Source organism: Pleurodeles waltl, chromosome 2_1 (genome assembly GCF_031143425.1).
Source record: "Pleurodeles waltl isolate 20211129_DDA chromosome 2_1, aPleWal1.hap1.20221129, whole genome shotgun sequence".
Lineage (NCBI taxonomy): Eukaryota > Metazoa > Chordata > Amphibia > Caudata > Salamandridae > Pleurodeles > Pleurodeles waltl.
In genome coordinates, this window is record NC_090438.1 from 33,991,650 (window position 1) to 34,135,828 (window position 144,179).

Below are 144,179 nucleotides of genomic sequence, written 5' to 3' on the forward strand. Positions count from 1 at the left end.
GTTGGGGGTGCCAGGGGCAAGTTAGTTGTTGCCTCCACATCCTCCCTAGCTCCTTGAACCCCAGCTCAGGCGCTAGACTCCCTCGTGCCAGGTGTGCAGAGTCCGCTCTATCAGTCCAGCTCTGCAGTTTCAGCCCAGGCCCTAGTCTGCTATCAGTGACTGATAGGGCTCCAGGGAGGCCTCTCCTGCCCCAGGGGCATGGGACTGTCTGTGAGCACGTACCAGGCCTCTCCGAGCCCACGGGGGTGCACTGCACGGACACACACCGCAGGCACGTATCCACTCCAGGGGCACGTCATGTCTAGCGCCAAGACCCCTGCGACACCCCCAAGCACTCTAAATAACGTATTATTATTAACCAACTCAGTGACTCAGCGGGTGTGGACTCTATGCGTCAGGCCGATGGGATTTCACTCTGACCCCTCCAGGCGGCACACGCTATTCTGCAGCAGGTTCATGAACCCACTGAGCTGGACTCCGGAACAGACTCACACCACCAGCCGACAGGACTTTGTGGCCCAGTACAAATAAAGATCAAGGAAATTAAAGGATTCAGTGCCCTTTAAAGTGACCTTTTCTCTGCCACATCCGGTCAGGCAGCTCCTTACCACATCAAAAAAGAAAAAAAAAAAAACACACACTCAGACATCAGCCTATCTGTGGCAGAAGAGAGCTTCTCTGCAGTAAGACACCAGTCTAGCTGCAGCAGACGAGACCTTCTCTGTAGTCAGACATCAGTATACTTGCAGCAGAGAGGTTCTCTGCAGTCAGACATCAGTCTACCTGTAGCAGACAAGAGGTTCTCTGCAGTCAGACACCAGTCTAGCTGCAGCAGACGAGACCTTCTCTGTAGTCAGATATCAGTATACTTGCAGCAGAGAGGTTCTCTGCAGTCAGACACCAGTATACCTGTAGCAGACAAGAGGTTCTCTGCAGTCAGACACCAGTCTACCTGCAGCAGACAAGAGCTTCTCTGCAGTCAGTCAGACACCAGTCTACCTGCAGCAGACAAGAGCTTCTCTGCAGTCAGACACCAGTCTACCAGTAGCAAACGAGAGGTTCTCTGCAGTCAGACACCAGTCTACCTGTAGCAAACGAGAGGTTCTCTGCAGTCAGACACCAGTCTACCTGTAGCAAACGAGAGGTTCTCTGCAGTCAGACATCAGTCTACCTGTAGCAGACAAGAGGTTCTCTGCAGTCAGACACCAGCCTACCTGCAGCAGACGAGAGCTTCTCGGCAGTCAGACACCAGTCTACCTATAGCAGACAATGTAGGAAAGTAGTACCTTTCTGACATAGTTACCCCCAGTTTTTGCCTGGTGTCAGTGTGTTTGGACTGTAGTACACGGGGATCCTGCTAACCAGGACCCCAGTGTCTGTGCTCTCTCCTCTGAATTTGGTTGTTTGGTAACTTTTACACCCCACAATTGGCATACTGGTGCAACCATGTAACTCCCTAGTATATGGTACTTGGGTACCCAGGGCATTGATACACCAGGGGCCTCCCACGGACTGCAGCATGTATCGTGGGAGCCCATGCAAACTGTTTGCAAGCCTGCGTGAAAGGGTGCATGCACCTTTCCCTTTAGATATAAGGCTTTCCTTATGTCGTGGTCACTGCAATTGGCCACTGTAAGTCAACCCTATGGTAGTCCCTTCAGCCTAAGGGCAGGGTGCATGTTCTTAAGTGTGAGGGCACCCCTGCATGAGCAAACTTTCCCTTTCCTAGGCTTTGTGAGTGCAGGGACACCATCTTAAGGTATGTAGTGGACACTGGTCAACACGAGTAGTCCAACTACATAACGGCTTCTCAGAACCTAGCCATGTTTGGTATCAAACATGTTGGAATCATGCAACTACACCAATTCCAGTGCTAGTTGCATACCACCATGTACTCTGGGGGTTCCTCTGAGGATCCCCCAGTTCTACCTGTGCAGCCTTACGGAGTCTGCATGCCAGCCCGCGCTGCTGCCGACCCCAGGCACTGTTCTGCCCTCCTGCTACTGAGCCCAACTCGAGCAGGGGGAAGGCAGAACAAAGGGTTTCCTGTAGAAGGGAGGTGTGACCTCCTCTCCTTTAGAACAAGGTGTCTCTGGGCTGGGCTGGGCTGGGCTGGGCTGGGGTGGGGTGGCCTCTCAGTGCCACCAGGCTGCTTTGAAGGGCACATTTGATGCCCTCCTTGCATAAACCGGTTTGCACCAGTACAGGAACCCCCGGTTTCTGTTCTGGTGCGAAACCACACAAAGACGGGGGTACACAGAGCTCTGACAGGTGGGTGGTTGATTTTGCCATCTTGGAAACAAGGTAGGCAGAGGCCCCTGGGAGCATTTGACTGGCTAAGACAGATAGATGACATCCCTGACCCCCTCTGCTAGCTGGGTCACTGCAGATAGTGGCCAGCCCCTATTTAGGGTTACTTAAGGGCTCCCCCAAGGGTGGGTCCCTCAGATTCGAACAAGACTCTGCAAGGATCTCTCTGCAAGACTTCTGCTCCTGGCCTCCAGAACCGCTGCTAGTCTGCTTTTGAAACTGAAACAAGACTGTATCCAGTTCGGAGGGCTCCCACTGCAACATTTTTTATCCGGATCCTGCAAGATTTCTCCAACATTTGTGGCTGTGCATCCTCCAGGGTCACAAGGACTCTGATCGCCCCAAGAAGGAAGGAGGAATCTCCCTTGGAGTGAAGGAGTCACTCCCCTGCATCCGCAGGCACCTTAAGATGACAACGACCGGCCGGTGAATCCTGCTGCCTCGCGGACATTGAAAGGCTCTGCAAGAGGTGCTGGTGGTTCTGTGGTCCTCTCTGGGTCCAACTTGTCTTCTAACCAACTTGGGAGACGGTGGGCCACTGGAACAGAACCGCTGTGCACCTTCACTGTTGCTCTTACCAAGGCTTGCTGGCTGTTCCTTCAAGAAATCTTCGAGCTCCAAGAAGCCCCAGCCTCCAGCACTCTGCAACTCCAAGTTCAGCTTTCACTCTGCAGCTCAGAGTAAGACGCCTGTTTTGCTGTGCTGCTGATGCCTCCCTGTGACCCCCTGTGGCTCCTGCCAGTGGGTCACTCAAGGGGGCTCCAATGATCCCTTCTGGCTTTCCTTCCTGCTGACGGTCAGCCCTTACTCCCCTCCAAGGGACAAGTCATGTGGACCTTGCTGGTGCCCAAAAACCTGCAATCTTTACTGTGACAACTTTTGCATTTGCCAATGCTAGTTGGTAGTCCTGCTGACCACTGACCCTCCTGCAATCCGGTGTCCGATGTGGGACAGCTCATGGGTGACTCTAAGGATCTTCCTACATCCTCTGGACTCGGCAGCTGGACTTCATTCTTCAAAGACCTGCAGGAACTTAACCTCTAGGAGGGTGGGCATTGCCTACCTGCACTGCCTTGACATCTGACTGGTCTGGATAATGTCCCTGTCTTCTTCAAGTTCTTCACATCCAGAATCCACCTTTGGGTTCCACTGACCTGGTCCACGGGTCGCGACAGCAGCTGGACAACAAATGCTCCCATTGACTCCAACAAGGGTTTCTCACGTCACTTCACCCCTCTGCACCTGGGCTCCCTGGTGTAGGTACTCCAATCTTCTGGGTGTCTACGGGTGGGGGTACTATCCAACCTTCTTTGTGCAAAATGGTTTCCTCTGGTTCGGGTCCTGAATCCTAAAACTTTCAACCGCGACAGTCCTGTGGGAAACCTGGCTCGATGACTCTGCACCCGGGGGCATGTGGGATTTCTGAGACTTACCTCTGGTGATTCCTTATTTCCCCAGCCCCTGGGATTGTAGCACACTTGCCTTGGTTGGGATCTCCATTCTTATACAACTTTCTTAATATGTAATGGTTTGTTTATCTAGATACCAAAACACTATCGCTAAGGGATTCCTGGACTCAGTATAGGGTGCCACACCATAGGCAGACACCATAAACTGTGTAAGCCTCCTACAGACGAGAACTACTCTGCAGTCAGGCACCAGTCTAAAACAGCACACAAGAACTTCTCTGCAGTCAGGCGTCTGTCTAGCTGCAGCAGACGAGAACTTCTCTGCAGTCAGCACCAATCTACCTGCAAAAGATGAGAGTTTCACTTCAGTCAGGCATCAGTCTACCACAGGACACAAGGACTTTTCTGCAGTCAGACACTGGTCCACCTGCAGCAGATGAGGGCTTCTCTGCAGTCAGACATCAGTCTACCTGCAGCAGACAGGAACTTCTCTGCAGTCAGGCACCAGTCTGCCAATAGCAGGTGAGAGCTTCTCTGCAATCAGGCACCAGTCTGCCAATAGCAGGTGAGAGCTTCTCTGCGGTCAGATACCAGTGTACCTATAGCAGACAAGAGCTTCTCTACATTCAGGCTGCAGACATGAGCTTTTTTACCGTCAGACAGCAGTCCACCTATAGCAGACGAGAGCTTCTCATCAGTCAAGCACCAGTCTACCTGCAGCAGACGAAAGCTTCTCTGCAATCGGGCAGCAGACAAGAGAGTTTCTACCGTCAGACATCAGTCCACCTGTAGCAGAAAAGACTATCAGCAGTCTACCTGTTGCAGATGAGAGCTTCTCTGCAGTCAGATACCAGACTACCTGCATCAGGTGAGAGCTTCTCAGCAGTGAGACACCAGTCTACCTGCAGCAGACAAGCGCTTCTCTGCAGTCAGGCAGTAGTCTACTAATAGCAGGTGAGAGCTTCTCAGCAGTCAGGCACCAGTCTACCTGCAGCAGACAAAAGCTTCTCTGCAGCCAGGCTGCAGACAAGAGCTTTTTTACCGTCAGACATCAGTCCACCTATAGCAGACGAGAGGTTCTCTGCAGTCAGACATCACTCTACCTGCAGCAGACAAGAGCTTATCAGCAGTCAGGCACCAGTCTACCTTTAGCAGACAAGAGCTTCTCTGCAGACAGACACCAGTCTACCTGCAGCAGAAAAGAGCTTCTCTGTACTCAGGCACCAATGTACCTGCAGCAGAGGAAAGCTGCACTGCATTCAGCACCAGTTTACCTGCAGCAGACAAGAGATTTTATGTAGTCAGGCACCAGTCTGCCTGCAACAGTCGAGAGCTTCTCTGCAGACAGACACCAGTCTGTCAACCGCAGACAAGAGCTTCCATGCAGTCAGACACCAGTCTACATATAGTAGACGAGAGTTTCTCTGCAGTCAGACGGCAATCTAGTTGCAGCATACGAGAGCTTCACTGCAGTCAGGCACCAGTCTAAATGTAGAGGACGGGAGCTTCTCTGCAGTCAGACACCAGTCTAGCTGTGAAAGCTTCTCTGCAGTCCGGCATCGGTCTAGCTGCAGCGGGCGAGACTTCTCTGCAGTCAGATACCAGGTCTGCCTGCAGCAGACAAGAGTTTCTCTGCAGCCAGCACCAGTCTACCTGCAGCAGATGAGAGCTTCAATGCAGTTAGACACCAGTCTACCTATAGTAGACAAGATCTTTTCTGCAGTCAGACGGCAGTCTATTTGCAGCAGGTGAAAGCTTCTTTGCAGTCAGACACCAGTATACTTGCAGCAGACGAGAGCTTCTCTACAGAAGGCAGTCTACCTGTAGCAGACGAGAGCTTCTCTGCAGTCAGACACCAGTCTACCTGCAGCAGACAAGAGCTTCTCTGCAGTCAGACACCAGCCTACCTGCAGCAGATGACAGCTTCTCTGCAATGAGGCACAAGTCTACCTGCAGCAGATGAGAGCTTCTCAGCAGTCAGTCACCGGTCTACCTGCAGCAGATGAGAGCTTCTCAGCAGCCACACACTTGTCTATGTGTAGTAGACTAGAGCTTCTCTGCAGTCAGACACCAGTCTACCTGTAGCAGCTGAGAGCTTCTTTGCAGTCAGCACCAGTCTACCTGCAGCAGACAAGAGCTTCTCAGCAGTCAGACACCAGTCTACCTGCAGCAGACGAGATCTTCTCTACAGTGTAGAGAAAACTACCAAGAGAGCTACTCAAATACACATGAAGATACCATAATCTTCAAGAAAACAACATTATAGTTTTAAATAATAATAACTATATATAACAGACCAATTATAGACACATGATATCAGGCTGATATACTCAAGCGGTTAATCACAGATAGAATAATCCTATTACATGATTTTATATGAATTTTTTTACTATTATTACTCAATGATAGTACAATCATAAGAAAATATACATTATTTCATGAAAAACAGAGTACCTAAATCAGACATACCAGAAGCACACTGGACAAAACAAATGGAAAGGAGTGTCTTATCTACAAGTGAAACATGACATCAATAAAGCTAGTCCTAATAACATAGTGAAGCTAAAACAATTCTTAATGATAGAGATATATAAATATAAATTCTTCTAGTGCATTAATATTGATAATCTAATACATAAAAAGAAAAACAATGCTGACGTGGTTCTATCAAAGTGGTACCGTAGGGACCAAAGGGCATACGCGCGTTTCAGTGTTTTATGATATTATGGGTCACCTTCTTCAGGGCCGTTCCCAGTGGTACTGTTCAATAGTGGTCTAGTCTTAGCAGCCAAATCTTCTGGTCAATTTGATTTTAGGTTTGTAGTGTATTTTTTGATAATGTAGTCAAGAAATTTGAGGAGTCTTTTCTAACTTTTTTATGTAGCGATAGTTATTCCGGCCGTTTCGATCTCACTACGGAGCGGATGCCAATTGTTATACAAGGAGAAGAGCTGAATATTAGCTGGTAGTAGCTGTTGAAATTAGGTCCATATAATCGTTTTTTATGGGTCCTCAAAGTCGTAGCGATACAAAGAGTAAATCCAGAGTATGGGTGTCGATCGCGACGGTCAATCGCCTTGCATCTGCTGACTACAGTCAGACACCAGTCTACCTGCAGCAGATGAGAGCTTCTCTGCAGTCAGACACGAGTCTACCTGCAGCAGATGAGATCTTGTCAGCAGTCAGACACCTCTTTACTTGTAGCAGATGAGCTTCTCTGCAGTCAGACACCAGTCTAGCAGCGAAAGCTTCTTTGCAGTCAGACACCAGTCTAGCAGTGAAAGCTTCTCTGCAGTCAGACACCAGTCTACCTGCAGCAAATGAGAGCTTCCCTGCTGTCAGACATCAGTCTACCTTTAACAGATGAGATCTTGTCAGCAGTCAGACACCTGTTTATTTGTAGTGGATGAGAGCTTCTCTGCAGTCCGACACCAGTCTACCTGCAGCAGATGAGAGCTTCTGGGCAGTCAGCGCCAGTCTATTTGCAGCAGACGAGGGCTTCTCTGCAGTCAGACACCAATCTACCTGTTACAGATGAGATCTCGTCAGCAGTCAGACACCTGTCTGCATATTTTAACAGCCACGTTCTGCCTTGGAGAAGGTATTTGGTGGGACCGCGAAATAATCCCAACTCCTCATGTCCCTAATCTTGATGAAAGATCATTTTTAAGGGGACAAGGCTGACAATCGCACATTGGCCCTATTTTATTCAACGCCTTCTATTTGATCTGCTGTTTTAGCAATAAGCGCATTGCATTATGGCACTTAGAGTTTCGCTTTTATCATTGTAAATTTGAACAGAATAACCGGAGCTTGCAACGTGCCTTTGGCTGCACTTGTCAGGACTGGCGGGGGGTGTCGCACCGGATATAAGGATCAGTGGCGGGCAGGGTGTGGGACTGAACAGCAGCATTCATCTCAGCCCTGCCTGTGCCTGTGCTTCTGAGTGCAGCCCTCAAGCACCTCTAGCATTATTTAACGTGCTTGCAGCATTCTACATTTTACAGATTGTGAGAAAATGTGTGTTCGCCTCTTCGGTGGCTTGTTGAAATGATATTGCACAAGGGCTCGACACAGCATTACAAAGTTTGTAGATCTTGGCAGTATGTGGTAGAGCTCTGTCCCTGAACGCCTTTGCATACATCCATTGGAGTCCGAGAGCTGTCCCCGAAGGTCCTGGAGTGACAGCTGTCAGCCACGTGCCACAGAAATCAATTCACTTTTTAAAGTTTATTTTTTCTTCACACAACCATGTAGAGATTCCAAACATTGTAGTATTTTCGGTATCGGATTCACGGCCGGACTGAGGTGGCTTTAAACGTTTAAAGGTCCCCTGGCGGATTTGTAGGCAATGCTCCCCTCTGCTGGCTGTTTGCAGCACTGCAGGCGTGAGCTCAGACCAGGTCCACCTACACCGGGGGCCTGCAGGGAGGGGGAGCTGTGACATGCGACTCCGCCTTCAGAGCCAAATACACTTAGCCCCGAGGAATAGAGGTGCAACTGGAACCAAGCAGTGTCCTTTTGGCGGGAAATCATTTGGAATTTTGTAAATTATATCCGACCTACAGAGTCAATGAAAAATACATCATCTGAATAGTAATCTAATTTTGTAATGAGACATATACACATATACACACACACACACATTATATATATATACACACACATTATATATATATATATATACATACACACACACACACACACACACACTATATATATATATTCACTAAAAATCCCCACAAAAGTTACATGGACGTTATAGTTAGGTTCAGTTTGCCACGCACAAAACCATAGAAATTGAGCTGCTCTAGGTATTTCAAGTACTCGTGCCCTAAGGTAACTATAACTTGTGCCCCCGCCATGCACAGATACATCAGATACAGTAAAATTATTGTAAGTGTTGCAATTATATTATCAAAGATGTCATAGAAGATGCAACTACTGATGTAATATGTGGGGTAAACAGCAGTGCATGGCGAGGGCGGGAGTTATAGCCCAATATAGCCTTAGAGCCCGCTGTAGCAGGCTATACCAGCCATTAATGGCCCACTCCAGCGTTAAAGGCCCTCACCTTCTGCTCGGGCATTTAATAAGGGAGCAGGTCTTTAATGGCCAGTATAGCTCAATTACGGCAGGTATGAGAACATTCCACACCATAAGGGCAGAATGTTCTAATTAGTAAAACAAAGGCCTTACGGAGTCCAAGGGATAGAAATCCCCTTGGGCCCTGTGAGGCCTTTGTTCACAGCTGTGGCTGTGAGGCAAACATTGGAATGTTGAGGCTCCGGGCTTTTAGCACCCGTTACAGGTGAAGAGTTACTCCACTGTCTTCAATGGAGCTCCCAACAATCCAGTGTTCTAAGCTCTATTGTCTTCAATGGAGCTCCCAAAATTCCAGTGTTCTAAGCTCCATTGTTTAGTGGAGCTCCCAACATTCCAGTGTTCTAAGCTCCATTGTCTACAAATGGAGCGCCCAACATTCCAGTGTTCTAAGCTCCATTGTCTTCAGTGGAACTCCCAACATTCCAGTGTTCTAAGCTCCATTGTCTTCAATGGAGCACCCAACATTCCAGTGTTCTAATGTTACATTGATGGGCTTGGGGGCATCATGAACCACGGCACCGAAGGCAGAGTGGTTTAAAAATATAACCAGAGTGCACTAAGTTGCATGGGGGGCTGACTGGGGAAACACCTCTGTGGTCAGGCACATGACTAAAACACACACATACCTTGGAGGGATTGCGGACCTGGGATTAGATAGGAATCTCGGACCTCAGAGACGTATGGGAGGGCAACTCAATTCACACATTCCAGTACCTCAGCGACATGCATGTATAAGACACCATTTTACTGCTTCATGCAAGTACGACATGTCCTCAAAGAGACCATGACAACCTACAGGCAGTCCCAGAGTACAATCATATACAACCTCACGTCACTATGTCCCCTCTAGGACAGAAGGGGATCGCTAAGATACATAATGCTCTTTTGAACAACACCCCAACCCCACGACGACACTGAGGGAGCGTCGGGAGGAGAATGTGGGCACCTTGGAGAAAGACTGGATGGAGGCCAGGGTGGCACCCGAGACCTGGACAGCTCCACGTGGCTGCAACTGATTCAGCTCACGCACCTCAGTCAGGGATACTCACCCCATCACGACTGAGTGAAATGAAACGCAGCCTTGACCCACCCTGCCTCAGGCGCAGGCATCACTAGGGCCTCATTCCACACAGTCTGGGAATGTCCGGCGACAGATAGAGGTCCATAATATGTAATATACTGTCCATGGCGGTGAAATGTCCAGTCCAACCTGAGCCTAAAATGATGCTGTTGGGACTGACAGACAACTGGAGGGGAGCAGGATGCTCTAGGCCACTGGCCTCTTATGCACCAAGAGAGATATAGCCTGGCATTGGAGGGCACCCCACCCCGTGAGGGCTTGGACTGATGATATGGACTAGTGGCATGGATATCCCATTCTACAAACTTTGATACCTGAAATCATAATTATGGTCTCTTGTGTACATATGCTTAACGGGGGTGGGATATTCCAAGAACAACATGCTTCGAATGATGTATGTGAACACGTTCCATGTTTTAAAATTAATTTAAAATAGTTGGGGAAAAAAAAGTGTAACCAGAACCTCGAGATGACGATATTGGACTCTATTGTTACCTGTTAAGTAATTGTTATATTGCATGCTCATTTTAGTATCTGTAGCATGACCAATCTGTTTTCTTTGGTAGAGCTAACAATGAGCCCTGATTGCAATGAGAAAGTTTAGGTTTTGTCTACCTTTCAATAATAAAGCGTTGCCAAAAAATGGACAGCAGATTGGGGTGGGGTTAGTGGATATTTGCAGTTCTGTGGCTGCAGCATTTGCCGCATTAATTCCGATTTACCATTTTTGCCACATAATTTGCAAATTTCACAATAAATGTTGCTTCTAGCAAATGGATGAAAATAATTCTGGGAAGGTGCCGCTGCCCTGATTATGTTCTCTAGGGCCAGGTTGTATCTTTTAGAGTTTCTTATGAGGGTGAGCCTGAATACTGACAGCGGATGTTGCTTTCAATGCTCGCTTATACGGATCATCACTGCACGCCTGATAGCAAATGTACTTGAAAACGGACACTGAGAATGATCTGACTGGACCCTAATTGAGAAAATCAACACTAGTCTTAATATGAACAAAAACTCTACTAGAAACAGAACAGCGCTGGGTTTATAGATTACGCACAAACATTAACAGGGTTAAATTATGATTCCTTGAATTCAGCTAAAAGCTTGAAGGGCAGAAGAAACGACGGTCTCTGCATTAATGAACAGTCAGGGGGAGCCGAGTGCAGGTTTTGTTGCCATGCACAGTCACTATTGGTCTTCTATAGATTATACTAGGATGGACGTTGGTTAGAAGATAGTCTGCAAGTTGTCTCCTTGCATACAAAAGGCACATGAGATACCAAGTCAATGTACCACGTACAAAAGGCACACGAGATGTAGAAAAATGACCCTCTTTTTGGCATGGCTACCCCCACTTTTTGCCTGCTGTCAGTGACTGTGCTCTCTCCCTCTACATTTGGTTGCTTAGGACTTTGCACACCCCACAACTGGCATACTGGTACCCTAGGTAAGGCCCTAGTATATGGTACTTAGGTACCCAGGCCATTGGGGCACCAGAGGCTCCAGCCCCTGATGCTGCAGGATGTGTTGTGCCACCCATGGGAGCCCATGCAAAACGTGCCTGTAGGCCTGCCATTGCAGCCTGGGTGAAAGGGTGCATGCACCCTTTCATTACAGGTCACTGGGCTGAGAGGGCCTACCATAGGGGTGACTTTTAGTGACCTAGTGCAGAGGGCAGGGTGCAGGTACCTGTGTGTGAGGGCACCCCTGCATGAGCAGAGGTGCCCATACAAACTCCAGCTCCATTGCACTGGAGTTCGTAAGTGCGGGGAAGCCATTTTACACGTGTACTGGACACGGGTCACAACCTGTGTCCAGCTGCAAAATGGGAACTCCAAACCTGGGCATGTTTGGTATCAAACATGTCGGAATCATACCCCAATACTGTTGCAAGTATTGGCTGTATGATTCCATGCACTCTGGGGGCTCCTTAGAGGACCCCCAGTATTGCTCCTACTAGTCTTTCAGGGTTTTGCAAGCAGCCAGCGCTGCTGCCACCCCTCAGATAGGTTTCTGCCCTCCTGCTGCTTGACCAGCTCAAGCAGAAGAGGGTAGAACAAAGGTTTTCCTGTGGGAGAGGGAGGCAACACCCTCTGCCCTTGTAAACAGTTGTGACATGGCTTGGGAGGGGTAGCCTCCCCAAGCCACTGGTTTGCTTTGAAGGGCACATTTGGTGCCCTCCTTGCGTAAACTGGTTTGCAGCAGTCCAGGGACCCACAGTCCCCACTCTGGTTTGAAACTGGACAAAGGAAAGGGGAGTAACCACTTCCCTCTCCATCACCACTCTAGGGGTGGTGCCCAGAGCTCCTCCAGGTGGCAACTTGGTTTTGGCATCTTGAATCCAAGATGTGCAGTAGCCCCTGGGACCATCTGAGTAGCCAGGCACACAGCCTCCTACTGAGAGGTTGTTACCCTGCTAGGTGACCAATCCCCCCTTCCTTGGCTATTTAGGGTCTCCCTCTTGGGTGGGTTCTCAGATTCGATGTGCAAGATTCCAGCAGGACTCCTCTGCATCATTTACTTCATCTTCTGGCCACTGGAACCTCAACTGGACTCTTCAGGAACCAACAATCTGCAACTCCAGCGACGACTCCGCTCAGCAACATTGTTTCTCTGACTCCTTCTACCGACAGCAACATTACCCTGGCTGTGCATCCTCTGAGGTCAACGAGACACCAGCCTGCATCAAGAAGAAGAAATCTCCCCTGCATCTGCAGGCACCAACTGCAATGATGAATAGCTGCGTAGAACTGCTCTCCTCCAGAACTGCATTGATCCTGCATCACAGGTCGTGGTCTGGAGTGGTCCCCTTGGCCCTCTCTGCCAGCCGTCCAACGTGGGAAACTGTAAGCCCTTGCCTCTCCTTGCAGGTCAGTACCCCTGTGCACTGCGACTCTTGCAGCTACCAAGGCTTGTTTTCTACTCCTCCAAGGGATCTTCAGGCTCTGTGTAGCCCTGAACCCTCAGCACTTCTTCCTGCAAAGCACAGTTTCCTTCCTGCTGCTCTAGCGACGTGGGACTCTTCTTCGGGTGTGCTGAGTGGGCCTCACCACAACTCCTGTGCCTGCTGCTAGTGGGTTGCCAGTGGGGGCTACTTCCTCTTCTTGTGACTCTTCCAGCTGCTGAGGGTCACCCCGGACTCCCCTCCTTGGGTCGCGTCCCCTGGGCCTTGCTGGTGATCTTGAGCCTTACAACTCGTTTTCTTTTGTATTTGCCAAGGCTTCTTGGTGGTTCTCCAGCACCACTGACCAACTGGAACCCGACGGACGACATGGGACACCATCTGCATTACTCCAGCAAACACCTCTTCATCTCCTGTGCTGGTCTTCCCTCATCAACCTATTCCTGCATCCACAGAAGGATAGGTAGGAGCTCCTGTCACGGCCGGAGACTCTATCACGAGCTGGACTTGGTCCCCTTCCTTTGCAGGTCCTCTTCTGCCGGAATCCACCTTTGGGTTCTTCCAGTCTGGCCTGGGCCTTGCACAATCCTTTTCCTAAGTCCTCCTGTTAGTTTTGGGGAAAACAGGCACTTACCTCTCTTCTCCTGGTCACTGGGGGTCACTCTGGTACTCGCATCTTGGGGTTCCTAGTTCCTCCAGCTCCCTTTGACTGATTCCATATCCTTGGGTGGGGAACTGCCTTTCACATTCCACTTTCTTAGCATATAGTTTGCCGCTCCCCTAGGGCCCTACTGTTTACCTATACATTTGCGAATGTTTATTGCTTTCTATGCTCTTTATTGATTGCTAATGTGTATATAATAGCGTGTTTACTTACCTCCAGTTGGGGGATTGCCTATTTGGTATTCTAGTACTTGTGTTACCCTAATAAAGTAGCTTTATTTTTGTAACACTGAGTGTTTTCTTTCATGTGTGTAAGTGCTGTGTGACTACAGTGGTATTGCATGAGCTTTGCAAGTCTCCTAGAAAAGCCTTGGCTACTCATCCACAGCTACCTCCAGAGTGTCCTGGCTTCATAGACAGTGACTACACTAAGAGGTGATACCTGGACCTGGTATAGGCGATAATACCATAGGTATAGACCACACACCAGGCCAGCTCACTACATGAGATACCAAGTCAATGTACCGCATACAGAAGGCACATGAGATCCCAAGTCAATGTACCATGTACAAAAGTCACATGAGATATCACGTCAGTGTACCACGTACAAAAGGCACATGAGATACCAAGTCAATGTACCACATACAAAACCCATGAGATACTAAGTGAATGTACCACGTACAAAACCCACATGAGATACCAAGTCAATGTATCATGTACAGAAGGCTCACGAGATACCAAGTCAATGTACCACGTACAGAAGGCACGTGAGATACCAAGTCAATGTACCACATACAGAAGGCACGTGAGATACCAACTCAATGTACCACGTACAGAAGGCACACGAGATAACAAGTCAATGTACCATGTACAGAAGGCACGTGAGATACCAAGTCAATGTACCACGTACAGAAGACACATGAGATATCAAGTCAATGTAGCATGTACAGAAGGCTCATGAGATACCAAGTCAATGTACTGTTAATATATTTTCTTAAGTTGAGAAGCTCCTGAAGCAACATGGAGTTTTTCCTTCATTGCGTTTATCCCCAGCCGGTTCACCTACAACCAAGGATTGCTATCTGCTGGTCTGAATGTGTGGGTGATACTCCCTTCTAATACACATGAACATGTCTGCTGTGTGTGTGGAACTGCAGTAATAAGTTCACACTTACATGATCAGAGCCCATTGCCAATCCCACCTGCAACCTTGCAGCCCTACAACTGTACGGCACTGGGCAGATCCTGCTCCCTTATCGATCCTCGTCTGGATCATCATGCACCAAGGCGATCGGAGCACATCGCACACATTATACTGAGCCAGTCCCAAGTCACACACCTGCCTCCCGGCACCCGTGCGGCATTCGCTAAGCCCATCTCCCACTACCTCCACACAAGCTCCAGCTTGCAAGCCCTCCAGACAAGTTCATGGAGCCACAAAACACAAAGGGTGGCTGTACCAGTGAAATAAACCTCTCCTAATGCAGAAGGTGACTTTCAGTTGTCTAACACCCCGGGATCATTAAAAAAATGAAAAATAAGGTACACACATCACCCGCAGTAGAACACCTCACCAGATGCCCTCACTTAATTGACCAAAAAATAATGGAGGCATTTTTTAATTTAGAGTTATTTTATTTAGGATATTTTTTTTCGTTTTGTTTTAATTTTTTGGTGTCAGAAATGGGAGTCCTTGTGCAGCCTGGTGACCATGAGGCCATGATCAGCTGAGGCTCAGAAGTTTGTACGTAAAGTTTTCCGTGGTGTTCCCAAGAGGCGGATGGCATTCTCTTCCACTGCTGAACAGCCAAACTCTAGAGGAGAGAAGAAACGAGCAGAGTGTGAAAGAACAACCACCTATGTGACTTACTACTCATAAGCAGGGGGTGGGCACTCGCTGAACCCCCACTATCACAGGGGCCGGCTGTACACGTCTCCATCCAGGGGTGATGGTCAACACTGCAACTTGCCAAACAACCAGAGAGGCCAGTTATTTGCCCCATCAACAAAGATAGGGGGCAGCACTGCAACTCCCAGACCATAAAGAGGGTTGTCCTACGACTTACAAGAGATAAGGTCAACATTGCAACTCACCAGTCAATCAAAGGGAGAGAGCCTACACCTCACAACCAGAGGTAGGGGCCAGGCTATGGCCTGGGCAGTCAGGCAGCTGAACAATCACAGAGTCCCAGCGGTGCAGGCCGCAGTCACCAGAGGGATGCGGAGGCCCAGCAAATAGAAACAGGAGAGGCCCTGCATCTTAAACACTACCCCCCTCCTGTTCATCTGCACATGTGGCAACATCTGCAGGTACACTGGTCCCTTCCTGTGGGGGAGAGTCCAGGCATCTCCTTCCAAGATCCCCCGAGGGTCTCTCCTGCTTAAGGTCAGCTGGTGAAGTCTAGAGGAGGCGTCTTCCATCCAGTCAGGACAACACCAACCGAGGCAGCCACCAGCCTTTCTTCCAAGCCCATGAGTAGGTGTCTTTCCACCTCATATCCTCGGAGAGCAGGTTCTGTGCAGTTGTGGTTGTGTGGTGTGATCAATCAATCAATCAATCAAGAATTTATAAAGCGCGCTATGTACCCGACAGGGTTTCGAGGCGCTGGGGTGGGGGGGAGGGAGGTGCTGCTAGCGTTCGAAGAGCCATGTCTTGAGAAGTCTCCTGAAGGTGAGGAGGTCCTGGGTCTGGCGTAGTGAGGTGGGGAGAGAGTTCCAGGTCTTGGCGGCGAGGAAGGAGAAGGATCTGCCGCCAGAGGTCTTGCACTGGATTCGGGGGACGATGGCAAGGGCGAGGTTGGCCGAGCGGAGTTGACGTGTGGGGACGTAGAAGTTGAGTCTGGTGTTCAGGTAGGTGGGTCCGGTGTTGTGGAGTGCCTTGTGTGCGTGGATGAGGAGTTTGAAGGTGATCCTTTTTTCCACAGGGAGCCAGTGGAGGTCCTTCAGGTGGGGGGAGATGTGACATCGGCGGGGTATGTCGAGGATCAGGCGGGCGGATGCGTTCTGGATGCGTTGGAGTCGTTTGATGTCTTTCGTTGGGATGCCTGTGTAGAGTGCGTTGCTGTAGTCAAGTCTGCTACTGACGAGGGCTTGAGTCACCGTCTTCCTGGTTCCTGTTGGAATCCACTTGAAGATCCTGCGGAGCATGCGGAGGGTGTTGAAACAAGAAGAGGAGACGGCGTTGATCTGTTTGGACATGGTGAGAGCAGAGTCGAGGATGACGCCGAGGTTTCGTGCGTGGCTGGCTGGGGTGGGTGGGGGTCCAAGGGCGGTGGGCCACCAGGAGTCGTTCCAGGCCGAGGGGGTGCGTCCGAGGATGAGGACTTCCGTCTTGTCAGAGTTGAGCTTCAGGAAGCTGTTGCTCATCCACTCGGCGATGGATTTTAGTCCCTCGTGGAGGTTGGTTTTGGCGATGAGCAGATCTTTGGTCAGGGAGAGGACGAGCTGGGTGTCGTCGGCGTAGGAGATGACGCGGAGGTTGTGTTGACGGGCCAGTCGTGCGAGGGGGGCCATGTATACGTTGAACAACGTTGGGCTAAGAGAGGATCCTTGGGGGACGCCGCAGATGAGGTTGGTGGCTTTGGAGCGGAAGGGTGAGAGTCGGACTCTCTGGGTTCTGTCGGAGAGGAAGGATGAGATCCAGTTGAGGGCTTTGTCTTGGATGCCGGCTTCATGGAGATGGGTTAGCAGGGTGCGGCGGCAGACTGTGTCGAAAGCGGCAGATAGGTCGAGGAGGATGAGGGCTGAGGTTTCGCCGTTGTCCATTTGTTGTCTGATGTCATCTGTGGCGGCGAGGAGTGCGGTCTCAGTGCTGTGGTTTCGTCTGAATCCAGATTGTGAGGGGTCTAGGATGGAGTTGACTTCTAGGAAGTGGGCGAGCTGTGCGTTGACGATCTTCTCGATGACTTTCGCTGGAAAAGGGAGGAGAGAGATCGGTCGGAAGTTTTTGAGATCGTTGGGGTCAGCCTTGGGTTTCTTGAGGAGGGTTTGGATTTCTGCGTGCTTCCAGCTGTCTGGGAAGGTGGCGGAGTTGAAGGAGAGGTTGATGATCTTGCGGAGTTTGGGGGCGATGGTGGCGTCGGCTTTGTTGAATACGTGATGTGGGCACGGGTCCGTGGGAGAGCCTGAGTGGATAGAATTCATGGTTGTTAGGGTTTCGGCGTCGTCTACTTGGGTCCAGGTGGTGAGGCGGCAGGCGTGGGAGGAGTCGTCGGGGGTGGGGTCTGGCGGAGGTGGGGTGTTGAAGCTGTCGTGGATGGCTGCGATTTTCTGGTGGAAGAAGGTGGAGAGATCGTCGCAGAGTTTCTGGGAGGGAGGGACTTCGTTGACGTTGGCGTTAGGGTTGGAGAGCTCCTTCACGATGCAGAAGAGTTCTTTGCAGTCGTGGGCGTTGTTGTTGAGGCGTTCTGTGAAGTGGGCGCGCTTGGCGAGTCGGATCCGTTGGTGGTGTTCACGGTTGGCGTCCTTGAGGGTGGCAAGGTTGTCGGGTGTGCGCTCGAGGATCCATTTCTTCTTGAGTTTCTGGCAGGTACGTTTGGAGGTGGTCAGTTCGGCTGTGAACCAGGCTGGTTTTTTCTTTTCTTGGTTGGCGGTGGGTTTCTTGAGTGGGGCTAAGGTGTTGGCGCAGTTGAGGATCCATTGATGGAGGTTGATGGCGGCGGTGCTCGGGTCGGTGGGTTTTTGGTGAGTGTGCTGGTTAGTTGGTCGTTGGTGACTTTTCCCCAGCGGCGGTGAGGCGGTAGAGGGATGCGGTGCTGTTCGGTGTTTTTCTTGAAGGAGAAGTGGACGCAGTGATGGTCGGTCCAGTGGAGTTCGGAGGTGTGGCTGAAAGAGATGTGGTTGCTTGAGGTGAAGAGTGGGTCAAGCGTGTGTCCGGCGATGTGGGTGGGAGGGTTGACCAGCTGACGGAGTCCGAGGTTGAGGAGGTTGGTGGTCAGTGATGCGGTGTTGGCATCGTTGTTGTTTTCCAGGTGGAAGTTAAGATCTCCCAGGAGGATGTAGTCTGGAGAGGTGAGGGCGTGGGTGCTTGCGAGGTCGGAGACGGTGTCGCTGAAGGGGGCTCTTGGTCCTGGGGGGCGGTATATGAGGGTTCCTCTGAGGGTAGTGTTGGGGTCCGTGTGAATCTGGAAGTGGAGGTGTTCGGCTGTCTTTAGGGTGTCGTCCGTGTGGGTGTGGATCTTGAGGGTGGATTTGTGGGCAATGGCTATTCCTCCGCCGATTCCGTTGGTGCGATCTCTTCTGGTGATCTTGTATCCGTCAGGTATGGTGATGGCGATGTCAGGGGCCGAAGAGTCGTTCCACCAGGTCTCGGTCAGGAAGGCCACGTCTGGGGCGGTGGTGTCGAGCAGGTCCCAGAGCTCGATGGCGTGTTTTCGTGCAGAGCGTGTGTTGAGGAGGATGCAGTGCAGGTGGTTTGTATTGGTTGTTGCTGGCTTCGTAGTTCTGTTGCAGGAGAAGTTGCAGGTGCGGCAGGAAAAAGGTCCTTTGGTGTGCTTCGGGGTGGCCAGGAAGCACTCTGTGGAGGGGCCAGGGTTGAGGGCAAGGAGTTCGCGGGCCGAGTATCGGAAGCAGGAGGTGCGGGGGGCGTGAGGACCAGGGGGGGTGGCGCTGGGCGCGGTCCAGGCGCGGACGGGCGCAGACGGGCTTGCCTATGGCGTGCCAGCAGCGCTGACGCGCAGCGCCAGCCATTAAGAAGGGAGGGGGGAGGGAGGAGCAGCTGGGAGGCGGGAGGGAGCGGCAAATGGGGGCGCGACAGGGGCGGGGCCGCAGGGAGCGGAGAGCAAGGGGGAGCGCACAAGGGGCGAAAACACGAAAAACAAGGCAAAAAAGTCGGGCACAATTTTTTAAAACAGTCACAATTTCAAAACAGACACAGAAATACACTAATGGCACAGTATACAATCGGGGAAACAGCAATCAGAGGGGCACAACGGGGACAGATGCGCAGGAGGCGAGGCGCTTGAAAACCGTAAAAACGCACTTACAGGACGGCGAAAAGTGGCACAAACAGAAGGGGCACGACGGGGGCAGAAGCGCAAGGAGGCAAGGCGCTGAAAAATGAGAAAAACACTTACAGGACGGCGGAAAGCGGCACACGGGTCAAGTGAAGCTTACTAGAGCCCACTAGACACCAGGGATGAGGCGCAGGAGGATGCCTGCGGGTGGAGGAGGGCCTCGAACACGCTAGCAGCAGCGTGGGCGGGGGTCAGAGGCAGGAGACAGCAGGTTGGTGCTGCGGACGTGGGGGGCGAGCTCTGGACCAAAAACAGGTGATGGCAGCTTGTGGCACAAGCCCAGACACTGTCTCACTGCATGACCAAAAGTTGGGGTGAATCTGAATTAGGGCTTCCGGTTTTATGGTATTTTACAGAATTTATCTAGATTTATGTTTTGGCATCTTATTGGTATTTATCCATATTTATTATTGGTTTTAAAATAAATGGAGTCAGAAAACGGTCTGTGTCTACATTTATTTAAATCAGACGTGCACACGTACGTGGAAGCCTGTTGTGTTTCAGCAAATATGGTAGACACAACAAAACACTACACCCGCAGGGGCACATTAGCTTCACACCACATATATACCTGACCATATCAGTGTATTTAAGTGAAGCTGGTCCTGTTTCCTAACCCCTGCTGCCCGTCTGCTCGGTTTTTGCCTGAAATTTATGTAGGACACCATGGAGAGCCACTCACGAGAAGCGCAATGTTCAGTAGTTTTTCACTTTTAAAAATCAATACAGAGAGGAAACACATTGATTTCTGTCTGTATTTATCTGTACAAATCAGTAAAAAAGGGAAACTGGGAGCCTTAATTTGATCCAGAGATCTAATCATTGTGAATAGTAAAATTGCCACATCTGGGCCTGTCGTTTTTTGCACTGTGGAACTAACGGGGTTTTTCAGAATCTATATATTTTTCTTAAGTACCCGCAGCGTCGCTTTCCGGCAGGTTACGGGTTGGGTGTCCGTGGCAGGGGCGGAGATGCCCGCACACAGATAGTCACACATGCCTCTAGAGCAGTGGTCTTCAAACTTTTTAATGCTGTGCCCACCCAGTTGAAAAATAAAAATCATTGGGCCCCCCCTTCAGAATTTTTCACAAATATTTTATAAAGATGACAATGTTTAAATATGTCTAGATGTATTTAAACATCGCAGTTAAGTACTGTTGGCATTTTAAAAATTTAATAACATGTTTCTGCTTAAAACAAAACAATGTTATCTGTGAAATACTTTTTTGGGCCAGAGCCTTGCCCCCCCCCCCTGGGAACTCTTCAGGCCCCCCTGGGGGCGGGGGGGGGGAGCGCCCCCCAGTTTGAAGACCCCTGCTCTAGAGGGGCCTGCTCCCAGCATGTATGCACGTGTTCATGTGCTGATGCTCCGACTCACTTAACAAGGAGGGTCAGTGCGCGGGACGGGGAGAACCCCGGGTTCAAATAATCCGTGCATCATATGCACCATAATTCTTCCAGTTCTCAGATTATAGATGTATTTAAATGTCAAATAATCATTGCAGAAGTACAAAGTTAGAATCACAAGCCACATTCATTAATACATGGTATAATGCATGTGCCTTTAAGAAATGAAGCCGCCACAGGACATCAGAAAATAATAAAATGTTTACTAACAATCCCTAACACAAGAGGACTCGCCATCTACCCTCTGAGTAAAAGAAATAAAGTACAACATCCTTTATAGTGTTAGAATAAAGCAGCACACTCCTTCATGGCATGTTTTACATAGAAAGGCAGCAGCAAAATGTTACTCGCTCAATAAACCAACAAGGCTGCTCACTTCCGAGCCACCTACTAGGAAACCATCGTCACTGGACCTTGACGTGACAAATTCAACTAAATACAACGCAGATTTCAGGGCTACTAAACGACAAAGATAAAAGTTTAGTTCATAACCTTGCAATGTTGCAACAGCAAATCTCTTCACCAAGGGAACTACAGAAAAACATGTTACTTCTCCTACAAACGCTGGCTGGAGATAAATTCCAATGATTTTCTGAAAAGCAAATGAAAATGAAAGACCATGCAGGACAATTAAACGTGCACTTTAAGATGTCGCCCACTTTGGCCCGGTTATGCTAACTTAACCAATGCTATGTCAAACATGCTTCTAATGAAATTTAGTGCACACATCTCACACATGCATGGGTACATGTATGCACATGACCTCTGTCCTGCCACACAGACTCACCAAGAGAGGTGCCAGAGTCCACAAACCCCTGTAGATGAGGCCCAACCATATTTCCTAAGCCTTCATCCAGGTCCACATCAAACTTTTCATCGCAGTCATCTTCATCATCATCATCCGGTTCACCCCGTGGACCCCCACGAAGCGGCCCCCACAGCCTTTGGCTTCGCCCGAGCGCGCAGTGCAGGTCGCAGCCCCTCCAGCCGTAGAAGGCAAGGGAGTGGAGCATCCCGTAGAAGGGGTTCAGGACAGCCTGGGGGACAGAAGCAGAAGGGTTAGGTACCACGAGGGTACACCAAGCAGGAAGAGGGCGTACAATGGAGACTGGGTGGTAGGAGCAGAGAGGGGTGACTTCTGGAGATGAGGGGGAGAGGATACAGGCATAAATGAAGGATGCACAACAAACTATGTGCACACCTGGAAGGTGCTTGGACATTCTCCATCTGAACATTACTGCAGCGTTTGAAACCACCAAGCTCTGTTGCCTCAGGGCTAAAAGGTTTGGTCCTCCCCGTCAGTGGCACCCACAAATTAATAGAACACTTTCCTCGTCACCAACAGTCCTGAGTCCTGACCACCAAGCTGGTTCCACTAGCAAGCCCTCTTCGTGCCCACCATTAAGGATATGCAGTTGTACAGAAGGACCCCCAAGGTCCGCCTCTGAGAAGAGTAAGGGGAGGTAGGACGCTGGCACGCGGCTGACTCTCCAACCTGAAACGTTCACACCAGACCACCACCTTCTGAAGTATCTGAGGTGGCTCCCAGTGTAATCGCACTAGACTTCGCAACACAGAGCAGTCAAAGCGATCTATAGACCCCCCAGATCTCTTACTGGGACAGATCCACCACACAAGCATTCATCAAGGAACCAGTTGGAAGAAGGTGGTCAAAGTCAGGATTCTGTGCTATGAAAATCCTCCCAATTACGGTTTTCCCTAGAGGCCGTCATCTCAAAATGAATGAAAGTTCTGAACTTTGATCAGGTTCACTCCAGGATGGGACTGACGCAGATCACGGTCTCCACCTTCCATAGCGCCCGGAGCCTCCTCGCCACCTGTTTCCCTCTTCAAACGCTCTCTGCCCTCCATCCAGCAACAGAGGCCTAAAGCTCCCTATACGCATTAGGACCGTATTCCAAAAAACAATAAATAAGTATGCGAAGATGCTCTTGTCTTTCATCCTATCCACTAGACTGAGCCTTTTCTCGCCATAGTCCAGGTCAGAAAGTCAGGCAAGGGTCAGGCACCCTTTCTATATGTTTGCGGTCACCCTTCATCAGCCTGGGTACCACCGGGAAAGGATTTGCACAACCTGCACATGCTGGCTACACAGAAGTGAATTTGAGGTGAGAAGACCCCAGCTCCTCCCTCACTCTGCACGTGCTATGGAACATCTTCCAGTGGCTACCATTTCACAAGGGATGTACCGTGACACAGGCCCTGAACACCAGCCGACTGGACTACAGCTACACTCTACGTAGGAATCACCAGACACCTCCTACAGAGACTTCAGAGCACACAGAACGCCACAGCCATACCGGTCCTCGACCTTCCCGGATGAAGCCGCATCACACCCCACCTCAAGCAACTCCACTGGCTCCCCATTCAGAACAGATGTCAATTCAAGCTCCTGACCCACGCACACGGCTCTACAAAGCCAAGGTCGAGCCTACATCAACCATCACCTGAACTTCCAACCTTTGAGAACTCTACGCTATGCCTCCCAATCATTGGCCCACATGCCCGCATCCACAGAAGTGGAGGACACCCCTTCTCCTACATCTCTGGAAAGACCTAGAACAGCCTCCCCACGCATCTCCAGACCATCACCTCTCCCCCGGAATTCAAAAGGGCCCTCTTCGACTAAGACTTCCGGGACCTGGAAGCACCTGGATACCCTTACTGGCTGATTACCAGCATTTTATAAATCCTATTTGCTTGACTGATTGATTGACAATGTTAATGAACCTGTATTTGGGAGGTTAGACTGGAATATAACAGCAGTCCAAGATGATTACCACCATGAACCAGGTGATGAAGCCAGCAGGCACCCTTCCTTAGCCTCAGTATCACTCGGGCACAGATGATGCCCTGGGTAGCACTCGGGCGCAGATGATGCCCCGGGTAGCACTCGGGCGCAGATGATGCCCCGGGTAGCACTCGGGCGCAGATGATGCCCCGGGTAGCACTCGGGCGCAGATGATGCCCCGGGTAGCACTCGGGCGCAGATGCTGCTCGCCCAGCGGTTGCCACCTGGGCAGACGCAAGTCTGGGGTTACAACTCACCAAGGAGTTGGAATAGTCTTGGGCGGTTGGCTGAGTAGGAAAGTGCTCTTTGCTGATTACCGCAATGATCCAGGTAGTCAGGGCAGCCATCTGGACCAGCCGGACTTGTCCGCTCCAATCTGGGTCCAGCTCCAAGAGCAGCAGAAGCAGCTCCGTCACGACATTCACCAGCCAACTGCAAGAGGAAGAAGAGCAGCGTCCAAATGAAAAGAAGGTCCAAGGGCTTCTCCTTGTGGTCAGTACATTCTTCTGATAATGCAGTAACCAAGGCTTTGGTTTAAGATATTTGACTTCCTTCCCACCTTTACACAGCTCTCGTCCACCACTTCCCTTCCCATTCCAGAGGTTAAATATTCCCACAAAATGTAGAACCAGAACATTCTTGCTAGTTGTGTACAAACTATCAAGTTGTCTCTGTTCAAAAAGAAGCTAAAAACCTAACTGATGTGTGTACAAAGCTGGCCTTGCAGCACATATGCTTTTTTGCAGGTGTCCTAGTGGCAGGGTGTACCTCACGCTCTACAAACAGAAGCCACAACAGATTTTAAATTCATGAGAATAGCAATGTCAGCACAGACCATGTGCAAGTGCTCTGGTGCCTGGGTGAGAACCCCAACTCTTGCAATAAAGGCGCCATCTTGGAAGATGCAATGGAAGCGTCAGATTTGTGAATTAATGGAAAAACAAACGCTGAGAAAATACACTGGGAAAAACTAAATCAAAGGAAAATGTTAGGGAAATATAGATAAGTAAAAAAAAGTAAACAGTTTTAAAGCAAGATCATTTGAAGGATCTACAATTAAATGGGAAATTATGTTAAAATTAATAAAACTGGAATTAACAATTTTATTGTACTGAGATATCAGACAGTACATTAAACATGCAACTGAATTTACATTAACAATGGGAAACAGTAGTATGTCCCATATCGAAGACCATTTGGGGAATTAAGTTTTCAAAATATACCAAGTTACGACAATTACAAAAAAGCATGGTTTCTCAATAATACTTTTCTAATTAAACTGTTTTTGTAAAAATTGAAATATTAATTGAGGGTGGTAGATACACACCTCCGGTAATAACCACAACCTTGCCAGGGTGAACCCTTAAAGTCAGTATATTAACCTGAACTCAACTGCTTGGTAGCGATGTTGCAGAGGAGATGCGCATAACTTACATGCAATGTAAACATTATCTTTGCAGTACTGAAAGAGCTAAAACAGTCAAAACGCAAAACAATAAAAATCCCAAAATGAATTCGAAAAAAAAAGAGAGCAGCATTTAATAAACAAAATGACAAAAATCTAGTAAGGGGAGCAGGAGATACGAATTTGTAAAGTTTTAAGAAGAAATAGCACCAAGAAGCATATAGTGCCAATGACCGCTAGCGATCACGGTAGAACACGAGACCGGCGCAATCTGATGCTGACAGCAATGAAGCGCGGGTCAGACCACTAACCAGGTTCATCCTGGTGAAAGAGTTTACCTGCTCCCTTTACTCCTTTAAGTCACAATTCACCACAGGAGCACGCTTCTGAAGTTCCCCACCACCTCAAGGGAGGCTCGTAGGGACTCACAGGGTAGCAGGCAGAGTCCAGTGCTGGTCCAGTTGCCACTGATCAGCTGGGCAGTTGCAGGAAAGGCCCCTTGTAGACGGTTGTATCCCAGTAGCATGAACAGGAGGTCGGCCTTGTGACCCTTGAAATCCAGATCTTGGTCCTCGGTACAAGAGAAGGGCCCTGCCCAAGTGTCAGATAACATCAGCTTGTGACAGGGGAGGCTTCTTTGAAGGGTGCCCCAAGTGTCAATGAAAAGCCCCAGCAGATGTTTCATGCAAGGTGCGACATTCAAGCAGGACTTGACACTTACGTTTCAAAGAATATCCTCCCGGCCTCTCCTGCTGGGTCAAATGGATCATTTAATAGCTAGCAATAAAAAAAATCTTACTTCACCACTGAATTGGTTTCTTAAAACCTATTAAAAAATAATTGTTTAATTATTTTTCTAGCTAGTCCAATGCCAGAGATACAGTATCAATATTTAATATTTCACCCAGGTGCTTTCCTATGGAACAGCCAGCCTTGCCGCAGTGAAAATAGCTTTATTGTGCTACTCACTGTAAGGTCATGTTTAGCATTAAACATTAACATTTTTTCCTTTTAAATACCATGCACCCTGCCTTGTGGGCAACAAGACCTACTCAGGGGTGACAAATATTTAAAAGGAAGGTTTAGGCCTGACAAAGGGGTTATTTTGAGAGGTCGAATTTGCAGTTAAAGCCTGCACAGCAGAGTTCCTGGTGGCAGGCCAGCAGGCGCGTGTATGTGGTCACTGTTGTGGGTGGCACAACTGGGTGCTGCGGTCAACTTGTGATATTTAACTTACAGGCCCTGTGATCACCTTGGTGCCACATACTAGGGACTTCTAGTAAGTTAAATATGGCAGTCAGGTATAAACCAATTTCATCATGCTGAAAAGAGAAGCATGCACTTTTCTGCTGGTTACTAGGGGTAAATTGCACAGACGTCTATACCTTGCAAACACAGGTTCTACAAAAAGCCCACACAATCTGGGATCACCCTGCAGAAAGAGCAAATTTCGACAGTTATTCTATGAAGAAACACACATTTATATATATTGTAGGAAAGTACCATCTTGCCTGGCATGTTACTCCCATATTTCACTGTATATATGTTGTTTTAGTTGTATGTGTCACTGGGACCCTGCCAGCCAGGGCCCCAGTGCTCATAAGTGTGCCCTGTATGTGTTACCTGTGTAGTGACTAACTGTCTCACTGAGGCTCTGCTAACCAGAACCTCAGTGGTTATGCTCTCTCTGTACAAATTGTCACTAACAGGCTAGTGACTAAATTTACCAATTCACATTGGCATACTGGTACACCCATATAATTCCCTAGTATATGGTACTGAGGTACCCAGGGTATTGGGGTTCCAGGAGATCCCTATGGGCTGCAGCATTTCTTTTGCCACCCATAGGGAGCTCTGACAATTCTTACACAGCCCTGCCACTGCAGCCTGAGTGAAATAACATCCACGTTTTTTCACAGCCATTTACCACTGCACTTAAATAACTTATAAGTCACCTATATGTCTAACCTTCACCTGGTGAAGGTTGGGTGCAAAGTTACTTAGGGTGTGGGCACCCTGGCACTAGCCAAGGTGCCCCCACATCGTTCAGGGCAAATTCCCCGGACTTTGTGAGTGCGGGGACACCATTACACACGTGCACTGTACATAGGTCACTACCTATGTACAGCGTCACAATGGTAACTCCGAATATGGCCATGTAACATGTCTAAGATCATGGAATAGTCCCCCCAATGCCATTCTGGCATTGGGGGGACAATTCCATGATTCCCCCGGGTCTCTAGCATAGTACCCGGGTACTGCCAAACTGCCTTTCCGGGGTCTCCACTGCAGCTGCTGCCAACCCCTCAGACAGGTTTCTGCCCTCCTGGGGTCCAGGCAGCCCTGGCCCAGGAAGGCAGAACAAAGGACTTCCTCTGAGAGGGTGTAACACCCTCTCCCTTTGGAAATAGGTGTCAGGGCTGGGGAGGAGTAGCCTCCCCAGCCTCTGGAAATGCTTTGATGGGCACAGATGCTGCCCATCTCTGCATAAGCCAGTCTACACCGGTTCAGGGATCCCCCAGCCCTGCTCTGGCGCGAAACTGGACAAAGGAAAGGGGAGTGACCACTCCCCTGACCTGCACCTCCCAGGGGAGGTGCCCAGAGCTCCTCCAGTGTGTCCCAGACCTCTGCCATCTTGGAAACAGAGGTGTTTGTGGCACACTGGACTGCTCTGAGTGGCCAGTGCCAGCAGGTAACGTCAGAGGCTCCTTCTGATAGGCTCTTACCTCTCTTGGTAGCCAATCCTCCTTCCTAGGTAGCCAAACCTCCTTTTCTGGCTATTTAGGGTCTCTGCTTTGGGGATTTCACCAGATAACGAATGCAAGAGCTCACCGGAGTTCCTCTGCATCTCCCTCTTCACCTTCTGCCAAAGGATCGACCGCTGACTGCTCAGGATGCCTGCAAAACCGCAACAAAGTAGCAAGACTACTACTAGCAACCTTGTATCGCTTCATCCTGCCAGCTTTCTCGACTGTTTCCAGGTGGTGCATGCTCTGGGGGTAGCCTGCCTCCTCTCTGCACCAGGAGCTCTGAAGAAATCTCCCGTGGGTCGATGGAATCTTCCCCCTGCAACCGCAGGCACCAAAAGACTGCATCACTGGTCCTCTGGGTCCCCTCTCAGCACGACGAGCGTGGACCCTGGAACTCAGCAACTCTGTCCATGTGACTCCCACAGTCCAGTGACTCTTCAGTCCAAGTTTGGTGGAGGTAAGTCCTTGCCTCACCACGCTAGACTGCATTGCTGGGTACCGCGTGATTTGCGGCTGCTCCGGCTCCTGTGCACTCTTCCAGGATTTCCTTTGTGCACAGCCAAGCCTGGGTCCCCGACACTCTAACCTGCAGTGCACAACCTTCTGAGTTGTCCTCTGGCGTCGTGGGACTCCCTTTTGTGACTTCGGGTGGACTCTGGTTCACTTTACTTCCAAGTGCCTGTTCAGGTACTTCTACGGGTGCTGCCTGCTTCTGTGAGGGCTCCCTGAGTTGCTGGGCGCCCCCTCTGTCTCCTCCTCCAAGTGGCGATATCTTGGTCCCTCCTGGGCTACAGCAGCACCCAAAAACCTCTACCATGACCCTTGCAGCTAGCAAGGCTTGTTTGCGGTCTTTCTGCGTGGGAACACCTCTGCAAGCTTCATCGCGACGTGGGACATCCGTCTTCCAAAGGAGAAGTTCCTAGTCCTCTTCTTTCTTGCAGTACTCCAAGCTTCTTCCAACAGGTGGCAGCTTCCTTGCACCCTCAGCTGGCATTTCCTGGGCTCCTGCCCACTCTTGACACGGTCGCGACTATTGGACTTGGTCCCCTTGTCTTACAGGTACTCGGGTCCGGAAATCCACTGTTGTTGCATTGCGGGTGTTTGTTCTTCCTGCAGGATCCCCCTATCACGACTTCTGTGCTCTCGGAGGGTAGTAGGTGCACTTTACACCTGCCTTTCAGGGTCTTGGGGTGGGCTATTTTTCTAACCCTCACTGTTTTCTTACAGTCCCAGCGACCCTCTACAAGCTCACATAGGTTTGGGGTCCATTCGTGGTTCGCATTCCACTTTTGGAGTATATGGTTTGTGTTGCCCCTATACCTATGTGCTCCTATTACAATCTACTGTAATTTTACACTGCTTGCATTACTTTTCTTGCTATTACCTGCATAAGTTTGGTTTGTGTACATATATCTTGTGTATATATCTTATCCTCATACTGAGGGTACTCACTGAAATACTTTTGGCATATTGTCATAAAAATAAAGTACCTTTATTTTTAGTAACTCTGTGCATTGTGTTTTCTTGTGAGATAGTGCTATATGATATAAGTGGTATAGCAGGAGCTTTACATGTCTCCTAGTTCAGCCTAAGCTGCTCTGCTATAGCTACCTTCTATCAGCGTAAGCTGCTAGAAACATCTCTTCTACACTAATAAGGGATAACTGGACCTAGCACAAGGTGTAAGTACCTCTGGTACCCACTACAAGCCAGGCCAGCCTCCTACAGTATATACATATATAAGCTCTAATAATTCACCAAAATGGAAATGGCAGTTTTAAGAAAAGAGTTGACAGGTGTACATTTGCCACTGTGAAGATACCTTCTGCCAAGTCCTATGGACAACACTCTGTAGTTTATTAAAATACACTACACGCACTGGACATAATGGCACAGGACCTTACAGCCGTGCTCACGCCAGTATGAGATAAACCACCTTTCAGCGGGATGAATGAAAAGGCCACTTGTAAAGCACATGGCTCCTTCTAACGAAGTGTCCCAGTGCTAGGAGGCTGAATATGAAGGAAGAGTTGAACGCAGACAAGAAGAACGTAACTGGATCGAAACAGCCAAGTTTTCAATTTTTTCTGATCATCATTTTGGAGGGGGCTAGCCGAAGTTCCAAAGGTAATGAGTTCCAGATTTTAGGAACCAGCTGACTAAAAGCACAACCACCAAATCTGCTTTTGTAAATCAAGGAAGAGAGGCCGGTTTGGCAGCAGCCAACCTAAGACTTCTAGCTGGAGCGCAGGGAGGAACCATAGATTGTAAATAAGCAGGGCCGCGGCGGGAAAGGGCCTTGTGGCAACAACACTGAGTCTTAAAAGTGATTCCCTGTTTCACCAGCAGCCAGTGCAATTTCTTTAATGCGGCACTAACAGAGGCTCGTCTCGGGAGCCCAAGCAGTGTCCTGAGCTGCCGCATTTTGCACCCGTTGAAGCCTATTCAATACACGACTGGCTAACACCGAGGTAGAGAGCATTACAGTAGTCCAATCTGGATGTAACCAGAGCCTGGACTCCTGTCTTCTGTGCAGAAACAGGAAGGAGGGGAAAAATCTTAGTCAAGGATCTCAGCATCACGAAACACTTTCCTGCAAGGGCACTGATCTGGGCATCAAAGGAAAGCTTCTCATCAAACCAGGCGGCCAGGTTCTTAACCTTGGGAAGTAGTAAAGGACCAAGAGGATCTGGCCACCAAGCGTTGGACCAGATGTTGAGATGTTTGCCTACTAACTGAAGCCCAGTCTTACAAGCTTCAAACAGTTCAGGCCCATCCAAGTGGCGACGTCTGACACAAGCCCATGTGCTCACTGTTGTGGGACAAAGTGATGACGAGTTGTGTCATCAGCCTATGGAATAATGGTAAAACCATAGTACTCCATGACCTCGGCCAGAGGGTGACAAACATTAAAAAGAGTTTGTCTCAATGACGAGCCCTGTGGCGCTCCTTGCTGCAGGGAGCAAATAGACAACTGAAATGGTTTTTGTGACACCTGAAAAGTGCGTCCCTGCAGAAATGAAGACAACCAAAGCAGCGCTTTGCCACTCATGCTACTGTTCCAGGGCTGCTTGACCAAAATATTGTGGGGTCCAGTATCAGACGCCGCACTGAGGTCAAGCCGAAGATTGTCTGCAGTATCGCCCTCATCCACGACCCGCCTCGCAGATTCCAAGGCCGACTCCACGCTATAGGAAGGGCGGGAGCCTGGTTATCCTCCAGAGAACTAGAAAGTTGTCTATTTACTTGCTTTTCCACAAGCTACCAAAAAAAGGCAACAGTGTTATGGGACGGTGATTTTCAGGTGTAGATGGATTAAAAAAAAAAAATATATATATATATATTTTTTTTTTTAAAGCAAAGGAACCATCATGGTGTGTTTCGATTGTTGGGGACCTCAGCAAGAGGGCAGGAAGACAATCACTTCACTTACATCAGGTTGAATAATCTCGTAGCCCTTTTCCAAGATGGCGAGAGGAATCTGGAGAGCTAGATTTGACGACCGAGAAAAGGGAAGTCAATTCCTTAGGAGAGTTTGGACACAATTTTGTAGCTTAACACTAGCGGCTGACGGGTCAAACCACATCTCCAACTGCAGATGATACCCACATTCTTTAGGAAAGGAGATAGAGAGTTTCTCCACTTTTTCTGCAAAAAAAGAAGCTAGTGCATTGCAACTATCTTCAGAGGGCAGAGAAGAACATGAGACAGAAGGTAATGACGTGAGGATTTTTTAAATCTGAAGAATTTTAAGGGAAGAGTTGTTAGTGGCGGAAATCTTCTGTGAATAATATGCTAACCGAGACTGAGAAATAAGCTGATGGTATGCTTTTGACGCTGTCTTATAGCCATCGGAGTCACTATAGACCACTTCCAAGCCCCAAGGTCACTGGCGACCTATCGCAGAATAGATTTATAGGGATTGCTAGGTGATATGCTTACACCAGTGGAATAGCCATGCAAATATCGGTTTTCGCCATGTTAATAAATTAGGGGTCGGTCATATCACCCAGTCTGTGTGTGCGGATAGATGCTTGAAAGAGAAGCTGTAAACTCTCTGGATCACGGATTCTGACAGTTAACATCATCAATATGAATGTAAAAATCACCTACATCATCAAATGAGTAGCGCAAAACTAGAGGGGACGGTGTGTCTGCAGAAGTTAGACACTGGCCCTGGAGGACAACAGATGAAATCTCCCAACACAGAGAAGTTTTTTGTGGGGTCAAAAAGAAAAAGGAGGCTTCACAACCTTCAATAGAGAGGTCGGAAAAGGAACATTTGAGGTCTCTTTTGAAGATTATAGCGATTCCCCTGTGAGAAATTGGGTTGCTGGTTGACTGGGGTATAAACTGTGGTCAGCAAACAGCCATAATCCCTTGCAGGGTGAACCACAAAAAGCCACTAAATTAACCTGTGCTTCACCCTGGGTAGCTTGGCACAAAAAGCAGTCAGGCTCAACTTAGAGGCAATTTGTAAAGTATTTTGGCCGTACACAATCAGCAACACAGTGAAAACACAACACAATGTAGTGAATCCTAGTTTGCTTTAATGTGATAACAGGAGTTCGCTTAGCCTCTGGCTTGCCCCCGTCACCTAGTGACTTTGAACCTACTTAGCTTGCTCTGTCTTAGCCCATTTAATTATTTAATTATTCTAAGATGGCTGCCTTGTTTATAGTTAGGCCACTTGTTATGATTTGCATTATCAGTGTCACCGCGCTAAGGCGTCAAGTTCAAGCAACAAAGCTAAACAAACAGTAGGTGTTCACACTTAGGGATTTTCCCTCTCTATACTTTCGAGGGATTGTTGATATTAATTGCCGTCCCAAGCATGCCTTTATCTATTGTTTGGGAACACACCTACGTCAGAGGTCCTGGTAGATCTGTATAAATACATCACACTTTAGACAGATAATCAGAGGGATTCCGACCAGAGGGCATCGCCACCATCGCTGATACCGATGCTGCACTTCGTCTTGACGCTGACTCAGTCTTCGTGTCCCTACGGAGTCTGAGATAGAGACCTCATTCCAAGGTAACGAGGGTTGGGGGCTCCTCTCATGGACATGCCATTGGCAGATAAGGTTTAACATACCCAGCTCTCCTTTAGGTAGGAGGTTAGCCTATCATGATAGGGTATTAGGACATATTACACACTTTGGGGGTCATTCTGACCCTGGCGGTCGTTGACCGCCAGGGCCAACGACCACGGAAGCACCGCCAACAGGCTGGCAGTGCTTCCTGGACAATTCTGATCGCGGCGGTAAAGCCGCAGTCAGAAAAGGGAAACCGGCGGTTTCCCGCCGGTTTTCCCCAGGCCAAAGGAATCCTCCATGACGGCGCTGCAAGCAGCGCCGCCATGGGGATTCCGACCCCCTTCCCGCCAGCCTGTTCCTGGTGGTTTACACTGCCAGGAAGAGGCTGGCGGGAACGGGTGTCGTGGGGCCCCTGCACTGCCCATGCCACTGGCATGGGCAGTGCAGGGGCCCCCTAACAGGGCCCCAGCAAGATTTTCAGTGTCTGCACCCGTCGCACCCCAGCAACTCCGCCGGCTCCATTCGGAGCCGGCTTCATCGTTGCTGGGTCTTTCCCGCTGGGCCGGCGGGCGGCCTTTTGGCGGTCGCCAGCCGGCCCAGCGGGAAAGTCAGAATGACCGCCGCGGTCATTTGACCGCGGTGCGGTCTTCTGGCGGTCTCCGTCCGGCGGGCAGCGCACGCCGCCCGCCGGGGTCGGAATGACCCCCTATGTCTTTTTATGTTATTGCAAGATGGTGGGGGTCTTTGTAATAATGACTCGTCTTTACAATTCTGTTTCTTGCACTGTTCATTATCCTAATCATTGCAGCCCATGCAACTTATCGCAGATTGCAGTTGTGTTAAATAAAAACTATTGAAACTTTACTGCATCTTCGTTATTGCCTGTGTTTGGTTGAGACACGATGTATCTGTGAGAAAGGGGGTAATCTCTGTTTAACCACGACACTCCCTGAGATGTCATACTCTCGAGTCCATGCGTAACGGCTGCCACAAATCACCTTTTACCATTTGGGTTTTTGGTGAGGTGCTGCTACTGAGCCAGAAGGGTTGGGACGACAGCTGCGACTTGTTGTAGGATAGGCATAGTCGCCTACAAACACAAGTAATGTCATCCTTAAACCAACAGTCTTGCCTAGAGCAAGAGTCCAAACTACGACAACAATAAACATAAAAAACCAGTTAAGAAAATTAGAGAAAATGTCAATAAATTATTTGACACCAAACCTATGAAAATCCAATCAGTAGAAACAGATTTCTGATTTTTTAAAGTTTAAAGGTCCAAAATAGCAAGTCCTCAGTTTTAGAAAATGTCCACCTGGACACCTTTAGCAGCACAGTCAAGGGACCAGGAGTGGAGGGAGCCCTCTTGGGGTGCAAGACTCACTCAGGCTGGGTCCAGGTTTAAGAAGGTGGGAGCCTTTAATGTCCCTGTGGCTCAAAACAGGAGACCAGCTGAACTAGCCCTTGGAGTCACTTCTGGAGTCCTGGATGTAGGTGGTGATGCAGAGCTCTGCAGCCGGGCTGGTCTCTGAAGGTCCTAAGCAGGTGCCAGGCAGCAAAGCAGTCCTTCCAGGTACAGCAGCAGTCTGGCAGAGTGCACAGCAGCAGGAAGCCCTCAGAGTCCTTCCACTGGTCCAGAGGTGAACTGAGGAGCAGGTCATAGAGCCCTCTTTTTATACCCTGGTGCTCTGCTCCTAGAAGTTGGGTGAAGTTTCCAGAAAGGTTTTCTGAAGTTCCAGGAATTTCCTGCCTCCCCTCCCCTGGCTCCCAGCTGGCTGCACTGAAAATACAGGGTCGTTAAGCCTATTGTGTGGTGGCAGAGCCCAGCCTATTCAGCTGCAAGTGGGGATGTGCTTAGTCCTGACTCCCCCCCCCCCCCCAATCAAGTCAGTTAATGGCCCATTCAGGCTCTGCTAATCCCCCTATTGTGTGACTGCCTGGGGTGAATTCACAAAGTCCAAACTGTCAGTTACACACAGTCATGTAACCAAAGGCAGGTTACAGGCACAGAGGCACTTTTTAAAAGTGGCATTTCAAACTTGCGATGATAAATCTGACTTTACCACTAAAGAGGGTTTATCAATACAAGTTCAAAGGTACCAAACATGATGTATCTACCACCTCTGGTTTAGGAATTACAACTTGTTAATTTTAATAAGGATCCCCCAATGTTACCCAATGGGAGGGATAGGCCTCTCAGTAGTGAGAACACACATTTGGGAGTTTTTCACTACTAGGGCATGTAAAACTAAAAAGTACAGGCCCTACCTTTTAATTACACAGCACCCTTCCCTATGGGCAATTTAGGGCCTACCTTATGGGTGATCTATATGTAATAAAAGGGGAGTTTAAGGCTTGGCAAGGGGTTTTAAATGTCAATGGGACATTGCCTTCAGGCTACAATGGCAGGCCTGGGACAAGTTTTAAGGTGCCACTTAAGTGGGTAGCACAATAACTGCTGCAGGACCACTGGTAGCATTTAATTTACGGGCACTGGGTATATGGTATACCACTCTGCAAGAAACTTACATGTAAATAACATATGCCAATCAGATATATACCAATCAAACCATGTTTATGGGAGTGAGCACATGCACTTTAGCACTGGTTAGCAGTGGTAAAGTGCACAGACTCCTAAGGCCAAAAGAGCAAAACTCCAGACAAAATGGAGGCAAGCAGGCAAAAAGGTTGGGGGAAGACCACCCTAAGGCTGACAGGTCTAATACCCCAACCCTCAATAGTCATCTATTTTGCCTGACAATCCATTAACCTTGCGGAATGGCCTGGAGTATGTCAAGGGAGGAGTCCTCTCTGAGCCACGTTTCGGTTAAAAAGACTGCGTCTGGCCTGAGTTCCTCGATAAAATCATGCATTTCAATTTTATGCTTGACCAGCAGCCTACAGTTAAGAGAAAAGAGTGGTTTACTGGTACCGCAGGGGTGGGTATAGTGAAGTTAAGAGTGAAAAATCACAGGGCCACATCTGGAGTCCAAATTTTCCAGGTTTAGGAAACCACAGCAGGCTTTGGGAGGAACAGGGTGCAGGCTCATAAGATCACGTTTTGTGTAAAAAGTGGGGACTGACCTGAAAGGACCAGGGGTCCCCTTGTCCCTGTGCGGACAGGCTTCCCTTTAGCACACCCCCTTTGCCCGGCAGCGCAGCACCCCCACTTTTATGGCCAGCTTCCAAAAACACCAGAATGCTGACCAAGATGGTGCTTAAACCCCCCCCCCCAGCTGTGTGGTTTAACGCACCGCTGCCAACAAGTAATCCCGCTTATTACAAGCCTCCGCTCTTCAGAGGATGCCCCCAAACAATTAATAAGCCCTCAAAGTGCAAAGAAGAAATTAAAAAACAGCGAAATTTTAAATGACAGTATTCAGAGTCGCGCTAACAGGCGATCTCCCGAATAATAAAAAAAAATGTTTTAAAACAAAAGCAGTAATATAGCCCCGCAGCAGTAATGCATGAAGTGTGAGTGCAACAATTTTACCGTGGGAGCAATCCTGCAGCTAACACCCCTGCATTCTACATTATTCAATAATCTGCAATGCCTCAAAATATTTACTGATGCTCTGGAAATAAATATGCAGAACTTACAGAATTTGTCTATACTACTGTCTTACAACTAGTTACAGGGGTATGTGTCTAGATATCCACTGGTGGTAATGTACCGTCAACAGCAGCCTTGGCCTTTCTGACAGACAGGCTTTGGCTTCAAGCCACAACCTACTCTCAAACACACCAGGTGCGCTCAGTCTTTACCTTCTATAACATGGAGGGCATCTTCCACCCTAAACATTCCTGATTTGTAAAAAAGTGCGTCATATCACTTTTAAAATACACAGTTACACACTTCGAGGGTTTACGCTATTTCCAGGCTCTCAAACCACACAGAGTACGGAGTGTTTGACTCTGGTGTTATCACGGATGTCATTTGTGACGTCATCAATGATGTCATTTAGCATGTCATGAGTGATGTAATACAGGAGGGCATAAGCTGGGGTGCACGTGATTGTAAACTATAGTGAATTACAGAGGTTTATTTTGGCTTTTAAGCATTAGTTCTTATTTTATTTCAATACCTAACTACAATGACACTTCAAACTTTGCTTTTTTCAGTGTATATTGTGACCAGACTCTTATCTGTATCAAAGAAAGCATGGTCCTTTGATCCCTCTCCAGTAAAGGTTCACGGTTATGGCAGAACCAACACCTTCCGCAGACATCCCGTGTGCATGCTGAGTCTGTGTGCATGTACTTTGAGTCTGCGAAACATGTATGGTGGGAGGATTCTGGGCCTCATTTAGAGTTTGGCAAAGGAGGTTACTCTGTCACAAACATGATCGACATCTTTTTACGATCCCATGATCTCCTATGGGAATCGTAATACAGCGGATGGGATACCTGTCACGTTTGTGACGGAGTGACCCGACCCCAAACTCTAAATCAGGCCTTAGTGTTTGAGTACTGAAGCTTCTGGGTGCCCCTGGCTTAGCGTGACACAAGATGGGCGGTGAAGTCAACTTCCCCAAACACAGACGTAACGAGGGTGAGACTGCTACCTTTGGAAATTCAATGAAGGCTGCTGGTAACGGGCTGCTGATTAGTTCTGCCTTATCACAGCCATTTGGTGGATGGTAGAGTTAAAGAATGGGACTGGAGTTTCAGTTGTTCAAGGTGACAAAGTTTCAGCGCCAGGCCTGCCCTTTTGTCTATCCCCAATTCCTCCTTCAGGAAAGCTCAGGCAGGCAGGTGAAGACAGCTCACGCTTAAATGTGCTCATGTTGTGGGAGTTACTGCTAGGAAACAGCCCCCGTGCTGCCTGCTGTGAAAAGGGTCACCTTCCATAGATCCTGTGTCTACAGAGCAGTCCAAGAAGGACACTTGAAAGAGAACTAGTCTAAACCCAGTTCTGAAGTTTAAGACCTCTCCTGTCTGGGAGTATGTGGAAAAGTGGCATCCAAACCCCCCACCCCCCAATTTTGTTCTAGTCCAAGGTTGTTTTTGGCCAAGGGGGTGCAGAGTACTCCAAGAGCTGCTGTGTAACCAGGGCTGGTGTCTACCTGACAGTCTCCCACAGGTGAGGGGGCATCACCACAAGCCACTGCATTCTGCCGGAGGAGCCGAGGACCTGCCTAAAGAGCCTAGAAGCCTTTGTGCCTTCTGAGAGATGTAAGGGGTGTGCCTGGCCCAGCAGGAGGAGAGACTGGCAAGGAAGGCCTGGAGTGTTCCCAGGGTGAGAAGCAACTAGAGGAAGTTGGCAAACTTGAGTGAGCAATCTAGGAGTGACCTGTTTTGAGAGAAGGTCCTATGGTCGCTCTGTGCACTATTGGTGAAACCGTGCGTAAGAATGTAACAGGTTTTGCCATTGTGAAATTACATGGTAATCTGCGGGAGGCCAACACGAGGGGTCTGCAGTGGTCAACTGGAGAACCGAAGCACAACAGAGGCGCAAGAAGAGAACTCAGCCTCACGCCTTAAAATGGTCCCCCATTGAAAATCCATCTCACATGACAGTCTGCAAAGCTTGCAATGAACAGATGCATTTTTGGGAAGTCCTAAATAGATGGAGTTTCACAACTCATGACGGCATCTCTCACAGGAACCAAATGAGAAAAGGAGAGACAGGGAGGATTTGTTTCAGTGCCCAATGGCTGAACAAGGGGGATTTCAGCACCAATACACTGACTTGATCAAACTCCACACTTAACTCAATCACAGCCCCTGGATGACTTACTCCCACAGTGGAGGGGGCAAGAACCCATGGAGGAGAGCCAAAGTTTATTCTCCCATGGGTTGATTTTAGTAATCAGAGGCAAGATCTCAGATCTGTCTGGGTTCAGTTTGAAAAAGCATCTCCTTCCAAACCTTAGTGGAGGCCGATAGACCAAGACTGGCATCGGACGGGTCGTGGTTAGGTTGGTGTTATGATTATCCACTGAGTATCACCTTGTACTAATATGTGGTCTTACGTTAGATGTCAGTAGCATGGACTGAGCTCAAGACTACACCTGTTGGTAAGGAGGAGCTGTTCCAAGCACACAACAGCTCAGATACCAGTGCCTCTCAAATAATAAATAACACAAGGCCAAACCAAGCTTGTTAAAAGAAAACTATTCCTACACATGAACCATTAAGGGCCTGATTACAAGTGGACCGTTAAACTGATACCCCTGAGCAAACAAGTTTGTGCCGCGATCAAAATTATTAGTGGCTAGATGGGTTTTTTAACAAGTGTGAGAAACTTTGAGGTGTAGGTGGCAAAGTGGGTGAAGACTGAACTACGGTTTTCAGACTGGTTGCCAAATGACCAATCCCCTGGCACAAGACAGGCATCAGTCTCTTTCTCTCATCCTGTACTCAACCAGGCACATCTCACAGGAGTGTCCCTGCAGTGTCCTAGCTTCCTGTCCTTCTAAGGTCACACATCTATCCAGTGCCATAAACTAATCGGGACTTGTGTGTTCAGCAGCAAGCTCCAAGGGGAAGCACCAGGGAGGGCCCCCAGCACAGCCATTGATATGTCGAGGAGTTGCAGGGCTACCCCTGGCAGTCAGCTCAGTCTAGCTCACACAAAGTCAGACTAGCCGCAACACAGCTCCAGACAGGAAGAGTCCTCTGGACTTCGACCTTCAGAAGTTGCAAACGTATTTAAGATTTGTAGGCACAGCATAGTCAGTACAGCTCAGCAAAAGACCATCAGGGGAAATGCTGGGATTCTAATAGTGCAGTTCTAAGCTCAAAGTGTACCAACAGTTAGCTGTCCATACACAAGCCTCATTCTTACTAGCAAGCGGCCTCAGCGACAACCCCCGTGTGGCTTCCAAGATCAATAAGGGAAGTCTCAACAAACTATTCCCCGTCACTTTTTGCCTCCACTGGACTTCAAAGGGAAACCTTGTAGGGAGTCAAGAGTGTGGACGGGCTCCCAAGGCGAAGAGTCTGGTCTGGTCCAGTGAAGAAAAGGGCGGTCCACGTAAAGGTAACTGGTCTTCCTCGAAAGGGCAAGTGGGGTGAACATTGCCCCGGTCTCCCTATCCAGGTCGATTAATATTTGCATACTTCCTGTGATTCAAGCCTGACCCAGATGTATGTGTTGGAGCAGAGTGGCCTCAAGGTAAACTCAGCCGTGCAATGGACCCCATAAGAAAACAGGTGTGGTATCATTTTGGTGGAGTTGTGATCCCAGAACCTCAATATAGTTACCAGAACTGAGTAACGCGATGACCGCCGTGAGCTGGTCCACAATGACCCTTTCCGGCACTCTAGATGGGTAGAAATGACTGGAACCAGTGGCTCAGTGCAGGTTTGTTCCTCAACACACAACACAACAAAATGTGTTTACTGCCCTCCTTCTGGTACCTCCCCCCAGGCAGTACCCTTTAACAGCCCTTCCTTGGCAGCTCATATCAAACTGGAAGCAAAAAGCTGGGATGTTGGGCAGTAGCTGCGCTTGTTGCACCGCGCAAGGAGTGATCTCGCCCCATGCTCCGCGGTGGTGTTAGGAGAATGGATCCGCCCTCAAGCAAGTGTAACAAAAGGACACTAAGGGTCTAATTCAGAACTCAGCGGACGGGTTACTTCCTCACAACGATGAAGGATATCCCATTGCTGAAATCTAAATCCCATTCTTTCCTATGGGATTTACATGTCGGCAGATGGGATATCCTTCATCGTTGTGACGGGGTAACCCGTCCGCTGAGATCTAAGTCAGGCCCTAAATTCTGTATTGGTACGTCAGGGCCGCATTACCCAAAAAGCATTACCCTCCCATATAAACAAAACCAGCTTTGATTGTAACATTCAGCTGGGAACTCTCTCAGCTTGTCCAAGTCCGAACCTAGGGAGGTGTAGACATGGCATTCTGTAACTCATCACTCTACAGCAGACTAACCAATACCCTGCCAAGGCCATGAGAACCCCCTGCTCAGGACAGTAGGAGCTCCCCATACCTGTCACACAGTCTGTGAGAAAGACCTTCCCTCACACTTCTCTCACCGTAGTCAGGATAATTACCAGGCCGTGAAGGTGAGGGTGATTTTCAGGAAGCGTGCACGGACCTTCCTCTTGCGGAGCCTTTCGCTGGCGGTGTAACTCCCAGTTTTCTTCCTCAGAATGGCGGTGACTGTCATGGAGAAAATACAAACTCGGTCACATCCCACCCTTCGCCCAGGAGGAAGCCTTCTTCGAAGCGACCTAGTGCGTGAAGAGCCTAGACGGGGCAAGGATCCATAAGGTCATTACCTTAGTCCTATCAAAAAAATCGACTACTGCAATGACCTCTATCTTAACATCCAACAAAGACGCAAAGAAAACTGCAGACACTGCAGAAGGCAGCTGGCCGGATGCTGCTTGAGATTCCAAAGTTCCAGTCAGCTTCCCAGGCCATACACAAACTGCACTGGCTCCCCATAAATATGCATCTCTTTCAAGGCCTTACATGGCCTTGGACCTGAATATTGTTTTAGAAACCTTCCATGGTACAAGCCTTCAAGGACTTTACACTCCATCTCAGCTAAAAACATTATCATTCCTCGGTGCAACCTGGAAAAATGGGGTGGCAGGAGCTTCATAGGTGGCACCGCCCATCTCTGGAACAGCCTCCCTCTGTACCTAAAATCACAGACCACCCGGCTTAGGTTTAGAAAGGACTCAAAGACTTGGCTCTTTACTACCCAATCTTAGCTCAGTCCTCTTCTTCCTTCCCTACTTAACACTGTAAGCTCCATGATTCCCCAGCACCAGGACACCCTTGGGCATTGGCGTGCGTTATAAAACCAACATTAAAGAAGGATACAGGGTGGTCTACTCACCGGCACAGAAGGCCTTCGCCAAGAGCAGCGGGTTCCCCAGCAAAGCCAGAAGCAGTGGCACGTATGTGACAACTTCATGGAAGAGGACGAGGCCATGAAGGGACCCGCACCTGGAAAGGAAGGGTAGGGACACCGAAGAAGAGGGAAACTGAAGAAGTGGCAACATAAAAATCCCAGAAGAACTCACGAGCAGCCATGTACAGATAAGAACACTAAAGTGAGGCTGGATTTCATCTAAACATAGAGCATTAGCTAGGTGTTTCAGGGCAGGGCAGCCACAATAATTTGGAGTATTAAAACACCATAAATCCACGAGTCATGTTTGCAATTGTTTACTGCGTAAGGTGCGCAAAAAATTAAGTCACCAGACCTACACATAAGCCCACACTTACCACAGCCATCCTCAAGTGGCTTGTACAAGCAGCCATTCGCTCCCCATAAAAAGTACAAATCACCATTCATACTATTCCAGAGGCTCTTTAAAGCAGACGATAGTCGACAACCAACCAGAAAGAGCAGCGGACAAGTGGTGCACCAAGCCATATAGACACAACTCAACTGTGTCTGATGCAAACACATCAGGGTCAACCGCATCACGACCATTGCAGGAAAACACCAGCAGATCACTGATCCAGAGCGGGGTGACCACCCTCATATCCTGCATCCAACCTCGCTATCAACTTAAACCTCATCCTTTACCCATTTGTGCAGCAAAGGAGGTTGATATCACATGGCTCTATCAGGGGCGTAGCCTAGTCAATGAAGTTCAGGATCTAAAATTTCCTAACTACAAAAGCAGTTGACTGCAGAGTGTAGGGGTGAAATTAAAGTTTGGGATGGACTGTGTCCATAAGGAACACGGTCAATACTGATTTGCATTAGGTTAGGAAATGGGTGATTAGTTGTGTGGCCTGTACAAGTAATGGGTCCACATTCACCCCCTCACTGGGAACCAAGCACCCCATTGTAGCGCTTGACTCTCTGAGGGTAGCGTTGCAGAGCAGCTGAAAAGACCTACTCAGGGGAGGTGGTGTGGCCTAGTAATCACCATTCGCAGGCAATAATAACACTCAATAAACAATGGTCCAGTCTGTGCTTTCTCATTAGAAAAGGAAAAGTACATTTATTGCACACACAATACTATGCAGTGATTTACAAAAGTACATACGCCTGGTGGAAATACCTTTGGCAACATTAAATTTAACCCCTAAATGATCATGGCCCTAAACTCCCAGACCCCAAATGTATAATACAGCACATAACCATATAGGGGGTGTCACTTTACATCAGGTCAACGTTATCACACCAAAAGGCCAGAGTCACAAGTCATATTATGTCATTCCATCACGGACTACAGTAACCAATATCCATCCGCACACCTTTATGAGAGATAACGCACTGCAGTCTCTCAGGAATAACCATTACAGTCAGCAATACAACAACGCTAAGCAAAGCACTGTGAAGAACCTGTTTAATTAAAGCATTGTTGAAACATAACCACGTGTCTGTCTTAAACAAACGTAAGCCACATAGACTGCAGCCACAGTGTCCCACACAAGCTCCAGCCTGGAGTCCTTGAAAATGCATGAACCGCTTAGGGTGGTCCCAATTTCTTTGACCCTTTCAAATTAAAGTCAGTGCCTTCGGTAACTTCCCTTGTGGGGGGACCTGCTGCACTTCGGCAACACCCCTACACTCACTTTTACCCTGTTAGTGGTGGCCCGGCCATCCTGGGGCCATCAAATGGGCTCATTTGTTTCCTGGTGGTCAGCCCTCGCTAACCGGAGCCTTTTTCTCAGGCATCCTGGCCTCTAAGTGGCACACTTTGCAGGGAGTTGGTTCCACTGGCTCCCTGTGACAGCCTTTCTCCCTTTTCCCCTCTGGTGCGTCTCTCCTCCTGGGTGCAGAAGTTCAGTTCTTCTCCGAACGGGGCCTTTTGGGTTATAAGGGGGACCAGCTTCCCCGGTCCTGGTGTCGAAGAAGGCATCAGGGGTTCCTCCTTACTGTTGTCCATGGCTGCCACCATCCAGTTCCATTGTTCAGCTCCAACAAAAATCACTTTCTTCCCCTTTTTAAGTGGGGGTAGAAAATTCTAGAAGCCAGGCACCCCTAATCCCAGGGTGCCCTATCACCTCTCCATCCCTGTCCCAACCCTCCTGCACAGCATATTAGGACAATTCAAAATGATGCAATCTGAAAGCCACTGGTCACATCTCCTCTGGGGGATTAAGCTCCACCCCTCACTGATATCACTGCCAGGGCCTTTCCCATCAAAACTTCAAAGGGGAGCCCCCTCCTGTCTTAGCTCCAGAGGTTTGCACCACCTCCTTTGTTCAGTGGTGTGTGGCCTTGGGCAGTCCCAACCCTGGCGTGACAGTTAATTAATGGTTGCAGATTTTCTTCCCCGCCCCTTCCTTCTCAGAAGCTGAGTGAAGCAATGTTACTTGTTCCCTTTGTGTGGGGCGGCCGTTGTTCCTTCTACTGGAGCGCAACGCAGTTAACACAGCCCTGTGCGGTCACAGAAGGCCTAGTTCTAGATACCGAGAGGAGCTGGAGAAATGGGACAATTCTGGATGACCCAGAAGATGTGCATGTAGCTTCCTGGGACTGGCAGAATCCATACTGGCACGTTTCACCCCATTTTGATATGTTGATGGACCGGTGTGCAGCTATCAGGCTGAGGACGACAGTATCCTCACATGCGCAGCCCCACTCATGTGCACATGTGTTTATGTGTAACCAGCCAAGGGCCCCTTACCTTTGCTGCGTCACAGCTGCCTTATCTTAAAAGGTGGACACGAGTGGTAAACACAAGCAATCTATACATCATGCATTTACTATGAGTGAACCACCAGTTGTGAGGCTCACCCACAGTAAAAAGTCCAAAACTAAGTGGCCCAAAAGAAATAAAAATCCAGATGGATTAAATGGTCAGAACCCATTTCGTTACAGTGGGTCTCTATCCCAAGTGGCACAGTGGGCAAACAACAATGGGCGAGAATGCTACACCGAGCAATTGCCACTGGTTAGACTACTTGCAAGCATTCTTCCCATCACTTTTTGGGCGTCTGATTGTCAGTAGTATGCTTGGAAACCAGAGTCTGGCATAGCTTTCCAAGCCTACTACTGCCAACGTTTGTGAATTAAAAAAAGTAAGTTTCCATCCATTCAAGGAGTACTTCCAAAGGGGCAGATTTGCTACTCTTTTGGCAAACCAGTCACTATATATATTTAATATCCCAATCCAAAAAAACTAGTTAAAAACCTCAGTGAAATGGGAACGACAAAAAAAAAAAAAAAAACTGCCACATATGTAGCAGACCTGACTCAGGGCCCCCAGATCACACTGCCAAATCAACAATGAATTTGAGGAGTGTCACACCCGCTGAAACTACGCCCCGCCCGTTCCACCTGGGGCTGGTAGTGCGTACTGGGAAATCATGACTACAGTCTCGTAAAACACAATGGCCCAGAGTCCCTGCCCTGGTATCCCTTTTAAAAAAAAATGTTTTACCACTCCACGCACTCTTCTGCGTCTCTGCTACAAGACGCCTTGATGGTAGTGTGTCAAGTCAGTGCCTGAGGGCAGGTTTGCATGTTTCTAGTCATTGCCTTTTACAAATCATGTTATCAAATGACTGATGACCCATGTACGAAGCCCGAGCCACAGAGGAGGGCAAGCAGGCACATTAGTAGTGTGGGCAGAGCCAGAGCTGAGCCGTGGGTCTGATTTGGCTCCAAGAGTCCATGAATGAGCCATGAAAACGTTTAGCATGTATATCATACAACAAACATGATCTAAAAATATGATACAATCTCTTAAAAATAGTATATTTCCTTAACATGTGGAAGCGTTTCACCTTAGTACATCAGATTATATCACTGCATAGACAGACATTTATTAAAAGGGATATTGTTTTTAGAAACATTCATGGCTTGCCACACAATGACAATGCCATTGGTGACCTAAGAGGTGTCAGAAGTCATGCAAACCGTAAACATGGCCTAGATTATCATCAAGGTGAAACAACATTACAAACTATATAATCAAATATAAGAGGTACTTTTACAGTGCACAACCTGAACTCAAGTATAAGTATTCAAAAGTGTGCTCATACGTGAGAATAAAGAAAAGGAAGCTCTATGAAATAAAATGTTTGCCTAGGATCACACAGTTTGGATAAGTAGTGAAACCGTATTGTTTTCAGGTTATATGATTTCCTATTTTGAAATTCAGCCACCAGATTCATCTCAGACTCTCTCATTTACATAAAAAGGTCACAGTTTTGCCTTTTATTTATTGCTACCAAAGAGAAAAACCAAAACAGAAATAGGAGACCGGACTCATGGCCCCCAGTCCAAACTACCAAGCCAGGAATGTGTTTGTTTGGGGGGGGGGGTGTCACACCCCAAACACTCCACAGAATTTACACCACTGGGTGCCATGCACCTTATTTACCACCTGTTGTACCTCACCGCATAGTAGCCACACCCCATTCACTAACAGGATGCAGTCAACAACAGTGACTTTTTTGACAGAATTACTAGACACATAATAGAAGGTGTTAGAACCTACAGAACAATGAGATCTTCTCACTGGTCCATTGTTGTAGTGATAACCCTCAATGTACATGACCCACTGAGAGAACAAATCTTTGAAAGAAGAACATTTATTTCTTGCCTTAAAAGGGTTACTGCTAAGTTTGACATCTGGTGTCATTAGCTAAGTTTCCTTCTCCATCAGATATCACAGAGGTTAACTCACCTGGAGTCTGAAGGGAGAGACAACATCAAAACTCCCTGGAAGCAGACGAGGCTGGAGATTCCCCACGAGAGCAGGCAATAGAGATTGGCAGGTCTGTAAATAGATGGACAAGGGTGAATGCACGAATAACAAACTGTAAACTTCCACAGTGATGCAAGGGTTCTCCTACCCCTGGTGGTGACCTACCACCTACCTTAACACCAAAAAGGCAGCAGAACGAGCAGTTGGATTTGATTTTCTGGCACAGGAATTCTGCTAGAATGTCCAGTGGCAGTGGAACTGTGATGACCAACAAAACATCCTCTCACGGTACGTGCAACAGGAGGTCTTGCCCTTGCACAATCATTCTGGTAGACACCATTTCTTCTGCACACAAACAACTGCGGAGAGTCTAGTGCTCTGGTGGCTCGCGTACTTGTATTTGGTGCAGCTGCCAAGATGCAACACTCCTGGCTACTGGGACAGATGCTGGAGTGTCAGATTATTTTACAAGCATTATTTTTTTAATCCTCCCCCTGGTAGGATTTTAGCCTAATTCTCTGGACTATTTCTTCAAAATGTTCTTGGGCAGAAAAGCACAAGAACATGGATTCTCTTGCTCGTGTCATGGCTGTGACATGTGGTAGGTCTGTGGGGGCGACATTCACAACATTAAGAGTTTTAGTGACACGGCACCCATGCAGAGGGGGGACCATCTCCTTAGTTGTATTAGAGGTAGAGTCTTCCTATAGATTTATATTAATACATGTGGTCAATAAAGACATCCAAAGTGAGGCTCTGACACTGGAACAGAATCTGAAACTAAACAGACTAGAGAAGAGATATTGCCCAAGAATAAGTGCTAGAAGTGGCAATATAAAAGTGTAAGTACTCTCTACCCCAGAGTACCTGATTGCTACTGAGAAGTGCTGGTCCTCTCAATTAAAGGCACTGCACCCCTTCTGAAAAAGTGCTGGTGCTGAACCGAGCCAAGGACCAACCAGCGCGGAGTCAAAGGAAGACCAGAGAAAGATCAGAACCATTAAAAGAACCGCCATGCAAATCAAGCAACAGATGCATAAAAGAAAACACTCTAAAATGAAAAAATACTTCACTTCACTTTTAGGTCTAGCTTGGCAGCATAGCACATCTATCTGCAGGACCTAATATTACCAGGCCTTTAACATATACAAATGTATCCTGTTGACACACATATACAAGTCTTATGCTCACATCTCATGGTATTGGCTGTTTAGTGTAATGTGATGAGGTGAATGTAGACCTCTGGAGGAGCTCTGGGCACCACCCCTGGGGTGGTGATGGACAAGGGAGTGGTCACTGCCCTTTCCTTTGTCCAGTTTTGCACCAGAGCAGGGCCTGGGGGTCCCTGGACTGGTGTAGACTGGATTATGCAAGGAGGGCACCATCTGTGCCCTTCAAAGCATTTCAAGAGGCTCTGGGAGTCTATCCCTCCCATACCTGTAACACCTATTTCCAAAGGGAGAGGGTGAAACACCCCTCTCCCGAAGGAAATCCTTTGTTCGGCCTTTCTCCAGTTGAGCTGCTCAAGTAACAGGAGGGCAGAAACCTGTCTGTGAGGTGGCAGCAGCTGAGGCTGCCTGGAAAACCTCAGAAGGCTGTAATGGCAATACTGGGGTTCCTCTAAGGAGCCCCCAGAGTGCATGGAATCATACAACCAATGCTTGCAAAAGCCTCAGGGTATGATTCCAACATGTTTGATACCAAACACGCCTATGTTCGGCGTTACCATTATGTAGCTGTACATAGGTAGTGGCCTATGCACAGAACACGCATAAAATGGCGTCCCTGCACTCACAAAGTTTGGTAAAATGGTCCCGGAGGTCATGGGGACACCTCTGCTAGTGCAAGGATGCCCTCACACAGGTACTCTGCACCTAGCCTTCACAGCTGGAAGGCCTGCAATAGGGGTGATTTATAAGTGACCTGGCAGTAAATGGCAGTGAAAGGGTGCATGCACCTTTTCACGCAGGCTGCAATGGCAGTCCTGCAGAAGCCTTTGCATGGGCTCCCTATGGGTGGCAAAAGAAATGCTGCAGCCCATAGGGATCCCCTGGAACCCCAATGCCCTGGGTACTTAGGTACCACATACTAGGGACTTATAAGGGGGCACCAGTATGCCAATACTGGGTTACCAGTATGCAGTGACGCAATTTAGAGGAGAGAGAGCATAATCACTGGGGTCCTGGTTAGCAGGATCCCAGTGAACACAGTCAAAGATACTGACATCAGGCAGAAAATGGGGGTAACCATGCCAAAAAGAGGGTACTTTCCTACGGGTACCCTCAGAACCAACCTCAGGGTGGAGAAGTGCTAAAGTGATGAGGTGAATGGAGGGTACCCCAAGAACCAATCTCAGGCTAGAGAAGTGTAATGTGATGAGGTGAATGTAGGGTACCCCAAGAATCAATCTCAGGCTAGAGAAGTGTAAAGTGATGAGGTGAATGTAGAGCACCCTCAGAACCAATCTCTGGATGGAGAAGTGTTATGTGATGAAGTGAATGTAGGGTACCCCTAGAACCAGTCTCCAGATGGAGAAGTGTAAAGTGATGAGATGAATGTAGAGCACCCTCAGAACCAATCTCCGGATGGAGAAGTGTTATGTGATGAAGTGAATGTAGGGTACCCCTAGAACCAGTCTCCAGATGGAGAAGTGTAAAGTGATGAGATGAATGTAGAGCACCCTCAGAACCAATCTCCGGATGGAGAAGTGTTATGTGATGAAGTGAATGTAGGGTACCCCTAGAACCAGTCTCCAGATGGAGAAGTGTAAAGTGATGAGATGAATGTAGGGTACTCCCAGAACCAATCTTCTGACGGAGACGTGTCAGAGACCTCTACGGTGGGAGGACAGGCAATCACCATAAGAATTTTTTTTTTTTTTTTTTTTTTTTTTTAAAAGACAGAGCACTAAGCTGTAGCAAACCAAAAAAAAAAAAAAAGCTGTGTTTACTGTTCCAGAATAGAGAGAGCAAACTCACTTACTTTGGACGGGAGAACAGGCAGGTTTCGGGGAGCAGGAATAATTACTACAAGAGGGAAATAGCAGCCAACATCAGAACGCCAACAAAGTCATGGACTGTTGGTGAGGAGAAAGGGGCAGGACCTGGAGTTTTGTAAGGGGCGGAGGGACAATACTGTAGAGGGAGGGGCAAGAATGTGTGAGAAAGTTCTTGCACCAATTAGAATGGAATGGGAGGGGCAGAGAAAGGAAGGGGAGGGTCAGAGAAAGCAAGGGCATTGGGCTATAAAAGCAGTAGAGAAGGAGACCGTCTATGAGGCAGCATCCTTTCTTAATAAGAACAGCCCTATGTGCTCATGAGGACATTACGTACTGTATGCTGTCAATTAGTGAGTAGAGGACACTTTTCCTCTTGTTTTGCACAAATCATGAATATGCTTTATAGGATCAAGGTGAAACAAATGTACAAAGTAATCATAGTGCCAATCATGCAGTGGTCAGACAGTAAACATATTAAAAAAAAACATTAAAAAAACATAACCACTAAAACACTAAGCCGCAAACCTCCCCCCGGGTCACCACACCACGTTCACAGCTTGGGCACAGTGTATTTCAGGAGATAAATTAGTGCAATATTTACAACAAAATTAACTACAATCTCTAGAAATCACATATCAAATCAATTTGACACTAATTCAGAAACTTTCTGGAAAAGAGTTTGGGAAACTAAGTGTGATGAATGCCAGAAAAACCAGGATCTTCCTTCCACAGAAAAAACATAAGTTAAAGCAGTGCATATTTTGTAAAATTAATAAATAAAAATAAACAATAATATGTTCCAGGGCCCTCATCAGGAGACCTCAGCAGCTTGTGCTACCCATTGCCTTTGCCAGCACTGCCAGTCACAGCACCTCACAACCACCAACCTTCACACGGCTACAAGTGTGACTATTCGGACTGTTCGAGGCCCCCAAAACTTTAAGAATGGCTTGGACGGTTGGTATTAGTTTTTTTTAATATATACTGAATTGATGAACAAGTGTTGTTTTGCTCCTCTTTAAACTACAGAAACAGCACCACCATGTGGCATCTTTCATAAGTGCTGGTGTTGGCAACTAAGTGCTGAGCAATGGAAACCACCGACTCAAGTTAAGCAGTGAGTTAAAGGCTTCCCCCAACTTAATACAAATTTATCAACAATATACACCTCAGTGTAGGATGGATGAACTAAATAAGCAAGAGGCATGTACAGAACACGAGCCGGGATCAAGCCTCTCTTGGCTCGCCCACCTGCACTGTAGCGCCTCGTCAGCGGATTTTTGATATTTGTGGGCACTCGTCCTTCAAAGAGAAGTGCTGCAAGGGGCTAGAAATGATCACACCTTAACAATTAAATAATTATGGGCCAGATGCATCGTTTTATTGGTCGCAAAAACTGGTCACAATTTGTGACCAGTATAAATTTTGGCACTAATAGGATGGTTTGTAGAATTCAGAGTGAGTTGCAAACCAAACTACCCAATTAAATATCCATTAGGTAGGCTGCACATTGCAATTTAATCCCATTGGATACAATCACAGGGATGGTGGTCTGTAAGGGTCAGTGACTGAATTTAAATGAAGATTTTTTAAAGCAATCCAATTTAAAGGAAAAGAAACAGAGGCTGTTATTGAAAACAAATAAAACAATTCTGATAGTTGGCAGTGGCCCCCTGGACCAATGCCCACTCCCCCAGAAACTTTTCAACAGTTCACAAAGGAGAAGTGGTCCACAGGGGACCCTTCCTTTTTATAATGAGTCAGAAGCCCAACTTGGTGGGGGGGGGGGGGAGCAGTCAGTAACTTTTCAATGGTTTGCAACTCGATTGACACACAGGACGCAGATTCTGTATTTTTAAGGGATCCCCAAAAACAACCCTACTAAATATCAGATCGTATCCCGTCACAATTCCATTTTAGGAGTCGGTAAAGGCTTACTCAAAAAAACTCAAGTCATGTTTTTTTAAACAACTGTAATGCTATTTGTCTTAGACTGTGGGGAATGGGGGGTAGACTCTACTTTTTGGCTGGGTAGCGCTGGGATAATCCAGTCTGAATAACCGCGCGCTTTAGAAATTAAGCTATTATTACCGACTCCTATAAGAGGACTGATACATATGAAAAACCTTTTTGGCAGTCACAAACTCAAGTTCAGAACGTTTACCACTGTAAAATGGGCTCGCACATCTGGCCGGATACATCCCCCACTGGACAGAACAACAAGGTTCTGGCATTGAAGAACCTCTATAGGAGTGACCTATGTGATAGCTCTGCTGTAAGGTGAGGCCAGGTTTCTCTGCACTGTTTTCAATGAGTTACCTTTCTTTTTTATTAAGTAAATATCGGAGTCTGCACATTCTTGGATTTCCTGATATTGGACTTCATTAGAGGTGCATTCACAGCAGCTCCAGACAGGGGAGTACTTCATCCAAACACAGGTCTATACATACCAACCTGAGGGTCAGAGACAGACCTGCTGCAAGTGGGCCATAGAGTACCAGGAGATACCTCAAGGTAGCACAGGAATGTCAAGAAGCAAGGGACTGCTACAGACACAGCCTGGCTCCCACACAATCCCAGGACTGGCAGCAGCAATAACACAGGCACCCACCAATGGCTCAAGGGGGAGGAAAGACAGAAAGTTGGGCTCAACCCACAAGATCAAAGGCTGGGCCCACCCACAAGATCAAAGGCTGGGCCCACCCACAAGATCAAAGGCTGGGCCCACCCACAAGATCAAAGGCTGGGCCCACCCACAAGATCAAAGGCTGGGCCCAACCACAAGATCAAAGGCTGGGCCCAACCACAAGATCAAAGGCCAGACCCACCCAGAAGACAGGACAGATTAATTCACAAGAGAGAAGGTCCAATCATCAGAAGGCCAGACCCACCTGCAAGACATAAGGCTAGACACACTCGCAAGACAGTAGGCCGCACCCACCCACATTACAGTAGGCCTGGCTCATCTATAAGTTACTAGGACAAACTCAGCCACGAGACAGTAGGTCGGACCCACCCACAAGACGGTAGGCTGGACCCACCCACAATACAGTAGGCCTCGCTCATCTGTAATATACTAGGACAAACTCACCCACAAGATAGTAGGTTGGACTCACCCACAAGACAGAAGGCCGGAGCCACCAGAAGCCTGCACCCAGGCACACAATGGATGGTAGGACCTAACCACAAGGCCAAATGCCAGACCTGCCCACAAGACAGAAGACCAGACCCCACCCTTCATGCTCCCATGGGTACCTCCAAAACCAGAATCTCTGCAGGAATCTGCAATATCTCGCATGAGGAGGAAACCTCTCTTCTCCTTACCGGACTCCTCCGGAGGGTCTCAGCCGCAGGAAAGCTTCCACAGCGTAAAAGAAGATGGCGCAGAAGAGGGCAGTGAAGAAGAAGTGGATCCAGACCTGTGGGGGAGAGAAGAGGGTGGAGAGAGGTTCGCAAGGGGTCACCATCACTCTTTCACTCTCTTCAATGTGTAACACACTCACCACCACGTCCAATCAAAAGGCATGGATGTCCATTAGAGGTAGGCGTTACCCTAGCCCAGTGGTCTTCAAACGTTTTAATGCCGCGCCCCCCCAGTTGAAAAATAAAAATCATTGGGTCCCCCTCAGAATTTTTCACAATTATTTTAGAAAGATGGCAATGTTTAAATAGGTCTAAGCCTATTTAAACATTGCAGTTAAGTACTGTTACCTTTTTAAAACTAAAATAACATGCTTCTGCTTAAAACAAAGGCATGTTATCTGTATAATATTTATTTTGGCCAGAGTTTGGCGCCCCCCCTGGGATTACTTGAGGCCCCCCCAAGGGGGGCCCGCCCCCCCAGTTTGAAGACCTCTGCCCTAGCCCCTCCTGCAGTGCCTTACTACCCCTGGCGTGGCCTTATTAGCTCTGGTACCAGAAATTATAAAGGGACCAATCACAGCCCGTGTTCATCTCAAGTTAACCACTCCCTGCCTTCATCTTAATCTCTCAGCAACAAATAGGAGGCTAATGAGGAACAAATTGTGGTTAAAACAGGAGAACATTGATATCATGGGGAGGGCGGGGTCAACAATAGATGACTGCTCTTCTGTTGCCCTTGGAATCTTGGTTTATCAACAGCCATGATCACAGTGTTAATATTGGAAAAATCAATGCCTATGCACACCATGGTCTGTTCACATGTAAAAACGGAATTGCATCACTTTTGTCGAATTCACCGATCATCAACTCTGTCAACCACGACTCAAAAGTACGTGGTCAGGCAGGCTCGGAGACCTAGACCTAAGGTTACTGATTGACAGGTCACTGGTGGGTTGGGACGTAGCCGGGAGACAAACAAGCGAAGAGGAAACTCAGATCAGTCCCACAGATCGGTACCACAATGATCCCAGGAGATTTGCCCCAATAAAACACACATGGCCAGAGGAGCCCGCACATTCCCAAAACACCATCAAGCCAGATGCCACATGTTGTTAGGACACGTTATCCCCTGGCCCTCATTGCGTTCCCACAAAGTCGAGGCCCATTTGCATTTGTTATCAGGACCTAATTTACGACTCCAAGACAACTGCTCACATTCTTCACCCAAAAAAGGAGTGTTTAAATTGTTTCATGGTACTCAGAGAAATGTACAAAACACTGCGACGATCAATTGGACCTTGTGACAGTCCTCAGACCCTGGTCTGTAACTGTTCTCCTGCCGTAATGTTTAATTAAACAAACTGTTCCTGTTTTGCCAAATGCCGCTCATCTTTGTTTTTTCTGGGTAAATTCACATTTGAGCAACAATAGCTTTGTCGGAGGAGGGTGGGCTTTACCCCTCCCCCCTTTAGTAGTGACAACTGCAGGCGTCTTCACACCAATGATCTAAGGCACACTCTGGTGCACAGAGACAGGTCTGGTGGGACACCAGAGGGTAGTCCGGTCCCACACTGCAATATCTTATCACTGACAGCCACCTTACCACACTCACCCCAATCAGATTTCATCATACTCTGCTCATTGCTAACACGTAGCACTGACATATACTCTCAGGCACAGAGCACACATCCCCTGTTCCTGCCAACACAACATACACCCTCTTTCCAGATTACAATACATCTCATGCCCTCACCAATACAAACATACACCCTACACCAGAACAGGATACTACACCCCTCTACCACACTGCAAGGTCAGACTACTACACATCTCCTATTGTGGCAACCCAACATACAACTTCATCCCAGAGTGCCACATATCCCATACCTTAACCAACATATACACCCCCATGCCACATTTCCCTGTATCCTATGCATATACCAATGCAGACATATCCCCCCATGCCAGATTACCACACACTTTACTCAAGGGTTGTGCTTTTGTTGGTTTGGGGTAAATAAATTCAGTAGTTTCTCAAGAAAATCGTTCTTGAAGAGGTGTTTGATTTGGACATGAAGAGGTTAACTTTTAGAGCTACTTAGATGATAGTGAAGCTGCATCGTTAATTAGCCCATAACTTTAGTGCTGTTTGGCGAAGGTGCATGAAAGGCAGCAGATGCTTAGTGTATTTAGCTTATTCCTTGTACTTTTGCAGGTTTGTGCAGATTTGTCAAGGTGGTCCTCCTTTAAAAGGGGGTGAAAAATGTGTTAATTCGCCAAAAACGATGTTATCGTTTGATACATTTTTAACAAATAATGTAATAATTGGTGGATATGGTAAGTTTCATGCAGATCCATCAAAGGCAGGGAAGGTAAAGTTAGAAGTGGGGGGGCTAAGCCAACTTCATGTGCTAATGACTGGGTCCCTAACGAATCTGCCTGGAATCTCAGAGTCCTGCATCCAATTAAAGGTCCGGACTCTCCGGACTGGTTTCATGCAGATATGAGAAGGTGGAAGAAAGTTAAAAGGTGAGGTAAAAAAATTGCAGATTCGCTAGTAACATTGGCACACTTTTACAGATTTCCACAAAGCTTGGCAGACAGTTACCATGTTTAGCTTACTTGTGATATTTTGAGGTGCTTGCAAACCCATCAGGGGGTGGTGGGTTCACCTGATGGGGTGGTCTAAAAACATCAGTTCATATTTTAACTCTGAAAGGAAACTTTCCTATCTGCTACAAAAAGAAAACCTTAAGGTAATTATAGGCATCTTGGAATGAAAGAAACCCTATCAGAGAAGTGCTTCTGATTATTTTGGAGTAAGTCTGTTCAGTAGAGTTCAGGAAATGAGCATTATAGTAATAGGTCAGTGATCTTGGCAGGATTAAAAGATGGACTTAGCTGGACCATTAGGGTGCGGACAGTCCTTGAAGACAGGTTTGCAGACTTTCCATGGGTCTACATTTAAAACTAGAGGCCCCCAATTGGACAAACTAGCTTGTAACTCCTGTTTTTTGTATTTTGAGTCTATAAATGTAATACCCTCCCAGGCTACAGGCCAGGCCCTACAGCCAACCCGTGCTACGCATGTTTAAAGACCGTGCGCGCATTGGGGGTTGGCCATACGCGGTAGGTTAGCAAAGGACAACTTCTGCACCCCTACTCTTGAAAGGGTACCCCTTGTTAGTAGATTAGCTTGAAGTGCTTTATAGTAAGGTTAAGGTAAACACACTATGGGCCTCATTCTGACTTTGGCGGGCGGCGGAGACCGCCCGCCAAAGTACCGCCGTCAGAATACCGCTGTGCGGTCAAAAGACCGCCGCGGTAATTCTGAGTTTCCCGCTGGGCTGGCGGGCGACCGCCAGAAGGCCGCCCGCCAGCCCAGCGGGAAACCCCCTTCCACGAGGATGCCGGCTCCGAATGGAACCGGCGGAGTGGAAAGGGTGCGACGGGTGCAGTTGCACCCGTCGCGATTTTCAGTGTCTGCTATGCACAAGTCCACACAAAAAGTACACCCTCAGCAGCGCGGGGGCGGCCGGGTGCAGTGTGCAAACAAGCATTGGGTTTCCAATGGATTTCAATGAGAGACCAAGGGGTCTCTTCAGCGGTGCAGGCAGGCAAGGGGGGGGCTCCTCGGGGTAGCCACCACCTGGGCAAGGGAGAGGGCCTCCTGGGGGTCACTCCTGCACTGAAGTTCCGATCCTTCAGGTGCTGGGGGCTGCGGGTGCAGGGTCTTTTCCAGCCGTCGGGATTTTAGAGTCAGGCAGTCGCGGTCAGGGGGAGCCTCGGGATTCCCTCTGCAGGCGTCACTGTGGGGGCTCAGGGGGGACAACTTTGGTTACTCACAGTCTCGGAGTCGCCGGAGGGTCCTCCCTGAGGTGTTGTTTCTCCACCAGTCGAGTCGGGGGTCGACGGGTGCAGTGTTACAAGTCTCACGCTTCTTGCGGGGATTGCAGGGGTCTTTAAATCTGCTCCTCTGGATACAAAGTTGCAGTCTTTGTTGAACAGGGCCGCTGTTCTCAGGAGTTTCTTGGTCTCTTGGAAGCAGGGCAGTCCTCTGAGGATTCAGAGGTCGCTGGTCCTGGAGAAAGCGTCGCTGGAGCAGGTTTCTTTAGAAGGCAGGAGACAGGCCGGTAGGACTGGGGCCAAAGCAGTTGGTGTCTTCTTTCTTCTTCTGCAGGGGTTTTCAGCTCAGCAGTCTTCTTCTTCGGTAAGTTGCAGGAATCTAAATTCTTAGGTTCAGGGAAGCCCTTAAATACTAAATTTAAGGGCGTGTTTAGGTCTGGGGGGTTAGTAGCCAATGGCTACTAGCCCTGAGGGTGGGTACACCCTCTTTGTGCCTCCTCCCAAGGGGAGGGGGTCACATTCCTATCCCTATTGGGGGAATCCTCCATCTGCAAGATGGAGGATTTCTAAAAGTTAGAGTCACTTCAGCTTAGGACACCTTAGGGGCTGTCCTGACTGGCCAGTGACTCCTCCTTGTTATTCTCATTATCTCCTCCGGCCTTGCCGCCAAAAGTGGGGCCGTGGCCGGAGGGGGCGGGCAACTCCACTAGCTGGAGTGCCCTGCGGTGCTGGAACAAAGGGGGTAAGCCTTTGAGGCTCACCGCCAGGTTTTACAGCTCCTGCCTGGGGGAGGTGATAGCATCTCCACCCAGTGCAGGCTTTGTTACAGGCCACAGAGTGACAAAGGCACTCTCCCCATGTGGCCAGCAACATGTCTCGAGTGTGGCAGGCTGCTAGAACCAGTCAGCCTACACGGGTAGTTGGATTAGGTTTCAGGGGGCACCTCTAAGGTGCCCTCTGGGGTGTATTTTACAATAAAATGCACACTGGCATCAGTGTGCATTTATTGTGCTGAGAAGTTTGATACCAAACTTCCCAGTTTTCAGTGTAGCCATTATGGTGCTGTGGAGTCTGTGTTTGACAGACTCCCAGACCATATACTCTTATGGCTACCCTGCACTTACAATGTCTAAGGTTTGGCTTAGACACTGTAGGGGCATAGTGCTCATGCACTGGTGCCCTCACCTATGGTATAGTGCACCCTGCCTTAGGGCTGTAAGGCCTACTAGAGGGGTGACATCTATACTGCAAAAGGCAGTGTGAGGTTGGCATGGCACCCTGAGGGGAGTGCCATGTCGACTTACTCGTTTTGTTCTCACCAGCACACACAAGCTGGCAAGCAGTGTGTCTGTGCTGAGTGAGGGGTCCCCAGGGTGGCATAAGACATGCTGCAGCCCTTAGAGACCTTCCCTGGCATCAGGGCCCTTGGTACCAGGGGTACCAGTTACAAGGGACTTACCTGGGTGCCAGGGTGTGCCAATTGTGGAATCAAAAGTACAGGTTAGGGAAAGAACACTGGTGCTGGGGCCTGGTTAGCAGGCCTCAGAACACTTTCAATTCAAAACATAGCATCAGCAAAGGCAAAAAGTCAGGGGGTAACCATGCCAAGGAGGCATTTCCTTACACTAAGGTTCCACCAAATTGTAGAAAAGACCATAACTGGACCACAAAGAAATTAGCAAATTAAATAATTTTTCAACCCAATTTAACTATGACCTTTTGTCAAATTTGCCTGAAACTGCACTGGGTTCAACTTGCCAACCACTTATCAAATATCATGTCTGTTTATTAATCAACGCCAACATTGTTTGTAAATGATGCCCCCACTTAACTCTGCCCCTCCTTGATTGAGAGTAAGCTGAATGCAAGCACCTGCCAAACTTTGCGATAAGGCATGAAAGTAACTCCATATAAAAGATTTTATAACCCTCCTTTGAATGTGCTCCCTTTTGATCTGCATAAAACATGACATATCAACAGATAATTAAACATCTAAAGACTTGCCTAGTTGCATGCTGGTTCATGAAACAATATCACAGTTAATATATGAACACTTTTTGGACACCCTTCTAAATGTCCATCCCTTGATAAATCAGCACAAATGTAAATATACCAAGAGTGAGCTGAACACGCTCATGCCAATTTTCATGCTGATTGGTCATATAGTACTAAAGTTCTAAGCAAATCAATACATATATATATTTTCATTTTCCTTTAGGAAAATTAGACCCATCTACAGCCAAAACGACTGAACGGAATTACACCAAATTTGGCAGAAAGCATGATCTTGGTCCGGAAAGTGTGCTTTTTGTGAATTAGTGTAATTCTACTCCATAGTTTCAGAGAAATTAAGATTTTAAAAAATATTGCTATTTTATGCCGTGGAAGATCTATGTAGCCGACAGATCTCAAGATGAGATCTGAGTGGCTGTCACACATGAGAAAAAGATGTGATTGCACCCATCTCAGGACTTGGGGACTGAGCTACTGTCCTGGTAATATATGCAAAAAAAGACAGTCTTACGCTTTTTATTAAAATCTCCCCGAGGGGCCCAGGGTACAGGGCATTATCATTTTGAGGGGATGGGAATGTGAGGCCCCTCCACCCAAGTCTTTGTGAGACCCAAGAACCCCTTGAAGAGAAGGGAGCGCGGCCTCCCTCCCCTGGGGTCAAAACATTATAAATAAGGGGAGGGGGTGCACGGCCACCCTCTCCAAGCCTTCCTGCCCCAGAGACCCAATCCCCCAGGGCCAATAAATTATAACTGAGGGGGGAAAGGGGCTCATGCCCCCCTCCCCAAGCCTTGAATAATCCCCAGAGATCCTATTCCTCGAGATTTTAAAAAAATCTAGGAAGAGGTGTGGCGTGTGTGGGTCCCCTATCCCCCAGGCCAATGATCAGCCACGGGGACCCCCACCCACTGGAGCCAGACCTTAGTAGTGTCCCAGGGAATCCATCCCCTGGTACACTGCTGTTTTCTGGCTGTGAGTGTGTGGGCATACTTCACCTGCACTTACCTGGGTAAACAACAACTTGGCTCTTGCCCGGCGGGCACAATGAAAACAGTTGCTCTCACCCAGGCAGGAGAAGTTAAAAAGCTGGCTCCTCCCAGCACCCAGTATGGGGCTGGCTGGGGCCGTAGGGCTCCCCCTGAAGCCCCCCCCCCCAAAGAAGGCTGCTTGTGGGGCACCCACTAAAAACTGAAAGAGTGCCTGGATCTCGCCAGAGGAGCTGGCAGGGGCCGTGTGGACTCTGGGACGACTCCTGCAACTCCTAATGAAAACTAAAGAGATGGGTGTCCTGGGTGGGCACGGGGACACCCAAAATGTAATTAAAAATAAATAAATCAGTGGCAACATAATGCCCTAGGGTATTTTTAAATGAATCTTTTTGTTGCTGGTGGTGCCCCTAGAAGGGGCAGGGGCACCAACAAACCAGTTTGAATTGTTGTGGTGGGCTGCAGGGAGTGTAGCCTCCCCCCCCCCCCAGCAACATTAAAAAGCACTCCAAGCTGGAGCTGCAGAGACCTCCAGAGGTTGGTTTCATTACTACACATTGTGGCCGTAGGAAAGTGGGGTATTATGCAGTGAGGCTGGCTAGACTTCACTATTCAATACCTTCACATTACCCAAAATAGGTCCTTTGGATTCACACTAGAAAATCCCTAGCTCAGTCCTGGCAGTGTGGCACAGAGAAATCAGGCTTTACTAGAGGAACACGTGTTAAGCATTTTAGAGATACCAACATGGAGGAAAAGTAATTGACAAGACTCAAAAGAAATTCCACACCAATTTATAAAAATAAATTAGATTTTAATATAATTTTAGACACCAAAATGAAGACAATCGAATGAGTATAACTGAAGTTATGAATTTTTTAATGGAGAATAAATCAGTGCATTTCACTTATGCAAAACAAAAAAGTTGCAGTCAATAACGTTGCAGTCACTTGCAGTTCGATTTCAATTAAAAACCACTGTGTGGTAAAGTGGTACAGATCCCATGAACAAGGTCCAACAATCAATTAAATTTACCTGGTTGGTAGGGCCCAGGTGCGGAGATGTCCTGCCTGTCCTTGGTGTTGAACATGGGAGCAGACGCTGCTGGTTCGGCTGCTGGGACAGTGCTGGCGAGGAAGGGGAAGCAAAATCTCGACAACGGGGCCACTGAGGCATCAGGTTGAAGATCCTGCTGGAGTCCCACAAGGGTAGTGGTATCCCGACCGGCAACCAACAAGCCTTGGCAGTAGCAAATTCAGCTTCTGGTTACTTCGACATCCTGGTGAAAACCGTAGCCACCTGAAATTTGCTGGAGGTCCGCACTATGTTGCCCACAATGCACTAGGCCATTTACTTTCAGGCAATCCTTTGGAGGGCCCGATGGACAGTAATTCTTTGGGCCCAAGAGTGCAAGTTGCCTGCGTGTTGCAGGGGACTAGTACCTCTAGTCCAAGGGAATTAAAGTGCTGCCTTAGGCAGGCAGGGGGGTTCTCTTTCTTATGGAACCGGTCTCTGGTCCAGGGCGAGTTGAAGTCGTGCAGTTACAGGATGGAAGCGACAGGCGCAGTCTTTGGCGCCTTTTCCTTTGGGCTGGTCCTGAGGTCCAGACTCTGGTTTCCTCTTTGTCCTTTGTTGCAAGTCGATCAGATCTGAGGTTCTGCTGCCAGGGGAGCCCCTTAAATCCTAGATTTAGGGGCGTTAGCGGCGTAAGTGCTGGTAGCCAGTGGCTAATCTACACCTGTTTTGACCACTGCCTGTGGAGGGTGGCACCTTTTCGACTGAAGCCTCTATTCAGCCACATTTCAAGATGGCAGAACCCATCTTTGGCTGTACAAACCGGGTAGCCCACCTTAGGGGTGTGACTAGCCTTCTGGGGGTGTACGCCTCCTGACTGCCTAATCTTTCTGTCTGCCTGTGTTGCAAATGTGCCTGGGCAGTGGGTGGCTTTGTCCTCCTTGGGGAGGTACCCTGTTTATATATCGGAGGCGGTGTGGGATTTGACGCTCACCACCTTGATGTGCAGCTTCACTAGCCATTCTGTCAGGGTGGGAGGTGACACCTCCCACCCAGACAGGCCTTTGTTACTGACCCCTGGGAGTTTTCACACCTCCCGGCAGGGGGTCTGATTCCTCTCTCGGCTGCAGCAGCTGCAGGCTGTCAGCCAAGGGCACAGGAAAGGCTGGCGCAAGCATGTGGGCAACCTGTAAAGTGGCCACCTGGGTACATGTCACATTAAATCCGACTTGGGGAACAAGTTGGATTTGATGAGACAAGTTGTTTATACCAAATTTGGCATCTTTCAGTGGGACCATAATGGAGCTGGCAACCTCGGGCTGCCCAGGTGCCTGCCCATGTAATCCTGTGGTCCTCTGAACATCTGTAGTAGCCTTTAATGGAAAGACGATACTATGCAAGCATATAATCTTGCATTTATATGCCAACATCTTTAAAATAATGCACCCTGCCTCCTGGGCTCAGCAGGACTACCTTAGGGGTCACTGGCATATATTAAAAATAGTGCTATGACTGCCATTCATGGTGAGAGCAAAGTCAAGTTGGAGCAGTTTGCACTGCTCATGCAGTGTGCAATTTCAGGACTGCTGTCATCTGTTTACTTGGGTCACTCAGGGTGGCACAATCAGTGTTTTAGGCCCTGGTGACCCCTTTACCTTCCATGCCCTAGGTACCACCGGTACCATTTACCGGGGATATATAAGGGGGTTAAAGAGTTCGCCAACTGGGCGAACCAATTTGGATGTTTGTTTTTTTTTACAACAACCTTTATTGCATTTCACATAGCATTATCAACTCATGATCATTGTTTGTATGCGAAGAACACCATATAATAAATGGTACATAACAATACGTTTACATATTGACATATCCACTGATATAGTACGTTGCAGGTCAAATAAGTCCGTTCTAGTAAGGTTATGGCGTCTACTATGAGTGCAACGTCAAAGTGTTATTAAACAACCCTTGCCAGTCCACCCCCTGATGTGGCATCCCCCTTATGTTACGGAACTGTCCTATGGTTGGTGCCCAGCAGGGATGGATCTATAAAAAGAGCCGGATGATGGTGTGCCCCCCACATCAAAGTCACGTTTGCTGTCGTGTTTTGGTGGTGTCTATGTCAGGGAGAGGGACCAATGCTTCACAGACTGTAGGTGTGTGCATGCAACACTAATCTTTAATCAATCTGAAGGCTGTATGGGCTTACATTAGTATCAAGAGCCCAGTGCTTTGAAGGATTCCAGTAGGGCACCCCATTCCATTGCTATAGGCTTCTTTCACATCCCCCTACATTCCTCTGGATGCAGAGCCATGCTCTCCGCAAGTCCCCATCTCTTGAGTTTCTCCTTCCACATTAATAGAGTCATTGTGGTCTGGGATTTCCAGCGTTTAGTTATAAGACGCTTTGCTAGGATCAGTGCTAAATCAATGAAACGCATTGTGACTTTATCGGCTTTTGGTCTGGGGAATAGGCCGAGTAAGCAGGGCTTCCATGTGGTCCACTGGATACTGCTGGCGAGAGTGTTAGTGCCCCAATGATGGGTGTCCAGTAGGGATGTAGCCTATTGCATTCCCATAACATGTGGGATAATTTGATCTTTGGCACGTGACAGCGAGGGCATGTTGAGCAGCGCATAGGAAACATGGCATGTAGCCTATATGGAGTGAGATAGACGCAGTGTAGTACAGAGAATTGTAGAAATTTAAAGTGAGAGTTTCTCAAAATCCTATGGTGGTATTCAAGCAGAAAATCCCAACCCTTGTCTCGGAGGGTTCTGGCAATATCACTTTCCCACTTATTCCTCAGTGGGGTTAGCACATGTGCTTGGATGCTGCTGTATAGCCACCCAACCAGGTGTCCTGTTCGTCCCATAGTATGTATCACTTGTGGCAGTTCATAAGTGTTGGGTTCTATGTTCTCAGGTGCCCAGTGATTCCTGGCAGATCAGACAATGCCAGCCTGGGTAAGGAACAGGGTCTCTCGTATTCCCTGGGTTTGTGCAAAATCAGTGTGGTTTAATAGTGTGTTCTCCACCTAGAGGTCTCCCACTGTGGTAACCCCGCTGTTGAGCCACGATTGCAGTCTTTTTATTGATAATATCCCTGATGTGAGGGGAAGGCCCACCAAAGGTATACTCAGAGCATAAGTTAGGGGATGGTTGATATATCGGAGTGCCATCTTCCAGTAAGTTACCGCAGTTTGTAGTAGGAGAGGGCTATCAGTAGGGGACTTAGATCCCGGGCACATGAGGATATGTAGACTGCCGCGGATAAGCATGTCCTTTGTAGAGTCAATCTCTGGGAGGTTGCGGCCAGTAAGAAAGCCATTGCAGTTGGCTGACAATGCAGTATGCGTTAAAGTTTGGGGCGCCAAACCCACCTTGGTCTGGAGGAGGTGGGAGCTTAGTTATGCAGACTCTGCGATGCCCGTTCACCCAAATTAGGTCAGCTTGAAGATACATGCAGAAACAACCACTGGGATGTCTACAAAGTGATAAAGTAATTGGGGTAACACAACCATCTTGGCAAAAGCCACTCTACCGGCCACTGAGAGCAGGGGGCCTTCCAGAAGGCCACTGGGAGTTTAAGACTCATTATGGTTTTTAGGAGATTGCCATCCAATATGTCCGATATCTCAATGTATATTCAGATGCGGAGGTAGCGCGATGTGTGGAGTGCCACTTGGATAACCTTGTCTCCAAAGGACAATTGTGGCAGATCGTCATAGCCTTGAAAAGAGAAGGTGTATGATTTATTAGTGTTAATCTGTAGTCCTGAGATGAACTCATAGGTAGTGAACATATGGGCTATGCCTGTGCGGCCCCGCCGGAGGTCCTTACATATAGTATATCATCATCTGTGTAAAGGGACGGTCCATGTATCGCGTTACCCATCGGGATACCCCAGTCCCAGGTGGTGCACCAAAGGCTCCAGGGGCAAAACAAACAGAAGTGGCAACAGTGGACAGCCCTGCCTAGATCCGAGCTGTATCTTACAGGCCTGTGAGATGAGTGGTCCCGTGCGTGTTCGTGCTGTGGGGTCAGAGTATAGCTCTAGGGCTGCAAACAAAGTCCCATGTTAAGGTATCAAAGGCCTGACGCAGATCTAGTGATCAGCAACCTGCTTGCTGGAGTCGATGGCTTGTAGCATCTATGATATTGTGGAGGCATTGTTTATTAAGTGATGTGTTACGGGGACAAATCTGCGTTGGTCGGTATGTACACGTTTATGCTACAGTGGGAGCAGGTGGCGGGCAGCACTTTACTGAGTACTTTATATTCAGTATTAAGCAGCGAGAGAAGCCTATAAGAGGACATATCAGATGGAGGTTTATTTGGTTTCAGTAATGCAATAACCAACGCTTGGGCTGTGGTAGGAGGTATTTTTCCAGCAGTTAATGATGCGTTATATAGACGTGCCAGCTGTGACCAATTTAGATGTATCACATTTTAGGGAGAGAGCACTATCCTTGGGGCTGGTTCGCAGGCTCAAGTGCACTTTCAGAGTCATAACCCTCAGCAATGGAGAAAAAAGGGCAGGGGTGACCATACAGAAAAGGTACTTTCCTACGATGGCCCAAGGTCAGACGCGGCCTTGCTTGGGCGTGCGGTGGGGTGGCCTCTGTGGGGAGGGGGTTGGGTGTAGGGCATAGCCCTGCCCAAACTCATGCCACGCATGGTGATGGACATCTTCATTTACATTATAAAACCAAAAGTTAAAGTGACAGTTATAGCTAGGCGTTTAAAAAAAAAAAGAAGGTTAAGAGACGTTATATTTAGGTGAAAACGCCAGTTAGAGCATACTGTTTTAACTAAACAAAACCATCAATCACATCCTGCTTAAATGGCTAATTAAAGTTGGTGAGCAGGCGCTGGTGAGATGTGTACGTGCACAACTTCAGACGCTGCCAAGGGAAGCTCATACTTGAGGTGAATGAAATGAGCAACAGTTTAAACTGGATAACAGCTGTAAGCAAGCCGGTGCTGTGAAAAGCACTTTGGATCAAAATACTATATAAACCACATCTTTTTATTATTAATAATGTAAATAAATGGTAAATGGGTCAGTCCAGAGGCTCCTGGGGACTCCAAAGTGCCCCCCCCGGGGCATTATCAAAAATGGCATGTAGAGCGTGGAGGGGTAATAGAGGGGTGCTTCGACGGGCACCCAGTGATGCCACACAGAAGCTGTATTGTACAAGTATTGCACTTGACATCTGTCATTGGTTGAGGGGACTGTGGATGTGGCCAGTCAGTCTTGAGGGGCCCAAAGCACCTATCAATCGAACTCATACTTTGGCCCTACTCTATAGATAACCGAAGCCCGGTGGATCATAGTGTGTACATACCGACACCACAATGCACAGAGGCCTGGGGAATGGGAAGGTTGTGTTCTGGAAGGTCTTGTCCAGGGGGGTGTAAGACAGCGTGTACCACAGCACAGAGCGCAGCAGTATTCCTAGGAGAAAAAAAAAAAAAGAGAGCAAGAAAACAATATGTCAGTCAAAAAGGCTATTCATCATCCCATAAATGTGAATGAACTGTTTTTACAAAGTGCTCAAAACTCCCCAGTTTCAAATGTTTGCAAACATGAGAAATGAGGAACAATAATGAAATGAGGTCAACAACAAAGGCTTTACTTCAGTATGGGAATCTGTATTTAAGCCAAGACTGTCTACTTCCAGATGAGGTCTTGCCAATGGATCAGATACATCCCGCAACATTAATATATAAAGAGCAGGAGTCCATCATCAGGAGACTAATAGCAAAAGGAGGCCATTGCCTGAAGGCTAATGGCATAGAATCACCAAGGATGAGTCTATCATCTGAAGGTTGAAAACATAAAACCACCAAGAAGGAGCCCACCATCTGAAGGCTATTGGCATAGACCCACCATGGAAGAACCCATCAAGAATGAGCCCAATCTCTGAAGATTAACAGCATAGACCCACCATGGAAGAACCCATCAAGGAAGAATCCATCATCTGAAGGCTAATGGCATGAACTCATCCAGGATGAGTTCATCATCTGAAGGTTAATGGCATTGACCCACCAAGGATGAACCCATCAAAGATCAGTCGATCATCTAAAGGCTAACGGAATCAACCTGTCAACAAGTCCATTGTAGATAAGCTAATGGCATAAATCCACCAATGATGAGTCATCATCTGAAAGCTAAAAGCATAGACCTACCGATGATGACTCAACATCTGAAAGCTAATAGCGTAGACCCATCGATGATTGGGTCCATCATCTGAAGGCTAAGGGTTTGGACCCACCAAGGAGCAGCCCACCTTCTGAAGAATAATGGCATAGACCCACCATGGATGATTCCATCATCTGACAGCTAACAGCATATACCCACCAATGATGACTCCATCATCTGAAGGCTAAGGGAACGAAACCATCAATGATGAGTAATCATCTGAAAGCTAACAGTGTAGACCCACCAATGATCAGTCATCATCTGACGGCTAACAGCGTAGACCCACAGATGCATCATCATCTGCAAGCTAACAGCATAGACCCACCAATGACGAGTCAGCATCTGAAAGCTAAGGGAATGGACCCACCAAGGAGCAGCCCACCTTCTGAAGGCTAAAGGCATAGCACCACCATGGATGAACCCATCAAGGATGAGTCCATCATCTGAAAGTGAACAGTGTAGACCCATCAGTGATGAGTCTGTCACCTGGAGGCAAACGATCAATTCCAGATAGGTCCCCCAATTAAAAGACCTGCAGAGGACGTGTCTTAGTGGGTACCAGGTAGGATGTGAATGACTGAAGTAGTAACCAGAGCTGTTAGGTTATTTACTAAGGGAGTTTTATAGAACTGTGGGGTGGCAAATTCAGAGCACCCGAGTGCATGGTGCTACCAGCACTAGGAGGGAGTCTGTGCCACCTATGTGAGATCACTGGTTCAGAGTCATCCGCAGTCCTGTGTACTACTCAAAGTGCATTGTCACCAGAAGGATGCAGGCAGATTTGTAACAGTCAAGTAGTGTGTGGTTTGCAATGCAAATATTAGAGAGATGCAATCTGTTTAGTCTCACAGACAGGAGGGGGTCTTGTGTAGAAGCTAAAATATCTCAAGGGTCTGGATACATGAAAAGAAGAAGAGGGGAGACATGATAGAGAAATTTAAATACCCCAGGGTATGAAGACGCAGTAAAAAAAAGGGGAGATAAGAGATGTTGGAAATTACCCTTTTTGCAGGATTATCCCCAAAGCTTTTGTCTCCGATCTCCTGTTTTTTACTGTGTGCTGAATTTGGTTTTTGCTGGCTGATCAGTGCTAAAGTGCAAGTGCTCTTTGGCATATGCCATGATTGGCATATTTGATTTACGAATAAGTCCCTTGTATAGTACACCAGGTGTGCCAAGGAGCTGTACATCAAATGCTACTAGTGAGCCTGCAGCACTGATTGTGCTAACCACATTAGTAGCCCTGTAAACATGGCTCACACCTGCCACTGAAGTGTCCGTGTGGGCAGTTTTAAACTGCCAATTCGACTTGGCAGGTATACCCACTTGAAAAAACAATACAATTGCGCGCACTGTCTTCTGTGAAGTAATCTAATTTAAACAAATGTAAGAGCTGCGTTGGATGGGATTCTGCCCAAGTCCCAGAAACAATTTAAAACATAAGCTAGAGCCAAAATATTGTGCACTAGTCCCAACTCGCACTCTAAAGGCCAGAATGGCTCTATCCATGCATCACATATAGTCCTAATACAACTGTCTTTAAACAAAAGTTATCATTCCTTCGATATTTAATTGTTGTTGATTGTGAAGTCCATCCAACAATCAACCTTCATCTAATAAAGGCAATTTTGATGGCTTTTTGTGACCAAGTTGAATAAGTTCCAATGCATTTCGGGTAAGCAGCCTTTAAAGACGGTGCCAACCAAAGACCCCATTTCTAACAGACTTTCTCACCTTGTCTAGTGCCTGTGGACACCAAAGTGAGCCTTATCAACCTGTCTAGTGACTGTGAACACCAAGGATGAGCTTACCACCCTATCTAGTGTCTATGAACACCAAGGGAGTACTAAAATAATTACTGTTATATACTGGAGAACGGAATGTGCAATCAAATGAAATAAATCACAAAGACTGAAAAAAACACACTGAAGCTTTAATACGTTTCTCTTCTTTTTTTTTGTGAATGGACTCTATTTGGAGATCATGAGATTTGACTATGCTGTTATATATTTTATTCTCACTTACAGGTTCCAAATAATTTTTTTGTACTAAGATTTGTTACTAATTATTTTAGTACTTTAGCAAGTGCCTCATGTGTCAATAATCTTATCAACCTGTCTCTAACCTGTGGACCCTAAAAGGGACCTTCTACCCTGTCTAGTGCCTTTGAACACCAAGGAAGCCCTCATCACCCTGTCATGAGGTGCACAAGCAGCCCCAAGATTCCCCTATCTCACAAAGGCCTACAACACTGTGGACAACGGGGTCTACTTTAAAAACTACTAGTGAATGGGAGTGTCTGGCATGGAATAACAATCTGGTCTTTTTTCTACAACTAATGCCAGCAGGTACAGGCCACAGCAAAGTGGACTAGGCAGAGTACGACAGGGTCCTCCCTCTGAACCCCGCTCTTTAACATTGACTCCACGCAGATCAGGAACACTAACTGTACGCAACATCCAAACTTGCACCTGAGTGAACTCAGTGAAACCAGACAAGTATAACTTAATGTTCAGACCTCAGACTTCACCGGCTGAAAGAAAACGTCCTGTGACTAAATGTGTCAAAATGAAGATCGTGGGAGAAGCAATTGATGAGAAGGACTCAGAGTAACTCACAGACCTGGAGTTACCTGTAGCTAGAACACAAAGCAGTTGTATGATCCTAGGGAGTCACCTCGAGGGTCTCCTGGGGAATTTATCTTCAAAAGTGGGAGAGCCTGCATTCTCACCTTCCAGCTCTATCTGTCCACCTCTACCACAGCTCCTATAAGACCCACAGCTCTCACTGTTCGCAAAAGCTCCAAAGGTCTTGTAGTTTGCAGAAGGTCGTGCATGTTCATAAGGTCTTGTGGCTTCTGATAGCTCCTATAGTTTCAGGAAACTCTTCTAGTTCCAAGCTGGACTGTAGGAGCCCAGAACTCACTTTCTAGCCCTGAAAGATCACAGTCTGGGGTTAATGGCCCTCTATTCCCCTCCATGAAAGCATTGCTTCCTTGCACGCCGCTTGCCACCAGCTGGGGATGGAATACCGTTCCATGCCACAACAGCAGAGGATTCGGTAGGTATTGACAATGTGTCCAACCCCTACATCACGGGCCAATGTTGTGTTGCCGCGGAGCATACTGCTTTAAATCCAACTCATGAGGGCACGCCAACAACGCGGACTGGGAGCCGTGCAGTCCCCGATACGCACTTTGGTGCTCCTTGACAGGAGCAGTCACTTCTGTTAAATCAATTTAGCTCAGTAGCAGATGATAAACATTCTTGTAGGAATGACAGACAACAGTTGTTGCTTCAATGCTTTATATAAGAATTAACCTGCAATTTACAAAGACAATGCCAAGCTCACTACATTTTTAAGTGAAATCCTGCAAAGATTTGCCTCTAAATGTGGGTAAAAAGAGGTTTCCTCCACGTAGAAATGTACCATCACTTTTTAGGACTTTAGACAAAGATGTTCATATGGTCTACATGGGTACATAATTCTCAGGCTATGCACCAATAGAAACAAGCAATAAGAAACATTTTACTACAGAATACATTAGAAGATTCTCTCATGGTAGTACTACATTGACCATCTCACAATCAGTCAGCAATCCATTCGATGCATTGTATGGCGATAGCCTGGGACAGTCGAGATGTCCTTGGTTGGGTACAGAGCAAAAAAGCTCTCTTGGAACATTTCTCAGTCTATTGGTGTGGGCCTTGTGGTTCTTTATTTGGAATGAGAAGAACAACAATAGTTAACATGTGATATTGATGACTAATACAAGATGGGGGACATTGTAAACACAACCTAAGTCAGCATGTGCCTCAATTTGTGATGCATTTAAGGTGTAAGAAATCAGCTCCCACAGTTGCCTAGCAACAGAAAATGTTGACAAGTTTGCAATCCTCCTCACCTGCGTTACCCAGGCAGCAGCAGATGTTGACCATGCTTCCAATCCTCATGGCTGGCTTGAGTTTCTCCAGACTGCCACACCTGACTGGGGAGTAACCACGGCGATGCCTCGGGAGAGCTTGGAAAAGCATGCCAGCCAGACCCAGGCTGGAACTGCACAGACAGAGGCCATGGAAGACCTCCGGGTGGAAGGCCAACACCAGCCGGGTGGCAGAGTCTCTGTGCGGGCAGCAGAAGCGCTGCGTCCTCAGCAAGGCCATCCCTGTGGCAAGAGAGAAGGATGAGCGAGTGGCGAGAACAGGCGGCTTCTATAGAACAAGCTGTGCTAAGGCCTCACCTCGCATCTCACTGTGGCCAGCTTTTTAACCCAGGTTCATGCACTAACCTCAGACCTTGAGAAGGGGCTGGTGTTTGGCACCTGGAACAGGATCTTCAAAATGTAGATGTGTAGGTAGAATAATAAGGGTAGAACAGCATGCTTAGATACTGCTAATGAATACTAGTGGTGGCTGGTGACAATTAAAAGCGGTGAGGAGTATAAGTTTGGGAAAATGACCTGTGGTAGGCGAATGTAGTGAGCAAGCCGACTATCTAAAGATGGGTTAGGGGGGGTTCTCCCACCGAGAACATTTTGAAAAACTGAGTAGGAAAATGGTGCATTTTCAAGAAAATTTGAGAAAGCAAAGAAGGTAAATATGGCAATTGTGAAAGTGTAGTTATCACATCAATAAAGAGATTCCATAGGATAGCAATGTAGTTAGCTCCTTATTCAGTATAACCACAGAACTTCATAGCAGTCTTTGAGACCACCACCTCACGGGTCAGTAGCAGGCTCTACACATTTTTTGGATTATTGATTGATTGAGATAACTTTTTAGTTTTCACAATCCCTAGGATTGCAGTCACGCAACATTGACGCCTGCACCCCCACTCTGAGACTCGTTCCAGCACCACTGCAGCCTTCAATCATGGCAGACCACATCCTAAATCTTCACCCAATGGATGCGCACGTGCTTCCACGTCCTGGAAATGGGGTGAAAGTGCTGATGGTGAGTGGCACTTTGAGCAACCTCGCCTCAGGCGCAGAATGGAAGCTGGTCACAGAGGGTCCACTGTTGTTACCAGGCAAGGAATGAACAGCAGTTGACAGGGACACCATGTGCTACCTCAATAGTTAAAACCTAAGGCTTTGGATATTGCTTCAACTATTAAATTTCTTGCAAATAAGAAGGCACTTCTCGTCTTCTGCATCTTATGTAACTTGTACGTTGTATCAATATAAGATCTTACATTGATATAAAGTAAGTTATACAGGCAACAATGTATTCTGTCACTGAGTGCTATGCTAACACACTGGCCTGTTCACAAGAGCACATTGCAGGTAAGCGGGACCTCCTGGGACTTCCTTTCAGCCGAGGCAATGGTCCCATCCAATCTAACCTCTTATTACCAGCTCCAGCTCCTGCGCTTTTGTTTATGTTCTGACAAATGGTGTATGGAAATGCCTCCTTGGCATGGTTACCCCTTAGCATCAGCAAAGGCAAAAAGTTAAGTTATGAGTTGAAAGTGTGCAGAGGCCTGCTAACCAGGACCCAGCACCAGTGTTCTTTCCCTAAACTGTACCTTTGTCTCCACAATTGGCACACCCTGGCATCCAGGTAAGTCCCTTGTAACTGGTACCCCTGGTACCAAGGGCCCTGATGCCAGGGAAGGTCTCTAAGGGCTGCAGCATGTCTTATGCCACCCTGGGGACCCCTCACTCAGCACAGACACAGACACACTGCCTCACAGCTTGTGTGTGCTGGTGGGGAGAAAATGACTAAGTCGACATGGCATCCCCTCAGAGAGCCATGCCCTTAACCCACTGCCTGTGGCCTAGGTAAGTCACCCCTCTAGCAGGTCTTACAGCCCTAAGGCAGGGTGCACTATACCACAGGTGAGGGCATAGTTGCATGAGCACTATACCCCTACAGTGTCTAAGCAAAACCTTAGACATTGTAAGTGCAGGTAGCCATAAAGAGTATATGGTCTGGGAGTCCGTCAAATACGAACTCCACAGTTCCATAATGGCTACACTGAAATCTGGGAAGTTTGGTATCAAACTTCTCAGCACAATAAATGCACACTGATGCCAGTGTGGGATTTATTGCAAACTGCACACAGAGGCATCTTAGAGATGCCCCCAGTCCGACTCATAGTGCTAGGCTGACCAGTTCCTGCCAGCCCGCCACAACCAGACAATTTTCTGGCCACATGGGGTGAGTGCGTTTGTCACTCTGTGGCCACGAACAAAGCCTGCACTGGGTGGAGGTGCTTCTCACCTCCCCCTGCAGGAACTGTAACACCTGGCGGTGAGCTTCAAAGGCTCATGCCGGTTCCAGCGCCCCAGGACTTCCCAGCTAGTGGAGATGCCCACCCCTCCGGACACTGCCCCCACTTTTGGGGGCAAGTCCAGAGGAGATCATGAGAAAAACAAGGAGTCACCACCCACCAGTCAGGACAGCCCCGAAGGTGCCCTGAGCTGAGGTGACCCCTGCCTTTAGAAATCCTCCATCTTAGGAATAGGGATTTGGCCCCCTCCCCTCAGGGAGGAGGCACAAAGAGGGTGTAACCACCCTTCAGGGAAGTAGCCATTGGCTTCTGTCCCCCAGACCTAAACACACCCCTAAATTCAGTATTTAGGGGTGACCCTGAAACCAGGAAATTAGATTCCTGCAACCTACAACAAGAAGGACTGCTGACCTGAAAACCCCGCAGAGATGACGGAGGCGACAACTGATTTGGCCCCAGCCCTATCGGCCTGTCTCCAGACTCAAAGAACCTGCACAGCTACGCATCCAGAGGGACCAGCGACCTCTGAGGACTCCGAGGACTGCCCTGTACCCCAGGGACCAAGAACCTCACAAGAACAGCGCCACTGTTCAGAAACAGCAACAAACTTGCAACTTTGAAACAACTTTAAAGAGACTCTCACTTCTCGCCAGAAGCACAAGTCTTCACACTCTGCACCCGACGCCCCCGGCTCGAGTCCAGGACAACAAACACCACAGAGAGGACCCCTAGGCGACGCAGACGATGTGGACACCCTGAGTCGACCCCCCTGCATGCCCACAGCGACGCTTGCATAGAGGCTCCCCCTGAACGCGACTGCCTGATAATAAAGGAACTCGACGCCTGGATCAAGCACTGCACCCGCAGGACTGAGAGGAACCACCTACCAGTGCAGGAGTGACCAGCATGCGGCCCTCATCCTAGCCCAGTCAGTGGCTTGCCCGGGAAGCCCTCCTGTGTCCTGCCTACATCGTCAGAGTGACCCCCAGGTCCCTCTATTGCTTTCAGTAGCAAACCCGACGCCTGCTTTGCACACTGCACCCGGCCGCCCCTGTGCTGCTGAGGGTGTGTTTTGTGTGAGTCCCCCCCGAGTGCTCTGCCAAACCCCCCTGGTCTGCTCCCCGAGGATGCAGGCACTTACCTGCTAGCAGACTGGAACCGGTGCACCCCTGTTCTCCATAGGCACCTATGTGTTTTGGGCCCTCCTTTGACCTATGCACCTGACAGGCCCTGTGTTGCTGGTGCTGTGGCTTTGGGGTTGCCAAGGGTGGGCTGCCTATGCCCAGGAGGCGGACTGTGTAAGTGCTTTACTTACCTGAGAAACCTAACCATACTTACCTTCCCCAGGAACTGTTGATTTTTGCACTGTGTCCGATTTTAAAATAGCTTATTGCCATTTTAACCAAAACTGTGTGTACTACTGTTTTAAATCAAAGTTCTGTACTCACCTGTGAAGTACCTTGCATTTTATATACTTACCTCAAATTTGAATCTAGTGGTTCTAAATATAAATTAAGAAGAGATTTTTCTATTTAAAACCTATTGGCCTGGAGTTAAGTCGTTGAGTGTGTGTTCCTCATTTATTGCTAGTATGTGTACAACAAATGCTTAACACTACCCTCTGATAAGCCTACTGCTCAACCACACTACCACAAAATAGAGCATTAGTATTATCTAATGTTGCCACTATCAACCTCTAAGGCGAACCCTTGGACTGTGCACACTATCTCTCACTTTGAGATAGTATATACAGAGCAAACTTCATACAAATGGCTTGAATTTTATTGCTTGCATTTTGAAGCCCCTGCTTTCATTAAATTATTTTATTTAGGCCGCGAGCCATTGATCAGGCCATAACCAAATACAACACCCAGGGTTCAGGGTGGACTGTAAACTGGAGGAGAATCTTTGCCTTAATGCACAGGCAGGACAGTCACTGCCAGAGTCCATTGTGCAATTTGCATGTGTTCAAGAAAGGTGTCAGGCTGGCAAGGATCTTCGAAAATAACATGCCCTTTCCTTTGGAAAAGTTTTGATGTGCAGCCTGGCTTTGAATGAATGCCCAGGTGATGCATGGAGCCAGGATACTCACTCTCAGTTTGGTTCTTCCATGATCTCATTCCTGAACCTGGTGCTCTCAGTAACTACAGCTTGACCCTGTGATTCTATTTGGAGCTTGGAATAAACCCCATCAGTGTCCTGCCGAGCCTCTGGGAGCTCATCTCCTTAGTGACTGCTGGGTGGGGGGGGCACCCAAGGATTTTTGATGATCAGAGCTTAGTAAACACATTTCACAGATGCAACCCAAACGCAGAGTAATGAAGCTTTCTTTGACAATTCCATAAACAAGCCAAGCCCAATCCAGGACTGTCCCACGGCAACAGACAGGTCAGTCCTCAGAGAGGCAACTCTGGCTGCAGGAGTCACAAGCAATTCCACCTTCAGCCACAACAAAGAGTTGAGCACTACTTCCAACCACAAGTAGACAAGGGATAACTGGGTGACCACCTACCTCCGAGTCCAATGATCTCCAGTGACAGTAGATATTCTGGATGAATGCAGACTTTTAAAGGCTCAAATCCTGGATAAATCGTCAGCGGAATTCACCCATCCAAGAGTTCAACTAATTCTGTAAAACATGAAAAAACAGACAGCCAAGAAACTGGAAACTTAGCAGGTTAACTTGCCGTTCAAAGTATTAAAGCACAAAGGAGGGCATTTTGTGATTTTAACACCTGAGCTTCAGGATGCGCTTATTAGCTTTTCCCCCCAAGTCTTGGTGTATTTTTATGACCAGAACTGTAAAACGTACCTGTCCTAAATCCGGTCACAACTGCTGTCCACAGGGCTGGGGCAGTCGCAGCTTGCGACAACCAGAAGGGGTGGAGCAGCGGACAGGGGTTTGGTGGGGGGAGGGATTAATAACAATTAAATAAAAAAAATTTTAAAAAAATATAACATTTACCTGCTCCGCCGTATGCCGCTCCGCTCCTCTGTCCCCCTCGCTGCAGGCACAGGCTCCCAGCCTGCCCTGCGGCCTATCCTGACGCTGCTTAAAGTAGTGGGTGCTCCCAGCAGGCTGGGAGCCTGTACAGGCTCTCTCCAGCCCAGCAACAGTGTTGCTGGGCTGTAGAGAGCCTACTGTGTGATTGGCCGGCCCGACATGGCTGGCCAAACACACATGCGCTCTGAAGGCTGTGCTCTGTGCACTCCCCTCAAGTGCTCATCACCCCCAATGCCCCATCTCTTTTCAAGAAAATGATAATAAACACTATTGTTTTCTTGTAAAGGTTTTGTAGCTGCTACTGCTGGCAGGGGGCAACGCTTCTCCACCCTAATGGAGAAGCCACCCCTGGGCCGGGGCCTAAAGATGGCTGGAACAGAGAACACTATAGCAGAGTACGTCAACGAGTAGCTCACGGGCTACTGGTACCTCTCCAGCTACCTGTGAGTAGCTCTCCTGTGTGTAGCCCAGCTATTAAATTAGAAGCTTTAGTTTGGCTGAATTATTATTTATATACCAAAATAAAAGTGTGTATTGGATATGAAAATGTGTGTATTTCCAGAACCCATAATCTCCCACAAATAATAAAAGCCGATATTTGAATGACAAATCATACAACATTAGGAGATGCGTTCCTAATATTTTTACCTTGATGCCAGGGACATTGGAGCTGTGGCTGGTATGCATTGCCCCTGCAGAGGCATTCCTAAAGGAATGAGCATTCTTTACATTACTGCGAGCAATCCTGCCCCGAGGTGATCGCGGCTGGTAATGCACAGGGTGGACAGTAATGTCACCTCGTCTGATGAATACAACACTCAAAATATTAGTAGCTTGTGATCATTGTCATTGAAAATAAGCAGCTCGTTAGTGAGAAGGGTGGAGACCCCTGCACTATCGCCTCAATTGAGAATAGAAAAAGAAGAGAGAAAACAGAGCGAGGGAAAGAAAAAAGACTAACTAGGATAAGAAAGTAAAAAGATTGAGGATAGTAAAAAAAAAAAAGGATTAACTGGTTGTTGAAACGAAGGAGCGGAGAAGACTGCTGGATCCTGACACAGAGCGACCAGAGAGGAACCGAGGCGAGGGAGGGGAGCCCCCCGGAGGACGGGAGAGGATGAATTGCTCAATGCTTAGGGGGACCGCAGAGGACTCTGGGACCTGGAGCTGCTGAGCTACAGGAAAGGAGATGCCACCGGAGAAAACGCTAAGGAGACTTTCAGAAAGTCAGCATTACATGGGCAGGAACACCAGGACAAGGAAAGACAAAGGGAAATGTAACTACCCAAAGTAAGTAAGCAACATATAGAACAGAATGACAAAACAAGATAGAAATTAACTTAGCCCCAGGTGTACTTACCTATTTTCTGGTCACAAACAGTCGGATTTCCAAAACCAGTGCTCCTATTTTGAGAATCCATCTTTTTAGCATGGTCACCCTGCATATTTCACCTTTTGCGCGATCCTATTTTTTTGCGTGTTTAGAACTCGGTGCACTTCATTTACCCTTCCTAACCAGTAGTGAAGTGTCTGTGCTACCTCTCTAACATGTTCTAATAAGCATATTCCCAATTGCTATATTTAACTTACCTGTAAGTCCCTGGCATGTGGCACAAGGTGTACAAGGTGTACCGAGAGCCTGGAAGTTACATACCACTAGCAAACCACAGCACCCATTTTGCCACCCGCTACAGTGGCTCTGCAAACATGGCTTCAGGCCTAACCCGTGTAATCTGACTGTAGCCGTGCAGAAACTGCAATTCAACCTGTAAAGATCAACCCTTCGGACAGATCACAACCTTCCTTTTAAATATTAATAAGCCCCCCTATGTAGGCCTTGTAGGCCACAAGGCAGGGTCCATGTTTTTTTTTTTTTTCTTCAAGTAGGACACACAGAAATGTAATATTAGCAGAGCCTTACAGTCATTAGCACCCAAAAGCTATTTTCACTGTGCCGGGTCTCGCTGTCCTATGTAGACAGCCAGAGTAGAGATTAAATACTGTGTCGTGCCAGTGGGATGAGCTCTCAGAGAAATGTTTAAAAAAAAAAAAATCAGAAGGCAGCTCATCTCCTTCAAGGAAAACTGTCTGTCTTTAAAACATTTTTTTTTTATTTAAACACAATCACAGACATGTTCGTCTGATGACCCTTGTAGGCACACCATCCCCGTGACTGTGACCAATCAAATTGATTCACAATCCACAGCCTACTTCAGGAATGTTAATTAGGTTGGTTGAATTGCAAATCAATCCAGTTTGGCAAAAAATAGTAGGTTGACAAAATTCTATACTTGTCGCAAATTGTATGAATGATAGTACCTCTGGCCAGAAGAGCACAAATAGTTGCAAGATTTCTTTTTATGTTTAATTTTTTCCTCCCTGTCCAACACATACCTAGTTCTTTTCACATGGAACTTTGCTGGTGGTGAAAGGCCACAGATGAGTGGGCAGTTGCTGAAGAGAAGGAAAGAAAATCACACATACACAAGACCCATGGCCGGATTATGAACTAGGACTCCGATTTACAAATTATAACAGGAAAAACATCTTAGTCCTACAAAAGCCATGTGTCAACTGCTGTGTTTAATCACAACCTCACAGGCAGTGTCAAAAGTGGGATTAAACGTTTTATCCACTAATGGAGGCTTCAGTACAAGAGTTGGCAGCAGGTCAGAAAAGCCTAGAATGGACTTTGGATTGGTGTATCAGGACCTCAGAAAAGGAGGACCTTCTGCAACAAACTTTAGAGGCCATTACAACTCAGCTGAGCCAAATCAGTATTTCTCATGATGCTACACTAGGAAGATTAGCAGATTGTTTATTGCAACAAGAGGGAGTCCAAACATACATGCTGCTGATGTACAAACATACGTGGATGGGGAAAGATCCTCACTACTTCTTCACAAACTCTGAATGGATAGCTCAAAGAACTGGCTAGTCGAACGAGCACTGGGGTCAATATCTGGCAACCCAATTGTAGGGAAAACTGAAGTGTAGGCCACCCAACAGGCACTAACCCAGGTGGCACCACTCCTTATTATAAAATAAAGAAAATTATGTTGGAAAGGTCGGGGATTGACTCAAACTTATACACAGTTTAGAAAGGAATGGGAGACTCCAATGGCTCCATTGTTATGTCCGGGATAAGCGGCTTAAACTGGAACCCTCGTCAAAATAAGAGATATTGGAAAACATTTTTCAAACAATTTCCTAATGGCCTTTTTTCTCATGTATGAACATGGATATAGCAACTCAACGGCTTAAATAGGACATCAGCCATTGAGATTGCCTCAACTTTTTCCTCGAGCTCAGAAACAGGGAGGGTCCAAACCTTGGGGTAGAAAACAAATTTCAAGTAACAAAATGTACCAAGAACTCAGTTACTCAAACCTGGGCCATAAAGTATACCCCTAATCCCAATCAGGGTCCACTGTGTTTCAAGTGTCGTGACAGGGAGCATATAGCTCAGATCTGTTCTAGGAAGAAAAAGGAGGCGGCTATGGACATTGGTTTGGTGAACTGACAAATTTACTATACAGAGAATCAACACTACTCATTTTCACCAACCGTGCTATTCGATAGCCGGAGAGAAGTCTCTTGAAACAAATTATCATGACCTGGTCTGCAACATCCATGATTGAAGACTTTTCCCAAAGAAAGTACTCACTTCCAAGGGATTTCCTTTATATCGAAACATATGGAACGAGTTTGTTACCAGTTGTGGGTTAAGAAGTTACATACTTACGCTTACCACCCACAAAAGAATGGTTTAGTGGAGTGTTATAATTCACCCTAAAGTTAACCCTGAAAAAGATGCCAAGTCTAGCGAGAAAGTAAAGCAATACAAGAACAACCAACATGCCAAAGAAAACCTAGATAAATGCTTGCTAAGGACTCAATTAGTATGATGTTAGTGTGGGAGCAGAACTATGAATCCCAAAATTATATACACCCCTAAATGTTGCCTTCAGAGATCTGCTCTGCACAGCACTGATCAAATGTTATAGAACACCATCCTTAACATCATACAACATTAGTTTAGCAGAGTAATAAACAACTAACTGGGGTCACTCAGTAACTGAGTTCTAGATCACAGAAAGTTAAATGATTTTATTACAAACAAGTCTCTAATTAAGCATTAGAGAGAAGTGCCATGCCATGAAGGCTCAGATACAGAGTATATAATCCGAAATCAGAATTATTCGAACATCAAATATAACAATAATTGACAGCATCCCTAGAAGAAAATCCCCCCCCCCCAAAAAAAAAAAAGTCAATCTGAAATAAACAGGACAGATTCTCAAAAGCATAAGTTTCTCCCTCACTCCCAAAACCAATGTGTTTTTTTTTCTTTTTAATCAAAAAGCTACAAATAGGTAATAAGCAAAAAATGCAAATTCAGCATGGTAGGACTAGTGATGAGACATACAGTATTGGACTAATCAAAATACAGAATGCTACAATTAGGCATATAATGCTAATCCATTTTTAAGTAAAGCTCCGGCAGCTTCTCTGCTGTTGCTGTCGGGAGATGTACAACACAATATGAAACATTTTTTCAAACAAAGTCCCATTCACCATTGTCTGCTAGCAGGTCCATAAAGGAAGCTTCTCCGGAAATGTCCTTGGGATAGAAACATTCAGCACATGGAAAAAGTTTCACAATACGTGCGCTCTAGGAAAAGAACAGTTATGTCCCAGTGTACTGTGCTCTGCAAAGACTGGGGAGAAAAGACACTCAGGGAGACACTGATCGGGAGAGGTAAAGAGCGGGAGCGAGATGAACAGAACACCCAAACAGCATCCGTATTAATAAAATGGAGTCTCCCAAATGCGGTGCAACTAAATAAACACCTACAAAAATCATTTCAAGTGCAACACTGAAAAATCATTTACGAATAGATTCACGAAAAAAATCATTAGTATTCAAAAATATTTTTGCCAACCAAAATTATGCATTTAGAAAAAACTTCCACATTATTAGTATATAAGCAGCAACTGAATTACTATTTAGGTTCAATGCAGAGAACTTCGGTATTTCCAGCAGCAGCTGAACTGCTGCACCATCTAAAGAGATAAAATGTCAAGTCATAGTTTCGGGGGAACTATGTGAAAGTATGCATAATTATATGAAATGCAAATAAATCATTTAAATATTTTGGCGTGAAATGGATCCTCACACCAATGTTTAAGAATTAGGGTGAAAATTATAATAGTGAACAGCCGCTCACGTTCAGATTGCTTGTTCTGTTCCTGTGCTATGATTTTGCTGCAAATAGTGGCACAATTATGTGACATAATGTTGTAATTTTGAAGTTTTTGTGCATTAAATGCAACGTGAAATGCCAACAAATTCACAAATTACGCTGGTGTACTTCAAGTTTCACCCGAGCCCAATCAAGAGTAGTGGGTACTGCGTTTACTGTGGTATATAACCAGTGCTTAATTTGTGCTCGTTGTTTCCGGTGCTGAGCACTGGCACTTATTTTTGAGGGCCCGCGCTTATTCTTCTGCCTCAAGCGTTTGCTGTGAGACGGAAGAAGGGAAAAACGAAAAAGCGTCACAAAGGGAGAAAGTAGAAAGCTGCAAGAGTGAGCTGAAGGGGCAGGGAGTGGCTTTTAATGGATTGAAGAGGCCTGAGGTGTCTTCAGGATTACGCCACCTCAGTATTCCGCGCTCGCACAATTAATTGCAGCAGCCGCGTGTTTACGAGGAGGGCTTTGGGCACCGGCACCTTTTTATTTACAAATTAAGCACTGTATATAATCACAGCAAATATGCATACGGGATCTTGCAAACGCAGATAAAATAATACATATGTGTTCTATGACCATAATGACCACGCAGAAAAAACAACGCACTCACAGTGAAGATAGTATATCTTTCCAGCTGCCTTTTGTGATAAACCAGTGCAAATGTTATCTATTCCAATTTGTAGCAGGTTAATTTAGTCTAAATATATAAATAATTAATTATAAGGTAGAGTTAGATCACAATATCAATTTCTTTAATGTACTACATTAAGAAAACGTAAAAGAACTATTCTGGCTATAGTTAGAATAAGGTGGAATAATATATTAGCTATTAAACAATTAAGTAGACTTAGGGTAAGGTGTAGGAATAATGAAATCGAATATAATGAAATGAATTTAAGGTAACCGTTTTACAGTAAATGTTTGCATCAGAGACAAAGGTCAGATAGGAAGATGTAAAGAGGACCAGGTAAGTACATGGGCGTGGCTTGCCACCTGTCATAGTTTTACATAGTGATGATGGTGTTTCCCAAACGCCTCATTTGTCCTGGTTGATGGGAGGACTAGCTGCTTATGTGGCAGAATATAAATACTCAATGTTAACAAAAATGCTATAAAAAGTTAAACCTTTATGAAGTTGTGAATCTACAGCTTTGTTCCACGTGGTCCTAAAAACTTGCCCAGACAGGTGGCAGCACAGAGCGCGTAGACCATGGGTTAGATGAGGAAGGGTTATTGTAATTAAGACGCAAACCTCTACCAGCTCTATCTCCATAGAAGGTGCTACAGTGAGCAGTCCTACAGAAAGAGTTTGTGTTACCTAATTAAAGCTTCCTGGTGTAGCATCATCTAAGTAAGGTTTGGGAATGGAAGGACAAAAAGACCACTGCGTAGTAGGGGCAGCCCACATTTTGAGGGGTGTCTCAAGCAAAATGCACCTAAAGATTAAATGATTTGCTTCATTCTCACGCTTTAATAAAGGGGACATCAACAAGTGATGTAGATTAGAAAAGGTTCACTTACCTGCAAAGTAGGCGATTTAGCACAACGCCTCATGGTAGGACACGATGCATCAGGAGGGAGCTCTGCCCTGGCCTGCAGACTCAGGGTGGGGCTCATGTTTAAACCCTCACGCACTCCCTGGTGTTTGATACAGCTAGGACCTTAGCATCAGTCTCAACAGCTGGTGGTGGCCGGGCCATCTCCAGACCTACGAGGGATCAGCATTGGATCACTAGTCGATCGCATACAACGAGCCCAGTAACGAAGCGAGTCCTTTACCATATCCCCCGAAAGCCATCAACGCCTGCTATGGGAGGAATGGTACAGAATGTGTAGGAACAAGAAGCGGTTACTGACTCCAAACTCAAACAAGACAACTCTCCTATTCTGGAGCCCGTGCCAGCCGGACAGAAGTGGTGGGGGCCAGGTGGTTCTTTAGATGCTGGTTCAACTATTACCCCTTTCCATCCTACTTTTTAGACAATAGTCATCTTTGTTGAACCAGGGTTGGTCACATTAAAACAGGTGATCTGGGAGCTCCCAACATTGGCCTTTTGGAAGGAATTGTAAATAGGGGGAGCGAGGTTGGCAAGCAGACAATTTAGGAGAACTCTCGGTTGTTTAGATATCGAAATGGATGGCCTATGACATTAGAGCTGTACGTGAGGTACCGAGAGGGAAGGCACATACATTTGGATCTGCTTAATCTATCACTCTCCACTGGAAACATGTAGTGGTCAAACCTCTCTTTAAAAAAAAAAAATGTTATATATATATATATATATATACACACACAGATATATATATAGAATTATTATTACTATAATCTTGACCCCTCCTGCCCCGGGAACTACAGACCCACATCCCTGCTTCCAGCCATGGGGAAAGTACTTGAAAATCTTCTCTAGTCCTAAAAAACAAAAGTGTTCCCTTAGCCCCGCACAGTCCAGATTCTGACCAAATCACAGCACGGAATCTGCTCAATTAGCTAAAACGGAGGAGCAAGAAATACTATTGGATAAAGGAGGCTCCACGGCCATTATCCTCCTCGACCCGGATGCAGCATTTGACACAGTAGATCAGGACACCCTCGTTCTCAGGTTGAGGGAAATTGGAAAAAGAAAAGATGCTTTAAATTGGCTTTTCATTCCTAAAAGAGAGGTCTTTTCAATTTTATGAACCTCCCTGCTATTCAGAGATTGTCCCCTTGAAGTGTGGGGATCCGCAAGAATCCGCACTTACCCCCACCTTTTTTAACATTTATGTGCAGTGTAAGGAAATGCCTCCTTGGCATGGTTACCCCCTGACTTTTTGCCTTTGCTGATGCTATGTTTTGAATTGAAAGTGTGCTGAGGCCTGCTAACCAGGCCCCAGCACCAGTGTTCTTTCCCTAACCTGTACCTTTGTATCCACAATTGGCACACCCTGGCATCCAGATAAGTCCCTTGTAAATGGTACCCCTGGTACCAAGGGCCCTGATGCCAAGGAAGGTCTCTAAGGGCTGCAGCATGTCTTATGCCACCCTGGAGACCCCTCACTCAGCACAGACACACTGCTTGCCAGCTTGTGTGTGCTGGTGAGAACAAAATGAGTAAGTCGACATTGCACTCCCCTCAGGGTGCCATGCCAGCCTCTCACTGCCTATGCAGGTATAGATAAGTCACCCCTCTAGCAGGCCTTACAGCCCTAAGGCACTATACCATAGGTGAGGGCACCAGTGCATGAGCACTGTGCCCCTACAGTGTCTAAACAAAACCTTAGACATTGTAAGTGCAGGGTAGCCATAAGAGTATATGGTCTGGGAGTCTGTTTTACACGAACTCCACAGCACCATAATGGCTACACTGAAAACTGGGAAGTTTGGTATCAAACTTCTCAGCACGATAAATGCACACTGATGCCAGTGTACATTTTATTGTAAAATACACCCCAGAGGGCACCTTAGAGGTGCCCCCTGAAACCTTAACCGACTATCTGTGTAGGCTGACTGGTTCCAGCAGCCTGCCACAACCGAGACATGTTGCTGGCCCCATGGGGAGAGTGCCTTTGTCACTCTGAGGACAGTAACAAAGCCTGCACTGGGTGGAGATGCTAACACCTCCCCCAGGCAGGAGCTGTAACACCTGGCGGTGAGCCTTTGTTCCAGCACAACAGGGCACTCCAGCTAGTGGAGTTGCCCGCCCCCTCCGGCCACGGCCCCACTTTTGGCGGCAAGGCTGGGGGAGATAATGAGAATAACAAGGAGGAGTCACTGGCCAGTCAGGACAGCCCCTAAGGTGTCCTGAGCTGAAGTGACTAACTTTTAGAAATCCTCCATTTTGCAGATGGAGGATTCCCCAATAGGATTAGGGATGTGACCCCCTCCCCTTGGGAGGAGGCACAAAGAGGGTGTACCCACCCTCAGGGCTAGTAGCCATTGGCTACTGACCCCCCCAGACCTAAACACGCCCTTAAATTTAGTATTTAAGGGCTCCCCTGAACCTAAGAATTTAGATTCCTGCAACTAACAAGAAGAAGAGGACTGCTGAGCTGAAAGACCCCTGCAGAAGAAGAAAAGAAGACACCAACTGCTTTGGCCCCAGACTTACCGGCCTGTCTCCTGCCTTCCAAAGAAACCTGCTCCAGCGACGCTTCCCAAGGGACCAGCGACCTCTGAATCCTCAGAGGACTGCCCTGCTTCAAGAAAGACAAGAAACTCCCGAGGACAGCGGCACTGCTCCAAAAGAACTGCAACTTTGTTTCAAAGGAGCAGATTTAAAGACCCCTGCAACTCCCCACAAGAAGCGTGAGACTTGCATCACTGCACCCGGCGACCCCGACTCGACTGGTGGAGAACCAACACCTCAGGGAGGACCCTCCGGCGACTCCGAGTCCGTGAGTAACCAAAGTTGTCCCCCCTGAGCCCCCACAGCGACGCCTGCAGAGGGAATCCCGAGGCTCCCCCTGACCGCGACTGCCTGAACCTAAAGTCCCGACGGCTGGAAAAGACCCGGCACCCGCAGCCCCCAGCACCTGAAGGAACGGAACTTCTGTGCAGGAGTGACCCCCAGGAGGCCCTCTCCCTTGCCCAGGTGGTGGCTACCCCGAGGAGCCCCCCCCTTGCCTGCCTGCACCGCTGAAGAGACCCCTTGGTCTCTCATTGAAAACCATTGAAAACCCGACGCGTGTTTGCACACTGCACCCGGCCGCCCCCGCGCTGCTGAGGGTGTACTTTTTGTGCTGACTTGTGTCCCCCCCAGGTGCCCTACAAAACCCCCCTGGTCTGCCCTCCGAAGACGCGGGTACTTACCTGCTGGCAGACTGGAACCGGGGCACCCCTTCTCTCCATTGAAGCCTATGTGTTTTGGGCACCTCTTTGACCTCTGCACCTGACCGGCCCTGAGCTGCTGGTGTGGTAACTTTGGGGTTGCTCTGAACCCCCAACGGTGGGCTACCTTGGACCCAAAACTGAAACCTGTAAGTGACTTACTTACCTGTGAAACCTAACAATACTTTACCTCCCCCAGGAACTGTGAAAATTGCACTGTGTCCACTTTTAAAACAGCTTATTGTGTTTTATGTAAAAAGTATATAGGCTACTGTAATTATTCAAAGTTCCTAAAGTACTTACCTGCAATACCTTTCAAATGAGATATTACATGTAGAATTTGAACCTGTGGTTCTTAAAATAAACTAAGAAAAGATATTTTTCTATAACAAAACCTATTGGCTGGATTTGTCTCAGTGTGTGTTCCTCATTTATTGCCTGTGTGTATGTACAACAAATGCTTAACACTACTCCTTGGATAAGCCTACTGCTCGACCACACTACCACAAAATAGAGCATTAGTATTATCTCTTTTTGCCACTATCTTACCTCTAAGGGGAACCCTTGGACTCTGTGCATGCTATTCCTTACTTTGAAATAGCACATACAGAGCCAACTTCCTACATGCAGCCATTAGCATACATCGTCATGGACCTCGGGGTGTCGATTGTTTCCTACGCCGATGACATGAAATTGGTCGTCTCTCTTGTCCCAGAGACAGGTTTGCAACAGCAACTGACCTCTTGCTCAGAGAACATGGCTTGGTGGACGGCGAATTGTTCGCCAACGTTGAATGGAGATAAAACCAATACAATGCTTTTGGAGAACAAGCCAATGCCACAAGCTACGCTCAGCTGGCCAGAGTGGTTGTGAACTCCACCAATTCCAGCCTCCCCGTAAAAAGCTTGGGCGTGTTCCCCATCCATGGAAGCCTAAGCAAAAAAATTAACAGCATCATGGGTTACTCTTTTGAGAACTATAGGCAAAATACTTGACCTGTTACCTAGTCATTCAGGAGAATAGTGGTCCAGGTGCTTATTCCCTCCCATCTGGACTATGGGAATTCCCTGCATATGGGTTCACCCAAATCTATTATCAAGAGACTCCAGGGAGTGGAAAATGTGCCAGCAAAAACCACCTTTAAGCTACCCAAAGAGTGCCCTGGCCACCCTGCACTGGCTTCCAGTGGAGGAAAGAATAACATTTAAGTTTAAGACACTGTGTTTGGCACACAGGGGAACCAACCACAAGGGACCCTCTTTGATTAGGGCCCTTCTGTCTCCCACTCCCCCAATAGGACTTTAAAATCCTCCAATGCTAGATTCCCGAGGGTCCCTCTAAACCAAAGGATCAGATAAAGGGGGGTGGGGAGAGATCCTTCATTTATCTTACCCCCCAAACTATGTAACTCAATGCCAAGAGTTAAGAAATAAACTCAATGAGACTATCTTCAACAAAGTACTTGCAACTTGGCAAAACAAAAGGTAAAAAAGGGTGGGGGGGGCAACAATTCAAGCGCCTTTTACCCAATAAAGACACTAACATATGGACAAGGCAAGTGACCAATTCAGAAACAATGATATAAACCTGAATCCACCTGAAAGGATCAGCATAGGACCATTTGGGCTCCCAATAAAGCCTGGAACAAAACTTTAAGAAACACAAGGACACAAAACCCCAATGAAATGAAACCTTCACTCTGCACGGGAAGAGGGCGTGTACGACAGACAACTGCTTGTTGTGATTGGGCGCAGAAGCTCCTCCCATGCGTATGGCTAGGCAGGGTGACAGTGTAGCACTTTGGGCCTGATTTAGAGTTTGGTGGATGGTTTTACTCCATCACAAACGTGACAGATATCCCATCCGCTGTATTACGATTCCGTTATATCCAATAGAAATTGTAGTACAGTGGACGTGATATCCGTCACATTTGTCCGCCAAACTCAATCAGGCCCGAAGTCTTGAATTTATCTTAAAAATAAATACATTCTTGAGCGTAAGTTACTTGTGCACGCCGTAGCACGGTAGCAGTATTATGGGGTATGACTGCGGAGTCTTACCATGTAATACTAGTATGTTACCTAGAAGTGGACCTCGGGCTCACACTAGTAAACCTTACCTCGGTCCTGGTAGAGCGGCAAAGAGCAGTCAGGCGACTTAGAGGAACATGTGTAAAGCATTTCACAATAACCACATGGATGATACGTAAATGAAACGGCTCAAAAGAAATCCGACACCAATTTAGAAAAATAAAGCAGATTTTTATTTAAATTTAGACACCAAAACAAACTTTTTAACTTACATGCAACTAGAGTTATGAATTTTAGAAGCTTTGGAAAATAGGGTATTTTCACTGTTTAAAATGGCTCCCATTGAAGTCAATGGAGAAAGTCATGATGTGCACTCTAGATTGCAGGGTGAGCTCCGAGGAACCCACTTGGACTTACGGTTCTTCGGTGCCCTAGACCAAGTGAGTTTCTTATTACCTTGCCCAGGGAGTCTGGGTGCAGAGGTGCATTAGCTGTCCTTGTGCTGATGGGTCCGCGGCTGCTGGCGAGTTTGCCGCACTTGGCAAACAGGCACTTGGGAGTAGACACATGCTCTAAACTTTGGATGCAGAGATTTTTGGGGGCCAGGAATTGACCGTTGGAACTTTGCCACCACTTCCAGTGGCTCCAGGTACAGAGGTGGCTTCTAGGTGTTCATCACAGGAGCTGGTCGAGCCAAAGAGGGTGTGCTGCTCCTCTAGAGGTCACTCTTCAGGATACAGAACCACAGGAGAGGGGTCATTTGTCAATGTCAGTCTCTATGCTGGGGGTATACTCTGGAGTTGGTGATGTCCGAGCAGCCATTGGTCTCCAGATTGGTGACAAACAAGGCTTGGCAGCTGCACAGGTGGTCCACTGCCACTTTGCTGGCAGGAGGTCACCCGGCAGGGAGCAGAGACCTCACTCCCACTCTTTGGATGCTGGACACCGAGTTTCTTTAGACTCATTCACACGGAGCCTAGCGGGTCACAGTTTTTTTACTCTGGTGCGGCGTTTACTTCTGCAAGTTGCAAGGGACTGGTACCACCAGTCAGAGGAGTCTTTCTTGGCTTCTTGGTGTCCACAGTGGACCCTCTTGCTGGGAACAGTGAGTTTTCACCATGGGCACACGTCGGTCACGCAGTTCCGGCAGTAGTCTCCTTAAGTCACTTCTGTGTCCTCTCCTCGCGCTGAGGCTGGAGTCCAGGTCCAGTTGTCAGTGACGATGTCTTCTTTGTGCCTCTTCTTCTTTGTAAGTAAGATCTGAGGGTCTGGTGTCAGGGGAGCCCCTTAATTCCTGGTTTAGGGGGTGTTGTGGTGTGAGACCGTGGCCAATGGGCTACTAGTTTCTGCAGGTAGTCCGCTCCTTAAGTGATGACTTCCTATGGGAGTACGTCACTTTTCTACCCAGAACCAACTATTCCTAAGGTTTCCCAGGAAGGGTAGACCCTTCCCTCAGCTGTACAGACGTCCAAGCCCACCCTAAAAGTGTGGCTAGCCTTTTGGAGGTATATGCCTCTTGCAGATCTAATTGTCTAACCTGTCAGGCTGGACAGGGCGGGAAGGGCTTTGTCCTCCACTGGGGGGACAAGTAATTACATATCAAGAGCGGGGAAAGCCTTTGAGGCTCACTGCCTTGATTACCTTTCACACTATTTTCGGGACAGCGTGCGTCGGGTAGGTTTCCGGCTTCGGGACCACATCCAATATAGTTGTAAGTCCTACGGTCCGCCTGATCCCAAGGAACTCGTTCCCTAGGAGGGGAGGATTCACTTATTTAGGCCATTCATGGTGTAGTGGTTAGTAAGTAACTTCCACACTTCTATAACCCATTGAGGTGTGTAGCTCAGCGGAAGGATTTTTGTGCTTGCTGGTCCTGAAGAAGCGCCACACGATCCGTAGGGACAAAGAGGGCACGAAACATGTTGACCACATATTAGCTGTAGGGAAAAGTGTCCTTAACAGCTCTTCTTTTAATACTTTTTGAGAGTGGGGGAACCTTACTCCCCAGTTTTGTATTTAATATTGACCAAGGGCTTCCACTTCAATTAAAACTGTTTAGGAGGTCCTCGAGCCAATTTTATTCTGTTTTCTTTAGTTCTCTTCTGCTTTCCTTCTTTTAAAAGGTAGGTTTGAATATATTCCTAACCATTATTCTGGCACACACTGTTAAAAGATCTCTGGCAAAGTGCCCCCTTTAGTGGCCCGTCAGACATTGCAGTGCCGGTCTGACGTGGAGCGGGCCCTATGATGAAGCATGACATCCCACGGATGTGTGAGGGCCTGTACTTCCTAGGACTTGAGTTGCCGGTGCTGAACCTGTATCTTCATGTTTGGTGTTTAGGAACGGTGTACTCTTTTTGATGTGTTTACTTTTCACACTAGCCAGCCTGGGAGGCAGGAGGTGTGACCTCCTGCCTGCCCAGGCCCTTTGTCGCCGTCCTGTGGAAGTGTTACCACAACCAGCAGGAGGACAGGCTCTTGTCTGTGGTGGCTGAGGCTCGAGAGAGCCTGTCAAAACAGCAGAGGACTTGGTAACTTGGTGGGCACCCTCTAAGGGTGCCACCTGGGCACACGCTAGTTAATCCTGAGCATGGGTATCATGCTCAGGGTTAAAAAGCAAGATGTTTAATACCAGACATGGGGAAATCGGCTAGAACATCACGGAGCTGGACATCTGGGAACCGCCAAGATGCCAGTCCATTTTATCCTATGGACCTCCGGCTCCTTGTGGTAGCATTACATTTTAAATTCTTTCACAGGATCATATGCGCTCAGGCATATATGTCCTCACTCATAATACAGTGCTAGTCCAGTGCACCCTGCCCCCTGGGTCAGAGGGGGGCTGCCTCAGGGGTGACTGACCTGCGCTATGGGCAGTAAAGGGACTCTGCCCACATCTGGTGTAGGCAGAGTCGCACTCGAGCAGCAGGCTGCCCGGGCAGCTCTGCAGTCTCACTCGGGTCACACAGGGTGGCACAATCAGTTCTGCAGTCCTGGTGACCACCTTTACCACCCTGCCCTGGGTACCACTGGTACCAAATACTAGGGACTTACAGGGGTGGTAAAGTCCTTGCCAATTGGCCTATGTAATTCGACATACAGTTTAAGAGAATGAGCATAAGCATTGAGGTCTGGGTAGCAGGCCTCAGTGCACTAACAGGTCAAAAACAACAGCATCTAGCAGGAAGTGTTGGGGTGACCATCCAATGAGTGGCACTTTACAACACCTGCCTTCAATGTCATGGCACAGTCCAGGGGGCAATGCCGTTTATTAAACCTCTATGAAGCACAAAAAGGGATTTAACATTAAAAATAACAATGAGGGACCCCTTCTTTAGGACAGGTGGTTCCCACTGAGTGACTCGGTTTTAATGGGTTTAAAAAAAGCAGATCAAGAATAGACAAACTCTACAAAAGGTGTTTCATCTTTAATTTTCTTGCTTTCAGAATTGGTTCATTTCTATAGGGTATTATTGTAAACAACAAACATACACCTCTTTATTTCTCGATTAATGAACAAAAGTAGTTAAAAACATATACAACTTTGCTACAACATTATTCTCCCACCGATTACTACGTTTTGAGGCAAAAGAATGCCTTGTGATTTTTTAAGACAGCACTTTCATTTTAAGAGAATTATTGATGAACTCTGGCGTTTACAATCAGTTCAGCGCACAGATTCCAAACCCCATAATGTAGACAAGAGGTCTTTAATCGCCAGAGGCTGCACAGCGCCACCTCTGCAAACTTAGGCGGTCAGCTGCTGAAACCTCCAGCAGCCTGGCACCACAGGTTCCATAATGTAATGAAAGATTGTCTACAACATCCAACGCAAACATCAACTCTTTTTTTTTTTTTTTTAAATCTGTTTATTAAGCAAGATATAGAAACTGTCAATGCCATACAGTTGTTTCAAAGGAGTATGCGGCTTCTTAGCTCATATAGCTTCGTAGACAACAAGAAGCTTTTAATGATGTGCATCGAGTAGAAAGAGAGAGCAAAGAAGTAACAAAAAAGAAAAAAGAAAAGAAGATAAAAAAAGGAACTATACATTATATAACTGTGATCACTCTGGTTGTATCTTTTTGCATGTGTGCATAATGGCGTTTGAACATTAGAATTGTTGTTGGGGTGCCTGGGGGGGTGGAGGTGCACAACTAATGTGGGTACAGATTTTAAATAAAGGTGCATGTTTTTTGAGTGGGCCTGGCATATGCCTGTTCGTTTGGAGGAGTTTATGGCCATACTGTCTTGGGGAATCTAGCCAGTTCTTTAGGTTATGTGACCATTGGGTATTCTAGTGTGAGTGCTATTAGTGAAGGAAAAGTAGGGAGTCATGGGGGGAACATGTCTCTAGTTTCTATTTTAACCACAAAGCTATCCCATATTTCGACTCCTTCTTGTGGCTGGCCCGTCTGTTGTGCTTGTTTCAGTGTGTGGGCTTCTGCTTGTATACGGTTATATAGGTCGTGCAGCCAGGTTGCGTAAGGAGGAGTTTGGGGCGCCTTCCAATGTATAGCGATCAAGCGTTTGTAAACTACAAATGCCAGATCTATGAATTTGTGTTGGTGTTTGTCACCTTTGGAGCAGTGGCGGATTCCTAGGAGACATGATTCTGGGGAGGGGGTGAGTGCATGGTCAGCAAGTTCTGAGGTAGTTTCTGCGATTCTCTGCCAGCTTGCATTTATTGAGGGGCATTCCCAGACCATGTGGTAGAAATTGGCAGTAGATTCAGCACATCTAGGACATTCCGATTTGGCATTAGGATAAATTCTGTTGATGCGTGCAGGGGATAAGTACGTCTGATGAATATAGTTAAATTGAGTGTATCTCAGTCTGGTGTTTCATGATGCCGTTTTGACCGTGGCAAGAATGATTTCCCATGTTTTTTGGGAGATTGGATCAGCTAGGGCGGTGTCCCATCGAGATTTAGCTGGTGTTAAGTCTACGCGGGCATTTGCTGTTAGGGCTTTGTATATCCTTGAAATAGTGCCCTTAGTGTTGCCTATTGTCAGGAGTGTTGTGAGCAACCCAGATTCGTTGGGCTCATTGTTACTATTGCCCCACAGGCTACGTATCAGTTTGGTGATGGCCCCATACATTAAAAAAGCTCCGGTGTGCATTAATCCCATCGCCGCCTGTTCCGCGAAAGTTTTCATATGGGAGTCAGAATATAGGTCACCCACATTTAGAGTTGTAGTTTCCCGTATATCATGGTGAAGTGATAGATTCTGTATTTTCGGGATCTGGGATAGGGGTATTGTAGGTGAGTATGGGGGAAGGTTGGACTTGCCCTGGACATATCTTTTCCAGCAAAATTTAGCAGCTTCCAATATTGGGGACCTATTGGGCGGGGAAGGGGAGCCCGCTAACAATGTTGTTAATATAGTTTGCGATGGCGTGTATCCATTCATTGCTACGCTTTCTGGGGACGTTGAGTTGTTGAACCATGAAGCTATCCACTGCAGTTGGGCCGCTGCATAGTATAGTTCCAGGTTTGGCATACCCAAACCACCTTCCACTTGTGGGTGTTGTGTAATAGCCAGCGATACCCTTCGTCTATCTCTGCCCCATAGTAATTCAGTTAGAAGGGAATGCAGTTTATGGAAGAATGTGCGTGGTAATGTCAGCGGGAGGGCTGTGAAATAGTACAGGAAACGCGGTAGGATTAGCATATTAGCTATTGCGGTACAGCCCATGGGGGATAGTGGGAGCGATGTCCAGAATGTGAGGGAGCTCCGGGTGGATCTAAGCAGACGGTCTAGATTGCCCTCCTTTAGGTCTTTCATAGAGTGGTAGATCTGTACGCATAAATACTTAAAGGTTGAGGTAGCCCAGGGTAACTGATATTGGGGTAAACTGCTGTGCATTTGGTATGGGTACTAGGGGAAAGATACATGATTTGGACCAATTTATATGTAATCCAGAAACCCGTGCAAAGCTATCTAGTATTAGCATTATTTCTGTGATAGATGTGTGTTGGCATAGGTAGATTAGGGCATCGTCGGCGTATAGTGACACAATGTGATGTTGGTCCGCTTCTGGTATGCCCCATTTGTGAGCGTCTTTACGGAGTCTGATTGCCAGTGGTTCCATTGCAATAGCAAATAATAGGTGGGACAGCGGGCAGCCTTGCCGGGTGCCTCTGCCTATTGGAAGTTCTTCGGATATAATTTGACCTGTTTTGACACGTGCTATGGGCTTGTGATATAGCGTCCTAATCCCGTTTATGAAGCCACGCTGGAACCCAAATGCTTCTAATGTACGGTAGAGATACACACAGCTGTGTGTGTCAAAAGCTTTTTCTATGTCCAGGGACATAGCTACTGCTTTCACCCCGTTGGTGCCATGCATTAAGCGAATCAGTCTTCTAATATTTAAAAAGGTGCTTCTGCCTGGTATGAACCCTGATTGATCTGGGTGTATCAGCTCTGGTAGGTAAGGGAGTAGTCTATTTGCTTGGATCTTCCCTAGGAGTTTACAGTCAGCGTTAATAAGCGAGAGGGGTCTGTATGACCTGACGTCTAAAGGGTCACGGCCTGGTTTTGGGAGCACGACTATTAGTGCTTCGCGCATGGATTCTGGGAGTTGCTTTCTGCTGTGGGCTTCATTAAACACCTCATGGAGGGGTTGTAATAAATGGTTAGGGTATGATTTATAGTATTCCTCTGGCAATCCGTCAGGGCCTGGGGCCTTGTTGCTTGCCATTTGCGAAAGAGCCTTTCGTAGCTCTTCTATTGTGATAGGGCCGTCTAGCATTTCTGAGTTGCTCATTATGTGTGGGTTTTAGGGAATCATTGTTAGTAAAGTAGAAAGCTGTTGTTTAGGAGGAGGATTAGAGGTTTGGTAAAGAGTACAATAGTACGTATGGAAGGCTGTGTTAATTTTGACTTGGGTATTGACAACCAGGCCTGTGTGAAGTTTAATCGCTCCTATAGGTGCTGCCTGCATTGGTTAACGGACCAACCAAGCTAGTAATTTTCCTGATCTGTCGCCCTCTGCGTGTTGTCGCACCTGTAGGTGTCTATAATCATGTTTGCATAGTCTGGTGTCTGTTTCTTTGTAGTTTGCAGGGAGATCACTCAGTGTTTGCAGTGAGGATGGGTTTATTGAGAGCTCAACTTCCACCCTACGCATTTTAATTTCTAATTCCTGTAGTTCTTTAGTAAGCACTTTTCTGACTCCTACTGTGGCCGCTAAGCAGTGGCCACGGGTCACAGCTTTATGGGCATCCCATTCAGTAGAGCGTGTTGAGGCGGTATCTTTGTTTAACGTAAAATAATTTGATAAGCATTTGGATAACTCTGCTTTGAAGGGGGGGGGGGGGCCTGTGAGGGCTTCTGATTGTAAGCGCCAAGTTGGAATACGGGTATGTGTGCGTCCCCATGTTATTGTGGCATGCAGTGGGTTGTGGTCTGAAATAGTGCGAGCTAGGTATTCTGATTGATTTATTTTATGAATTATGGCAGGCGTTGCGAAAAGCATGTCTATTCTTGTGTGTATTTTTATGTACTGATGAGTAGTAAGAGTATTCACAATGCGTGGGATGTCCCGCCCTCCATATTTCTTTCAAGCCATTATTTGTAGCCCATTCTACTAGGTCGGCAGTTGTGCGTCTGGCTGGGGCAGTGATCAGTGTGGGGGATTGATCGATCCATGGGTATGTCTAGCACCGAATTAAAATCCCCACCCCATATACTAGACTCAGATGGATCTCTGAGTTTGCTGTTGTTAAGTGTCCATAAAAATTCGCTTTGGCCTGTGTTCGGGGTGTATAGAGCAACTAGTGCTAATGGGTGACCATCTAGTTCCCCCTCCAGTATCACATACCTTCCGTTTGGATCAATCTGCATGCGGGCCATTATGAACGGGACCCCTGGTGCGATCCATATCGCCACCCCTCGAGCGTAGGATGAGAAAATGGTACCATATATTTGGCCACGCCATTTTGCGCGTAGGTTTTCTAGCAAGGCCCCATTGAGGTGAGTCTCTTGTAGCATGGCTATGTGTATCCGGTGTCGCTTAAGATACGCATGAATTTGTTGCCGTTTACGTATAGCTGCCATGCCCCTGATGTTCCATGTGATTATTTTATATTGTGGAGTGTTTAAGTTATGTAGGTGTGACATGGTATGTGTGCTGTTTTGTTAAGCTTGGGGGATATATTGTCTGTGTGTTGTGCCCTACCCAGTATTCACAATTGTGTTTTATGGTTAGGATGTTACCAACTGTGGTAACGAGTACGACATTTGTGTTGTGGGATTGTTTACCACGCCTATTGCTACAATCATGGGTTACGATATGTGCCTTGAGTGAATCACATCTAGTAAAATTTAAAACAACAACTATATATAACTGTAATTGTGCATACAACACGGCTGGAATAAAGCCTGTGTCTGCCTTCTTAAAGAACCTGTCCATATGGAGTGGGGGGCGCTGTGGATAAATGTATCCAAGTCGACGAGCTTCTCGGCCCGCTCTGCTCCTAGTACTGGTGCGTCCTCTTGGGGACCCCCGGCGGCTGCGGGTCCGCGATCCTGGCTGGTCTCCAGGTTTGGTAATTCTCCGCCTCCTTGCTAGTCATCAGGCTAGGTGGGCTTTTTACTCTGTGAGGAAGACTGTTCCTGACTGTAAAGTTATTCTGGACTTACTTGTTTAGCAAATGTCATCTGCCGTACGTGGGGTTAGATTAGGGCCGCGGTTGGAGTCTGTGGAATCATATTGTGTTTCGAGGTCTGGCTCGTCTTCATTTGGATGGACTGGGACGTTGGAGACGTGTTGATGAAGCGTGTTGTGGCCTGTAGTAATGAAGAGCGTTCTGCTTGGGACTGTTCAGGTGAAGGTTTAACGTCCTGTTTCTTTCAAGGCTTGCGCCTAGACTTAGGTGATGACCATTTTTCCGCAGGGATTCCCAAATTTGTTTGGTCAGCCAGGCCTTTAGCGTACAGCCAAGTCCAGGCGTCCTCAGGAGTAGTGAAGAAGAGTGCGATTGTCACTTTGGATACGCAATTTTGCAGGGAACAGAAGGGCATATTTTATGTTATGTTCACGCAGTCTTTCTTTGACCTTAAAAAAGGAGTTGCGTTTCTTCTGCACTTCCGCAGTGAAATCTGGATAGGCCGTGATCTCTGCATTTTCTAAGCTTACAGGGCCTGATTTTCGGAACAGTTGCAGGATAAGGTCTCTATCACAGAAGTTAAGGAGTCTTGCAATAAGCGGACGGGGCTGGGCCCCTGGAGGGGGGGTTCTTCCGGGCACTCTATGTGCTCGTTCCACTGAAAAAACAATTGGGATATTATTTTGTAATATTGTGTTCGTTAGCCATTGCTCAATAAATAGTTCTGCGCTGGGTTCTTCTGCCCGTTCTGGAAATCCCATGAATCGGACATTGTTCCGGCGTGATCTGCCCTCAGCGTCCTCGGCCCTGCGCTTCAACTTCCGTTGTTACTGTCATTAGTTGTTGTTGAAGGTCATTTATCGATGGCATTAACCGTGACGTTTCTTCTTCGAGCGTTATTACTCTTTCCGCCAATGCTTTTTGGTCCATGCGTAGAAGGTTAACATCTTCCGTGATCGTTCCTATTTTTGCCTCTAATGTAGATTTGGTATCCAGGATGGCTTGTAGTATTTTCTCGAATTGCGTAGTGTGCGACTGTAGGGTTGTCTCAAGCTTCTGGAGTGCCTGGTGTGTGACCGAGGGCGGCGGAGTAGGCTTGTTTGATTCCATGTTGCTTGGTGGCGCTCGCGGGGTCTTTGGTTTGCCCATTAATGGTGCGAGTATAGTTTGATTTGTTGCGGGTAAGTTGGCGCTGCACTTATAGGTCGATCTGAGAGCAGTATTAATCGAGTTTGTCGTTGTTTTTCTGGCTCCGTTGTATTCAGGTTTGCTTCAGCAATGGTGGTCTGGCCTATCCCTCGTAGAATTATTGATGCTGTTGAATGTTGCACATACGGTGTACTTTTATTTTGTAGCGAGCAGTAGTTGTTGGAAGCTGCCTGATGTGGGCGGCCACAGTACGCTGTATGGTGCCCTAACGGACAGCCCGCTGCTATGGGACAGTTATTGCGTCTTCTGGGCACTTGTGTGGTGTCTGATGTGCTTTAGGGGGCCCTGCGGCCCGGTCAATGCCGCCAATAGGGATCGCAGTTATGGTTCGCAGAGTGAAGAACTTTTACAAGCGTTGAATATTTGGTGCGTAGCTCAGGCCCCTCTTGCCTGCCTCCATGTCCGCACTACGCCGCTGCCACCAACCATGGGCCGGATTCGCCGCCCGTGAGGACACCGGTAAGTAAATGCCGCCCGTTGATGCCCTTGCTAGGTCAGGCCCCGTGTGTATTAGCTGGTCGGGGACGGGTCCGCCATCTTAGGCCGCTATGGCCTGACCGGGAGGCCTCCGAGGTCTCTCCTCGCCGTCCCCGGGAGCTCTCACCTGTCTCTCGGATCCCGCGCTGCCGCCTCCTCGCTAGATCCCTTAGTCCGCACGCGGGCTCTGTCCTCGTTTCAGCTCCACCCCCGTCCGGGGCGCTGGGGCCTCGTAGTCCGGCTCCTCGCTTGGCCACGCTGCCCGTCTTAGCGATTGGTCTCCGCGTCTGTCACCGCAGTCACAACACCGCCTCTCAGGGGCATCCAGGGTGTGTTTCAGAGCCGCCTGGGGGTTCCGATGGCAGCACGTTCGGCGCCTACCGTTTTTTAGATAACGTAGGCGTCTTGTGAAGGATTTTTATTCGGGCCAAGAGCGGAGCTGTGTTTTATGCGACCGCTCTGGCCGCCATGTTGGCCACGCCCCCGCAAACATCAACTCTCAACTCTCACCGGGTTTGTGGTTTGACAAAGAGCTGTCATTCCTCAAAGCCACAAGCTGATCTCTTGAGGGAGAAGGAAACTGGACCTAGGCAGCAAACATGACTATTCCCACCTGTAATGGAGTCAAGAACGAGACACTGCAAGCAGGCAGGTCAGTGCTCCAGCTGACCCCCAGACGCTATATTCAGGACAGGAAGTGCCCTTGGGGCAGGTGTGATAGAAAGGTGGACCTGCTGACCACTAGAGGCTATATTCAGGACAGGGAGTGTCACTGGGACAGGTATAAAAGAAAGGTGGACCTAGGGAGGGACACGAAGGGGGTGGGCCAGGGAGGAGAGCTGGGCCATTAGCTGGTGAGCTCATATGAAACACATGTCTATGTACTGGCACACAACTGAAAGAATAAACAACCGTGCATCCCTACATGGCTGCCGTTGTATCTGTCCTGCTGCATGGTAACTGGGCAACACACCACCAACTATGAATCTGCAAAAATACCACCAGGAAAACAAAAAAAGAAATACCTCTTTTTCAGAATTGTTTTAAAAAATCTAGATGAAAACAGCTACCTCAGCTGAAATGGGCCCATAACAAATACTTTGTCATGTATGTGCCAGTCGTTTCCCATCAAAAGCCAAAGAAGCTACCCTGCTGAATGCCAAATAAGGACGAACCACCCGTCAGAAGCCAAAAAACCTACCCCGCCAAAAGGAAAAAAAAAATAAATAAACCTACCCCGCCAAAAGGAAAAAAAAAAATAAACCTACCCCGCCAAAAGGAAAAAAAAACCTACCCCGCCAAAAGGACAAAAAAAACTACCCCGCCAAAAGGAAAAAAAAAAACTACCCCGCCAAAAGGAAAAAAAAACCTACCCCGCCAAAAGGAAAAAAAAAAACCTACCCCGCCAAAAGGAAAAAAAAAAAACCTACCCCGCCAAAAGGAAAAAAAAAAAAACCTACCCCGCCAAAAGGAAAAAAAAAACCTACCCCGCCAAAAGGAAAAAAAAAACCTACCCCGCCAAAAGGAAAAAAAAACCTACCCCGCCAAAAGGAAAAAAAAACCTACCCCGCCAAAAGGAAAAAAAAAACCTACCCCGCCAAAAGGAAAAAAAAAACCTACCCCGCCAAAAGGAAAAAAAAAACCTACCCCGCCAAAAGGAAAAAAAAAAACCTACCCCGCCAAAAGGAAAAAAAAAAACCTACCCCGCCAAAAGGAAAAAAAAAATAAATAAACCTACCCCGCCAAAAGGAAAAAAAATAAATAAAACCTACCCCGCCAAAAGGAAAAAAAATAAATAAAACCTACCCCGCCAAAAGGAAAAAAAAAACAAATAAAACCTACCCCGCCAAAAGGAAAAAAAAAACCTACCCCGCCAAAAGGAAAAAAAAAACCTACCCCGCCAAAAGGAAAAAAAAAACCTACCCCGCCAAAAGGAAAAAAAAAACCTACCCCGCCAAAAGGAAAAAAAAAACCTACCCCGCCAAAAGGAAAAAAAAAACCTACCCCGCCAAAAGGAAAAAAAAAAACCTACCCCGCCAAAAGGAAAAAAAAAAACCTACCCCGCCAAAAGGAAAAAAAAAAAAAACACCAAAAGGACGAAAAAATAAAACCCCGCCAAAAGGACGGAAAAAAAAAAAAACACCCCGCCAAAAGGACGGAAAAAAACACCCCGCCAAAAGGCCAAAAGAAAAAAAAAACACCCCGTCGAAAGGACAAAGAACTACCCTGTCAAACCACCCCAAAGAAGGCCAAAGAAACGCCCGCCCAAAAGAAGGCCAAAGAACCGCCCCCCCCAAAAGAAGGCCAAAGAACCACCCCCCCCCAAAAGAAGGCCAAAGAACCGCCCCCCCCCCAAAAGAAGGCCAAAGAACCGCCCCCCCCCCCCCCAAAAGAAGGCCAAAGAACCCCCCCCCCCCAAAAGAAGGCCAAAGATCCACCCCAACAAAGGTCAAAGATCCACCCCAACAAAGGCCAAAGAACTACCCTACACTCTCAACCAGAGTTGAAAGCTCTGACGATCAAACAAGCACCGAAGGGGCTTTCACTTCCATCTCAGAACAATCCTTTAAAGAATTAATGGAACACAGAAAATACCTGGAATACAGACTGAACCAGGCCCCTCCACCAAATTTGTAAAGAAATCCTAGATATTAAATCTATTACATAACCCGCACAAACAGTAATTAATGCCACCTACACTAGCGGTATGATGTGAAAATTATGAAATATTTAAATTAATTCCGTCTCTTACAAAAGCCTAGTCTGAGACGCACACAATCTGGTTAATTGCAAACCAGGTGCTAACAGATACTTCCTGGCCAAACTGACAGAAAAATTATCTTTCCTTATCTAGGCTCCGCACTGAGTTCTACCTGCTGTGAATCCTAAGAGGGGGTTGTAGGAGGCTGGCCTGGTTTGTAGTGGGTACTTAAACCTTACACCAGGTCCAGTTATCCCTTATTAGTGAAATGTAGTAGTGTTCTAGCAGCTTAGGCTGATAGAGGTAGCTATAGCAGAGCAGCTTAGGCTGAACCAGAAGACATGCAAAGCTCCTGCAATACCACTGCAGTTACACAGTAATTATACACAAGTAGAGACAATACTCAGTGTTACCAAAAATAAAGGTAGTTTATTTGGGTGACACAGTACCAAAAATATCTTAGAGGAAATACTCCTTCTGGAGGTAAGTATTATACACAATATATAAACTAGACATCAAAATAAGGTAAGTAATTAGACATAGGATAGTGCAAACAATAGGAAATGCTACAGAATGCAATGGGAGAAAATAGGTCTAGGGGCAACACAAACCATATACTAAGAAAGTGGAATGTGAATCACAAATTCCTCCCTAGACAAGTGTAGTGTGTGCAGAATCGCTGGGAGAGTAAGAAACCCACAAAGATGAGTAAAATACCCCAACCCAGAGCCTAGGAAAGTAGGAGTAAAGAGCTGCAAGTTTCCCTAGAACACACTACAAGTCATGATTAGAGTTATTGCAAAAACCAAGCAAGGCTGCAAAGAACAACTGCTGGATTCCTGGACCTGAAGACCTGCGAAGAGAGGAGACCAAGTCCAGAAGTCGGAAGAAGTTCCAGGAAGGACAGGAGCCCCTGCCAACCCACAAGGGGGTGCAAAAGAGGAGTCTCCGGTTGGACGAAGACTGCAGGAATGCACAAAAGAAAGATGGCTGCGGGTTCCTGCATGATGCAAAAGATATCCCACGTGAGATGTTGGATACAGGTGAGTTTCGGCACTGGATTCGTCCAACAAGCCTTGGTTCAAGCAAAGTCGCAGACTGCATCAAAGTGGTGCTGCCTGGACCCAGGAGGGACCTCAGGGCCTCAACTCGGACTGAGGAGGCAGAGGGGGCTGCCAACACTGGAGGGAACCCACAGATGACCAGGCAGCACCCACGGATGTCCCAGGACACGGGGACAAAGAAGGTGCAAATTGCAGTTGTTGCGGCACTACAAAGAAGGGTCCCACGCCGCTGGAGGTCAACTCAGCGAGTTGAGTGTCACAGGATGAAGTGCTGGGGACCTGGGCCAGGCTGTGCATGAAGGAATCTTGCAAATAGTGCACAGAGGCCTCAGGAGATGAAGAAGACATGGTGCACAGGGGTACTGTCGCTCTTGGGGAAGGCAAGCTCTTACCTCCTCCAAATTGGGACAGCAGGACCTCAGGACAGTTTGTGTCGATGGGGTCCACCCTCTGTGTCTCTAGGAGCACGCTCGTCACTGAGAGAGGAGTCCAAGGGTACCGGTCGTCGACTTGGAAGGTGCCTGCGTGAGCAGGGGAGTGACTCCGTCACCCCACGGGAGATTTCTTCAGTCCTTCTGGTGCAGGGTGAAGACAGGGAGTCCCCAGAACGTGCACACTGTGGAAACCGTTGCAGTTGCTGACTGGAGCTGAAGTTGCAGAGGAAAAGTAGCCCTTCTGGATACTTTGTTGTGGTTACAGCGGTTCCTGGAGCAGGCTGCGGTATATCCGAGGTCAGAGGATGAAGTAGTAGTTGCAGAGGATTCCTGCTGGAAACTTACAAGTAGAATCTGAAGAGAAACCCACAGGAGAGACCCTAAATAGCCCTGAGAGGGGGATTGGCTACCTTATCAGGTATGGACCTATCAGGAGAGGTCTCTGACGTCACCTGCTGGTACTGGCCGCACCGAGGCCTCCGGAGTGTCCCCACACCTTGCAAAGCAAGATGGCTGAAGCCTCGGACACACTGAAGGAGCTCTGGGCACCACCCCTCGGGTGGTGGAGGACAGGGGAGTGGTCACTCCCCTTTCCTTTGTCCAGTTTCACACCAGAGCAGGGACTATGGGTCCCTGAACCGGTGTAGACTGGCTTATGCAAGGAGGGCACCATTGTAGGAGGCTGGCCTGGCTTATAGTGGGTACCTTGTGGTACTTACACCGCAGGATGAGAGGGGACCCAGAGGACCGGTGATGCAGTCTTTTGGTGCCTGCGTTAGCAGGGGGAAGATTCAGTCGACCCACAGGAAATTTCTTCTTGGCTTCCAGTTGAGAGTGAAGGCAGACAGCCCCCAGAGTATGCACCACCAGGAAACAGTTGAGAAAGCTGGCAGGATGAGGCACTACAATGTTGCTGGTAGTCGTCTTACTACTTTGTTGCAGATTTGCAGGTGACCTGGAGCAGTCAGCGGTCGATCCTTGGCAGAAGTCGAAGAGGGAAGTGCAGAGGAACTCTGGTGAGCTCTTGCATTCGTTATCTGAAGAATACCCCAGAGGAGAGACCCTAAATAGCCAGAAAAGGAGGTTTGGCTACCAAGAAAGGAGGTTTGGCTACCAAGAGAGGTAAGAACCTATCAGAGGGGGTCTCTGATGTCACCTGCTGGCACTGGCCACTCAGCAGTCCAGTGTACCCCCAGCACCTCTGAATCCAAGATGGCAGAGGTCTGGGACACACTGGAGGAGCTCTGGGCACCTCCCCTGGGGGGTACTGGTCAGGGGAGTGGTCACTCCCCTTTCCTTTGTCCAGTTTCGCACCAGAGCAGGGCTGGGGGCATCCCTGAACCGGTGTAGACTGGCTTATGCAGAGATGGGCACCATCTGTGCCCATCAAAGCATTTCCAGAGGCTGGGGGAGGCTACTCCTCCCCAGCCCTTCACACCTATTTCCAAAGGGAGAGGGTGTAACACCCTCTCTCAGAGGAAATCCTTTGTTCTGCATTCCTGGGACTGGGCTGCCCAGACCCCAGGGGGGCAGAAACCTGTCTGAGGGGTTGGCAGCAGCAGCAGCTGCAGTGGAAACCCCGGAAAGGCAGTTTGGCAGCACCCGGATTCTGTGCTAGAGACCCAGAGGATCATGGAATTGTCACCCCAATACCACAATGGTATTGGGGTGACAATTCCGTGATGTTAGACATATTACATGGCCATGTTCGGAGTTACCATTATGACGCTATACATAGGTAGTGACCTATGTATATTGCGCGCGTGTAATGGTGTCCCCACACTCACAAAGTTCGGGGAATTTGCCCTGAACAATGTGGGGGCACCTTGGCTAGTGCCAGGGTGCCCACACACTAAGTAACTTGGCACCTAACCTTCACCAAGTAAGGGTTAGACCTATAGGTGACTTATAAGTTACTTATGTGCAGTGAAAATGGCTGTGAAATAACGTGGACATTATTTCACTCAGGCTGCAGTGGCAGTCCTGTGTAGGAATTGTCTGAGCTCCCTATGGGTGGCAAAAGAAATGCTGCAGCCTATAGGGATCTCCTGGAACCCCAATACCCTGGGTACCTAAGTACCATATCCAAGGGAATTATATGGGTGTACCAGTGTGCCAATGAGAATTGGTAAATTTAGTCACTAGCCTGCAGTGACAAATTTAGAAAGCAGAGAGAGCATAAACACTGAGGTTCTGGTTAGCAGAGCCTCAGTGATACAGTTAGGCACCACACAGGGAACACATATAGGCCACAAACTTATGAGCACTGGGGACCTGGCTAGCAGGATCCCAGTGACACATATCAAACACACTGACAACATAGGGTTTTCACTATGAGCATTGGGCCCTGGGTAGCAGGATCCCAGTGAGACAGTAATAACACCCTGACATTTCCTCACAAACAGGCCAAAAGTGGGGGTAACAAGGCTAGAAAGAGGCTACCTTCCTACAACCATCTGTGCCCTTCAAAGCATTTCCAGAGGCTGGGGGAGGCTACCCCTCCCCAGCCTGTAACACCTATTTCCAAAGGGAGAGGGTGTAACACCCTAGTCTCAGAGAAAATGCTTTGTTCTGCCTTCCTGGGAGTGAGGTGCTCAGACCCCAGGAGGGCAGAACCCGGTCTGTGAGGTGGCAGCAGCTTTAGCTGCAGTGCAAGCCTCAGAGAGCTGGTTTGGCAGTACTGGGGGTCCATGGTGGAGCCCCCAGGATGAATGGAATTGGCTCCCCAATACCAGATTTGGAATGGGGGGGGGGGGTAATTCCATGATCTTAGACACGACACCTTACAAGGCTATATTTGGTGTTACAATTGTGAAGCTACATATAGGTATTGACCTATATGTAGTGCACACGTGTAATGGCATCCCCGCACTCACAAAGTCTGGGGAATTGGCCTTGGACTGCGTGGGGGCACGTTTGCTAGTGCAAGGGTGGCCTCACACTTATTAACTTCGCAGCTAACCTTCAGCAAGTAAAAGGTTAGACATATAGGTGACTTATAAGTTACTTAAGTGCAGTGAAAATGGCTGTGAAATAACGTGGACGTTATTTCACTCAGGCTGCAGTGGCAGTCCTGTGTAAGAATTGTCTGAGCTCCCTATGGGTGGCAAAAGAAATGCTGCAGCCCATAAGGATCTCCTGGAACCCCAATGACCTGGGTACCTAGGTACCATATACTAGGGACTTATAAGGGGGGGTCCAGTGTGCCAATTGAAAGTGGTAAATGAAGTCACTGGCCTACAGTGACAAATTTAAAAGCAGATCGAGCATGAGCACTGAGGTTCTGGTTAGCAGAGCCTCAGTGACACAGTCAAGCACTTCTGACAACACACACATTAGGGCATAAACTATGAGCACTGGGGTCCTGGCTAGCAGGGTACCAGTGACACAGTAAAAACACACTGACACACACTCACAAACAGGCCAGAAGTGGGGGTAACCATGCTAGAAAGAGGCTACTTTCTCACAGGGGCCTTCCGTATCTAGGTCCCCCACAGAGTCCTACCTGCTGTGAATCCTAAGAGAGTCCTTCTGTAAAGAGAGTCCTTCCGTTTCTAGGTTCCCCGCAGAGTCCTACCTGCTGTGAATCCTAAGAGAGTCCTTCCGTATCTAGGTTCCCCGCAGAGTCCTACCTGCTGTGAATCCTAGGAGAGTCCTTCCGTATCTAGGTTCCCCCACAGAGTTCTACCTGCTGTGAATCCTAAGAGAGTCCTTCCGTATCTAGGTTCCCCGCAGAGTCCTACCTGCTGTGAATCCTAGGAGAGTCCTTCCGTATCTAGGTTCCCCCACAGAGTTCTACCTGCTGTGAATCCTAAGAGAGTCCTTCCGTATCTAGGTTCCCCGCAGAGTCCTACCTGCTGTGAATCCAAGGAGAGTCCTTCCGTATCTAGGTTCCCCGCAAAGTCCTACCTGCTGTGAATCCTAGGAGAGTCCTTCCGTACAGAGTCCTACCTGCTGTGAATCATAAGAGAGTCCTTCCGTATCTAGGTTCCCCGCAGAGTCCTACCTGCTGTGAATCCTAGGAGAGTCCTTCCGTACAGAGTCCTACCTGCTGTGAATCATAAGAGAGTCCTTCTGTATCTAGGTTCCCCGCAGAGTCCTACCTGCTGTGAATCCTAGGAGAGTCCTTCCGTATCTAGGTTCCCCGCAGAGTCCTACCTGCTGTGGATCCTAAGAGAGTCCTTTCGTATCTAGGTTCCCCGCAGAGTCCTACCTGCTGTGAATCCTAGGAGAGTCCTTCCGTATCTAGGTTGCCCGCAGAGTCCTACCTGCTGTGAATCCTAGGAGAGTCCTTCCGTATCTAGGTTCCCCGCAGAGTCCTACCTGCTGTGAATCCTAGGAGAGTCCTTCCGTATCTAGGTTCCCCCACAGAGTTCTACCTGCTGTGAATCCTAAGAGAGTCGTTCTGTATCTAGGTGCCCCGCAGTGTCCTACCTGCTGTGAATCCTAGGAGTGTCCTTCCGTATCTAGGTTCCCCGCAAAGTCCTACCTGCTGTGAATCCTAGGAGAGTCCTTCCGTACAGAGTCCTACCTGCTGTGAATCCTAAGAGAGTCCTTCCGTATCTAGGTTCCCCGCAGAGTCCTACCTGCTGTGAATCCTAGGGGAGACCTTCCGTATCTAGGTTCCCCGCAGAGTCCTACCTGCTGTGGATCCTAAGAGAGTCCTTTCGTATCTAGGTTCCCCGCAGAGTCCTACCTGCTGTGAATCCTAGGAGAGTCCTTCCGTATCTAGGTTCCCCGCAGAGTCCTACCTGCTGTGAATCCTAGGAGAGTCCTTCCGTATCTAGGTTCCCTACAGAGTCCTACCTGCTGCGAATCCTAAGAGAGTCCTTCCGTATCTAGGTTCCCACAGAGTTTAACCTGCTGTGAATCCTAAGAGAGTCCTTCTGTATCTAGGTTCCCTACAGAGTCCTCCTACCTGCTGCGAATCCTAGAGAGTCCTTCCGAATCTAGGTTCCCACAGAGTTTAACCTGCTGTGAATCCTAGGAGAGTCCTTCCGTATCTAGGTCCCCCACAGAGTCCTACCTGCTGTGAATCCTAGGAGAGTCCTTCCGTATCTAGGTTCCCCGCAGAGTCCTACCTGCTGTGAATCCTAGGAGAGTCCTTCCGTATCTAGGTTCCCTGCAGAGTCCTACCTGCTGTGAATCCTAGGAGAGTCCTTCCGTATCTAGGTTCCCTACAGAGTCCTACCTGCTGCGAATCCTAAGAGAGTCCTTCCGTATCTAGGTTCCCACAGAGTTTAACCTGCTGTGAATCCTAAGAGAGTCCTTCTGTATCTAGGTTCCCTACAGAGTCCTCCTACCTGCTGCGAATCCTAAGAGAGTCCTTCCGAATCTAGGTTCCCACAGAGTTTAACCTGCTGTGAATCCTAAGAGAGTCCTTCTGTATCTAGGTTCCCTACAGAGTCCTCCTACCTGCTGCGAATCCTAAGAGAGTCCTTCCGAATCTAGGTTCCCACAGAGTTTAACCTGCTGTGAATCCTAGGAGAGTCCTTCCGTATCTAGGTTCCCCGCAGAGTCCTACCTGCTGTGAATCCTAGGAGAGTCCTTCCGTATCTAGGTTCCCCGCAGAGTCCTACCTGCTGTGAATCCTAGGAGAGTCCTAGGAGAGTCCTTCCGTATCTAGGTTCCCCGCAGAGTCCTACCTGCTGTGAATCCTAGGAGAGTCCTTCCGTATCTAGGTTCCCTACAGAGTCCTACCTGCTGTGAATCCTAGGAGAGTCCTTCCCTATCTAGGTTCCCCGCAGAGTCCTACCTGCTGTGAATCCTAGGAGAGTGCTTCTGTATCTAAATTCCCTATAGAGTCCTACCTGCTGTGAATCCTAGGAGAGTCCTTCCGTATCTAGGTTCCCCGCAGAGTCCTACCTGCTGTGAATCCTAAGAGGGTCCTTCCGTATCTAGGTTCCCTACAGAGTCCTACCTGCTGTGAATCCTAAGAGTCCTTCTGTATCTAGGTTCCCCGCAGAGTCCTACCTGCTGTGAATCCTAAGAGTCCTTCCGTATCTAGGTTCCCCGCAGAGTCCTACCTGCTGTGAATCCTAAGAGTCCTTCCGTATCTAGGTTCCCCGCAGAGTCCTACCCGCTGTGAATCCCAAGAGGGGTCGTTCCGTATCTAGGTTCCCCGCAGAGTCCTACCTGCTGTGAATCCCAAGAGGGGTCGTTCCGTATCTAGGTTCCCCACAGAGTCCTACCTGCTGTGAATCCCAAGAGGGGTCGTTCCGTATCTAGGTTCCCCCAGGGAGTTGCAGCCACAGTGTGTCTTGTCTCTCGCTTGCATTAAGGGGACCAGACATTAACCAGGAGCAGCCACACTCCTCCCAAAATACTTCAACACGTCCAAAACTCAGCAGCCAGGATGCTCTTACGTGTTAAACCGTGGGCTCACATCACCCAAGTCCTCCTAGCCGCGCACTGACTGCTGCTCGCTCACCAGTTCACTTTCAAGGCGCTATGCATACCTCACTGAGCTTTCCAATGAAATGGTCCAAGAGGTCTTGCACGAAGTCACAGCCGGCTTTAGGGATGTATGATTGGTGCCACTGCACAGGTGCTGAGCTTGGCAGGCCATGTGCTTTTATATCTTTTATTGATTGGAAATCACCTACTGCAGAGTTCCTTGTGTATCCAGCAATTTTCAGGCAACAATAAAAATGTGAAGTTAACTCTGGTAACTGTGTTTTATGTTGATAGCTCAGCGGGTTGCCGCTTTTGTCACAGAAATCATGTTTAAATTGCATTTCATAAATTACAATTCTAACCTAGCACAGTGACCCATGAACTGTTAAAGGGCTGGATGCAAACTACAGGTTGGAAAGTTATGTTTTCCACCAGACTCATCATCCTAATGTTGATAAAAAGGGTTTGCTTGAGTAGAAATCCATTCATATTAGCAAAGCCAACCTCAACTACCGTGCTATGTTTTAAAACCTGGGTGTGCGCCCCTCCAGGCCAAGCACTCCTAAAATATTCTGCCTACCAGCATGGGTGACACGTGACCCCTGCACCTTGTGGGCCGCACTGTGTTGTGTGACATTTCCTACAAACTGATTTGCACCCGTTTCATTGTCTCTATATAATGTGTGTGTGCTCTAAAGCGCCCCGACACCCTACACTGGTATGACTGGCGCTATTAAACAAATGAAATACACGTGAAAGAGGGGTATGGAGAGTTGAGGGGCGCTGTTTGGGGGGAGGGGATGTTAGTGATGGAATCCATACAGAAGGAGGCCACAGAGAAGGGGGCAAAAAAAAAAAAAAAAAAACTGGGGCGCTAGCAGCACTAAAGCAGCTCGTGCTCTTGGTTCATTTATCATCTCATCTGTGAAAATGCCGCTTTTATAAAAACAGTCTCTTTGGTGATAGACGCTTCTCAGTCCAAGTCTGCAAATTGTGGAAACCCCTTCTCCTTGTAGATAAGAATATTACAAGCCCCCTCCCCTGCCGAAGCCGGAAGCTCATGGTTCTTGACGCTTCGGAGCCTAGAATGATGCTTAACCCTTGACCCCTATAAGACAACACCTCTCAGTCCCTGAAACTCACCTCCTGCTGAACAAGCGGGAACAGCCGCATCTGGATAAACACAAGGTGCGGGCATCTCTTAAGGCCTGAGCAAAGGGGGCCTTGTCCAGGGCCCCATCTCCTAAGGGGCCCCTGGGAAAGGGAGTTTTCTCTCTATTTGACCTCTGTCTGGTTTATTTCTTTATCTAAACCTCCGCCCCACCTGTATCTGCATTCTCTCTCTCTCCCTGATATCCGGGGAGGACAGATTTCAGCTGTTTCTTGAGACCCTGTTAAAGATGAACATAGTTCAGCATTGTTTGGCGTCAGGCAGGTTTGAGTTAGAAAGGAATCAGTGCTACAGTTCAAATGTATTCCACTCAGGGACCTCAAAATACACCTTACTGGGGGCCCCAAAATCCTTAAGATGACACTGACTTGTGAAGCCACCGTGGACGAGCGAACCACCCCGAGGCCGATGGGAGTGAGATCTGCGCACTCCATCCTTCATCGGTGGGTAGGTGAACACGGGGCGCATTGAAGGTGCTGTGCTGTCCCCCCCCCCCCCCTCCCCTCCCCTCCCCCTGAAAATCCCCGTGACGCAACCAGCGCCAGGACACCCGCCTGCGTTCCACCCTGGCTCTATAGCGCCTAGACGCCACACTACTGACGCTCAATACAGAACTGGCGCGTTTCTCGCTTCCAGGCCTAGCTCATTCTGGGACTTGCATTCGTGATTTTACAATAACAATAAACAGAAGTACAAATCCCAATTTGGAAAGAAAAGTCCCGGAGAGTCTGAGGTACCCGGGCCTGGGAGACCAGAGAGGTTGGTTTATAAATGTTGGATGACATGCGAGCACTCAGACGACACTCAGCAATAACAGACATACATCTGCCTGGTGACCCCAAGACATGCGTGACCCGCGGAGCCCGTCAGGGTTCTTGTCCTAACAGCCCTCTGCGGCCTGGGTCTTACGGCTTTATCGTTTTAAAAGGAAAACTACAAGTCCGAGGGCGCGGGGGCCAAAAAGCCAGAGCCATTTCCAGGATATGGGGCGTATTAGCAGCTATCAACACCAAAGCGCTCACCACCGAGAGGGGAGCCCCCCCAAGGGGAGCCCCCCACCACAGCGCTCACCACCGAGAGGGGAGCCCCCCACCAAAGCGCTCACCACAGCGCTCACCACCGAGAGGGGAGCCCCCCACCACAGCGCTCACCACCGAGAGGGGAGCCCCCCCAAGGGGAGCCCCCCACCAAAGCGCTCACCACCGAGAGGGGAGCCCCCCACCAAAGCGCTCACCACAGCGCTCACCACCGAGAGGGGAGCCCCCCACCACAGCGCTCACCACCGAGAGGGGAGCCCCCCCAAGGGGAGCCCCCCACCAAAGCGCTCATCACCGAGAGGGGAGCCCCCCACCAAAGCGCTCACCACCGAGAGGGGAGCCCCCCACCAAAGCGCTCACCACCGAGAGGGGAGCCCCCCACCAAAGCGCTCACCACAGCGCTCACCACCGAGAGGGGAGCCCCCCACCAAAGCGCTCATCACCGAGAGGGGAGCCCCCCCAAGGGGAGCTCCCCACCACAGCGCTCACCACCGAGAGGGGAGCCCCCCCAAGGGGAGCCCCCCACCAAAGCGCTCACCACCGAGAGGGGAGCCCCCCACCAAAGCGCTCACCACCGAGAGGGGAGCCCCCCACCAAAGCGCTCATCACCGAGAGGGGAGCCCCCCACCAAAGCGCTCATCACCGAGAGGGGAGCCCCAACCACCCCCCCCCCAATTAAGGAGAACGAGACATATGTGACATGTATCCTTTCTCCGACACTAGAAAAATACCCCTATATTTCAGGTGAACACAGTACTTTACCCCTCACACTGATTTCGCCGATATCAATTATCCTACCTAGGCCTGATCAGACTCCACAGACAGCAATGACGTATTGTGCCACCAGAGCGTCATTTAATACTATTTAAAGCGCCTCGAAGCGCAGCATCCAACAATACTTACTGAAGAACATCTGGTCTTCTCACTACTTCCACGGCAGGCCGCAGCTACCTCTGTTTAGGGACCACCTGAGCAGCCCATCTGTGCCTCCCACCCCAGGTAACCCTGGGCCCGCCCTCCGCGCGCCACAGGCTTCTGGGAGCTGTAGTCCAAGGCACTTTCATTGTGCACCGAAAAGACAAGCCCCAGAACACACTTGTTTGCAGTTTACAACCGCAGCGCTGGGAGCGGCGCTGTGGAGACGCGGAGCCTGGGGCACGTGGGCACCCCTCATCACTTTACATGCAGTGAGAATGTCTTCTAAATGTAGCCCTGGCCCTGAGGGAAATGGCTTTAAGGTTGTCTACCTACCCGAGGGCTCCATGTCCATGAGGCTCTGTGTTCTGTTTCTAGGCTTTTGAGCTTTAAACAGGTGCATTCTGGGAGCTGTAGTCTTGGTTTAATGCAGCTGAAGCAATAGCACTGCCAAACTGAAGCTGAGGATGCGTACAAGGATAGTCCAGGACTCTTCCATCGGCATGGAGTCCTCTCAGCCTCTGCATGGACGTGTAGGCTGACATTCACAGGAGGAAAACAAGCATTGGCAAAGCGATGGATCCCACTTCTATAACACTAGTGCTGAACCTTTGCCTTTGCCAATGTTTGGGTGTAAAATAATGTTTAAAAAAGTAAAAGCTAAAAAAAAATACCGAAAGAAAACCAAACAGATATCTTATGGTATCTCAAAACTCTACTTTGATTTCAGTGTTTTCAACCTTTAGAAATTACATTGCTTATTATTCGAGTGCTTTTCACCCATGAAACTGAACAGCATTTTCAAGGAAAAAGGAAGTGCCAGAGTGTAGAGGGAAACATTTGCCAGGGCCTAATTTATTTTTCACAGGATTCGGTCATCTGGTCCTTTCTAGTGGCCCAGGGAGCAGAGTTATGAGCCTCCAGGAGAAGTGTCGTGATAAGTTCAACTTCTGACACCAGCTGAGTTCAGTGCAACTGACGCCCTTCCTTCAGAGCTACAAAAGCCATTGTGTGCCAAAGCCTGTGCTTTCATACAATATGTGGAATGCTCTCCAGGCACATCCCAGCAAAACTGTCCTAGTAGCTGGGCTTGTACAGACACGCTGGGAGCGGTGGGAAGCAACACAGCATGTAAAACACTTGGGGTCTTTGTGGGGAGGGGCAAGCTGTACACACTGGAGACAGCTAGAAAACACATGGTCTCCCATGGAGAGCTGAATGAAAAAGAAAAAAGTAGCTCCCTAAATGTGAAAAGTGGAAGGACAAAAGTCATCCAATCAAAATCATTGTAAACAGGAAACAATTCAGGGGCGGGACAAACACAAGAAGAGAAAGGCAAGCTGTATAACAAGAAGCAACCAAATGAGAGTGGCAATAAAGGCAACCAATGATAAGCAATGGGCGGGCTCTAAACACACTGCCAGCTAGCAATAGACTTTCATTGCTATTGCTGTATGGTAGGTGAGACCTAAAAGTAACTCTCCCTGTCCCAGAATGCAAAGCACTTTTGGTTAAAAAGCCAGGACTGACAAAAGGTGTCACACATGAACTCGAGATGCTTGGCAGACCCCTTGAGCTCCGGCCTCCAGAGTGCTTTTTACCCACAGGAGGGCCTAAAACAAGGGAGGACAGCCAGAAGCAGGTCACCTGGACCCACACACGTCAGAGCAATCCATGTTTGCAGCATGGCACGCATCTACTTCTGCGCTTTCTTTTCATGAATCACCGCTTTTAGGCATCCCACTGAGGGAGTGAAGAATCTCCCTCCCAGAATGCACAGCGATAGAGTGATGCTCTGCTGACAGTGAGTGAGCTGACATCTCTGCTCACTCCAGAGCTCTTATGTTTCGCAAGTGCAGTTTTCAAAATGCATTTTGGGATGTGTAGTCCTGTTTATGCGGTTATGAAATCAGCACTACAAGTCCCAGAATACACAGTAGAAACCTGGTCTGGAGGAGCTACTCATGCATGGACCTGGGAAATGGCAGTGCTGAAAAAGGAACTAGCAGGAACATCATGATTGAGGCAGGAGGAGTGGCATGTCTTAAGAGTTTCGATGAGTGAAACAGCAGGAGGTATCAAGGAATAGCCTGGAGCAGAGTTTCAGTGGTTTTTCAGGTTTAGACAACACCACTAATGGTGTCTTCCAGGATTTAGAAACCTATTTAGCACTGAATTCCATAAGTGTGGGTAAGACCATCCTGGCGGCCATGTTGGTTGTTTCATCCCTTCCTGGGGATTTTCCCTTTGCCAGCTCCATACAAACCAGAGTGCTGGGTCCCTTGTGCTTTTCTGAATGATCTCTGCTTCAGGTGCTGGCGGGGGCTCCGAAGGTGGTTGGCATATATGGCGCCTGTAGCATCCATTCTGACCTCTGCATCCTCATTCTTGCTGCCTGTGAGGTGGGTCCTGTCCTACATTGGAGCACTTAGATCCTTTTTTGTCAGACGAGCAATGGGTCACTTTCCACAAAGAGTTGCCAGATTACTTCAGCCATCTACAGTGGTTTCCCATTGTCACTGTCCTCTATTTTGCTCTGTAAGTAACTATTGTGGAAACATTCCACTTTTCTTGAGGTCATGCAAGATATGTGGCATTGTCACCTACCTCTCTTGTAGGCTACTGACTGTTTGATACCCTTTGGAAGGTCCTAGATTGACCGGCTACTGGTGGTTGTTTTGTGACGCTGCACTCAGAAGATTGTTGGCCAGCATCCGGTGGATGGTCTATGATTTAGGTTATTTCTTCTGTGGAGTGGAGATGGTCAGGACCCTCAACATTGTCCAGTTCTTTCCTACACGGAATTCAGTCTGATTTCTACAAATTATATGTGGTGCCTAACTGGTGGGTGGCTATCTGGTCATCACCGCCTGTGACCATTACTGGGTTGTAATCAAAGGTTGGTTCAACCCGAGGCTCCAACGCCGCCCATTGAGAAACGACCTTCACAAGAACGATACCCGGAAAAAAGATTTCTGCGTGGGTAGTGTAAGGTTGCAGTGGGGACATTCGTTGCAAAGCCATCATGAAGCACGTTAGAGGAGGTTGCCCCTGCCTTGTCCTTGTTACTCAGGCCTCCTCGGCTGGGTTCCCGGGGTTGAGTAAAGCATACAGGTCTTCTGTGTACAGCTTTGTGCTAGGACAGCAACAGCCGGTGAACATGCATATGGTCACCCAGATGTCTGGGCTCGTACATCACCGGTATCTCTGTTCCTCACTAGGCAGCTCTGACTTTCCATTAAAAACCTCATTTTTCTATAGCATTTCAATTAGTGTTACAAAAATGGATCAGATGGGATTGGTAAGGTTAGACTATAAAGAAATCTGGACTGTTAATCCACGGCCAGCCCTCAAACCTGGAATTGCGGACCGCTCACTGACCCAAAGTTGAAAATTAAAATATACAGAAATGTGATTGGACAAGGGAGCTTTCAAAACCGAAAACAGATGAACTGCAGAACTCATAACCTGCACAAGAGCCATGTAAATCCTAACTCCCTGACCAAATGCCCTGCTCATGACTCCTCACAGTCAATTACATCACTGCCCATGACCACCTCCCTGCCCATGACCTCTCTGCCTGTTAGATGTGGGGTCTCTAGTTGGCAGTGGTTTGCACCCTTTTTAAGTATGGACCCTCACTCTAGTCAGGGTAAGGGATTCACACAACTAAGATAACCCCTGGTCACCCCTTGGTAGCTTGACACGAGCAGTCAGGCTTACCTCAGAGGCAATGTGTAAAATATTTGTACACACAGAGTGACACAGTGAAAACGCCACAAAAGTACTCCACACCAGTTTAGAAAAATAGCCAATATATATCTGAGGAAAAAACAACAAAAATCAAACATACACAAGTAAAGATACGTATATTGAAAGACTAAATCTTAGAATCCAAAGAACAACAGCCGACACAGGTTACGCTGCACCAACTTCCTGTGGGTTATCATGGCCATGTCTGCATGGAACACTTTTTAACCCTTCAGTATCTGGCAAGACAGCTACCATAGAACATCATCTTGCTAGCATGAATTTCGCCTTATTTTTGGGATATTGCTCTTACGATCTTGTCCCTTGAGAAAGTCTTGATGACAAAACACGTCTCACCTGTTGTTCTTCAGATACACCGTGCCCTGGATAAATAAATTCCAACTATTCACCGACACGTGTTCTGAACTGTGATTGATGTACTTCACTATGATATGGACTCTATCGACTATTCTGGTGTGCCTTGGTAATTCAGTAATACACCTTTCAGTGTTAATTGGACCTTCAATCGGCACAACCGCACCCGAGGTGGTTGGGTGCTGTACCAGTAGGGCACACTTTGAGTACTATCTGCATCCTTTAAACACTACTTCCCCTATAAAGTATATACACATATAGGAAGTGCAAACCTGAAAGCATACCACCTTTTTTCTTAGCTCATGTCCTTACGGAGTCGCTCCCAACAGTCCGACAACACTTGCTAGGGAGTGCGGGCCAGTCATGGAGTCGCATAGTGTAGGAGGCTGGACTGGCTTGTAGTGAGTACCAAGGGGTACTTGCACCTTGCACCAGGCCCAGTTATCCCTTATTAGTGTGTAGGGTGTCTAGCAGCTTAGACTGATAGATAATGGTAGCTTAGCAGAGCAGCTTAGGCTGAACTAGGAGACGAGTGAAGCTCCTACAGTACCACTAGTGTCATATGCACAATATCATAAGAAAACACAATACACAGATATACTAAAAATAAAGGTACTTTATTTTTATGACAATATGCCAAAGTATCTCAGTGAGTACCCTCAGTATGAGGATAGCAAATATACACAAGATATATGTACACAATACCAAAATATGCAGTAATAGTATTAGAAAACAGTGCAAACAATGTATAGTTACAATAGGATGCAATGGGGACACATAGGGATAGGGGCAACACAAACCATATACTCCAAAAGTGGAATGCGAACCATGAATGGACCCCAAACCCATGTGACCTTGTAGAGGGTCGCTGGGACTGTAAGAAAACAGTTAGGGTTAGAAAAATAGCCCACCCCAAGACCCTGAAAAGTGAGTGCAAAGTGCACTAAAGTTCCCCAAAGGACATAGAAGTCGTGATAGGGGAATTCTGCAGGAAAGACACAAACCAGCAATGCAACAACAATGGATTTCCAGTCGAGGGTACCTGTGGAACAAGGGGACCAAGTCCAAAAGTCACAAGCAAGTCGGAGATGGGCAGATGCCCAGGAAATGCCAGCTGTGGATGCAAAGAAGCTGCTACTGGACAGTAGAAGCTGGAGGTTCTGCAGGAACGACAAAGGCTAGAGACTTCCCCTTTGGAGGATGGATCCCCCACACCGTAGAGAGTCGTGCAGAAGTGTTTTCCTGAAGAAAGACCGCCAACAAGCCTGGCTAGCTGCAAATCGTGCGGTTAGCGTTTTTGGATGCTGCTGTGGCCCAGGAGGGACCAGGATGTCGCCAATTGCGTCTGGGGACAGAGGGGGCGTCGAGCAAGACAAGGAGCCCTCTCAGAAGCAGGCAGCACCTGCAGAAGTGCCGGAACAGGCACTACGAAGTGGAATGAAACAGTGCTCACCCGAAGTTGCACAAGGAGTCCCACGCCGCCAGAAGACAACTTAAGAGGTCGTGCAATGCAGTGCCATGGACCCAGGCTGGACTGTGCACAAAGGATTTCTGCCGGAAGTGCACGGAGGCCGGAGTAGCTGCAAAAGTTGCGGTTCCCAGCAATGCAGTCTGGCGTGGGGAGGCAAGGACTTACCTCCACCAAACTTGGACTGAAGAGTCACTGGACTGTGGGAGTCAATCGGACAGAGTTGCTGGATTCAAGGGACCTCGCTCGTCGTGCTGAGAGGAGACCCAGGGTACTGGTGATGCAGTTCTTTGGTGCCTGCGGTTGCAGGGGGACGATTCAGTCGACCCACGGGAGATTTCTTCGGAGCTTCTAGTGCAGAGAGGAGGCAGACTACCCCCACAGCATGCGCCACCAGGAAAACAGTCGAGAAGGCGGCAGGATCAGCGTTACAGAGTTGCAGTCGTCGTCTTTGCTACTTTGTTGCAGTTTTGCAGGCTTCCAGCACGGTCAGCAGTCGATTCCTTGGCAGAAAGTGAAGAGAGAGATGCAGAGGAACTCGGATGAGCTCTTGCATTCGTTATCTAAGGAATCCCCAAAGACAGAGACCCTAAATAGCCAGAAAAGAGGATTTGGCTACTTAGGAGAGAGGATAGGCTAGCAACACCTGAAGGAGCCTATCAGAAGGAGTCTCTGACGTCACCTGCTGGCACTGGCCACTCAGAGCAGTCCAGTGTGCCAGCAGCACCTCTGTTTCCAAGATGGCAGAGGTCTGGAGCACACTGGAGGAGCTCTGGGCACCTCCCAGGGGAGGTGCAGGTCAGGGGAGTGGTCACTCCCCTTTCCTTTGTCCAGTTTCGCACCAGAGCAGGGCTGAGGGGTCCCTGAACCGGTGTAGACTGGCTTATGCAGAAATGGGCACCATCTGTGCCCATGAAAGCATTTCCAGAGGCTGGGGGAGGCTACTCCTCCCCAGCCCTAACACCATTTTCCAAAGGGAGAGGGTGTAACACCCTCTCTCAGAGGAAGTCCTTTGTTCTGCCTTCCTGGGCCAGGCCTGGCTGGACCCCAGGAGGGCAGAAACCTGTCTGAGGGGTTGGCAGCAGCAGCAGCTGCAGTGAAACCCCGGGAAAGGCAGTTTGGCAGTGCCAGGGTCTGTGCTAGAGACCCATGGGATCATGGGATTGCACCAACAATGCCAAGATGGCATAGAGGGGGCAATTCCATGATCTTAGACATGTTACATGGCCATATTCGGAGTTACCATTGTGAAGCTACACATAGGTAGTGACCTATATGTAGTGCACGCGTGTAATGGTGTCCCCGCACTCACAAAGTCCGGGGAATTGGCCCTGAACAATGTGGGGGCACCTTGGCTAGTGCCAGGGTGCCCACACACTAAGTAACTTAGCACCCAACCTTTACCAGGTAAAGGTTAGACATATAGGTGACTTATAAGTTACTTAAGTGCAGTGTAAAATGGCTGTGAAATAACGTGGATGTTATTTCACTCAGGCTGCAGTGGCAGGCCTGTGTAAGAATTGTCAGAGCTCCCTATGGGTGGCAAAAGAAATGCTGCAGCCCATAGGGATCTCCTGGAACCCCGATACCCTGGGTACCTCAGTACCATATACTAGGGAATTGTAAGGGTGTTCCAGTAAGCCAATGTAAATTGGTAAAATTGGTCACTAGCCTGTTAGTGACAATTTGAAAGAAATGAGAGAGCATAACCACTGAGGTTCTGATTAGCAGAGCCTCAGTGAGACAGTTAGTCATAACACAGGTAACACATTCAGGCACACTTATGAGCACTGGGGCCCTGGCTGGCAGGGTCCCAGTGACACATACAACTAAAACAACATATATACAGTGAAAAATGGGGGTAACATGCCAGGCAAGATGGTACTTTCCTACACAACCCCCCCCCAAACGAAGGACAATAAGACTAGCCATGACCTAATGAGTCTTCATTGTCTAAGTGGAAATATCTGGAGAGTCCATCTGCATTGGAGTGGGTACTCCCAGGTCTATGTTCCACTGTATAGTCCATTCCCTGTAGGGATATAGACCACCTCAACAATTTAGGATTTTCACCTTTCATTTGTTTTAGCCAAAGTAGAGGTTTGTGGTCTGTCTGAACAATGAAGTGAGTGCCAAACAGGTATGGCCTCAACTTCTTCAGTGCCCAGACCACAGCAAAGGCCTCCCTCTCTATGGCAGATCAACGCTTTTCTCTAGGGGTCAACCTCCTACTAATAAAAGCAACAGGTTGATCCTGGCCCTCAGAATTAAGTTGAGATAGGACTGCCCCTACTCCTAATTCAGATGCATCAGTTTGGACATAGAATTTTTTAGAGTAACAAGGGCTTTTCAGGACAGGTGCAGAGCACATGGCCTGCTTCAGCTCCTCAAAAGCTTTCTGACAGTTTGCTGTCCATAATACCTTTTTAGGCATTTTCTTGGATGTGAGGTCATTAAGAGGGGCTGCAATGGAGCCATAGTTCTTAATGAACCTCCTGTAATACCCAGTGAGGCCTAGGAAGGCTCTCACCTGAGTCTGAGTAGTAGGGGGAACCCAATCTATAATAGTTTGGATTTTCCCCTGAAGTGGTGCAATCCGTTCCCCACCAACAAGGTGTCCCAGATAAACCACCTTCCCCTGCCCTATCTGGCACTTTGAAGCCTTGATAGTGAGGCCTGCCTTTTGCAGGGCCTCCAAAACTTTCCATAGGTGGACCAGGTGATCATCCCAGCTGGAGCTAAAGACAGCTATATCGTCCAGATATGCTGCACTAAAAGCTTCCAGCTCTTGCAGGACTGTGTTCACCAACCTCTGAAAAGTGGCAGGTGCATTTTTCAATCCAAAAGGCATTACTGTGAATTGGTAATGGCCTCCAATGGTTGAAAATGCAGTTTTTGCTTTTGCATCTTCTGATAATTTGATCTGCCAATACCCTGCAGTCAAGTCAAAAGTGCTTAGATACTTGGTAGATGCCAGTGTATCTATGAGCTCATCTGCCCTGGGTATAGGGTGAGCATCAGTTTTGGTTACCTGGTTGAGACCTCTGTAGTCAACACAAAACCTCATTTCCTTCTTTCCATCTTTGGAATGAGGTTTTGGTACAAGTACCACAGGAGAAGCCCATGGACTTTCAGAGTGCTCAACCACTCCCAGTTCTAACATTTTCTGCACCTCTTGCTTTATGCAGTCTCTGACATGGTCAGGCTGCCTATAGATTTTACTTTTGACAGGCAAGCTGTCTCCAGTATCTATAGTGTGCTCACACCAAGAAGTGGTACCTGGCACAGTAGAGAAGAGTTCAGAAAACTGACCCAGGAGATTTATGCAATGATCTTTCTGCTCAGCAGTAAGACAATCAGCCAAAACTACACCTTCCACTAGAGCATCTTGTTCTGTGGAAGAGAAGAGAACAGGGAGAGGGTCACTCTCTTCTTCCTGTCCCTCATCAGTTGCCATGAGCAGGGTGAGATCAGCCCTGTCATAGTAGGGTTTCAGGCGAGTGACATGGAGCACCCTAAGGGGACTCCTGGCAGTGCCTAAGTCAACTAAGTAGGTGACTTCACCGTTTTTTTCAACAATTGTGTGGGGTCCACTCCATTTATCTTGGAGTGCTCTTGGGGCCACAGGCTCCAAGACCCACACTTTCTGCCCTGGTTGGTACTGAACCAAAACAGCCTTCTGGTCATGCCATTGCTTTTGGAGCTCTTGGCTGGCCTGAAGGTTTTTACTGGCCTTTTTCATGTACTCAGCCATCCTTGATCTGAGGCCAAGTACATAGTCCACTATGTCTTGCTTTGGAGCTTTTAAAGGTTGTTCCCAACCCTCCTTAACAAGTGTTAGAGGACCTCTCACAGGGTGTCCAAAGAGGAGTTCAAAGGGGCTGAAGCCCACTCCTTTCTGGGGTACCTCCCTGTAAGCAAAAAGGAGGCATGGTAAAAGGATATCCCATCTCCTGCGGAGTTTTTCAGGGAGTCCCATAATCATGCCTTTGAGAGTTTTATTAAATCTCTCCACCAGTCCATTTGTTTGTGGATGATAGGGTGTAGTGAACTTGTATGTCACACCACACTCCTTCCACGTGGCCTTTAAGTAAGCAGACATGAAATTGCTTCCCCTGTCTGATACCACCTCTTTTGGGAAGCCCACCCTGGAAAATATTCCCAGGAGGGCCTTTGCCACTGCAGGTGCTGTAGTGGTCCTTAGAGGAATTGCTTCAGGATATCTGGTGGCATGGTCCACTACCACCAAGATAAACCTATTGCCTGAAGCAGTAGGAGGGTCAAGGGGGCCAACTATGTCAACCCCTACCCTTTCAAAGGGAACCCCAACCACAGGCAGTGGAATAAGGGGTGCCTTTGGAGTGCCACCTGTCTTGCCACTGGCTTGACAGGTTTCACAGGACTTGCAAAATTCTGTTGTGTCCTCTGACATTCTAGGTCAATGAAACAAGGGAACAAGTCTGTCCCAAGTTTTCATTTGTCCCAAATGTCCAGGTTGGAGGAATGTCGTGGGCTAGAGTTAGGAGGAACTTTCTGTACTCCTGAGGAATCACTAACCTCCTGGCAGTTCCAGGGTTAGGATCCCTTGCTTCAGTGTACCAGAGGTTGTCCTCCCAGTAAAGTCTGTGAGAGTCACTGACATCCCCATTAGCTTGTTAGACAGCTTGCTGTCTTAGACCCTCTAGTGTGGGACAGGTTTGCTGTGCCACACTCAGCTCCTCCCTGGCAGGCCCCCCTTCACCCAAAAGCTCAGCAGTGTCTGCTTCCAGCTCCTCTGGTGTAGGTTCTGCACAGGGTGGAAATTCTTCTTCCTCAGAAGTAGAATCCACTGTAGAGGGAGGGATAGTAGGTAGTTCTTTACTTCTACTAGCCCTAGCTTTAGGGAGCACTTGGTCCATTGTTCCAGGATCCAAGTCACCCTGTCCTTTTTGCTTTTTGGCCTGAGCCCTTGTCAAAGCAAAAATATGCCCTGGGATGCCCAGCATTGCTGCATGGGCCTCCAACTCCACATCTGACCAAGCTGATGTCTCCAAATCATTTCCTAGTAGACAGTCTACAGGTAAATCTGAGGCTACCACAACTTTCTTGTCAGGAGGTAACCGCGGCGCCTGCATTGACGATCGGGATATTGTAGTACTTCTGGACTACATATCCCATGACGCCTATCGCCGGAAGAGGTCGCATAAAACCACGCACATCCAGGAAGCGTTGTGCGTTATTCGTTTCCCAGATCAAAGTCGGATGGTCAACGAGGGCTCTTGTTGACGGCGTTCCCGAGGGTGGATTCTCGTTCTGCTTCCAGTGGAGTACTTGTTGTTCATCGTTTCCCTCATGTCTTGGATGTTCCCGATATCGTCGGGAGTCTCGAGTTCTTCCATTTGGATTTTCGAAACTTGAAGGAGAGGTGGTAAGCGGTGAGGCGATCTGGTGCCGGATTCCCTCGCCTTTTTCCCGCTATCCTGTTCGACCAGGACACAGTTAGTATCCGAGGCACGGCGTTCCTTTATTTGAACTGTTCGTTACTCATGAACTGTGGTCTTCACAGCCGGAGAACATTTTTTATTCTGCTGTGACACAGTGTTAATGTTTACTTTTGCAGGGATTGAACTGCCGGGACATTTTTGCTTTTAGTACATGGTGTAGAAAGAAAGGGTAGAAAAGCTTACTAGGAATCCCTTCGACGCCTCAGCATCCACATGTAGGAGGCTGGACTGGTTTGTAGTGAGTACCAAGGGGTACTTGCACCTTGCACCAGGCCCAGTTATCCCTTATTAGTGTATAGGGTGTCTAGCAGCTTAGGCTGATAGATAATGGTAGCTTAGCAGAGCAGCTTAGGCTGAACTAGGAGACGTGTGAAGCTACTACAGTACCACTTAGTGTCATATGCACAATATCATAAGAAAACACAATACACAGTTATACTAAAAATAAAGGTACTTTATTTTTATGACAATATGCCAAAGTATCTTAGAGTGTACCCTCAGTGAGAGGATAGGAAATATACACAAGATATATATACACAATAGCAAAAATATGCAGTATAGTCTTAGAAAACAGTGCAAACAATGTATAGTTACAATAGGATGCAATGGGGAAACATAGGGATAGGGGCAACACAAACCATATACTCCAAAAGTGGAATGCGAACCACGAATGGACCCCAAACCTATGTGACCTTGTAGAGGGTCGCTGGGACTATTTGAAAATAGTGAGAGTTAGAAAAATAACCCTCCCCAAGACCCTGAAAAGTGAGTGCAAAGTGCACTAAAGTTCCCCTAACGACAAATAAGTCGTGTTAGAGGAATAATGCAGGAAAGACACAAACCAGCAATGCAACAACTGTGGATTTCCAATCTAGGGTACCTGTGGAACAAGGGGACCAAGTCCAAAAGTCACAAGCAAGTCGGAGATGGGCAGATGCCCAGGAAATGCCAGCTGCGGGTGCAAAGAAGCTTCTACTGGACAGAAGAAGCTGAGGTTTCTGCAGGAACGAAAAGGGCTAGAGACTTCCCCTTTGGTGGACGGATCCTTCTCGCACTGGAGAGTCGTGCAGAAGTATTTTCCCGCCAAAAGAACGCCAACAAGCCTTGCTAGCTGCAAATCGTGCAGTTAGCGTTTTTGGACGCTGCTGAGGCCCAGGAGGGACCAGGAGGTCGCAAATTGGACCAGCAGAGAAAGGGGACGTCGAGCAAGGCAAGGAGCCCTCTCTGAAGCCGGTAGCACCCAGAGAAGTGCCAGAAACAGGCACTACGAGGATGCGTGAAACGGTGCTTGCCGAAGTTGCACAAAGGAGTCCCACATCGCCGGAGACCAACTTAGAAAGTCGTGCAATGCAGGTTAGAGTGCCGTGGACCCAGGCTTGGCTGTGCACAAAGGATTTCCGTCGGAAGTGCACAGGGGCCGGAGTAGCTGCAAAAGTCGTGGTTCCCAGCAATGCAGCCCAGCGAGGTGAGGCAAGGACTTACCTCCACCAAACTTGGACTGAAGAGTCACTGGACTGTGGGGGTCACTTGGACAGAGTTGCTGGATTCGAGGGACCTCGCTCGTCGTGCTGAGAGGAGACCCAAGGGACCGGTAATGCAGCTTTTTGGTGCCTGCGGTTGCAGGGGGAAGATTCCGTCGACCCACGGGAGATTTCTTCAGAGCTTCTGGTGCAGAGAGGAGGCAGGCTACCCCCACAGCATGCACAAGCAGGAAAACAGTCGAGAAGGCGGCAGGATCAGCGTTACAGAGTTGCAGTAGTCGTCTTTGCTACTATGTTGCAGGTTTGCAGGCTTCCAGCGCGGTCAGCAGTCGATTCCTTATCAGAAGGTGAAGAGAGAGATGCAGAGGAACTCGGCTGAGCTCATGCATTCGTTATCTAAAGTTTCCCCAGAGACAGAGACCCTAAATAGCCAGAAAAGAGGGTTTGGCTACCTAGGAGAGAGGATAGGCTACTAACACCTGAAGGAGCCTATCAGCAGGAGTCTCTGACGTCACCTGGTGGCACTGGCCACTCAGAGCAGCCCAGTGTGCCAGCAGCACCTCTGTTTCCAAGATGGCAGAGGTCTGGAGCACACTGGAGGAGCTCTGGACACCTCCCAGGGGAGGTGCAGGTCAGGGGAGTGGTCACTCCCCTTTCCTTTGTCCAGTTTCGCGCCAGAGCAGGGCTAAGGGGTCCCCTGAACCGGTGTAGACTGGCTTATGCAGAATTGGGCACCTCTGTGCCCAACAAAGCATTTCCAGAGGCTGGGGGAGGCTACTCCTCCCCTGCCTTCACACCATTTTCCAAAGGGAGAGGGTGTCACACCCTCTCTCAGAGGAAGTTCTTTGTTCTGCCATCCTGGGCCAGGCCTGGCTGGACCCCAGGAGGGCAGATGCCTGTCTGAGGGGTTGGCAGCAGCAGCAGCTGCAGTGAAACCCCAGGAAGGGCAGTTTGGCAGTACCAGGGTCTGTGCTACAGACCACTGGGATCATGGGATTGTGCCAACTATGCCAGGATGGCATAGAGGGGGCAATTCCATGATCATAGACATGTTACATGGCCATATTCGGAGTTACCATTGTGAAGCTACATATAGGTAGTGACCTATATGTAGTGCACGCGTGTAATGGTGTCCCCGCACTCACAAAGTTCAGGGAATTGGCTCTGAACAATGTGGGGGCACCTTGGCTAGTGCCAGGGTGCCCACACACTAAGTAACTTTGCACCTAACCTTTACCAGGTAAAGGTTAGACATATAGGTGACTTATAAGTTACTTAAGTGCAGTGTAAAATGGCTGTGAAATAACGTGGACGTTATTTCACTCAGGCTGCAGTGGCAGGCCTGTGTAAGAATTGTCAGAGCTCCCTATGGGTGGCAAAAGAAATGCTGCAGCCCATAGGGATCTCCTGGAACCCCAATACCCTGGGTACCTCAGTACCATATACTAGGGAATTATAAGGGTGTTCCAGTAAGCCAATGTAAATTGGTAAAAATGGTCACTAGCCTGTTAGTGACAATTTGGAAAGAAATGAGAGAGCATAACCACTGAGGTTCTGATTAGCAGAGCCTCAGTGAGACAGTTAGGCACTACACAGGGAACACACACATATAGGCCACAAACTTATGAGCACTGGGGTCCTGACTAGCAGGGTCCCAGTGACACATAACAAACATACTGAAAACATAGGGTTTTCACTATGAGCACTGGGCCCTGGCTGGCAGGATCCCAGTGAGACAGTGAAAACACCCTGACATACACTCACAAACAGGCCTAAAGTGGGGGTAACAAGGCTAGAAAGAGGCTACTTTCTCACACAACCCCCCCCCCCCCCCAAACGAAGGACAATAAGGCTAACCTTGGCCAGTTGAGACTTTATTGTCTAAGTGGTGATAAGTAGAGAGTAGCTCTGCAATAGACTGGTTACTCCCTTTCTCATCCACTATATGGTTACTTCCCTGTGGGGATGTAAACCACCCTGTTTGAAGTTTTTTAGCTAAGCAACAATGTGAAGATGTATTTTCAGAGTTTCTATCAGTAAGTTTTAGTTTAGAGCAGTGGGAATTGTCCACTGAACCTATTTGTAGTGATGGAAATGCCAGACAGGGATGCTGTCTCAGAAAAGCCATAGCTGGGCAAAAACTTTGTCCATATGGCTGGAAGAGAGAACAGGGATGCTGTTTCTCTTGAGTTGGAGCAGGGCAGGGATGCTGTCCTATGAGCTCCACACTAGGGCAGGGATGCTGTCCTAAGTGTTGTGAGGCAGTGCAGGGTTTCTGCACTAAAGTTTCTCTGGGAGGGTTGGAGGGATGCTCCATGTTAACTAAAATGGTGCTCTTTTTCTCACCAATGTTAGTTATCCCACAGAGAGGTACTTCTACCTCAGGGAGTCCAGCTTTGCCAGCTGATGATTCCCTTGGAACAGGTGCCACCCCAGGAGAGGTTTCTCCCACCACAGGAATGCTATCCTGAATGGTAGGGTGGTTAGGGGATACTGTGATACCCTTTTTACCTGTTGATGGAGAGGGATCCTGAGTTTTCAGGCCTTCTCTCCTTTGCTTTTTCATTTCAGTAGAAATGAGAGGGAACAATTCCTCAGGGATGCCCAGCATGGCTGCATGGGCATAAAACTCTACATCAGCCCAACCTGAGGCCTCTAGGTCATTACCTAAGAGACAGTCTACAGGTAAGCTAGGTGATACTACCACCTGCTTAGGGCCAGTAACTCCACCCCAACTAAACTGAATTATAGCTAAGGGAAGAAACTTAGTGGAGTTATGGACATCAATAATCTTATACTGTTGTCCAATGATGTGTTGATCAGGGTGCACTAGGTTTTCAGTCACCAAAGTGATACTGGCACCTGTGTCCCTGTAGGCCAAGGCCTCAACACCGTTTATTGAAACTGTCTGCTTGTACTTATCCATTGTAAGGGGACAAGCAGCCAGTGTGGCAAGGCCAATGCCACTAGGTGTGACAGAAACTGTCTTGGGACTGACTACCCCAGTTTCTACTATGGACCCAAAAGTGAACCCAACTACACGCTTAACTTGACTGTTGCCAGCAGTCCCACCACTAGTACCACTACTGCTAGGGGCACTAGAGCTTGATGTATTAGTGGTGGTAGGCTCAGGGGGTTTACCTGGACAGGACTTATCCCCTGGCCTATGGCCTCTGTTTTTACACACAAAGCACCAAGGCTTTTTAATGTGTGTGGGTTGAGAAGAAGAGGAAGAATTTGTTTTATCTCCACCCCCTGAAGAGTGTTTAAGATTTGAAGTGGGATCTTTGGTTTTACCCTTATCCCCATGCTTATCTTGAGATTTTTCACCATCTTTCTTCTTATTGCCATCTTTGTCACCCCCTGTATGAACTTTTCTGTTCACCCTTGTTCTGACCCATTTGTCTGCCTTCTTTCCCAATTCTTGGGGAGAGGTCAGATCAGAGTCTACCAGGTACTGGTGCAACAAATCAGACACACAATTATTAAGAATATGCTCTCTCAGGATCAAGTTATACAGGCTGTCATAATCAGTAACTTTACTGCCATGTAACCACCCCTCCAAGGCCTTCACTGAATGGTCAATGAAATCAACCCAGTCTTGTGAAGACTCCTTTTTGGTCTCTCTGAACTTTATCCTGTATTGTTCAGTGGTTAAGCCATAACCATCCAGGAGTGCATTCTTAAGAACTTTGTAATCATTGGCTTCACTTTCTTTCACAGTAAGGAGCCTATCCCTACCTTTTCCACTAAATGATAGCCATAGGATAGCAGCCCACTGCCTTTGAGGGACATCTTGTACAACACAGTGTGAGAAAGTAGCCTCTTTCTAGCCTTGTTACCCCCACTTTAGGCCTGTTTGTGAGTGTATGTCAGGGTGTTTTTACTGTCTCACTGGGATCCTGCCAGCCAGGGCCCAGTGCTCATAGTGAAAACCCTATGTTTTCAGTATGTTTGTTATGTGTCACTGGGACCCTGCTAGTCAGGACCCCAGTGCTCATAAGTTTGTGACCTATAGTTATGTGTTCCCTGTGTGATGCCTAACTGTCTCACTGAGGCTCTGCTAACCAGAACATCAGTGGTTATGCTCTCTCTTTACAAATTGTCACTAACAGGCTAGTGACCAATTTACCAATTTACATTGGCTTACTGGAACACCCTTATAATTCCCTAGTATATGGTACTGAGGTACCCAGGGTATTGGGGTTCCAGGAGATCCCTATGGGCTGCAGCATTTCTTTTGCCACCCATAGGGAGCTCTGACAATTCTTACACAGGCCTGCCACTGCAGCCTGAGTGAAATAACGTCCACGTTATTTCACAGCCATTTTACACTGCACTTAAGTAACTTATAAGTCACCTATATGTCTAACCTTTACCTGGTAAAGGTTAGGTGCAAAGTTACTTAGTGTGAGGGCACCCTGGCACTAGCCAAGGTGCCCCCACATTGTTCAGAGCCAATTCCCTGAACTTTGTGAGTGCGGGGACACCATTACACGCGTGCACTACATATAGGTCACTACCTATATGTAGCTTCACAATGGTAACTCCGAATATGGCCATGTAACATGTCTATGATCATGGAATTGCCCCCTCTATGCCATCCTGGCATAGTTGGCACAATCCCATGATCCCAGTGGTCTGTAGCACAGACCCTGGTACTGCCAAACTGCCCTTCCTGGGGTTTCACTGCAGCTGCTGCTGCTGCCAACCCCTCAGACAGGCATCTGCCCTCCTGGGGTCCAGCCAGGCCTGGCCCAGGATGGCAGAACAAAGAACTTCCTCTGAGAGAGGGTGTGACACCCTCTCCCTTTGGAAAATGGTGTGAAGGCAGGGGAGGAGTAGCCTCCCCCAGCCTCTGGAAATGCTTTGTTGGGCACAGAGGTGCCCAATTCTGCATAAGCCAGTCTACACCGGTTCAGGGGACCCCTTAGCCCTGCTCTGGCGCGAAACTGGACAAAGGAAAGGGGAGTGACCACTCCCCTGACCTGCACCTCCCCTGGGAGGTGTCCAGAGCTCCTCCAGTGTGCTCCAGACCTCTGCCATCTTGGAAACAGAGGTGCTGCTGGCACACTGGACTGCTCTGAGTGGCCAGTGCCACCAGGTGACGTCAGAGACTCCTTGTGATAGGCTCCTTCAGGTGTTGCTAGCCTATCCTCTCTCCTAGGTAGCCAAACCCTCTTTTCTGGCTATTTAGGGTCTCTGTCTCTGGGGAAACTTTAGATAACGAATGCATGAGCTCATCCGAGTTCCTCTGCATCTCTCTCTTCACCTTCTGCCAAGGAATCGACTGCTGATCGCGCTGGAAGCCTGCAAACCTGCAACATAGTAGCAAAGACGACTACTGCAACTCTGTAACGCTGATCCTGCCGCCATCTCGACTGTTTTCCTGCTTGTGCATGCTGTGGGGGTAGTCTGCCCCCTCTCTGCACCAGAAGCTCCGAAGAAATCTCCCGTGGGTCGACGGAATCTTCCCCCTGCAACCGCAGGCACCAAAAAGCTGCATTACCGGTCCCTTGGGTCTCCTCTCAGCACGACGAGCGAGGTCCCTCGAATCCAGCGACTCTGTCCAAGTGACCGCCACAGTCCAGTGACTCTTCAGTCCAAGTTTGGTGGAGGTAAGTCCTTGCCTCACCTCGCTGGGCTGCATTGCTGGGAACCGCGACTTTGCAGCTACTCCGGCCCCTGTGCACTTCCGGCGGAAATCCTTTGTGCACAGCCAAGCCTGGGTCCACGGCACTCTAACCTGCATTGCACGACTTTCTAAGTTGGTCTCCGGCGACGTGGGACTCCTTTGTGCAACTTCGGCGAGCACCGTTTCACGCATGCTTGTAGTGCTGGCACTTCTCCGGGTGCTACCTGCTTCAGTGAGGGCTCTTTGTCTTGCTCGACGTCCCCTCTCTCTTCAGGTCCAATTTGCGACCTCCTGGTCCCTCCTGGGCCCCAGCAGCATCCAAAAACGCCAAACGCACGATTTGCAACTAGCAAGGCTTGTTGGCGTCCTTTCAGCGGGTAAGCACTTCTGCACGACTCTCCAAGGCGAGAGGGATCCGTCCACCAAAGGGGAAGTCTCTAGCCCTTTTCGTTCCTGCAGAAACCTCAGCTTCTTCAGTCCAGTAGAAGCTTCTTTGCACCCGCAGCTGGCATTTCCTGGGCATCTGCCCATCTCCGACTTGCTTGTGACTTTTGGACTTGGTCCCCTTGTTCCACAGGTACCCTAGATTGGAAATCCACAGTTGTTGCATTGCTGGTTTGTGTCTTTCCTGCATTATTCCTCTAACACGACTTCTTTGTCCTTAGGGGAACTTTAGTGCACTTTGCACTCACTTTTCAGGGTCTTGGGGAGGGTTATTTTTCTAACTCTCACTATTTTCTAATAGTCCCAGCGACCCTCTACAAGGTCACATAGGTTTGGGGTCCATTCGTGGTTCGCATTCCACTTTTGGAGTATATGGTTTGTGTTGCCCCTATCCCTATGTTTCCGCATTGCATCCTATTGTAACTATACATTGTTTGCACTGTTTTCTAAGACTATACTGCATATTTTTGCTATTGTGTATATATATCTTGTGTATATTTCCTATCCTCTCACTGAGGGTACACTCTAAGATACTTTGGCATATTGTCATAAAAATAAAGTACCTTTATTTTTAGTATAACTGTGTATTGTGTTTTCTTATGATATTGTGCATATGACACTAAGTGGTACTGTAGTAGCTTCACACGTCTCCTAGTTCAGCCTAAGCTGCTCTGCTAAGCTACCATTATCTATCAGCCTAAGCTGCTAGACACCCTATACACTAATAAGGGATAACTGGGCCTGCCGCCGCCGAAAAGAACGCCAACAAGCCTTGCTAGCTGCAAATCGTGCGGTTAGCGTTTTTGGACGCTGCTGAGGCCCAGGAAGGACCAGGAGGTCGCAAATTGGGCCAGCAGAGAGAGGGGACGTCGAGCAAGACAAGGAGCCCTCTCTGAAGCCGATAGCCCCCGGAGAAGTGCCAGAAACAGGCACTACGAGGATGCGTGAAATGGTGCTCGCCGAAGTTGCACAAAGGAGTCCCACGTCGCCGGAGACCAACTTAGAAAGTCGTGCAATGCAGGTTAGAGTGCTGTGGACCCAGGCTTGGCTGTGCACAAAGGATTTCCGCCGGAAGTGCACAGGGGCCGGAGTAGCTGCAAAAGTCGCGGTTCCCAGCAATGCAGCCCAGCGAGGTGAGGCAAGGACTTACCTCCACCAAACTTGGACTGAAGAGTCACTGGACTGTGGGGGTCACTTGGACAGAGTCGCTGGATTTGAGGGACCTCGCTCGTCGTGCTGAGAGGAGACCCAAGGGACCGGTAATGCAGTTTTTTGGTGCCTGCGGTTGCAGGGGGAAGATTCCGTCGACCCACGGGAGATTTCTTCGGAGCTTCTGGTGCAGAGAGGAGGCAGGCTACCCCCACAGCATGCACAAGCAGGAAAACAGTCGAGAAGGCGGCAGGATCAGCGTTACAGAGTTGCAGTAGTCGTCTTTGCTACTATGTTGCAGGTTTGCAGGCTTCCAGCGCGGTCAGCAGTCGATTCCTTATCAGAAGGTGAAGAGAGAGATGCAGAGGAACTCGGCTGAGCTCATGCATTCGTTATCTAAAGTTTCCCCAGAGACAGAGACCCTAAATAGCCAGAAAAGAGGGTTTGGCTACCTAGGAGAGAGGATAGGCTACTAACACCTGAAGGAGCCTATCAGCAGGAGTCTCTGACGTCACCTGGTGGCACTGGCCACTCAGAGCAGCCCAGTGTGCCAGCAGCACCTCTGTTTCCAAGATGGCAGAGGTCTGGAGCACACTGGAGGAGCTCTGGACACCTCCCAGGGGAGGTGCAGGTCAGGGGAGTGGTCACTCCCCTTTCCTTTGTCCAGTTTCGCGCCAGAGCAGGGCTAAGGGGTCCCCTGAACCGGTGTAGACTGGGTTATGCAGAATTGGGCACCTCTGTGCCCAACAAAGCATTTCCAGAGGCTGGGGGAGGCTACTCCTCCCCTGCCTTCACACCATTTTCCAAAGGGAGAGGGTGTCACACCCTCTCTCAGAGGAAGTTCTTTGTTCTGCCATCCTGGGCCAGGCCTGGCTGGACCCCAGGAGGGCAGATGCCTGTCTGAGGGGTTGGCAGCAGCAGCAGCTGCAGTGAAACCCCAGGAAGGGCAGTTTGGCAGTACCAGGGTCTGTGCTACAGACCACTGGGATCATGGGATTGTGCCAACTATGCCAGGATGGCATAGAGGGGGCAATTCCATGATCATAGACATGTTACATGGCCATATTCGGAGTTACCATTGTGAAGCTACATATAGGTAGTGACCTATATGTAGTGCACGCGTGTAATGGTGTCCCCGCACTCACAAAGTTCAGGGAATTGGCTCTGAACAATGTGGGGGCACCTTGGCTAGTGCCAGGGTGCCCACACACTAAGTAACTTTGCACCTAACCTTTACCAGGTAAAGGTTAGACATATAGGTGACTTATAAGTTACTTAAGTGCAGTGTAAAATGGCTGTGAAATAACGTGGACGTTATTTCACTCAGGCTGCAGTGGCAGGCCTGTGTAAGAATTGTCAGAGCTCCCTATGGGTGGCAAAAGAAATGCTGCAGCCCATAGGGATCTCCTGGAACCCCAATACCCTGGGTACCTCAGTACCATATACTAGGGAATTATAAGGGTGTTCCAGTAAGCCAATGTAAATTGGTAAAAATGGTCACTAGCCTGTTAGTGACAATTTGGAAAGAAATGAGAGAGCATAACCACTGAGGTTCTGATTAGCAGAGCCTCAGTGAGACAGTTAGGCACTACACAGGGAACACACACATATAGGCCACAAACTTATGAGCACTGGGGTCCTGACTAGCAGGGTCCCAGTGACACATAACAAACATACTGAAAACATAGGGTTTTCACTATGAGCACTGGGCCCTGGCTGGCAGGATCCCAGTGAGACAGTGAAAACACCCTGACATACACTCACAAACAGGCCTAAAGTGGGGGTAACAAGGCTAGAAAGAGGCTACTTTCTCACACCACACCACATGTAACCGTGAATGTCTCCCCTCCTATCCCTTTAGCTAGCCCAGAACGGTTTTCGGGGGACCCCAAGAAAATTCAGGCCTTTTTGACTCAGTTGTCTCTACATTTCTCTTGTAAACCCGCGTCTTTTCCCTCTAACCTTTCCAGGGTAGCTTTCGCTATTTCTTATCTCTCTGGAGACGCAGCTAATTGGGCCATGCCATTAGTCAGGAACGATGACCCCTTGTTATCGGATTGGAATGCCTTTCGGACTGCCTTCGAGAGGGTGTTTGATCATAGAACAACCACTTTTAGTGCTGATAGGGAATTACTGGAGCTGAGACAGAGGAGGTCGGATCTGGTCACTTATCTTACGACCTTCAATAGACTGGTGGCAGAATCAGGGTGGCCAGAGGAGAAGAGAATGTCTTTCTATTATCAAGGCTTACGAGACGACATGAAGGATATACTCGCTCAAATAGATCCGCAGCCTTCCACTTGTACAGACCTTGTGAATCTTACCCTGAGACTTAACCACAGATTAGCAGAAAGAGGGGTAGAGCGTAGAGCGGGTGATAGGCGACCTGGCATTCCAGTAAGGGAGGTGCGATCTGCTTCTACTCCCAATGAGATAGGGGGGGAGCCCATGGACGTGGGAGCCGTTAGGGCACCCTTGTCGAAGTCTGAGAAGGAGAGTAGGAGGGTACAGGGGTTGTGCATGTATTGCGGCAGGAAGGGTCATTATGTAAGAGAGTGTCCCCTCAAACCTAAAAAGAGATTCTCCTACTCCCCCACTCAAAAGGTGGCAGTTATGTCAGGAAAGACATCTGAGAAAGAGGTTTTGCCCTTTACAGAACCCCAACCGGTGCTACGGTTACCTTCCTTAACCCTTTTTCCACAGGAAGAAAAAGCGTCCCACCTTTTGTTATCAGTAGAGTTGGTGACCAAAGAACGAAAGCATCCAGTATGGGTGATGATAGACTCCGGAGCCACGGGAAATTTCATAGATGCAGGGGTGGTTAGGAGATTGGCACTTCCTAGCATTCAAAGAAAGGACCCCGAAATAGTATTGGCGGTTGATGGTACACCGCTGAAATCTGGGCCCCTCACAGAACATACGGAGGACATTGGTTTGATCTTCACTGGGGTATCTCCGGAACATAAAGAAAGAATCAGGCTGAATATAATAGAGGCTCCTCAGTACGAAATTATTTTGGGAATGCCTTGGTTAAGAAAACACAATCCTTTTATCGATTGGCAAACCAAGACGGTTAGTTTTCAGTCCTCGATGTGTGAAAATAGCTGCTTCTTGCACGACGATCCCCCCACGTTAGCGTTGGCTCAAGGGTTACAGTTGGCCACAGTGGTGGAGAAAACAGTGATATTGCCCTCCGTTTATGTCGAGTTCAAGGATGTGTTTGACGAGGGTCAGGCTGAGACATTGCCACCCCATCGTATGTATGATTGCAAAATAGATCTGATCCCTGGAGCTCTCCTTCCTTCTTGTAGGGTTTATGCTCTATCAGACCCAGAAACCAAGCATTTGAGAAAATACTTGGATCACTTCCTGGAGATCGGGTTCATTAGACCGTCTTGTTCTCTGGCAGCCTCTCCACTCTTTTTCATAGCTAAAGCTAATAAAGAGTTGAGAACCTGCATCGATTATCGAATGCTGAACAAGAATACGGTGAGGAATAGATACCCTCTTCCTCTCATCCCAGTGTTATTGGACCAGGTGAAAGAGGCGGTAATCTATACAAAGTTGGACCTGAAGGGAGCTTACCCTCTGGTCAGAATCCGCGAAGGGGACGAGTGGAAAACGGCGTTCAAAACCCGTTATGGCCTGTTTGAATACTTGGTAATGCCGTTTGGGTTGTGTAACGCCCCGGCGGCATTCCAGTATTTTCTGAACGATGTTCTCAAGGAATACATAGACCATTTCGTGATCGTTTACATAGATGACATTCTGGTGTATTCCACATCCCTGGAGCGCCACTTTGACCATGTTTCCTTAGTACTCCAAGCATTGCGACAGCATAGCCTTTTTTGCAAACTGAGCAAATGCGAGTTCCATGTCCGGAAGGTTGAGTTCTTGGGGGTGGATTTAAGCCCCGAGGGGTTTTGCATGTCGACAAGAAAAATACAGGCTGTTCAGGAGTGGCCAGTACCCACTAGTATGAGAGACGTGCAATGCTTCCTTGGGTTTTCTAATTATTACAGAAGATTCATTTCTCATTTTTCCCACATGGTGTCACCTATAACAAAGTTGCTAAGAAAGGGTGTGTCTTTTGTTTGGTTAGAGGAGGCAGAGGAGGCTTTTTGCTTTTTAAAACAGGCCTTCTGCTCCGCACCTATACTTCAACATCCACAGCCAGATGCACCTTTCATCGTTGAGGCAGATGCCTCTGATATAGCGATTGGTGCCGTGTTATCACAGCGAAACAAAACCACCGGACAGCTTCATCCTGTTGCGTTCTTATCCAGGAAGCTATCTGCTGCGGAACTTAACTATACGGTGGCAGAAAAGGAACTGCTGGCCATCAAAAAGGCATTTCAGGAATGGCGACACTGCCTTTGGGGAGCTCAACACCCGGTCACGGTGTATACTGATCATCGCAATCTGCAGTATATGAAGGAGGCAAGACAACTTACCCAGCGGCAAATGAGGTGGATGCTGTTTTTTTCGGAATATGAGTTTGTGGTGACCTTCCGTCCTGGGGTTGACAATTCACTGTCTCGACAAGAGGACGTGAGAACCATAGTTTCAAGACCCGAGGAAGCAATCATCAAACCCGAAAGAGTGCTTTGCGCCCTTCATATCTCCCATTTCCTAGAAAAGGTTTCTAAGCATAAGTCTGCTGCTCAGTGGAAGAAATGGGCAGAACTAAGTCAGGACCGTACCCTTAAGCATGGAATACCGTTGCAATGTAATCGTTTGTATTTGCCAACACAAGAACTCCGAGTGCAAGCCTTCAATTGGTGTCATGATGCGGTAACGGCTGGTCATCCTGGTTACACCAAAACTGCGCAAATTGTTCAACGACATTTCAGGTGGGAAGGTTGGGCTAAAGACGTTGCGGCCTGGGTGGCTCGGTGTGAGATATGTGCACGAGCCAAGGGAGAAAACGCGAAGAGCCAGGGCAGACTGATGCCTTTGCCCACTCTGGATAAGCCATGGCAAACCATTACCGTGGATTTTGTGGTAGGATTACCAATGGACCAGGGGTACAAAGCTATCATGGTGGTAATCGACAGTCTTACCAAGATGGGTCATTTTCTCCCTTGTAAAAATCTGCCTACAGCAAGTCAAACCGCCCACCTACTTTTGTCTCAAGTGGTGCGGTTACACGGTCTACCGAGAACCATTATCTCGGACAGAGGCCCCCAGTTTGTCGCTAGGTTTTGGCGCATGTGGTGTAAGGTTCTGCGTATTGAATCCGCCCTGTCCACCAGCTTCCACCCACAAACCGATGGCCAGACGGAGCACCTTAACCAAACCCTGAAAAAATATCTGAGGTGCTATGCAAAGGACGCTCAAGAATCCTGGGTTTCGTTGCTATGGCTTGCCGAACTATCATACAACAATGCTTGGCATAGCTCGATACAGGAGTCTCCTTTTCGTGCTAACACGGGTTTCCACGCGGAGATGTTGCCCATAACCATACCTAGGGATGTCACGGATCAACCTACGGTTCATGCTGTGATTAAGAATCTCCAATCCGTGCAAAAGAAGATACGACTCAATCTGGAGAATGCCAAAGAACAGTATAAGAAATGGGGTGATGTACATCGGCGTGAGGGACCGGCATATCAGCCAGGCGATAGAGTGTGGCTTTCCACCAAGTATATACGCTTCAAGATGCGTAGCGTCTTTCATCCTCGTTACATTGGTCCCTATGTGGTGGTACGCAAGATAAACCCTGTGGCTTATCGTCTCAACTTACCTGCTTCCTTACGGATCCATCCAGTGTTTCATTGCAGCCTTTTGAAACCGGCCCTTTCAGCGACCCGGCAGGCGGTGCCTCCGGTGGTCAGAGATGGGCAGCTGGAATACGAGGTGCGCAGAGTGTTGGATTCCAAACGACGGGGGGGTAAGCTGTGGTACTTGGTTTCGTGGAAGGGGTACAATGCCGAGGATGATTCATGGGAGCCGGAACGCAATGTCCATGCCCCTAGGGCTGTGCGGCTGTTTCATGCCCGTCATCCCTCTAAGCCTGGTCCGAGGAGGCGCTTTGGAGGCGGGCGTACTGTCAGGAGGTAACCGCGGCGCCTGCATTGACGATCGGGATATTGTAGTACTTCTGGACTACATATCCCATGACGCCTATCGCCGGAAGAGGTCGCATAAAACCACGCACATCCAGGAAGCGTTGTGCGTTATTCGTTTCCCAGATCAAAGTCGGATGGTCAACGAGGGCTCTTGTTGACGGCGTTCCCGAGGGTGGATTCTCGTTCTGCTTCCAGTGGAGTACTTGTTGTTCATCGTTTCCCTCATGTCTTGGATGTTCCCGATATCGTCGGGAGTCTCGAGTTCTTCCATTTGGATTTTCGAAACTTGAAGGAGAGGTGGTAAGCGGTGAGGCGATCTGGTGCCGGATTCACTCGCCTTTTTCCCGCTATCCTGTTCGACCAGGACACAGTTAGTATCCAAGGCACGGCGTTCCTTTATTTGAACTGTTCGTTACTCATGAACTGTGGTCTTCACAGCCGGAGAACATTTTTTATTCTGCTGTGACGCAGTGTTAATGTTTACTTTTGCAGGGATTGAACTGCCGGGACATTTTTGCTTTTAGTACATGGTGTAGAAAGAATGGGTAATTTCTACCATTTGTGTGACTATGACATGAGACTCAGGGGGTGATTCTAACTTCGGCGGGCGGCGGAGGCCGCCTGCCGAAGTTCCCCCACCAAAATACCGCTCCGCGGTCGAAAGACCGCTGAGGGTATTTTGGGATTTGCCCTGGGCTGGCGGGCGGCCGCCAAAAGGCCGCCCGCCAGCCCAGGGCAAATCAACCTTCCCACTAAGATGCCGGCTCAGAATTGAGCCGGCGGAGTGGGAAGGTGCGACGGGTGCAGTTGCACCCGTCGCTTATTTCAGTGTCTGCTAGGCAGACACTGAAATACTTTGTGGGGCCCTCTTACGGGGGCCCCTGCCGTGCCCATGCCATTGGCATGGGCCCCCAGGGGCCCCGCGGCACCCCCTACCGCCATCCTGTTCCAGGATGGCGGTAGGGGGTGTCAGAATCCCCCATGGTGGCGCAGCAAGCTGCGCCGCCATGGGGGATTCTAAGGGCAGCGGTAAACCGGCGGGAGACCGCCGGTTTACCCTTTCTGACCGCGGCCAAACCGCCGCAGTCAGAATGCCCTGCGGGGCACCGCCGGTCTGTCGGCGGTGCTCCCGCCGACCCTGGCCCCGGCGGTCTGAGACCGCCGGGGTTAGAATGAGGGCCTCAGTGTTTTAACTGAGTTATAGAAAGGAGCCCGAGTTGGGTTTTACCGTCATTCTTTTTCTTCTCTCTTTTCATTTTGTTCCTCACTATTTTTAGGTCTATCTTGTACAAGAGTGGGTGTTGAACAACCCATAAGAGATTATCGGTGTTCATCGTTGGCCTGTGGCGTCCATCTATGATTCAGATGGAGCATAGACAGGCGTTGGACTAGTCCTGCCCTCAGGAGATATTGGCAGGTACGGTCGTTGGTGCTTTAGCGAGACATTGCGAGAATAGACAGGCTAATGTGATATTAACGCTGTGTATTCTTCTCCTTACAGATATCCCTTCCCTGCTGTTCCTTCCCCTTCCTTCCCTCACCTGATTACTCCAATGCACCGTGGTTTTTTATCGGTGACTTGGTGGTGTCAGGAGGGGGACTCCCATTTGCATCGCACCGAGTCTGTGGAGCATCTACAACGTGACATTTCTTTGGACCAGTAACCACCCCCCCAGTTGAGATTTACAACAGCCATGGGGTGGCTAAGTGTGTTGTTGTGAGCATCGGTTACTTGGTACTGGTGACCAAGTAGGTGTTGTTCAGGGTGGACCAGTTTCTCTATCACAATTGTAACACTGGCTCCAGTGTCCCTGTAGGCCTGAACCTCAACACCATTTATTAGGGGTAGTTGCTTGTACTTATCCATGTTAAGGGGACAAGCAACTAAGGTGGCTAAATCAATAGCCCCCTCAGAGACTAATATAGCCTCTGTGGTCTCCCTAACAAGACCAACCCCAACTAAGTTACCAAAAGTGAGCCCAGCTACTCCCTTGGATTGGCTATAAGTAGGTTTGCTCCCACCACCACTGCTATTAGTAGGGACACTAGGTGTAGCAGTAGGGGTTGTAGTGGTAGGAGGCTTGGTGCTTTTCTTTGGACAACTGGGATCTGTTGTCCAATGGCCTTTTATTTTACATAAATAGCACCATGGTTTCTTTTCTTTGTTTTGATTAGAAGAGGATTTGGGCCCACCACCTCCACCAGAGTGTTTTTGTGGGCCTGATGAAGACTCATTTTTAGATTTGTCCCCACCCTTGTCAGAAGACTTACCATCCTTCTTATTGCCATCTTTGTCACCCCCTGTATGAACTTTTCTGTTCACCCTTGTTCTGACCCATTTGTCTGCCTTCTTTCCCAATTCTTGGGGAGAGGTCAGATCAGAGTCCACCAAGTACTGGTGCAACAAATCAGACACACAATTATTAAGAATATGCTCTCTCAGGATCAAGTTATACAGGCTTTCATAATCAGTAACTTTACTGCCATGTAACCACCCCTCCAAGGCCTTCACTGAATGGTCAACAAAATCAACCCAGTGAAGACTCCTTTTTGGTCTCTCTGAACTTCATCCTGTACTGTTCAGTGGTTAAGCCATAACCATCCAGGAGTGCATCCTTAAGAACTGCAAAATTATTGGCATCACTTTCTTTCACAGTAAGGAGCCTATCCCTACCCTTTCCACTAAATGATATCCATAGGATAGCAGCCCACTGCCTTTGAGGAACATCCTGTACAACACAGGCCCTCTCAAGTGCAGCAAACCACTTGTTAATGTCATCCCCCTCCTTATAAGGGGGAACTATCTTGTGCAGATTCCTGGAATCATGCTCTTTTGCAGGATGACTATGGGGAATACTGCTGCTGCCACCATGGGTTTCTAAACCCAATTTCTGTCTTTCCCTTTCCACTTCTAAGGACTGTCTATCCAAATCCAGCTGTTGCTTCTTGAGCTTCAGTCTGGTTTGTTCCACTCTCAATCTATTGAGCTCCCTTTCTAACAATCTCTCATCAGGGTGAGTGGGTGGGACATTCCTTGAAACAGAAGTATGGTGAGAATGTACAGAAGGAGAACCATCCCTTACAGATGGCATCCTAACAGCTTGGTTAACAGAAACATCACTTCTACTATGATGAGAAGGAATACTCTTGCTATGATGTGAGACAACACTATCAGTATGGTGTGACTCTACATCAGTACCAACTATGCTAGGCTGTCTTGTAATGGGCAGGCTAGGAAGTTTCTTTCCTGAATCTTTTTCTAGGGGTGTCCCTGGATCAGATTGTGAACCATTAGCTACTTTTTCAACAGATGGGGCACCTCTAGCCTTATCCTGTTCTATAAGCATGTTAACCAATAGTTCTCTGGGGGGATTTTTCCCTACACTTAAACCTCTTTCTATGCAGAGACTCCTTGCTCCTTTCCAGCTCAGGTGATCATAAGCAAGTTTGGACAGATCAACAGTTTGGCCTGTGCCAGACATTTTAGAAAGTGTTTTAGTGACAGAAAAAGGAACAAAAAGTTTGTCAGAACTTTTAGAAAGACAGGAAAAAAAACTTTTAAAACTTTTTAAGAACTTTTTGAAAGTTTAGAAGTACTTATCAGCACTTTAGAAAAGAAGTGAGAAAAGAAATGCAAAACTTTTTGGTTAGGTGTACATACACTGAACTTGTTTTGTATATTTTTCTCTTATGAAAAGTACAATGACAAAAGTGGTAAGTAGTTACAGAGCACTTATCCCACCACTGCACAACCAATGTAGGAGCCTGGACTGGCTTGTAGTGAGTACCAAGGGGTACTTACACCTTGCACCAGGCCCAGTTATCCCTTATTAGTGTATAGGGTGTCTAGCAGCTTAGGCTGATAGATAATGGTAGCTTAGCAGAGCAGCTTAGGCTGAACTAGGAGACGAGTGAAGCTCCTACAGTACCACTAGTGTCATATGCACAATATCATAAGAAAACACAATACACAGATATACTAAAAATAAAGGTACTTTATTTTTATGACAATATGCCAAAAGTATCTCAGTGAGTACCCTCAGTATGAGGATAGCAAATATACACAAGATATATGTACACAATACCAAAATATGCAGTAATAGTATTAGAAAACAGTGCAAACAATGTATAGTTACAATAGGATGCAATGGGGACACATAGGGATAGGGGCAACACTAACCATATACTCCAAAAGTGGAATGCGAACCACGAATGGACCCCAAACCTATATGACCTTGTAGAGGGTCGCTGGGACTGTAAGAAAACAGTTAGGGTTAGAACAATAGCCCACCCCAAGACCCTGAAAAGTGAGTGCAAAGTGCACTAAAGTTCCCCAAAGGACATAGAAGTCGTGATAGGGGAATTCTGCAGGAAAGACACAAACCAGCAATGCAACAACAATAGATTTCCAGTCGAGGGTACCTGTGGAACAAGGGGACCAAGTCCAAAAGTCACAAGCAAGTCAGAGATGGGCAGATGCCCAGGAAATGCCAGCTGTGGATGCAAAGAAGCTGCTACTGGACAGTAGAAGCTGGAGGTTCTGCAGGAACGACAAGGGCTAGAGACTTCCCCTTTGGAGGATGCATCCCCCACGCCGTGGAGAGTCGCGCAGAAGTGTTTTCCTGAAGAAAGACCACCAACAAGCCTTGCTAGCTGCAAATCGTGCGGTTAGGGTTTTTGGATGCTGCTGTGGCCCAGGAGGGACCAGGATGTCGCCAATTGCGTCTGGGGACAGAGGAGGCGTCGAGCAAGAAAAGGAGCCCTCTCAGAAGCAGGCAGCACCCGCAGAAGTGCCGGAACAGGCACTACGAAGTGGAGTGAAACGGTGCTCACCCGAAGTTGCACAAAGGAGTCCCACGCCGCTGGAAGACAACTTAGGAGGTCGTGCAATGCAGGTTAGAGTGCCGTGGACCCAGGCTGGACTGTGCACAAAGGATTTCCGCCGGAAGTGCACGGAGGCCGGAGTAGCTGCAAAAGTCGCGGTTCCCAGCAATGCAGTCTGGCGTGGGGAGGCAAGAACTTACCTCCACCAAACTTGGACTGAAGAGTCACTGGACTGTGGGAGTCACTTGGACAGAGTTGCTGGATTCAAGGGACCTCGCTCGTCGTGCTGAGAGGAGACCCAGGGTACCGGTGATGCAGTTCTTTGGTGCCTGCGGTTGCAGGGGGACGATTCAGTCGACCCACTGGAGATTTCTTCGGAGCTTCTAGTGCAGAGAGGAGGCAGACTACCCCCACAGCATGCACCACCAGGAAAACAGTCGAGAAGGCGGCAGGATCAGCGTTACAGAGTTGCAGTAGTCGTCTTTGCTACTTTGTTGCAGTTTTGCAGGCTTCCAGCGCGGTCAGCAGTCGATTCCTTGGCAGAAGGTGAAGAGAGAGATGCAGAGGAACTCGGATGAGCTCTTGCATTCGTTATCTAAGGAATCCCCAAAGACAGAGACCCTAAATAGCCAGAAAAGAGGGTTTGGCTACTTAGGAGAGAGAATAGGCTAGCAACACCTGAAGGAGCCTATCAGAAGGAGTCTCTGACGTCACCTGCTGGCACTGGCCACTCAGAGCAGTCCAGTGTGCCAGCAGCACCTCTGTTTCCAAGATGGCAGAGGTCTGGAGCACACTGGAGGAGCTCTGGGCACCTCCCAGGGGAGGTGCAGGTCAGGGGAGTGGTCACTCCCCTTTCCTTAGTCCAGTTTCGCGCCAGAGCAGGGCTGAGGGGTCCCTGAACCGGTGTAGACTGGCTTATGCAGAAATGGGCACCATCTGTGCCCATGAAAGCATTTCCAGAGGCTGGGGGAGGCTACTCCTCCCCAGCCCTATCACCATTTTCCAAAGGGAGAGGGTGTAACACCCTCTCTCTGAGGAAGTCCTTTATTCTGCCTTCCTGGGCCAGGCCTGGCTGGACCCCAGGAGGGCAGAAACCTGTCTGAGGGGTTGGCAGCAGCAGCAGCTGCAGTGAAACCCCGGGAAAGGCAGTTTGGCAGTGCCAGGGTCTGTGCTAGAGACCCGTGGGATCATGGGATTGCACCAACAATACCAGAATGGCAT

At 48.2% G+C, this 144,179-nt stretch overlaps 1 protein-coding gene across 1 annotated transcript; it reads right to left on the reverse strand.

Annotated features, from left to right (window-relative positions):
* Positions 1-15,135: 15,135 nt before the first annotated feature.
* LOC138258267 (G-protein coupled receptor 143-like) lies at positions 15,136-112,390 on the reverse strand. Its single transcript, XM_069205929.1, has 11 exons — positions 112,267-112,390; positions 75,674-75,790; positions 70,832-71,092; positions 66,071-66,180; positions 52,826-52,920; positions 46,483-46,575; positions 41,718-41,827; positions 40,921-41,029; positions 24,025-24,139; positions 21,683-21,932; positions 15,136-15,288 (listed from the first exon to the last, which is right to left on the reverse strand). Exons 3-11 carry the CDS (start codon positions 71,088-71,090, stop codon positions 15,209-15,211), a joined length of 1,221 nt encoding a protein of 406 aa, XP_069062030.1. The 5' UTR covers positions 71,091-71,092; positions 75,674-75,790; positions 112,267-112,390; the 3' UTR covers positions 15,136-15,208.
* Between the last annotated feature and the right edge of the window lie 31,789 nt (positions 112,391-144,179).

Excerpts from the sequence above, each read along its gene's own strand:
- LOC138258267 (XM_069205929.1), bottom strand. The coding sequence starts at position 71,090 with ATGGCCTTGCTGAGGACGCAGCGCTTCTGCTGCCCGCACAGAGACTCT. Across the intron at positions 41,828-46,482 it reads TCTCTCCCTTCAGACTCCAG|GTGCGGGTCCCTTCATGGCC; the intron begins GTGAGTTAACCT and ends CTTCCTTTCCAG. Across the intron at positions 15,289-21,682 it reads GGACTCTGGCACCTCTCTTG|AGTTTGGCTGTTCAGCAGTG; the intron begins GTGAGTCTGTGT and ends TCTCTCCTCTAG.